This window comes from Momordica charantia (assembly GCF_013281855.1).
Source record: "Momordica charantia cultivar OHB3-1 chromosome 6 unlocalized genomic scaffold, Mcharantia_2.0 BLBB01000006.1, whole genome shotgun sequence".
NCBI lineage: Eukaryota > Viridiplantae > Streptophyta > Magnoliopsida > Cucurbitales > Cucurbitaceae > Momordica > Momordica charantia.
Window position 1 is genome coordinate 1,005,789 of NW_028275164.1, and position 136,968 is coordinate 1,142,756.

A 136,968-nucleotide genomic window follows, 5' to 3' on the forward strand; every position below is an offset into this window, starting at 1 on the left:
ACGTGAGAGTACTGCAAGCCTTTTAGTCCTCGTTCATTTCACCTTGAAAATATGCGGGCTTCCTCTTTAAGTTGTAACCCAATACCTCCATGATTCTAGTCAACATGGAAACTATGGCTTTGTACTTTATAGTAACTTTGGCCCACACATTAGACCCCATCTATTTGAGACAGCACATGAACAAGCCCGGCCATTCAAATTTCTTTTAGAAAAGCAATCGTCCTTGATAATTCTAATTGGGTGTAGTTAAGCTTTTCCCTGCAAACAGTAGAGAAAGTCACAAAGCAAGTCGCTGAACGTGGGAAAAAGTGATATCATTCTATATCAGAATGTTTTGGGTTTTCCTTTTGAGGATGGAAATAGCAGGGGATTCATTTTATGGAATGATTTTAAAGTCTCATAGTCAAGGAATTTAAACTAGAAATATCCTTATTTATTGGTGGGGCAAAAGACTCGGAAAGTAACTTTATTAAAGAGAGATGACGGGAACCAGAAATTGAGGCAGAAATCAATGAAAATATGCTTATCGAAGAAAGGAAATTATAAAGTTTCAAGCACTCGGAGAGGCTTGGTACTTTTCCGAAACCCAAAAACATATCCAAATTGTGCCCAACTCTTTATCTCTTCTAGTCCTTCACTTTTATATGGTACCACTCTAACAACATTTTAGGCAGGGTTAAAATAGAAACGGAAACAAGAAATTAAAAACTTGTTTTTGTTGTTTCTAAAAATGAGAAATAAGAAACATAAATATATATATAGTTATCAAATATTTAGATTTCTTAATAAAATTAGAAACGAGAAATAAAAAAATTAATTGCTAATACTCCTGCAGAGAAAATTAGTTGCTAATGCAGAGTGGGTTAAAATTATAACCATTGAGTTTGTTGTATAGTGTCATATGAAATTCCATTTCAGGCTTTTTCCTGGCTAGATTTCCAATCGCGAAGCTTCCACGCTGGACAGGTGCTCTTTTGAAAAATATTCCCTTCATAACATGAGTATAATATCTATATTCAAAAAGCACTGAAAGAAAAATCCAGCGAATGATTGGGCTCAGGTGGCATGCTTTAGAATATCTCACAAAAAGCAACAGAGATATCTTAGGAGGGAGTTGGTTTCACATCCTCCTGCATTTCTCAACTTTTTTGCATAGGTGTTAGACATCTATATTTATCAGCTATAGGTTGAAATAGAGACCAATTTTCACCATATTTTTCAAAATAGTTTTGGAACTACCTTGTTTTCTCAATTAAAAAAACCCTAAAGCCAGCCATAGATTCTAAATTCTGCAGCAGTTGGCAGAATAGCTCCTTTTCTTTGAATCCCTTCACCAAAAATAAGATCTCTTTAATATTATCTTCTTTTACTGTTCCCCCTTTTGCTAGGATACAAGTGGAAGTGGAATAGGAAGGTTTAAATTTTGAATTGAAACTTCAAATCTAGTGTATCAAGATTCTCTCGGTTAGTTTCTTTAACAGAAAGTTCATTTTCTAGTTTTACATGATGTTTCTTAGCATCTAAGTTGACTTAATTATTAATCCTATTCTAATGACTTCAACTCTTGAAAATTAGTAATGCTTTAACATAGGTTATTTCTTCTACTTCAAATCTATATGGTGCCTTTTACTTGTACTTTGCAGGTGATTCTTTTTGTCTAAAAAAGGCTATTCAGACTTTGATTAGAAATTTTTGTTCTTATTGGAGGATTATTTTTATAGATGGTTTTTCCGTTTAATGTTGATAGACTGGGCAACTTACATGGATTGTAACAGCCAAGAAGACATTCTTTTTCATTTTTCTTTTCAAAATTATTCCATATTTGAATATTGATTACGAATAAACAATTCATTAATTTAAATATTCATGAATTTAGAATTTGTAATAAGAAAATAAAATGAGAACTCAAATTTTGAATTACTTTTTTTTTTTTTTGGCCTATCAGGGACATTTTGACTGCAATACGAGAAAATGTATATAAGGCTTCTCAAGGAATTACACATCAAAAGGTTGAAATCGGGTAACCACTCATTTTCTTTCCTCTAACAAATAAAATAATCACCACATAACTCTGTTATTTTCAGTTGCTCCTCAAACAATCTGTACAACAGATCTTTTGACTTGAGAAAATAAAACTGAATTGCCTCTACAAATCCCATAAATTTATTTAGACTTCCATATTTCCCCCATTAACTGCAACATCACAATAGCAAGATGAGTAGGACATTAATCCCCCTCCATTGATTGAATGTTTTGTGCTGTGGTTTTACATTTTTTTCCTTAAATTACCAACTGTTCCCTAAAGCCATCCAACTCCTGCCAGGCCATTTCAACAGACATGAGCAAAACTTCCAATTTTTCATCAGAGCATCAGTGCAAGGTTACCTCTGGTGAAGGCGGGATGCGGACGGTCATGCAGCTACAGGACTGAAACTGGAGGACGACTGCAAACTTGCAGCATAGTCCCTTGCCCATAAGTCATAGTGTACAATCTCCTCTAGGGAAGGTGCGGTGATCAATTCATTTCGATGCTTGTCGCATGTTAGCTCCACAACCTTGAAAATATCCAAGTAGCTGATTCTGAAAACGAGCAAAACTAACGATTAGTCCGGAATCCTTGGAGAAACGTACCAGTAGAGCACAGGGTAAGCAGTTCTACAACTCTAGACCTAAGATTGGGCAGTGATGTCAATATAGGATAGAGCTAAATACATACTTTTCATCAATAAACATTTCCACAGCCTTCTCATTAGCTGCACTGAGGACTCCCGTCATGGTTCCGCCTGCCCGTCCAGCAGCATAGGCCAGGTCCATCGATGGGTATTTTATGTTGTCTGGAGTTTTGAATGTGAGAGAACCTAGCCTGCATCACGTCATTTGAAACAAAGAGGAAAAGGTATTAAAAGGGGTATATATGACCATGAAGATTAGCCCAAGGTACACAAAACCACCATAGGAGGAAATACGCAAGGATCTTTGAGATTTTGAAATGGACAGACACAAACTTGAACTACGTGGGATTTATTCAGAGAAGAAAAATGAGAGCTTTTGGATGATAACTTAAAAAGAGTAGATGACTAGCATACTTGCAAAGATCAAGGCGAGGCCAAGTTACTTCAGAACAATATAGTCTGTCTGGCCATGTTATGGTGTAAAGGATGGGCAAGCGCATATCAGGCCATCCCAATTGTGCTAAAACAGATGAATCCTGCAGACAAATGGAAGATTTTCAAGATTTTAATTATTAGTTTAAGTTCTCCTAGTGACCTGTCCCTACATATTAAATTTGTTTCATACTGAAATTAACTGTCATTGTAGTTTGGAATAGACCTCTGTCTCCACCATTGAATGTATGATAGATTGCGGGTGGATTACGATTTCGATGTTATCATATTCAGCTCCAAACAAATAGTGAGCTTCAATGACTTCTAGGCCCTGTCACAAAAGTGAAACCTATCTTGTTACGTGCACAACTTAACAACAGCGACGCTGGTGCTTTTTGTTTGCAACTTGAATTACAAACGAGACGATGAACTAAACCTTGTTGAAAAGAGTAGCAGAGTCAACAGTGATCTTCTTTCCCATGCTCCAGTTAGGATGCTTTAAAGCATCTGCAACTTTAACGTCCTTCAACTTTTCAACTGGCAAGTCCCTGTCATTAACAGCCTCAAGAAATTATCAATTTGTAACATATTCAAGGGAAAATAAAATGCATGTCTGACATTGCATAAAAAATAAAATAACTTTTCGCTCAACAATCTGCAGAAAGGTGATTATTTGTTTATTCAACTCAGTAACCACCAAAACTTTATATAAATTTACACCTGAAAGCCCCACCAGATGCAGTCAAAATAATACGGCGAAGTGCACCCTCTGGCAATCCCTGAATACACTGGAGACAGAAATATTTTTTAAGATTCTCCCACAGGATTATAGGTCACAAAAGTTGATTAACCACTTGACATAGAATATGCAGTGCTCTAACTATCAAAGCAGTATGCAGTTGACGGTGTAAATTACTTTGTCAACACAAGTTTCCATCAACCAAACTGTTACATACCTGAAATATTGCTGAATGTTCTGAATCGGCGGGAAGGATCTTTACATTGTGCTTGTGAGCAAGAGGAAGAACAAAGGGACCACCAGCAATCAGAGTTTCTTTATTGGCCAAGGCTATGTCCTTCCCAGCTTCAATGGCAGCAACAGTAGGCTAAAGAAAGACACTAAGTTCAGATTCTACTCACTGTTGTTCATCTAACTACATGAGGTGCTAACAAGCAGGCAGCATCTTCATATGCTAAACATACAATTACGATATCATGTATTTAACCTCCCGAGATGTTCCCAAGAGAATCATTTGTTATTTCTATGGAATTCCGAGTATTCTTGGACTATATATAGGGAACTGGAATTTTGGAGGGTATGTTCTTTTGTGAAACATAGTTGTGTATGTGTAACTATATTCTATAGACCATTGGAATAGATAGGGTACCTTTAGACCAGCACATCCTACTATTCCTGTAACAACAGTGACAGCGTCTGGGTGTCTTGCAACCTGAAATGTTATTCAAAAGCATCATTTAAAGGATGTAAATGGCTTTCATCAGTTAGGCTTTTTAACAAAGACTGGGCAGGGAATAGTACCTCGATTATTCCCTGCTCGCCAGGGATAATCTCAGGCTTTTCATCAAGATCAGCCAAAGCCTCTTTGAGCTCATCAACTAAGGACTCATCTCTTACAGAAACTAATTGAGGTTTAAATGTTTTCACCTGAGCCATAGAAGATAATAATAATAAGCAAAGAGCTTCAGCCTTCAAGGATAGTCCTTTCATGCTTTCCCATCAAGGACAAATTACTACATCATCCATATAATAAGTTATCTACCCTTTTTTCTATGCTGTATTGCTAAGGTTAGGTTGGGTATATTGGTATTATTTGTTTAGAATCAGAATCATTAGGGTTCAATAATCAGGCTGCGGCTTCAATTTCAAGATGTGTTTTTACCAAGCTGAAACAACTAGTTCCACAGAATATCACATCATATATGAATACCTGATCTGCAAGGAGAGTTATATTAGAACCAGCTGCAAGTGCCACAACTCTAAATTTATCAGGATTCTCTGCCACAATATCCAATGTCTGTAGAACCACAATTTGTATGTTAGAAACTGTCGAGGGACTAAAATATCGGTTATACAATCAGTGGCAGTATTTATTCATTCTTTACAATCTTTTTTCCCAAAAGGGACATGTCTTCTCTTGAGTCAAAACATTAATTGTGGACAAAGGTATTTGTTTTTCCATTTTCATTTTTTCTCGTTTTTGGTTGGGGTAACTGCTTCACATGAATAAGATAAATCTTGAAAGGTTTGTACAAAATATATTCTTTTTGGTTTTAGAACTAAAAAGAAAAACATGATTTTTGTCTTGCTCAAGTAGATGGCAAATTCCACATACCTGAGTTCCAATGGATCCAGTGGATCCCACAATGGAGATAGGCTTCTGGCCTTCCCATTTCTTACGTCCTGGCTCCGGGACAGCTCGTCCAGGCCAAGCTGGGGGAGGAGGCTGTGACGAACAGTGAATTCTCTTATGAATTATGGTTCTGCACTCCTTTAACGATGACGTACCTAAGAACAAAATAATTACATTCAAACGCTGCTTGAAGTGAATAAAGCAATAGCTTATTTGAAAGTTTCAAGCTTCCAGAGCCAAAAATAAAATTTAAAATTTAGTCTCGTCTCTGAAGCTTTTGGAATCAAACTATAGGTCAACGAAAAGCCTTAAGAGCCCCTTCTCCAGAGTCAGATTTATTCAAGCACACATGTACCTTCTCACAAGCCGATATACAAGACAACATAATGGACTAAAATAATAAACAATTGTGTCAGAATCCAAACATATTCCAATCCTAAAGAACAGGTCAAACTCAAACATGACTTCTTCTCGGTGAATTTTAACAGTATCCTGATGAATCAGTCAACGTTTGGAGGGAAATCTCAGATAATCAAAGCTGCTATGAAATAATACAGAAATCCAAACAGAGGCGAAAAAGTTCCAGGTTGTTAGGCAGGGACGAGTTATTAATCATGAATAAGTTTCTTCCGAGGGCTCGGTAGGTGAAAATGCCGCAGCTAACCAGTCCAACAGAAGAAACTGATTCTACTGAGCTAAGCATGCTCACGAAAATGGAGAGAAAGTAAGAAACAGCCATCTATCCGCTCACTCCATTTTTGTGGTCAGCAACCAAATCAGAAAATCACGAAGGAAGAAAAGAGAGAAAACCTTGAAGCTTGGTGAGGTGTCTGGACCTGGAGGAGTCCAAGAAGGAGAGCGCCTTGATTTCAGGGTGAGCCAGAACATTGAACGCCATTAGAACCGCAAAATTCAGAGAAGAAATGGAAGGAAATTGTGGTTCAGAGCTCTTCTTTTTTCAGTTTTGAAGGAAAAAGAAAGAAAGTGCCAAAGTTTTCTGTTAAGAGACCCACAGAGGTTGAACTTTGAAGATCGTGCCGGATTTCGAGTGGTGGAGGAGACGGCAGAAAGTTTTTTTCTTTTTCTAATTTTCAGGTAAAAAAGGAAGAGAAGTGGGAGAGTGGAATTGAAAATTGGAATATGACCAAAATGGAATCAACGCTCAGCACATGAAATACTTTGGTTGTAATATTCCGTCGTTGCCTGCCAAATTCAACTGACCTGGAAATCCCCACTCATTAATAAAATTACCTTTCCAATTTTTTTGAATTATAATTATTCTTATTTTTTACAATTTCAGAAATCAGTTGAACTTTTTTCTTTTAAGATATAACATTATAAATATGCAAGGAGAATATTTTATAATACTTTGTATTTATTCCTTCATTCATATTTAGACGAATCATTAATTAATATATTATTTTACTTTATAGGGACTACATTAATTTTTTTAAATGGTGCAAACCATTAATGATGGAGAAATAAATGTTATTGATGTTTGAACTAGTTTAGCTGACTTTGTTTTTAGAATATAATATTAATGTGAAATGAAAATTATCCTCCAATGAATAAAAAAAATTATAATATCTTAACTAGTCGAGTTTAGAATATAATACTAAAAAATGGTATTAATGTTTCAATTCATTGAATATATTAAAATTTTATTTATTAGGTTAGAAAATCGAGGAGATAGAAAATGATGTTTTCACTCTCGTTAGAGAGAGTCTTAATTTTCTCAATTTTTGTTTTGTTCCTCAATTCGGCACTTCAACTGCTTGAATTTGTATTTTACTTGATCAGACTCGAGCCCTCACACATCTCATTTGTGCTAGAAATAACAAGTAATTAAAACCTCATTTTATAGTTATTTCGAGCTCGTTCAATAATATTCATGTTCTTATTTCTACTTATTCATTTTTAATTAAAAAGTTTAATTGTATAGCTCCAATATCCATAAATTCAAATGATGATAAAACAATCTTTTAACTTATTTGAATTGTTTCTAAAATTTCTATAATCCCAAAAAGGGAGAAATAAGAAATATAGTCGACTTCAAAATGCTTAGATTTCTAAAGAAAGTTGAAACATATCAAACCAAGCCCTTCATTTTTTGTTTCTTGTTTTCTAAAATTATGTTTGATTTTTCATTATTTATTTTGGAATGTTTCCACTTTCTATGTAAATAAATTTTAAAAATAAAAACAAGTTTTAAAAAACTGTTTTTTAAAGTTTTCATAATTAAACTTAGATTTTAATAGCATTTTCAAAAGCAAATAACAAACACAAAGTAGACGTAGTGTTTCTAAGCATAATTTTACAAAACAAAAAATCTTGAACAAAATAATTACCAATCGACACCTAAATTGGATAGAATAATACAGCGTCACATCTAGGCTTGAATTTATTAATGGTAATAGCAACATGGACCAATGAATACTTTGTCCTTCTCATTTAAATCGCTTTAGCACCCACTAATAAAAATAGATTATCTTGGCTCAATTAATTTGAGTGCAGAAGTTGGTTTGATTTGAAAAGGGAAAAGGGAAAAAATGGGTTTGTCTTTTGTCGAAAACGACAGTAGTTGCATAAATGTGAAAAAACGTACGACACGTTTGTCTCGTTTACTAATTTGTGTAAAAAGTATGGGGTGGGGACAAACACAAACCTCGTGAAATACATGGTTGGGAGTTGGGACCTCCATTCGTTATTAAATGCAACCATTGACCCACCTCTAGAGAGAGAAAGAGCATGCAATAAATCAAGAGAGAGAGAGTAATACGATCTCTACCAACTCGGTTACCAATAACAATACAATGCTTATACACTCCACATCATTTCTAGAGGATACTAAATTCTTCATAGTTGACAATGAATGAAAGTAGTATTCATACCAGCATAGTACTAAAAATTTTTCCAATACCTCGCCTCTCATCGGGCATAACCCATGCACAAAAGATTTCAAATTGAGCCTGTGAAATTAGTAAAAGGTTAGGAGATGTTAGTAATTTGGTGTGCACAACAAGTTTGTTTGGACCATTGTTCATAAGAATTATAGTCTTAAATAATATTTAAATGGTAAGGTCTAAATTGGTGAAAAATGAGACTGAGAAGCCCCAAATTTGCATAGCCTAGAATTGAATTGTACGCACTTGTGAGCTTTATGATTTGTAAATAATAGTACGTAATATAAAAGGTAGGCTTCATAAACCTTAAATTCATGTAACCTATGGATGAAAAAAACTCAAAATTTTAAATAAAATACATGAATCAAAGATTATTTCCATGACTAGACATCGCTGTCCTAAAAGAATTATGCAACTATTTACAAGTCCATAATATGCAAAAGAAGCTGTTGGTCTTAAATAAGGGAAATTCATGACATGAACTAAAAAAAGTACCTAAAACTTGTTGTTTTCTTTAAATTTTTGTTGTTCTAAGAACAAAACAACTCCTAAAAGCTTCTAAACAGATGATCTATTAACTCGCTAACCACTAAAGATTGTGAATATAATGACAAATATTCTAATTTTCCTAACAATGTCGACCAGACAGAGTTCAAAACTAAGTTGGTCCAGCCTTGAAATGTTCGTAAAAAATAAGGAAATGAATCCATGGGCGGCATAGATTCGCCATGTGCTATGCTCAAGAGAAGCTCATTAATCTCAGAGAATAGATCCTTCAACTGGAATCAAAGATTATGCAAGCAAAGCGAGTGAGAAGAGAGATCCTTCCTCAGAATCAGAGGACTTCTTTTCTTCTCATTTTCCTGCCTTCACAAACGCACTTCAATATGACAAATGCACCGATTTAAGAGGAGATCTTGGATATGGAGTTGTCAATTCCTCCGTTCTGATTAGTAACAGCAAACCTAAGAGTAAGATATGGGCAGCTCGAGAACTTACGCGAGAAGACCTTCTCTTTTGGTCATCTTTTCCTTTTCGGGTGGTTGCAGATGCGCTTAGTTGTCTTATTTCGAAAGGCTTGGAATATTTATTTGGTTGGAGGATTCTTTGTTGATGAGATTATCTTGTTTTGCTCTAGAAAGGAGGAGTCATTTGTGAGCCTAAGGACCTTGTAGGTCTTTGAGGTCACTCTCGGTCTTAAGATTAACATGTATGAGTTTGTTAGTCTGTATTAACAGTGAATCGGTCAAGCTCAATCGATGGGTTGCGAAGTTTCTATTTAGCCTATGACCTATTTAGTTCTTCGGTTGGCTCGCAGCCCCATATCCAGTTCCCTTTGGGACCCTACAATGGAAAATTTTCCAAAATGTCTTTCCTCTTGGGAGAAAGCTAATCCAATCAGCTCTTAGCATAATACCTACTCTCTCCTCGTTAACCAATTATGTCTCTTTAGTTTGCTCCAAGCTTGAAAGGTTATGAGGAATCTTCTGTAAGAGGGTGTTGATGAGGGAGGTGAATCTCATCTATTGAAATGGTCATGTGATGAGGGTGCGCTAGGTATCAGAAACTTGGAAAGAAAAGAATGCCACTTTCTAGCTAAGTGGCTTTGGTATTTCCATCTAGATGTATGGTGCTTAATGGCATAGGATCATAGTGAGTAGATATATGAGTGATTCTAACGTGACTGGAGGCAGTTTGAGAAGTCCATAGAAAGAAATTTCACAAGGGGAAGTATGAAACGTTTTTCAAGCCAAGTTGGTGTACTGGATGAATAGGCGTCTAAATATCTAGGGATATATTTTCAGGTTTTCAATATCTAGGGATATGTTTTCAGGTTTTCAGAGTTTTCCAGTCACAGGTACATAAACAACAAAGAAATCCACATAGAAATACAGGTTTGACCACTCAGTAAAGCAGATTCCTGATAACAGGGTTCAATACCGATCTCTGTGACTCTATCCATCAAGATATGGAACATGGGGAAAACTCCAATGTAACATTATATTAAATCTGCTATATAATATCTTTATTCCATAAATGAAAAACGCGACAAGATATTATTTTGCATATTCAACAAAGCACATGAATATTTTCAGAGAATGATATATAGCATTCTTTCATCTATTTCTATAAACTTTTGAAGGAAGTTCATAAAACTGTACCTTAGGATCATACGTGATTTTTATAATACTCTAACCCAGTTCATTGTCCTCCAGAGCCATTTTCTTCCACTTGTATCTCACTTGAGCTCTCTCCCAAGTTTTCATAATTTGTCGTTCCCCCGGATTCAGAAATTTTTGTGGCCTTCTGCAACTCATCAGTTACATTTGGATTTGTTACTAGTTGTTCATCAGTAAACTGCTCTTTCTGGATAGATGGTTTTGGCCGTCGGATGGCTTCAGCTGCTTCTGGCAATGCAACAGGTGGTGGCTGAGGAGGAACCCATGTGCGTTGAACTGACTTCTCAGCAGTGAGCCCACTCGAAGAGCCTACCTTCAACTCATTGCTATCGTTCTCTGTAATATTGACATTTCTCTTCTGCCACCAAGGCACTGAAGCGTTACCATTGATCTGATAGGTCACGCCATTGTTTGGTGTCAAGGAATTCAAACCTTCTCCATCTTCTTGAGTTTGAGAGTAAAAGCCAGAATTGTTTTGTGTACCAACCTCCCAGGGCTATTAGATGCACACACACAAAGGAGAATTAGTAAACACTTCTTTTTTGTTTTAGTTCACAAATGATCAGTTAAATCAAGTACATATCAGAAGTTTACTTATGACCGATCTAGATTTTTGTTTTTGGGATAAAGCATAGTCAGTTTTGATTTACGACAGAGACAAAGTACAATATCGATTAAAGAGCATGTCCAACCCATTGTATCTGGCAACCATTAGAAGTGTATCAAATTAATATTTCACCTAGACAAGCAGAACAATACTTTCAGAGTCCAATAAATTCTAAATGCAGGTTTAGTTTCACAATATATGCATTAGAGGAGAGTGTGGTCCCCCAGAGTAAATTTCTAAAAGTAATCAGAAATTATCCTTTTCTTTTCTAAATTTTTAAGGACACGTATATCTAGTGAGAAAGAGGTTTAAGAATAATTGAAATGGAATTCAATCAAAACATTATCTGCAGGAATGATAGTAAAATTTTAATATTGTATTTGTTAAAATTATTTTTTAATAGTAATTAGAATGGAGAATATTAAAAAGATATTATCTGCTCATGCATAAAATGGAAATCAATTTAAAATAGGAGAGAGTTACAACAAAAATGGGAAGAAAATTGAAGAGTATAGATATTCATAAAAAATTTCAAAAGAGGAAAAAAAAAAGAAGAGGAAAAAAACAGGAAGAAAATTCCTGACATTTACAAAGAAAAATGGGGATAAATATCCCAATACTAAGAGAAATCAATCAATATAAATTATTTCGATGTTGAAATGAGCCCATAAATTGGGAACCATTTTCCATTCCTTAGTTTAGTGAAGGATAAGAATTAGGAGGAATGAATCTCAATGTCCTCCCTCCTTTTCATTCTGATATTCTATAAGTCTAAATGGCATTAAAGACAAGAATATGTTGAAGTAAAACTTTCATTTGAAAACCTTGGCTTTAGGAGCTAGGCGAGGATTTGATGGCTGTTGATTTGGATTGGGAGGTAAATCATCTATGTCCTGCAAGTAGGCCAGCATTAAAAAAACTTAGAACAAATTGCACAAGGAGTACAAGAGTTTAAACCAAAAAAAACTATTTGCAACTACAATTTCAATCCCTCAAGTATAGCATCTATTTCAATTTGATTTCTAAACCTTTTCTGCATTAATTCAATTCAAAAACTACCATTTAACTGCAATCATGTTATTCCAAATAGTAACAAAGGCTCCTAATACTGTCGTTAATATGACCAACTATATCACCACCTTCCTGGTGAAATGACAAATATTGAACCCAAAGGAAAGGTCCAACTTGTTACTAATTATGAGGGCGTGTTTAAGGAACCAAATAGAAAACTAATCTATTAATTTGAAGGCCGAAAGTCTATTCTACACTAAAAACTACAAATAACTTACTCTAATATTAGATGGTTTTTCTCCTCTCTGGACCATGGCCATGATCTGCAGTTGTAAATAAGAAAAAGAAAACTGAATCAATGCACAAACTTAACCAAGGTATGACAGGACACATCAGTAACCAGCAGCAATAATTAATTATCGATAACTAAATAACTGCAATATATAAGAAATCTGGAACTTGTTAAAGTAGATCAGTCAAGTCATGGTGTGGCAAACTGCAGATTGATCAATCAAATTCTCACATCTGAGGGTAAATTCTTTAAGTTGTATCATCTATTTATTTTTCAAACAAGTGTTTATGACCAGATAGCATGCTTTCACATGGGAACACTAACTCATGAAAGAAAGAAATTTGTTATCCAGAAGTGACACTCAAGATTAAATTACCTCCATGTAAGACTTGGGGTGGGGAGCAACTGAGGATTCAACAGGTGCGGCAGTCAAGGAAGGTGTCACTGCATATGAAATTCTAAGCATATCACATTGATGTTTCAAACAAAACACCATACGCAGAACAGCACTTAAACTGCTAACAACTACCTGTCTGCATGTTAGTGTCCAACTTGCCATTGGCATATGCCTGCTGAAAAATATTTCAAATGTATTGGGATCAAAATGCATAAAGTAATGGAGATCAGATAATATAAACAAAAAAATATCACCTCAAGCCAAGACAAAAGTTGCTCATTATATTACCACTTTTAGCTCACCTTTGAACTCATGGTAGCAATTCGATAATCTTCCTGATCAAAAGTAGCAGCTCTTCCGTACGTGGTTGCTACCAATAATTATAAAAGAATTAAGAACATTCATTAGTAAGTCAATGTATTTCTGATAACTGAAGTATCGTTTGCAAATATATTATATGATGCTGAGTTGATGGTCTCCTTTTCTAACAAAGAAGTTTTTCCATTTGTTCTCATTGCTGAGAATTTTAAAGGAATTAGGCACACCTATAAGGTCAACTAAGTATTTCTGAAAACTGAAATGACATTTGCATATATGTTATAATCAAAAGACTATGGAGGGCCTCATATCAAACAAATGCACTGCATACCATACGAACTTAAAACCTAAATATCATTCTCATCCAAGTAAACAAATTATAAAACTTGCATATCCGTTACAGTAATTCCATTTTTTCTTTATTAAAAACTTCTCTCTCAGATAGCTAGTCTGCAGTACCTTCCAATTTCTGAATGGCATTCAGCATCAACTTCATCTGCCCAAGCTGAGCATCCAACAAGTTAACGCAGTCCTCAAACTTCTTTTTGTCTGAAAATAATTGAAAAAGCTCGTGTTATCAACTTGTCAGTCCAAAGTAGACACAGAATTAGGGGGCAGAAGTTATGGCTAAAACCACCTTCATTTTTTGAATACAGCATCTCTTGACTCGCCTTTGCCACATCAGATGCTGCTGCTGCTGCTGCTTTGGCAGCGGCTGCTGCTTCCTCAGCTACACTTGGTTTTGAGTTAATTTTCTTCTCAACGCCATCATCTTCTTCCAATACAACTTTGCGCACCCAAGATTTCAACCTAGGAATAATTGCATTCTGAAACAGAGTGCACTTGATCAGATTTCACATAAAAATTCCAAGTATAGATTTCTTTTTTTTTTTTTTTTGACAAAATATAGAGTGATGAAACAGTGCACTCAGCCCTATCGTTCAAATTTCAATTAGAAGCTTTGCATTCAAATACCAGAAATATTCAACAACACACACAGTCATAAAATGTTGTCCATTGAAAGAATTATGTGCAATACAAGGGTTACCTTAATTACTACAACTGTTCCAGCACCCGAAACAGCCAGTATTCCTACAGCGAGAATGGCATGATACCAGTGGAATCTAGACCGCGTGATGGTACCCACGCTAGATACAGCACCACCAGGAGGAGGAACACCGGCAACTGGTTGAAGAGATTGCGTTGAAGGCTGTGGCTGAACCAAGTTCACTTGTCCATCTGTTCATGAATAGGCACATAAAACATAATTAATTATGCCAACTCGATAATTCTTCTGACATAACAAGCGAAAATAAAATAAAATAACGGAATGACTATACTATGAGAGTTTTATTTTGTTCCTCGGAGAAATCATCACCTTGACTCACATTAGCCGTCTGTGCAGTAGGAGGCGGGTCCTGTTTTTACACCCCCCCGACGCCCAAGAGAAAAATATAGTGTAAAAAGTAGTTAGAAACAGCATACAAATAAAGAATCGACGATAAACGTAAATCAATAGTCTATAAGACATTTCGATTGTAATCAAATTTGGCTTACGGGCACACGCCTGAATGCTTCATCAATCTCTTCCTTCGTAAGACCCTTTCTCTCTAAAAACGATCGTCTGTAGACAACTGGAGAGCCTTTTACCCTAGGGTGTTGAAGGAATTTGACAGCATTTTGCACTTGATCCTCTCTCATTGGTTCAGAGTTTACAAACACGGATGGCGGAGAGGTTTGCTTCTCAACCTCCGCCTTCGCGTCGCCGCGATCCTCATTCGTTGCTCGTGCAGGAGCTGGAGCTGGAGCTGAAACAGACACCAACCTTCAGCTAATACTTACATGAGGAGAAAACAGGAAACCAATACTGAAGTTCTGGATTCCAAGTTAGTAATATCCCAGTAACAGTGACCAAATCAATCATACAGAACACAGTGAAACCAAATTGAATAAAAAAAAAGATCAAGAGGGGAATCAGACCTGAGTTCTGGGAGTTCTCGTCATCCGATGGAGGAGTTGCCGCCATGGTAGCTCCTTCTTTAACTCGAGAACATCAAATCCGAGAAGAATGAAAAGCCGGCGGCGGGAGAGAGGGGGAGGGGGCGGTCTGGTCCGAAGACTAAACCAAATCAATAAATTCTTCGATCGAAGAAATTGGGAGATCAGAGATGAAGAGGAAGATAACGGTGGGGGAAGTTGAAGGATAAAGGGGAAGAAATATCAGACGAAAGCTCCACGTTGAAGCAGAGACTGGATTTTCCGCATTTCGAAGCGCAGCGCAAATTTATTTATTTTTATATTTATATTTGGGGGTCGAGAATTAAAAGAAAAAGAAAAATCGGATAAATGGAATATCCCATTCGGTTTTGTTTTCTAATTCGTAAATTCCAAAATGTTTTCGTGTTACTTCCTTCGAAATTACACTCATTTTTAAGAAATATTATATTATTGATGTTAGAGCCATGAATACCGACATGTCACGTGGTCAAACAACAATCTTAACCACTATTCACCTCCTTCCATCTTTACATTTAACCTTGTTTTATGAAAATTACTAATATGAAACTTACTTTATAAAAATTGACTACTATGTAACCTATTACACATTTGTGTTTGTTAATGTAATTCTATGAAGATAGGCCTGTAACTTAACTTATAAATTATATTAACGAGTTCATGAATTATTATTATAAATAATGATTAAAATCTTGATACATAACTATCTTCAATAATTTAAATTTTTTAAACTTTTTTTAAGTACAACATATAGGGATGAAAGATCGAACTTACAACTTATTGATTTAAGATATATGTTAATTATCGTTGAACTATGCTCGATTTGACAATAACTTAAACATCTTTTAGTATATATATACTTAATTAGTTAATATACATACTTAATTAGTTAATATCCGTTTAAATTACAAAAACTAATAAGACTTTAATATCTCGATCATAAAAAAAGTTTAAACCCATCTCCAAGTCAATTACTTATCCCAATGACCACTAGGTGGACTAAAGGTCAAATCCAAATTATGCTAAAAAAAAATGGTAAAATCCAAATTAAATGAAAAGGCATTTTGTTTATATTTTTTATCAAGTATATTTGTTTAAACCAGAATTATGAAAATTAATATAATTTGATTAATTCATACTACTTTTAATTCTCTTTAAGTTTAGACCAAACAATCATTAACTCTGGAGCTGTGGACCAAATAGGCATTAACCTGTAGATTTATAAAATTAATGTCATTGAATGACTACTTTTTTTCAAACAAATTTTAATGTAAAGAACAAAAAATTAACTGACATAGACAACAAAAAAAAAAAAAAAAAAAAACCCCCAAAGAACTAAAAATGTAATTTCATAATTCTGACCCTGAAGTTTACATACTAACTCGACAGCTTTAAATTATTAAGGAGTTTGTCCACCATGATTCTCTGTTGAACCCCAGTAAGAGTTTCCGAGTTCATAATTGCATTAGAAACAACTATGGTTGTGGATGGAGAATCAGCATTTACCTGGAAATAGAGAGAAAAAGTTATAAATATGTGACAGCTATTAGTAAGATTGGTAGAAGAAATTACATCTTCAAATTTCAAAGAACAGTTCAAAGTTAACAAGGCAAAAAGAAACATAGAAAACAGTAAAACATTCTATGAATCGAGATTAATTCCAACAATCTAACACGAGTGTTCATATAATGAAAGTTTTTCTTGATGTAAACAGAAGGTCAATATGTGCTAGAAGAAATCATAGGAAGAGAATTATACATGGTAAACCATAAAGTAGAGCAATGGAAATCTAAGGATTGAAAATATACCCAAACACGGCCATTTAAACCAACTGCTGTCTCGAACGAAAGCTTCTTCCCAAGAGATTCAAGAACTGGACATGTAGGCAAGCTTAGAAGCCTAGAAGAGAGGATAAAATCATCAGTGTGAATGAATGATCAGAAAAGTGACTCTTAAAGTGGGGAAAAAAGAAAAATTAAGAAAAACAAATTAGCTTACATTCTTGATAAGCCAGTTGAACATTCAAACATGTAACCATCCTTTAGGAGGCCAAATCCAGCAGCTTTCCCACTAGCTATCAAGCAAAATGATACTCACATGAGATATATTCCATGTCAATAACAACAACCAAAAACTGGAAACGGAACATAAACTTGCATAGAGTATCCAGGGCCTGCCCACCCCTCCTCTTCAGAGGAGGAGTACGCAGAAATGTGAATTCATTTCTTTCATTGATTGTTTCTGCCTTCAAACAATTTATTGAACACTGGGAGAGGAAGGAGTTAACTAACCATCGGTGCATGCCAACTCGGGATTCATACCAGGGTTTGCCTTCACTACTCGCACATAAAGCAGGGCACCTGCCTACGAAACAGGGAACCAATAGGATATGTTTAAGGAGAATGACGTGTTAGCTTCATGATCAAGCACACTCTACTTCGACTGAATACACTTAAAATTACGCCCCCACCCAAAATAAAGAAACACTCAGCAACGGGGTGATTTTCAAAGGTGAATAGCAACAGTCCCCTGAAAAAGTATATCTCCCTGAGTCAGGAATTAGGATAAGTAGATTGCAATGAGAGCCAAATTCCAGAAGGTAAATATGCAAAAGGTAACTATACCACCCTGCACCCTCACAGACACCTTTCTGGAGAATTCTGACAAAGTATTTTTTGATGAAGAATGAACTGACAAAGTACCAAATCTCTAAAGGAAAACACGGGAGTAACTATACCAAAAGCTATATTGGCATGAAAAGCTATACACACCTCAAATTTGGGTATGTTTCGCCTCGTTCCTCCTTCAAATGCAAGAACGGGAAGGAGCGCCAATGCAGGACCTTTTATGTCGACAAAAAAGTTCTGCAAACAACATGAGGAATAAACATCACAAGATGATATCTTACGGCGTAATGGAACAAAAATCTTCCTTAGCGCCATAAAGACTTGTTAGACATGGATACCAGCCAAACTATCCAAACAAGACAAACAGAAAGAGGAGGCAGTTATATCGTGATTGAACATAACCATATTTAAAAACTAAAACAATAAAGAAGCACTTACATCCGCTCTAGAGTCAACCACGATGCCGAGTACACAATCTTCTGCACATGGTACGTACTGAAAAATGGCAACATTTAGAATGATATCAGCAGTCTATTAAAATGAAGAAAACCACCGTTACAGAAGTTGCAGTTTAAAATTCAATAGTTAGCTGAAAGAACAATATAAGGATCCCCATTGTCAACGAAACAAAGTCAATTACTGACCCTTTTCTGTGAGCTTTCAACCCAATATTTGTTTGGTTTCGAGAACCTCAGTTTTCCAGCCTTCGAGACAGAAATAGCATCATGGTCCTGAAAGATACAAAATATTGTCAACAATCCTGTAACCGACACATATATGGAGATGCAAAAACGAGGAAAAGGAAAACCCTAGCAAACACCTGTCGAAGACCGCCTCCAAGCTTGATGGTCTGGTTGGCCATGTCTGAAAGGTCAAGAACCACATCTCCTGGAACCTAAACAATCGACATTCCAGTAAAAAAAAATCCGAATACTCCAAGTCATTTACAAGCTGTAGAACATCGAACAAGAAAAACAAGGTGGGAAAACGGATACAGGAGATTATTTGAAACTTACAACTGGCCGATCAGCGACGGTAGATGATGAACTGGAAGATTTTTCCACCATAGTCGCAGACATTACCCAGTAAACAAGCTCTTCAAATTGCAGTCGGCGATCGGAAGAATTATCAGTGGAAAAAAATATATATCTATTGGGCGAGAGCAGTGAGCGCAAAAGAAAAAAGAGGGTACGCGCAAATAAATCAAAGCAGATTGGTTTATAGAATAATTAAAAGGCTAAATATAAATTCTAATGTGTACTGTTATGTATATGTTGAGTCGAATTAGTACACCTAAATTATTCGTCTTTGTTTTAGAATTATTTTAAATACTATTTTGAGTACACCTAAATTATTCGTCTTTATTTTAGAATTATTTTAAATACTATTTTGATCTCAGTACTTATCTAGATTTATTTTAATTTAATTTTAGTTATGGTAGTTTCATAACATTCAGTCTGATATTTAAAAGTGACTAATTTTGTTATTATTTGTGAAATTTTAACAAATTTTTTATTTATATTAAAATTCCTTTAATACAAACTTATTATTATTATTATTGAAATAAAGAAGATAAAAATGAAAATAAATAGATAAAAAATACAGAGACCAAAAGTACATGATCAATTTGAAAATATATTATCAAAATAAAAAATACAGAGACAAAAATAAATGTTGGAAAGTTCGTTTGAAAGTATAGGGCTTGTATAACAAGGAAGAAGCTGCTCTTTGAAGGAAAAAAAAAGGGCAAGAGACTGTCCAGTTAAGGTTCTATGGTATAATACAACAGCAGGGACATCATCCACGTAATTTCATTCAAAAACTGTATCCAAAACAATATCGTAATTCCAGAACAATGTGATATACAAAATGACAATGTCTTCACTTACATGTAAAAATATACAAGAACAATATGACTTCTTACATGATAACTTAATCGACAACGCACACGAAAACGCCGCATCCTAGTATTCGAACAACCTCAACGATCAGGAATTTACTCAACCACAACTAATAGCCATGTTTCTGAATCGGTTCTAGACACGGCGACGATGATCGCTCTGATGATGTGCGATCTTTTATCAAACCTTAATGCCTTTGTTGTTTACCGGATGAGTATTGGCATCGAGAAGAGTCTCGAGCGATCTCGCCTTTCGGCTCCGAACTCTGCCTGCTTCTTTCAACAACTCAGACAACCTCCTCTTCTCATCGTCAACGTCAGGATTCGCTGTCCCGAGTTTTTCCTCCCGCATGCCAACAATATGCTCCAAGATTTCAATTGCATCATCCAACCTGTATAAAGAGTTCATGGGAGGAAACCAATCAATCAAAATGGAAAATACTTGCAAAGTTGCATAATCTTTTGCATTACATCATAAATAAAATGACACCATCAACACGTCTTAACGACATGATATTAAAAACCAACTTGATTACGGAGACTTTCACAGATATAGAAAGGGATTATTGACATATATCACGGTAGAAAGGTGGCTACATTACCTGCCAATGGCGTCGTATGTTCCAGCAAGGTTACTATATACCCCAAGAGTATCAGGATGATACGGGCCGCATTCTTGCTCTAGTATGGTCTTGGCCTCTTCAAATAACTCGACAGCTTCATTTATGGCGTATTTCTGAACACATGCTAGCCCCATTTGGTTAAGGGCTATACCGAAGAAGGCCGATTTTTTCTCTCCACTATTGCGGAGCTTCGGAATTGCAATCTTGAAGGTGTCGTAAGATTCAGAATAGTTTCCCAACATATAATACAATACGCCCATCTGGGCTTCAATTCCAGCAATGGTATTTTGCTGACCCGGGGCATCGTTATATATCTTCAATGCCTTCTGTAATAATTTGATCGCTTGCTCAACTTCATTCATTGATTCATAAATAGCAGCAATATCAGTAAGACCGCAAGCGATCTCCTCCGGAGGAATCCCCGGGACAGGCTTTTCATAAATTCGAAGGGCATTTTCACAGTAAGATAGTGATTCCCTCATTTTCCCAGTCTTGTTGTACAAATCAGCAAGACGAATATACACCGACCCAACTGCTGGATGGTTCTCTCCTTTGGTGGTCTTGAAAACAGTAAGGGCTTTCTGATAAGCAAAAACAGCCTCATCGTAACGGGACAGCGATAAGTATGAATCTCCAATACTACAATCAACTGCTGCCACATCCATCTCCTGGCCATTTGCCACCATGGACATGCCGGCTAAAACAAGATGTTCGAGCGCAGCTTCGTGATTGCCTTTTGTTTCGCATATAAGGCCCATAAGCCTCCTATCTGCAGCCTCTTCAAGAGAAGCAGGACCAATATTCTTTTTATGAATATCAAGAGCCAATTGACAAAACTTCTCAGCCTCATCAAATTGCAAGGCTTGAACATGGGCTTCAGCTAAATACCTATAGGTCTCACCAACTCTGAGGTCTGCTTCTCCTAAAACTTGTTTCTGCACCTCTAATCCAGTTGTATAACAGACTAGAGAATTTTCCAGCTGACCCAGCATTGCATAGGTATCACCCAACTGCATATGACCGGCAAATTTGGCGAGCGCATGCTCGTGGCCTTCCTCAATGGCAGGAATCTCAATGGAGTGCTCCAAAAGAGGTATCGCCTCGCTGTACTGGCCTAAACTGCAGTATATAGCTGCTGTGACGTGCAAACACATAACAAATTCTAAGTTCGGTTTCCCATTTGCAGACATTTCAAAAGATTTTGCAGCGCGAAGACCTAATAGAAGAGCTTTCTGCAGATTCTCCCCTGAAGAAACTAAATTCCTTGCTTGGTTGAGTAGAAATGGTCCTAGATCAGGATTATCCATCATTGATTCATTTAAATCCTCCGTTCCATTAGGCAATTTAGAGCCTTTTAAAGGTGAATCTTTCTGTTTCTTTGTGTGAGAGGCAACCGGACTAAGTTTTTTCGTACTTTTTTCATTCTTTCTGCCAATGGGAGGTCTATCAGACAAACCCTTCCCCCTAGGACTTGATTTTGGGGATGCCTCATGGTCCAACTGCAAGTGAGAAGCTTTCTTTCCAAGGGAAAGACGTTTTGAACTTCCAGATTGCGTATTTTCTGTCTTCTCCTTCTTATCCACAGATGGCGAATCCTTCACAGAATCACTAGGAAAAGTATTTTCAGGCTTCTCAACAATGTCTTCTTCCTCCCTTATTATCTCCACCTCCCTCATCTCTCCCCCTACAAGATGATTCAGTTCAGAATCGATCCGGGATTCCTCGCCATCAGATCCAAAGCTACGCCTCGAAGGCGACTGATCCGAACTTTGCATATCACAGACATTTTCATAAAGCTTCTCAATAGAAGTATCAACCAAGCCATCAACAGGGATATCATCATGAACACTTCCAGGGCTCTGAAGACTCAACCCGCTCTTGGGCGACCTGTTCCCGTACGGATCTTCCATAGGAACCAAAGTACCATAATGTTTGTTCGCAGCTCTTTCTTCACGAACTTCATCCATGGCGATTCCCGGCATCTCAATATCCCAAAATCAGCGGAGAACCCAGAATCTAATTATTTAACAGCAGTAACAAAGCTCACAAAAAAGACAAAATACATATATATCTGCACACCCAGAGAAAGAGAACAATTCACACATTTCCAATACAAACAGGAAGTAATATGAAGCTAAAAAAGATGACCTCCGATTCGGTAATAAAGCAAAACGGCGACCAAAACAGCTCAATTATGTGTGTGTCTTATCTCAGAAACTTTCCAATCAAAGCCGTCAAATAAGATATTAAAAAAAAAAAAAAAAAAGCAGCCGAAAGAACAAATAGAACAGGGAATAGGGATCCACTCATCCAAATTCGATGCGCAATTATCGAAAACAAATCCACCCAACAAACAAAAGACTTATAATCATTAACTTTTTTAATTAAAACCAACCCACAAACAGCTTGCAGGCAATAAATGCAATCAAACGACAAACAAACAATCAATCAATTCAATGCCATTAAAATTGGGTAGTTGAAGAAAACCGAAACAGATCAAGCAATACCCATAAACATAAACAAAATCCGCACCTCAAAAGGATCCCATGAAGAAGAAACACCTAACGATTGCGTTCTCCGGGTAAAATATCAGAGAGCGAGAGAGGAATACATATATAGAAACAGAGATAAAGGAAAATTGGGGGGTGTTTTATTGGTGGGGTGGTGGCACATAAAAGGACCAAGATGGCGAAGAAGACAAGAGGGTGGAATTTTGGGGGAAAATGGGGAATTGGGCAATCGGATGCGGAGGAGAAAATGAAGGAGAAATGAGAAGAAAGCTAAATGGGGGGAAAGTGGAAGTGGTGATGTGAGCGAGACCCGTCGCCCACCGGGGCGGCGTGCGAAGAAAGAGCTCAGCGAGAGCGCGACCTCTCTCCCACCGGCGCGGCCTGCAACTGCCGATTTCGCATTCTTCCCTTTTTGTGCGTTTGAAAAAGGCTCTTTTATATTATTACACATTCCGTTCTTCTGCTGTCTCCGCTGGAGAATGAGAAGAATTCAACGTGGCATCGGCATCGTGCGGGGGCGAAAGGACGGTTCTGCCCTTCACACATTGCAGCAATGACGTTCATGTCCTCTTCAAAATTTTATTTTTACAGTAAAGTTTAGTTTGCTTGTCGTGAATTTGAAGGGTTGATGGGGGAAATGGGAATGTCGTTCTATGCGGACGGACAGCGTGTCACGGTCATGAAGTTTACATCCTTCCTTCCTTGTAAACTTCCTCAATAAGTTTTTTTTTCTTCTTTCTTTTTTAAATCTTGTAATAGTGTGTTAGGATGGTTTTTTTGCTTTCCATAGAAAAATTATTAATTTAGAATTTAAGCTCTCGATAAATAATTACTCAAAAATGTAAAAAGAAAAAAGAGAAAAAGTGTTTCTCCTACCTTATAGTTACACCATCTCAAATAATTTATTAAAAAATTCGTAAAATTTTAATATCCGTATCAATCTCAAATAATATTTAACACGCACAATTATGTGTGCATTTGATAAATAAGAGATTTTTTTTTTCTTTTTGAAAAAATCTAAAATATGATTTTGTTTTTTTCAATTAGACATTTTTTATATATAAATATGATATCATAAATAAGAAAGTAAAAGTTATGGAAGACAGAAGTATTTTAACTACTAGAACTGCGGTGCTTTGATTGTTAGTAACAGAACCTACAAGTTTAATACGTTATTATAAAATAAGATTTATTAGATACCGTCATATTACTAGTGAGCTATACTCGCTTTAGTAATACTGGCTAAATCTTACCACTCTTATATTGGTCAATTGAATTTCTGTAATTTTTCAAGATATGTTCATCAATTAATTAGGATTAAAAGATTGAAAAAATTCGAATTCTCACCCTCACATGTTGTCGAAAAAAAAAATTGTAAATACTTAAAATTTAAGAAATGCATCGATTAAATAGTGTGATTAAATTATATAAACTAAAAATATAACTCTGACTTTTTTCTTTTTAAATAATGTCAGTGAGCTCTCCACATAGAAGGTAATATGTAAACATCCCCTAACAAATCCCTCGCAATCTCTCGTACCAATTACATTGTTATTAACTAACTTATATTTATAGCTTTAGATTTAGAATTGGTCCCTAAACCTTCAATTTTGTATAAACATTTTATAAAATTCGCCAATCTATTAGATACGATACTGAATGGTTAGACCTTATTAGATACAATTCAATTTTCTATCTAATAAATCCATAAATTAAAAAAAATGATGAATAAGTTATGAAACTATTACAAATACAAAATTAAATACCAAAGGAACACTTTGAACTCGACGAAGAAGACAAATTAAAAGTTTAGAGTCGTATTAAACACTTTTTAAAGTTTAGAAACTTAACTGCTTGTTGTCTGTAGCATGAACTCGATGAATTTGAATTCTCCGAGAAGATAAGGAGTATTAACAACTAGACCGTAAAACCCAATGCACTTTAACTATTGCTTTGCACAAACAATCTTATCAAATGTGTGGGATAGTTGAGAGGTGGTGACATACAACAACCAATCTCGAAAGATTACTCTTTTGCTAATAATGCCTAACTACTACACCTAGTTTTCCAAAGGCATGACACTACAAAATTGGGTAGTTTGTGCAAGGCATATGCTTCCTAACAAGCAACAAAAGTGTGCGAAGATAGTCATCGATATCATATCAAAAGTTGAATGATTAAACTTGTAATTTATCGAGCAACATTGTCCACGCTTGTGTTATCACTTTCGAGGGCGTACGTGGGCTCCACACGAGTACAGAAATGAATAGATATCACCCACTCCCCCATACACGTGAGGCAAGTAAATAGGTTAGAGTGGTCCTATCCTATCCACCTAATTCCAAAATTCTCCCTCATTATTTACCTTCTCACACGACCTTTCAAAAAGTACAATTTAATTGATAATTTATTAATAATTCACACATTTCATTAAAGTAATAAGATACTAGTTATTGTACTTTATTTGCCATTATTCAATACTTTTAGGGGTTATTAAGACATTATTGAGTTAGTTCTTGAACATGATTCAATAATTATTCAATTATGTTGTACTTGTAAAAGGTTAAAATTATGAGCATTCATACATTGGAACATTTAGTTTTTTTTTTCTTATCCAATTGTTGTAATCACTTTGAATTTATAGTAATTTTCTATTATTGATGTGAATATTGGGTGAATTTTAATTTTATAATTTTTTTAGTACAACAAATATGTCGGTTATGAAAATTTGGATTTTTTTTCCATCTCCAATCTCAAAAAAAGAAGTAAATCATTTACGGTTTAGCTTTATTAATTTTAATCTAATTGATAATATGAATCCTAATGAAATTTTAAAAAGTATAAGAATCAAATTAAAATTAAAACTAAATTAAAACCACAAAAATAATTTCCGACTCTAAAAAGATGTTAAATTATGCTTTGTGATTTTTTTTTTTACATTAATTATGCTTTGTGATTGAAGAATAATTTCATGCCATAATACATAAATCAAGTATAATTCAAATATTGAAAAGAGAAGGGTAATTCTGGAAATAAGATCTCATGAACACTTTTCAAAAAGCCTCTATGGCATGTAGTTGGCAATCATGAAATAAATGTTAGTTGTTTTTTTCTTTTTTGAAGCAACATGTATTTAATATTTAATAACTCTTACCCAAGGGAAAAAAGAAAAAAAGAAGAAATTCCAAATATTAATTTAGGGAAAATGTACTATTATTAAACTGCCTTTAAAGAAGTGGAAGAGATAAACAAATCGTTGCAATGATTGGGCCACGTGTCCAAATGGGAAACTGAAGTTTTGGTGACAGCCTTTTAATATAAAAATATAGAGAGGTTTCTAAAATGAAAAGTGCTTTTTTTTTTCTTTCTTTTTTTCCTTTTTTTACAGCTAAATCTGTCCAAAGAAAGTCATCTGGCTTTGTGTTTGGTTTGGTGGTACAATTGGTTGTCTTTTTTCTCCTTTTTCTGTTTTGGTTGAAAAGGTAAAATTTTAATTGGAATGAAGAATCATATAATATCACATAACTTATAATATTATTTGATTTTGTAGAGTGTATCTAACATAGAACGATGTTTGAGCACTGATCCGTAAAATTTATTTTTTGTCGATCCATTGTCAAATTTTTTAGTAGTAGCCACGAGAAAGATAGAAATTGATAAGACTTAGTTTTTTTTTTAATAAAAAACCTATTAGATAAAAGTTTGAAAGTTATGAGACTTATTATTTTAAAATTAATTATACACGACATAAAAAATTGAAATGCATTTTTAGGAACTTCTTATAACCTAGGAACTTATTATTCCTTCATAATTCGGGTACCAACATTGTAATTTAAATCTATGGTAATCTTGCTAAATAATTTCTTTTAGTATGATAAATATAGGATGAGAGATTTTAAACTCCTGATTGCACGAGAATGAATTATATATTTTTATCGCTAAGTTGTGATAATATTGGTATTGGTAAGTGAAAGTTGTTTTCTAGTTAAAAGATATATAAAATTAAATATTGAGACATCAACAATTTTGTTGTGGCCAATATGTTTTTTAAGATTTAAAATAAGAGAGATATTTGACGAGTTAATTTAATAAGTTAACGTTAAAAGATTTCAGTTTTTTTGTAATTGTCAACTTGAGTATAGTTCAACTAGTCAACACGGTACAAATCTCCACTTTCACATATTGTAATTTCTTTGATGTTTTACGTAGATTTATTGAATTGTAAATACTAATATATGCATGGGAGAGAGCATATTTTACAAGTTTTCATTTATTTTAACCTACAAGATTAAAAAACCCGTAACATGAAACAAATAAACTCACATATAAAATATATATTTTCGTAGCTTTGAATCTCACCAACATATTAAAAAAGAACTATGAGCCATACAAAATTAAGTTATGATTTAAATATTTTTAAATATAATGAAGGTACAGATAGCATAATTTCTCTACGTTATAATCTATAGTAATATTATAAAAGATATGTGATTTGATCAAGAGCGGAAAAAAAAAAGAAAAAAAATTCCTAAGAAGAGAAGCGACGTGTACATGAGGGAAAAGATTGGGTGAGGTGAGGGAGACCGATTTGACAAATCGTGGAGCAGAGTATGGGACGGCTCATGGGCCAGCGCAGCTGTCGTCTTCTCTCTCTCCTCTTGTCGGCGTCCCAAATTATGAGAGGGTTTCTTTGGGCCCAATATGAGCCCAATCTCGAAGGGCCTTTCGTAATGGGCTATCATTCCATTGGGCCGGTAAGAATAACAAAATTAATTCCAAAACTTGTGACAGCTGTGGGATTTGAACCCACGCCCTTTCGGACCAGAGCCTAAATCTGGCGCCTTAGACCACTCGGCCAAACTGTCTTGTTGAAAATCGAATCTCTTAATAATTATTAAAATCTATTTTTAATTATACCTTACGGTAAAATTATTACATTGTTTTGTATTTTATAGATTGTACGGATGGATACTGCAATACATTTCATTCAAAACTTTATAGACATTTTTGGAACAATCTGTTGAAGAACATATTTGAAGATTTCCTTATTTTTAGGGCATAATTAAATTTTATTTATAATTCAAGGGCCAAACAATTATTGTAAATTGTAATTAGGATATAAAATTACGACCAAATGAGGAATATACACGCATATAGTTTTATACTAGAACACAAAACCTCATTTTATTTTCTTCTAAAAAGTTACAAATATTAGTTATATTAAAGTCGACCCAAAAAATCTCAATTCAAGGTCATTCTTTTGGAATTACAAAGATATGTAATAAAAATCAGGTTAGTTTAATCAACAACCAAAAACAAAATATAAGAAAGACATGACAAAAATCTGGAGGAAAAAAAAAGTGAATAATATTTTATATTATCTGGATTTTATTTGTTTGAATTATTTGACTGTGCTTTATTAATTAATAATATAAGACATGACACCGAGAGGAAAAAAGTTTCAACGTTATTTTCTTCATGATGAAGTTTTATAATACAAATTGATGACACTTTGACAGGTGGATAGCATATGTAACACTGCCCACTTTTTAAAACATAGAGAATTGTAATCTCTATCATGCCTCTAGTGAACCAAAGAAAAAAATAAATTAAAAAGCTGACCATGAAAAAGGATTATAAAAAAAGAAAAAGAAAAAGAAATACTGCAAAAAGCTGGAAAATAAATGCTTATGATGAACCATGTTCATGTTCTATCATTCTATATAGGGGCCATTTGCTGCTTAAGAGCATAGAAGCTTCATTTATATGCAAAAAAAAATATCCAATAAAAATAACCCAACCGTTTTACAATTTGGTATCCTCTTTATTGTAAGGTCAAAAGCTAGCTATGATATCTCTGTACAACATCAGAAAAAAAAAATCATAATAATTTTGGATTGACAATATAAAATTTTCTCTTTGCAGGGAAAAACGAACATGGCTGAGATTTTAATTTCACGCAGGATCACGGGTACAAAGGTTGTAACCAGAGATAAGCGAACTAAAGGCAAAAGCAACAAAGGCAAGGAAGGACATGCTGACCGATGCAGTGGCCATCTGCGTGAACTCGTCTTTTCCCCAATTCGATTGCCAGTCGTCCACACGGGTGGCGGCCGAAGATGACGATGATATGAGAAGATATGCTAGTACCTGCCAGTATATAGTCAACAGAACAAGGATTACATCATCGGTTGATGAAGAACCTAAGCCACAGAGTAGCTAACAAATCTCGGATATCAAGAAATTACAATTTACGACTCAAGAAGGGAGAAGACTTGATGACCAGATCAGCTACAATAATTTACTCCCAGTAATTTAGTAATTTAGATATTTGAATTAGACAGAAGTTTGAACCATCCACATCCACTTCCGCACAATCAATCATTAGAGAAGACAAGAGATCAGCAATCAAGTTCATCTTCACTCGAATGATTATTCTAATTTCAGTTCAGTGATCCTCAGTCAATCTATACAGCATAAAAAGTACTCTAAGTGCATGTGTTCTTCCAAGCAACATTACAAATTCAGCGAGTTTCTTCTAGCCCAAGTATGCTAATTGCTATTCATCAGGTTATAGTACTGTACTAAACAAACCACAACCGTAGAAACACATTAATTCATTGGAGCAGTGAAAACATGGCTATAGATATTATTAAACAATATTCATCCAGAGCCAATATTTGCCCAACTAACCTGATCCACGAAGAAATCAAAGTGATAGCGGAGATAATGACGTATCATATGTTTTTTCTTGATTAGAGTATAGACAAGATCAAACGCTTGAAATGCCGCATATATAAATGCAATTACATTCACAGTGAGGCAGTACCTGTTAACAAATGGACTTAATTAGATAATATAAGGCAGGGAAAAACATATAAACTAGTAGAAAAGTGCAAAAGGAAGAGATAATTTAAAATGAGATTCTATATAGGTACGGTTCTCACATTATAGCACGGATAATTGATGTATTCTTGCAATACAAGGGAAGCTAAGAATAATGTCATGCATGACTGATCACAAAAAGGCATGGAAATTATGCAACAACACTGATAGTGAAATTTCTTCCACAACAATCCTTCAAAGTTCACACACTTCAAATCATGCCAAAAATCAACATGAGGACCAAAAACTTGTAACTCAAAGCAGCAAATGGCTTGGGAAGGAATAAAGGTTTCCATGTCAGAATATGTACCAAAAAGTTGTGGATCAGACAGAAATGAATAGTGTAGCTAAAGAATTCTTTTGGATTGTTGAGATCATTGAGAATTTTACCATCAATGGGTTGGAACGAAGGTGACACCTCCATTTTTTAACATGGCACTCGTCATTTAGAATGATCAAGACGTACCTTGAAATCGAAGCTACAATTAAAGCACCTACTCATGTGATGACAATGAGGTACACACAAGAAACAGAAGACTCTCAAAACCATTAATAACAGTGACTATTTCAAGCCCTGACACTCCTTGGAAGGAAATTAATAGTATCCAAATAATGGAAAACTAATAGGTCCGGTAAAATCCCTATGAGGTCCCACTGATCATGCTACAAGTTTAAGATTAACAATGCAAATTTAGTTGACGCAAACTGAACAAGCTAAAATAGTTACATCCACACAGATTAAACCGAAGGAATTGAACAAACGACACTTTTTGTCAATTCAGAAGCAAATTATCAAAATTAAATGTACAAATTCCACAACAGCCAGAAGCAACACCAACTCCAACTTGCAATATTCTCTAGTTTAATAGCCTTAAGATAAAAAAGCCATAGTCATTAGGCGTCAAGAAAATTGTGTAAAAACAAAAGGAAAAAAACCTGTATTCCTTGTAACGATCAAAGGAGTCACCGCTCCAACCCTGAGTCTTATCAGACGCCATAACCGAAAAAGAAATCAAACAAACTGCCACTTCACACACTCTAAAGCCTAAAGCCGCCTTCGTTAACGCATCAGCCTTCGACCTCCTCGGTGCCGGCGCCATTTGCTTCGGCGATCTCCCGCCGCCGCCACCACCACCACCCTCCACTCCTCCAGTCGCAGCCGGCCCCACCTTCGTCACCGACTGCGGCACCTCCTCCCTCATTGCCCGATTAAACATAACCTTAGACGAAGTCGACCTATCCGCCGGGAAGTTGGCGTTCTCCGCGGGCGGCTTCCTGGAGTCGGCGTAGGGAGACGGAAGCGGCGAGAACTGAGTACTCTTATCAACAACATCAACCACAACAATCGCCTTAGAGTTATCAGGCAGCTTCTCAGGGGAGGTATCCGGAGAGGCATAAGGAGGCGTCTCGGGAGGGTCGCCGGCGTCGGATCGGAGCGGCGAGTGGAACCGCAGTGGCGAGTGAGGAGACTCCATATGACTGTGAAGCGACGACTCGGAATTTCTCGACGACGACTTCCTCATAGACGACGAGTCGTTCGATCTCTGAGTTTTCAATTTCGTCTCAATCATTTCGTTCCAAGTTTCAACGGATTTTATTGAAAGATTTAGAAGAAGAATTGAAATTTAAGGAAGAAAAAAAAGGCTGTTTGGGAAGTCGGGAAAAAGAAAGAGTAAAGGACTTTACTGAGACCCGTTTCTAAGTTCGCGTTTCGTATTTTTGGGGCTTAATCGGGTGGGGGCCACGTGGCGCCATCTGATTAATGGTTACAAAAGTTACGGTGGAGAATATATTCCAGTGCGGCACAGAGTATGGGATTGGAATAAGCAGAAGGACTCTGATTACACGTAAGGTTTCTTCATCTGACGTGGCGGAATGTAATTTGGGGAAAAAGGTTGTGAATAGTGGATGCTACCGTATTTTAGAGTCTCTCCGACAAAGTAAAGTGAGCTGCGATTCCGTGTCAATTTATTTTTTTTATTAATCTTAAACCCCTAAACTTTTGTCAAATTGAATCTGGCGCGCTGTTTCCTCTACCTCTTTACGACGCCGTTTATTCCACGAAATTAGGGTCCTGCTTTCTTATTTTGTAATTTAAATATTGAAAATTCTAAAAATAAGATGTAATAATATTTCATTTGTATTAATGTGAAACGTTCAAGATATAACAGATTATAATATTGTAAAAATAATAATTCTTACGAATTTTATAAAGTTAATAAATTAAGTAATATTATTTTATATCAAACTAAATATTTAGTTGGTACCAATGGTTAGTTTACAAATATATTTTTTTGAAAAAAAATAATAAAATATTATTTCCTATTATAAACTCTATTTGGTTGAATCCATTATTTTTGTATTGCTATTTTCATATTACCAACCATTTGAACCATAAGTTTTCTAATAATGAAGAACGAAAATATACTCTTTTCTTTTTTTCGTGATGTGAGCATAGTCCACTGGTCTCGGTATTACATATCTTCTTAAACATTGAAAGATTAAATCTCCCCACCTCCATATGCTAAAAAAAGAATTACAAGCTATGTTGTGTTGTCAATAGTTCTCAAACCAAAGATTGTGTTGTCAATAGTTCTCAAACCAAAGATGATATTGCAACTCGTACACAACTATTTTGGTGAACATAATAAACAACATACAATTTTACTTTTTACTTTATCCATAATATCTGTGCTATCTTATGAAATAATTGTCTAACTTTAGAATATTTATTTTGTTGTCAACCTGAGTATAACATGCTGATAAACCAGAAGGTAAGAGTTTCAAATCTCACTCACCTTATTTCTTAAATTTTAAATAAAAGAATTTTTTGCTAAAAAAAGAGGTAATTAATGTGTACTAAAAAAAAGTGAGAATTAGATATCGCGACTTTTAAGTCGGAGATAGGTGTCTTAACCAATTGAGCTATGTTGAGATTGAAATTTAAGAGAAGATTTGCTAGACATTAATTTGCAAAGGGGGTTTGATTATAATATAAGGTGTAAAGATGGTTTGACACAACAATAATGACGACCTGCAATTCCCTTCTCTCCTGTTTCAAAACATATAGTTTTATAGTTTCAGCAACAAAAAGTTCAAAAAGAGCAAAACTATAGAAAGCAGAGAAAAGCAAAGAAAGATTCCAATTTGAAACACCAAAAAGACCTTATTGTCCCTTGTTGATTTGCTTCTCCATGTCCATGGCATCAATCAAAGTTTTGAAAGCATTTGAAGAAGCAGACACAGCCACAACTCACTCTACCACAACCACAACATAAAGAAAGCCATCATTTTGTAATCTTATGTAGTGGACCTTTCTAACTTACCCACTTCACCCTTTACACTCTCAACACACCCAAGAAAAGCATCTCTCTCTCTCTCTCCTCTCTCTCTTCTTGACAGTAAGCATTTTTCTTGCTGATCAACAAAAAGGAACCACTACCAATGCCTTTTCTTCTTTAGCTTTAACCCTACTCTCTACTTTTCATTCCCAATCAACTTTAACCTTTTCTCCATAAACAAACCCCCCTCCTCCTCTTGTAATTTAGCAATGAATTCAAAAGCTTCCCAAAGCAAAAGTTGAGTGCTTTTTTCATTTAACATCCATGAGGAAGAAGAAGAAGAAGAAGAAGAAGAAGAAGAAGAAGATATGGCTGTGGTTTCAAAAGTTCACTGAAAATTCACATATTATTGACTAGATGTCAAACTCGTCCACAGGAGAAAACTCACAGTCACAGCAACTCTTTCAGAATCCACACCCATTATATGCTAAAAGTATCAAAATTTGATGATATATACCTCAGGGGGAAAAAGTAGTAGATAAACTAGAGATTATGAAAGACCAAAATTTTGCCTGTAAAGAAGAAACAGCAGTGGGAAATACGTAGCCGGAAGAGTCGTGTTTAATCGAACCTTTTGTTACGGAGGCTAGAAGAGATCTACTTTTCTTTCTGTTGTCAAGGCAGGCACTACCACTCTTGTGATTCGAAGTGGAAATTGAACCTAGTTGTGAAGCAGAGATTGACGTGCATCACTCTGGTAACTTCAAGCGGTTGAAGAGTACAAGGAAACTTTGCTCTGGAACGACATAGAGGAACCCGAGATCTGCACCTTTGACATATGGCCCAATACCCTGCAGTATTGAAGGTGGAATCAAATGTACTGATAGGATACTAGTAATCTATCAGGTTCTTAGTGAAATTCTTATGAGTTGAATTACCCTGCCATTTAGTTGGAGAAGTTCTCCATCAACCCACTGTGGATTTCGGAACCCAAATTCTGCTATTCTTCCTTGACCCTTATAGCTCGCAACCTGGATAGGGTATAAAAGGTTTTTGAATCAGTCTGACTAGAAAGCAGGCTGAACAGAAGATATTAACAAAATTTAATGTAGGTGTGGAAAAAAAGCCTCTCAACAAGCCTTCTTTAAAATCACCAAGTAACAAGCCTCTCAACAAGCCTTCTTTGAATTTAAACTAGTTAGAAACTATTTGTGTGTATTCTCTAAATGTTATTTTTTGAAAATCTTTGTAAACTAATCTTTTTGAGCTGTTTTTCTTTTGTCAGCCAATCTAAATACAAGTATGTGGTATGGCATTTCTTATTCTTATATTTCCATCTACTAATTAAATATTATCCATGTTCAATATATGAGTTGTTAGCTTAGAAAACAACAAAGAAAACACATGTCCTGTCAAAGCTGTTTTTTTTTTTTTTTTAGTTAGAATAAAATTATTAAAAAAAAAATGAATATGATTCCCAAATGGCCTCTTGCATTCTTCTGAATCCCTGAATGACACTTTGGTAAAGTCCATAATACAAATACAAATACAAAATTTCTCAAGAGAAGATGACGATTATGCTTATGACAAGAGTTAACTAGAAGTCAAATACTACTAACTGGAAAGAATTCACTAGCAAACAGGAAAGTAGAAAGGACATGTGATATATACCACTCCCAGTTCATCGGGATACATCCCACGGTTGGAAATTCGATTTCCTCTCCCAATTTTAGCTCGAAAAGTGACCTGAATTTAGAAAAACATCAGGTCTAGAACACCATTACTAGTCAACACATGCAAACAGAAAACTTGTGCTTGCACTTAACGAGTAAAATCATAAAAATAAGATTCAAATTAGACCTGGCCAGCAGGAACATTAAGATCACCAGTCAGCTTTACTGCCTCTACATACTCAAAGAACTCCATATCTGAAGTCTTGTCCTCGTCATCAACATCATTCCAATGCCCGAATTTGCGCCTCAACTGCACCACCTCAGTGCCATAAGGGCCAAATGCACCCACATAGAGACCTGGACCACACAACAAGCACATTGACCATCTAGACATGTGGGTGCTACTAATTTTTAAAGCACAAAAGAAAGGAAACAAAAGAACGATAGACTAACCATCAAATGGATCGAGGTCCCCTCTCGATGTGGTAATCCGATTGAAAGTAGTATTTTCAGATAGTTTACTCCGCTTCTGTGCTTGACTGACAGCAAGTTTGACTATCTCACGAACATTCCTTGAAACCTAAAATGAAGAGGTTCCATGATTTTACAATTAAAAGAAATTACCTTGATAGAAAACCCTAAATTATGTAGAAACATACCATATCCTATATCAAGTAATCAATTTGAAACTTCTAACATTTACCCTCCTCCTAGAGAACAAGACAGTTGAAAACTATAACAATACCATAACATACTATTTGATTAGAAATCTCACCAAGTCTACACCAAGATTTATGTTAGTCAGATTATTCAATCTATGAAACTTATTCTATTTCCTTTTTCAAAAAATATATTAAAAATAAAAAAGTCCTACCCCACTGCACTGAATATTATCCACCTCACCTTTGGAGAAACCTTATCAACGCCCCAAAATGCTTTGGCAACGTCTGCTGGCATAAGCTCAGAGACACCTTGGGCTGCTAAAGCTGCCACTTTGACCTTGGAGACTTTATTTTCAGCAGCATCAAGATCTAGGCCTCTCCCAGGAATATGCAGCACAAAAGAATCCCTATCCATATCCTTAATATAAGCTGGATGGCGTACAAACTCGTCCTTTGTAGGTGTCTCTTCACTGTTATGTACAACCCCACCAATATAAAGCTTCATATCCAAATCCTTTTCATCATCACTGGCATCGCTATTCTCTCCTAATGAAATTGCCTCAGGCTGAATGTCATCTAACTTATCAATTTCATTGTCAGAATTCCCACTAGTCCCTGTGTTCTCGTTACCTTCTTGCATCAACTGCTTGACAGAGTTAGCATCCTCTATGACTTCCTCAGGAACATTGATGTTCATTACTTTAACTTTCAGTCCTGGAATTTTGTCTTTCAGAAAATTTATCACACCCTTTATTCCCTCCTCAGTAGCTCCTTCCATATTAATGCCCTTCTCCTCACTTTGCTGCTCTGTCTTGCTTTCATTCTCTGGAATTTCTACAGCAGTTTGATTCTCAACTCCAGATGTGGAGGGGCTATTTGAAGGTTCAGATGGTGGACTTGTTGGGATTGTTGAATTTCCTTTGGATCTTTGCAAGTATACTACCTGCAACAGATTCATATTGAAATAGTCTCTCATTAACTTTTGATGTCAGATACATGGTAATAGATAATAGCATCAGCCCCTACTTAATATTATACATCAATGTAGTATTTTGTTAGCTCATGTAACAAATAAAATAAAATGTTATCTGGTTCCTCATGATGTAATAAAGCCAAAGAAATCAAATTAGAAATAGAGGTTAAGCATTACACTATGGGTTAAACATAATTTAACTCCTTAGCAATCAAAATCCTCGAGCTCCAATTTTGTAAAAGCAAGAACTCATTGCAAGTTATTTACGCTCTATTCATTTGAACACAGAAACGAAGATTAAATTTGACCAAGTAGGCAACATATGCACATTTAGTGGTGTCTACACTAACACTGAAAAAAAAAACATTAGTGTTAGTGTAGACACCACTCAAATTATCTGATAACTTTAATGTTAGCCAACAGTTTCTGAAGCTAAAACAGAAGCTTCACATAGATACTGCAAATTACTTTTCCAGAATCAGATCAGAAATGTGAAAGATAACATGAGAAGGCTCATAAGACAGATTAAAAGTTCAATATCTTCACATAAATTCAATATTTTCCAAGTGAGAATTCAGTATGGCACCTGCATGACATATCTCTCTTCATCATCTTTGACAACAAAAATCTCAAACATTGGAGTTCCTGGCGATGCAGTAACCAACTGCCTGTGACAAACAACAATTGTGAGTGTTTCCTTAATAATAATGGTGTTTTCACAGGGAGACAAAGATCTTACCTCGGACTGTAACCCCTACCAATAAATCTTCCAACTCCAGGAGTTATACGTATTAATCTGCCAAAGGGATCGTCTGAATCTTGAGAGCACCCCACCCACCAGCCCACCTGCTCAAAAATGGTTCAGATGATGGTACAAAATTTCATATACAAGTAAATATATTCGATTTCAGCAAATATCATGCCATGGTCTAGCGTGGTATTGAAAGGGGCCAATAAGGACACATTGATATTTCTAATAGAAATTATATCAGATGGTGAGAAGAAAAATCAAACGTTCATCTAAGAATGCTATGAGAGACAGTAAACTGGTTCAAATTAAGTGCCAAACTTTCAATGTTTTTCTCCTGATAAGTTGATAACTAAGAAACCACTTCTGTTTCATTCTTCATTAGTAACTTCCAGTAGTTATTGGCAACAAACTTAGGAAGATACGCCAAAAAAAAAACATCTTGATTCAGCAGATAAAGATGATGATGATCAGGAAATAAGCGTGTTTAAGGGTAGAACCCTGCAGAATTACCAATCCACTTCCTGTGCATTTGCACAACATCGATGCATCTTGGTATCGCTCCTCCTCTATTGCACTCTGCAAATGTATAAAGAAATTACATTAAGAGGTAACCATAAAGTTGACAATCTTAGTAAGCAATATAAATCTTGTTTTGACCTTTAACTGGGACATGATTTCAGCAACACTGTCCTTTTGCGTAGTTTCAACAATAGCCAGTTTCAACTTTGCAGCTTCTTCAAAATCTTCTTTCTCAACGGCCTCTTCAAGTTGAAACTGTTACACAATATCTAGAGCTCGTGAGCCAATAACTAGTAAAAGTCCAGCTAAATATGTGAGGACCAACAAAGTAAATATTTCTATCACTTCGTTGATGTATAATATTGAATACGTCGAGAAGTAATTTGGAAAAGGAAAGAGAAAAAATACTGAAGACTGCCACTAGACGAAGGAGTAGAATTCAACATAGAAACCACTTGCAAAAAGAAATGCAGTGAAAAGAAAAGAAGCATAGATGTAGAGACTAACTGTTTAAACTACTACCCAGAAACGTGTTTGTTCGAATTACCCAGTTGACAATTACGAGTATGGAAAGCAAATCAAGTGAAAAAAACGGTTGAAAAGACAACTGAAAAAGAAGAGTGATTCAGCTATCACATTAGAGGATGAGAAGAAAATCCTATGACCCCAAATTTGTCATTATGAAGAATTAAACTCAAGTCTAATCAGAACCCAACAAACAAACTAAAACACAGTTGATAAAACGGTAAATAGAGTCAAAATCGACAATCATCCCAATGAGAAAATTATGAAAGAAGATCAGGGCACCTTGAGCACAGAAGCAAAACTTTCGGCCTGTTCCATTTCGGAGAAATAGCGGCTCCACCGAGTCCAATCCCATTCCAAGGAAGAAGGAGAACTACTATTACTGCAACTCCCATTGCTGATATTGCCATTTCCACTGCAACGACAATACAGAGTCGAATTTCGGGAATTCCTGGATGAAGAAATTGAAAGTTTGCCCTGATTAGTGCAACCCCAGCTCATAATCAGCCTCGAATCATTGGATTTCTTGGCGGATAAATCGAAGCAACAAAAGGGACTGAATTGGAGCATGGGTATTGCTTGGCCGGCAACCCAGGAGGTATTGGCGACCCCCATCACAAATCTTCACCGTTTCGTCTCTCCTTTCTTCTTCTTCTTCTGGTTGCGTTGGATTTTTCTTTTTTGCCGTAGGAGTGAGATGGAGACGATAGAGAGAAGCTGAGAGATTGATGAAAGGATAGAATCCTCTTCCCTCGGATAACTTTTTAGCCTATTAGAATAAGAAGGCCCATCAGATTTGTGGGTTTCCACTTTCCTATATTATTGTTCCCCCATCAACACAAGCAGTCTCCTAATGGCTAATCCTATGCTATTGCTAACACCGGACCAAAAAGGGAATTTTTTTTTATAAAGAATCAAAATCATCCCTTTTTTATGGTTGGTTTGTTTTATTATTTTAGTGTTGCCACCCCACTGTTTCATCTTGTTTGATTAGGGCAATAGAGATTTATATCATTCATAATCTTGGTTGAGTCCAACATCTTTCTAGTTCGATTATTCAATAAAAGTGTTGTCTAGCTGACTAGTTATCTTAAGATGATTATAAATGGTATTATGAGATAGTGAAGAGTCTAATATCTCGATCTCAAATGATAAGGTGAGAAGGTAGTTAGATAATTTTGAATCCATACTAATTTTGAAGACCGATCTACCAATACTTTGTTATTAGCTACTTCGAAGTCTTCTACTGTTATTAATAATATTGTTTCGAATTCATCGTCGCTTTCAAGTTAAATATGCCTTTTTTTCTCTTACAAAAATATACATTCTTTTATGATCTAAAAAAATATTCATTTTCTTGAAGGGTTACATAAAACTAAAACTATACAAATGGTAACTGGTAAAAAATTCTCAATGATATAGCGTGAAATATTGTAAAGTAAATTGTCAAATTATGACAATAAAATACATATGTATCCTTAGCACAAAAATCAACTGAGTGAATGAATTTTAGAAATGAGTAATTTAATACATTAATTACACAAAAGATATCATTAATATGATGTTTGCAACCTTCGATCGAATAGATAAGAAAAAGAGTGATTTTATATATATATATATATATATATATATATATATATATATATTTATAGTTCCAGTAGCATCGTCCATTCATTCTATTCCTGATTCATAATTCGAAAGTTTCTCTGGCTCTTTGCTAAGAGGGGCAGAAGTCCAGAGACAATATACATGGGAGAATACATGGGATTAACCGCTTCAATGAGTTCTCTCATGCTTGGCACCAATGAGTTCTCTCTCGAGACAACAATTCAAATATTCAAGATAAAAAATATATATATCTCAACTAATTAAATAATTGAATATTAAGGTATTTTTGAGAGTGATGGTAGAACTAGTGGTTTAAGTATAATTGATTTTTCAAAATCACTACTCAGTAATACCTTAAAAATTAATTTAAATTTATTTTAAAGCTTTCTTAAAATCAATTTTCTAATTGACTTTCATAATGGCCCAAACACACACTTATCCAATAACTATTTAAGGGGCAAAATACACTTTGGTTCGTAAGATTTAAACCTAATGCTCATTTGATCGATGAAGTTTAAAAAGAGATACTTCTAGTCTCAAAGTTCAAGCCTAATATTCATTTGAGCGTTACTTGACTAACAAAATAAATAACGTGACACTTAATATGTAATGTAATTGGGTTTGCTGATTAGTAATTATATTTAATTTATATTATCTTTTCTTCCATGATTCTACAAGTGATGCAGCAATCTTCTTCTTCATTCTTTAACTCTTCTTCTTCCTTCTTCTCTCTCTTCCTCCGACGATATTTTTCAACACCACTCAACGACCAAGTGTTCCTCAAATCTGGAATGTATATATATATATTTTAATCTTTTATCTTTTTTTACGTACTTTCTGATTGGTCCTTTAGTCAGAGGTCTTATCATACTTAAAAAGGAGTTCGGTACTTGGTGCAAAAAATATACATTTATTTATTGAGCTCCCGAATATGGAATATCCTGCTCCTGCACCGTCACAACAATTTCGGTAAAGTAATAACTGTTGTATAACAAAGTCAACTCAAAATTAAAAGACTTTAAACCATATTTAAAAAGCTTGAGGACTAAAATAAAATAGAATTCAATTCAAACCAATGAAATAAAATCTTCACCAAAACATTAACAGTCGGCAACTCCAATTTCTGAGCCATACAAGATCAATTTGTAGAATTTATTTTGAACCCAAGATATCAGTATTTAAATAAAATTATATAATGCAAGAGGTCATTTTATCAGGTTGGAATTATACTTCAATTCACACTGCAAAAAAGAACTATTTTCAAATTTTAAAAAATGGGGGTTTTTTTTAATGCAACAAAACTGTTTAAACAGGGAAATTTTGAAAAAAGTGTGTTGTGGTTGAATAAATTGATACACATAAGTGAATGAGTGAGACGTTAAAATTTTAATTTGAAAATTGGTAGAGAGAAACAAAAGTTAAATATACGAAAATGACCGACAGACCTGGATTTGGATAGACATTCTCACAGGCAATTTATGGTTCATATGGTGGGGGCTGTGCTGGTCCTTGTAGATGTTGTGGCCAAAATTGAGAGCCACAGAAGCCAGACCAGTCACTTTCTCGTTTCTCCAATAACCTAGAGCCATGGACAAGATAAAACCAAGATAATTAGGGGACAAGAAAGTTTTAAATATCTCTAAAATCCCTTTTTTATTTTAATCTTCTTATAAGTTTAGTAAAAGAATATTTTAATCATTTTCATAGCTCAATTGATGAAAATCTAAATCTAGCATTTCAATGTATATATTTACTCATGGTCAACAAAGTTTGTTTCTCCAGTTTTTTCTCCTGTTTAGACTTAATCCAAACAAGCTTGAACATTTCGTTCAAAATATTACCAAATATTTTTCGAAAGGGGTATTTTAAAGTATTCAAACTTTTAAAAGAACAGGAATATTTTTTAAAGAAAAGGACAAAGTTAGAAGAATATTTGTAGTAATTTAGCCAAAAATAAAATAAAATTAGGGGGACGATGTCAGTCACCATGTTTGTTTGTTGAGCTGCTCCACTCTGTCATTGCCACATTTCTGCTGGAGCACGCTCACCAAATCGGATATTTTCCGATAATTTAGGACCCCACCTGAAAAAGCAAGCATATAAAAATTAATACTGCAAAACATACATTATCATCTCACTTTCTAATAACACCACTCTTATCTGCCGCATGCTTTTGCCCTCTTCAACTTAATGGAAAATTCAATGTTTTAAAACGCAAGTTCAAAAATATTCTTTTATAAAGTTCAGAGTATTCTTTACCCCTTGAGGTGGCCTCGTCTTGTTTCCAACAGTAAAAACCTGCGCCAACCAAGAAATTGAAGTGAGAAACAATGATCAACAATCAACAATCAACACCAACCTTTTCTTTTTTGAGTGATAAAAATCGCGAAAGTTAAGATAAAACATCTAAGCATTCAGAGGCTAGCAATTTCCGCTGGCCATTCCTCAACCCGAACTCTTTTCGTGCTAGTCCATGCCTCTTCTCGCCAGATGATTGCCGCTCCGTTACCTTCGGGTTTGGCAAAGATGGCTGAGTGCAAGTACTACGTGGATTTGCAAAACGTGACTCTGCAACCAGAACATGGTCTTTGTCTCTTCGAAGATGGCTGAATGGCAGTACTGAGGTCTAAAATTAATTTTGATGAATATGATACAGCTAAATTTGAAGAAAGGAAAATTGAGTTTTTGCTAGAATGTGAGTGAGTAGATTTCTTCAATACAAGAAACAAACGTTCGAGCTTTTCTATTACACAGTTGCCGGCATTTGCAAATGGCTAGATGTGGACACTTATCGTTCAGCTTCTACAGAAGCAGTTAGAATCAGTCAAAACACCAAGGGAAAAAACATCCCAACTACCTAGAGTTGTGAAGTGGACTGACTCAAAGACAGAGACCGTTCTGAAATAGTTTGGTCATGGGCAGACCCATTCTCAGCACCTTCCAAAGCACTACCAGTCTCTAAATCACTGTGTGCACTAGTGTTCTCTGTTCGAACGGGTCTAAGCAGACCCTGCAATCTCACCAGGTAACTTTGGCTGGAAGGTTGAGATCTCATATATCGATTGGCCGTAATAACGCTTGCAGATGGCCTATCAGTATCAGTGCGAATATTGGACAGAGCACTGAGGTCAAGATTTGGGAAGACCGAGCAACGGCATCGAGGGCATTTCACATTCAGTCGAAGCCACTCATCAATACATCCTACATGAAAATTATGCGCACATGGGAGGCCACGAACCTGCACCAATTGACAAACAATGCCCGCAACATTATTTTCAATAATTCACCAACAAAAGGTTAATAATTTCATGTATGTATGAGCATGAATCTATGATTCCTCCGACTTCCCCTTGCTCAGTGTCCAAAAAGAGCATGAAAAGAAGTAAACTACAAATTATACATTAACGACAGTTTTTTTACAGCCACAACTTTTCCAGACTTCTTTTGTATAAATGGTAAGGCATGAAATATCGATTACCTCATTCCCTACATGGAACTCTTCTAAGCAGATAGGACATTCACTGCAATCTGTTGGAACAGCCTTTAACCTGAATTTGGGAAGTTCCTCAATAAGTGCTTCCACAGCTTCCCTCTGTTCAAACATCAATTGACTAAATTGACCATCAGAATTTAAAATGGAAGATTCAATCATAAAATCGAACCCACAAAATGGCTTCCCATAGTATACAATTCTTTAAGATTTATACAAAATCTCTCACAAAAAGTTTTAAGGTTGATCAACATACACAATGCTCTTACCTCATGTCAATCAACTTCCCTCAACTTCCTAAGGAACAATATGCAAAACCACTAATAGGAAAAATGGAACAAACAGCACAAAATAGCTCTTATGCAAATACCAGACAACGGGTGTTGAGGAAAGCCCAAGAATATTGACGATGAAATGTTAATTCAAGCCCTAATAAACTTACCTGAGCTGCAGTCAAGTAAAGTCCGGGGTGGTATGCAGCAGCATCTTGGCCCATTACCCTAGTTTCTTGTCCTGCCGCTTCAAAAGCCCAATCTGGTACTCGAATCATGTCAACCAAGACCTGTAATAAAAAAAATCTTTGCCTCATTCAGTTTCATCACATGTAGCACCAAAGGTAAGTGAGCACAATTTTTAAAAAAAAATCGATGTTTATTAAACAATTAACGCATAACAATCCTAATGTGGAAGCTACCTGTGTTGAAAAAATAATTAGAATAGAACCTAAAGAACCCTAAAGAAAACAGTATGAACAGATATATTAATGACTTTGATTGGATTGTAATCCAGTTCAAAAGAAAATAAGTTAAGAGAAATTGATGACATATAACGAAAGTTGAAACACATCTTTTAAGTTCCAATCAAAATGCAGAGAGCTGAATTGCTTACCCCATATTCTGATACAGGGATCCCTTGTTGCGCCCGTAACAAGAGTGCTTGTCTACGAGTCAACCACTACATGGAAGTTTCAAAGATAATTACATGAATTTCATATACAAGTGTAGAAAAACATTTGAGGATTTCCAATAAGAACTCGTAAAAAAAAATGTAAGAGTTGCATGTTAAATTAACTGAGAGCTAAGCTACAAATTACTGGAGAGTATTTGACGTAAGTCATAATAAAGTCCAATAATAATCTACAAAGTAAACATAATAGAACTGACCTTCCCCAAAAACATGCAAGCAATGCATATGAGTGCACAGTAGCTAAAAAGTAACCAAATTAGGAACCCCCATTTCTGGCCTTGCTCAAGAAGCTGACACATTTAAACCAATAGCTCCATAAACATAATGGAAATATGAAGATTCTGACGTTGGCGATGGGATTTGAAATTAAAAAAACAACGTACACATTTGTTAGCTTCTATAAACCACAAAGTACCAATGCCAGTCCAAGCCCAAAGAAATGGATATAGCAGAAGAGCAAGGACTGAAAGGACCGCAATTCTTCCACAAAATCGAGCATACCTCTGCTGCCACCCAAAGTCCCTAATGATACACAAATTCAGAAGATAAAAATTGGCATCGACCATACAAGAAATCTTGGAAAAAGAAAAATAAAAGGAGGAAAATGTATTGGCAAGTAAGAATGTCCACTTGGATGATAGATCAGAGCCAAAATGAAGAAATATAAGATCATAACTTTCTCATATTTAAAACAAAGTGAACCGATATTTTACCATTGCAAGGTGGGGAAAAAACAGAATAAAAAGAAGACATGTATATATGTATTTACTAAATAATTAATCCAGGGGTAAAAAAAAAATCAGGTCATATGTCAAGACCTACTAGAAAAAAAAATGATTTACATGCATGGCAAAAGTGCAGCATCCCAGTTCCCAAATAGAATAAGATTTATAATAATTTTACCCAAACCAGAGTGAAAATTAATGACTGAAGCATCATATTACAGTCCCATAAGAATAAAACAAAATTAGCAAACAACACAGAATAACGTCTTTAAATCAACAGCAGAAATTATTTTCTTTTCTTTTTCAAACTTTCATCATCATACTTCTGATCATGGGATCAAGGTTAACAAATCTTTGCATGTCAGAATCCATATCTGTTTTGATCTTTCCCTCAAGAATTACTGCATTAAAGCTCAACCCATACCACCCATAGTAAATGTATTTGAGGACATTTCGTAACATTTTTCTATTTTAATTTATTTTCTGACATCATAATATCTCTGTGGTGTTTTTGGCTGATGGAGAATTAATAAAAGAAATGTATGATTTTGATACCCTAAATTAATGTAAAATTAAAAGTTGAAAGCCTTACAAACCCATTCCAGCAGCAAGTCCATTGTCAACAAACATCAGCAGGCGGAAAACAAAGACGGTAGTATAATCAACCTGTACCAAAACATGAGTCATTGAACTGATTGAAGCAAAAAATAAAATAAAATAAAATCACTAGAGAAGACAACAAAATGGTAATACTATCTAATTCTTGTTAAAAGTTAAGTAAAACATACCACAATCCATATATGTAAGGGATGTACACAAGTATGGTACCTCTTCCAACTGATCGAAACTATTACTCTATCCAGCAAAACAGTTAAAGAAACAGAAATATATTGCTCGAGATTAAAAAGTATAAGATATATATATTCAGTCGTTTCTAACTCTTAATACCAAAGAAACTTAAAGAGCAAATTCACTCGAGCTTCAAACCGCTGAAACACGATAAGTGGAAAAGCACTCCGTGCAAGTACATGCATCAGTCACGAATCATCACTAAGCCATTCTAAGAGACTGCAAAGACTCCCATACACACAATTCTAAAATTCCCCAAAACACTGAAGGATACACGCTCGTCGCGAGCATCGACAAGAAAAACCCGTCATACCTGCAAGAATCAAAATACGGCGTCTAAAACCTATCAAGTTGACTACGAAGTACTGGTCTGGAAGCAAAGTAGACGGCATGTTAAAACAGCAATTCAGAATTAGAGAGCGGGGCGTGGAGGACTCACCACTTGAAATCGACGCCCCGAGCAGCCATGGATGGGAGAGTTTTCACTAGAGCAAGCTGGGTGGAGAATCACGAACCGCCATTCAGTCGGCGCAGAAGTCTGATCGAGTTTTACAGCAATGAATCGGAAACGATCACGAGAAGGAGAGCTAATTCTCGTAAGATCATGGATAGACAAACAAAAGCGAAATTTCGTAGAGAGGAGAAGAGAATGAGAAATGTGAGCAGTAGAACAAAACTGAGAAAACGGACGGGACGGAAGTGTACGAATATTCTGAACGGGATTTACATGCCGTGGCGCCGTTTCTTCACGGTGTCAACTCTCGTACGGTATTGCAGCTTTGCGGCACGTGGCATTATTTGGTTGTAGTTCGCGGATCAAATAGCAACAGCCCGGTTGGCATATTTTGTCGACCCATAAGCCCAAACTCGTATCCATGGGTGGGTCAAGAGCCCAATAACTCGCAGTAGCTGAGAAATTTGAGTTTATTTTGAAAAATGGCTCAACTTTTTTTTTCCTTCCTTTCATGGACATCCATGAGTATCCGGACAGCTTATGTATATTCCAATTAATCTCACCAACAACCGACTGACTCTACCACATTTAGTTGTCAAGAAAACACATAAGAACTGACCATCACCTCAACGACATTTGTTAATAATAAACGCCCATTCCTTTTTTTTCCTAAATATTTCGTACATTTACTTTTAACTATTTTTATTGTTTTTATTTGATTATCTATTTTAAAATTAAAATAATTTTTTTAGTTTAATAGTTGTGAAGGTAGATGATTTAACCATTGTTTTTTTTAAGATAGTAATAAGTACCTTATTCACTAAACTAGCTTAAATTTGACACATCAAAATGATTACGAATCCGTCGGAAATGAGAAATAAAAGAAATCATTAACGAATACCAAATTTAAAAGATCACACATCAACACAACTCAACAACTCAACTAATAAGCAACTTAACTCAAATTGTAATTTTTCTAATAGTCCAAATCTCAAGGCAATTGTACGTGCTCATGAACAATTGCAGCTTCAACTAACAAAGTGCTATAGTCAATATGAGTTTAGCTCAACATCTCCAACCAAAAGGTCGTGAGTTCAAATTCTCACCCTCACATATTACATTTAAACAATAAAAAAAAACTAATAAAGTGCTTAACTAACAATTTTGGTTCATTTTTCAAAAGCAACAAGGACATTGTTGCAAGATCGAGATGTACTAATATAGGCAAAGTCATATATTTTCTCATAGATGAGCAAAATTTTACATATCAACTTTAATTTTGAAAATTTAGGTGAGGCAAATTAGAGAAAAACTACAAAATCTTAGATATTTTATATAGGCTTTTTAAATCACGACTAGTGTAGGCGAGTAAAATCTAACTAAAACGGTCCCACATGAGAGAGAACCCAACAATAGCCTTGATTGAGTGACGGGAGCGAGCTAGTTTGTGCTTACAAATTCACCTAGGAGGGGCAATTACCCCCTTTGCCCCTCCCTCACACTCGGATAATTCAAAAAACAAAAGAGAAAATTAGAAACACAAAATCCAAACTTTAACGAATGAAATATGAAATGGAAAACTATATATTATATTGTAGTATGTAGAGAGAAATTAAAAAAGAACAGATAAAGAATGAAAAAGTGAGGAGTCGTAGAGGTGAAGTCGCAAAGGCCGATAAGGAAGGGAAGGAAGCATCTTGTGCAAGCTTTGAGGCGTTCATTAAATTAACTTTATTTGGTACCCAACGAACCATCTCCTCAGCTTTTTCCTTTGCCTTTCCAGTTCTGAACCAAACCCACCCCTCGCCCCCACAAACCTAATTATTCCCCTACTGTTTGCTTCGCCCTGTCGTTTTACAAAAACTACCCTTCATTACTTCTTTTGCCATTTCTTTTATTAATTTCCTCTGATAACTTATTATAGGTAGAATTAGAGCTCGTAAAGTTGACTACTCGCTTGGAAACACAGGTAAGATGTGGTTCGGGGACGAACCAAACGAAAATTGGTTGGCATGTGACACCTGAATAGAGGAGAGGGGTAACTAGTAGGAATTCTGATATCATGGAAGCATAAATAAGAAATATTTATAGTTACTACCTGTATGTACTTTTCTTTTCGATGGCTCAATCCATAAGAACTACAAAGTTAAGCGTGCTTAATTTGGAGCGACAGTCTTCACTCTTCTAAATATTTCAGATAAAGACAATGGTGCAGTCAGGTCACAGAAGATGTAGGGGAACATCGAGGCAATTAGGTGCCTAATTCGAATTTCAAATCCTGCCCTGAATCATGGACCTAGTGCGTTACTTGACTGTCGAAGATGAGATGAGAACGGACAAACATGGATGCCACAAATATAAAAATACCAAACATCAAATACTTAACACATGAAATGGCAGTTCCACGTTTTCCAAACTTCCCTATAAAAGACATGGTTCATTCCTCATACACAAGTCTATATAAGAAGTGACTTCGAGTGTGTATGATCGAGTACACTATAACGGTGCATCGGTGCAAGGTTCTGTATGTAGATCATCACCTCGGTTGATTGGACATCTACCTTAGATTTGAAATGGACCCGTCACACTGTCTAGAATCATGCATCAATAAATTATTTAACTTTAATTAATTAATCATATGTGCAGAAAGTTGGATGATCTAAAAAATTCCTTCGCCCTTATTCAAAGAGTTTAGGTTAGATTGGATTAAATTATGGGTTAGTTTAATCATGTTTCAGCAAGTTGCACCCATGTAAAATTTTTGTGGGTTCATTCACATTACCCAACTCAGATGCTATTAATAACCATATTATAAGAAGAAGAAGAAAAATCATTTTTTGACTTTTAATTAAGTATTTGGTGACACTATTGAATATAATAACCTCGTGTTTTGGAGTCTTCTTATAAAAAATATCTCACTAAATATATCAAACCGTCCACAACTTTTTTTTTACAACTTTTAATTTGTTTTTTAAATTAAAAAAAATTATCAGTTATACTTTTTAATATATTGAAAATTCTTGATTATGTCTTGTTAAATTTGTTTACAAAAAATTATGTCATGTTAAATTGTTAAGGACATCACTTTTTAAAAAATCGATTTTGAGGATGGACAGGTAAGATTCTATGTATTCGATACACGAGCGATATATTAATTTTAAAACAATAATTTAACGATGGATCTTGAAGTTACAATACCATTTTGTCGAGTTTCTTAGAGAGAGTTGTCTCTAGATCAAATTTTTCTCAACAAATTTGAATTGCTACTTCCTGTCCATAGTTTTGCTACAGATGATATATTAGAATCTTGTCGAACTACTGTGAGCGATCTAAACTTTAATAATTATTTTACAAAATGACTTAGATTGAAAGTTTTTAACACATTTAACGTTACATCGATAAATTGAATAAATTAATGATCGAGGAATTATTTATAGCCTATTTTGTATATTTGGCATAGATACATACACATATAACAAGTGGTTTCATTGTTGGGTTAAAAGCAATCGAGCATTTTTAACCAAATATTTGAGGGTGATTTTGACTTTTTCCAAATTCTAACCAAAGATGATCTGTTTGGAAAATGTATCTTATCATAGCAAATAGCACTTTGTTTGGTTGTGCCAGACCAGAACCGCTTTTAAACATAGTCCATAAATATTAAAAACCTCTTCAAAGTTTTACCGGCAGTTAATGCGCATTAATTACCTCGTATCTTGGTGGTTAATTTTAATAATACCGTCTCTGACATGGTATTAAATGTAGTCGCAATCAAAATAAAAATGTAATCATAAATATTTGAACACTTTGTATATGTCGAGAAAGTTGAAATAGTTAAAACTTAAAAGTAATATTAAATAAATAAATAACTCAAAAACGAATGTAGGTAGGGGAAGGTAAGAATGGAATTATATTATATTTAGTGGACCACCACGCGCGAGAGCCTTAGTTTAATTCCACTTTTGTCTTCATTTGCAACGGAATTATCTCTCTTTTTTCTACCCATTTCTTAAAGAAGAGTTTGAATTTCAAATGTACATTGACAATTTGTCTGAAGAAAGACTTTACAAAAATAAAAATAAAAAAACTCCCTTTATTGGGAATGAATAAGGCTGATTTGAATAGAAGTTTTTGATAATTGAGTTTGCAAGGCTTAGAGTTCATCAAACACGAGCTTAGATCTAAAAGGATTTTCAAAAGTTCACTTAATTTTGAGATTATAATTAATAAGTGTCAAGATATCTATAAAATATTAATTTAAGTTTTTGAGTTGATTGGTGATTTAACATCCATAACTATTTTTTTTTCCCGAGGAGAATATCACCTAAAGAAATGGCGGAGAATTTTTTAAACTACAACACATAGGAGTAAAGATACCTTAAGAGCTTACAAAATGTAATAGGTGCATTATTCGTTTGAGCTAGACTCGAATTACCACTTTTTTTTTCTCTCTCTTTTACCGCTTATACTATCTATAAAAGTCGGTGTTTGAAGTTAAGGGTAGTTTTCGAAACAAATAGATTTGTCTCTCGTGGAATTAATAAATATGTAACTTACTATAAATAAATTTGACGAAGGCCAATTTCAAATCATATAAACACGATTTATGATTTAAGTATCTCTCTAATCTGGTCCTAATCGTCCTGGCATTCTCCTAGACACCTTCTACTTTGTCCTCACTCAAAATACTTCCTAGTAAAGCAATTAAGAGGTCACACAACCGAAAATTGCTCAAAGTCAAGCATACTTAATTTTGGAGTTCTTACAATTAAGTTATCGAAAAGTAAGGTGCACCTAGTTAGTATAGGTAGTAACTATCCATTCTTTTAAACATTTATTAACCATACTTCCATGATCTCAAGATTCCTTTCATTCGAATGTGGTATTGGTTCATTAATATATCTCTTCTCTATACTCGGGCGTCATATACCCACTAGCTTTCGCCTTGGTTTGTCCTCGAGCCACATCTTACTTAGAGAGGTTCCACTTTGATAACATTTGTAACGTCCCAGACTCAAGATTAGGGCAAAATTTTAGATTCCAAATCCTGGATTTGGAGCATTACAATAATATTCCTCATTTAAAGTAGGTTTAAGTTACCATGCTTAAATATAAATTATTACCTGAAAGAAGTGTCACAGTGTGAATACAAAAGGCAATTTTTATAAAGAGAATAGTCTTCGTTGACATTGGCATTAAATAGCAACATTATCACAAAAATAAATAAATATATATATATATATAACAAAAAAGCACTCAATAATTACACAACCACGTGGATGAAATATTGAATCGTAATAAATTATAAATTAATATCAAATCAAGTATCCTAATTTATTAATTAAAGGCATACAGATTTTTATGTTAAAAAAAGACATAAATAACTAATCAATGGGGCATGTTAGTAATTTGATACACTAATCTGAATCCAGCAGTTAAATATCTGTAATGTTATATTGAAAAATAACAAAAAAAAAGTAATTCCACGTGTTAATCTCTATAAATAATATATTTTAAATAATTATCGAAAACTACCCGGCAAAACTTCATATGAAATTGGCATTTTCAATATTGACGAAAATTAGAAAAATCATTGAAAGGAATGTAGATAATAATATGTGCGTGAAGAAATAGGATTTTTTTTTTTTTAAATGCTTCATTCATTGTGCGTGGAGAAATAGTTGCGCGCTAAAATAAACAAAATAATATACATAATTTCATTAATTATAATATATAACTATTTAATGAGTCTTAGCAATTTTTAATATCTACATTCAATGCATTAATTAGCTTATGATATAAACTTTTCCAGACTCCAAAGCTTTCCAAAATGGTAAATAAAAAAAAAAGAATCCAGCAATGTTTTCACCAAAAAAGGATTTCTTTGGAACAAAGCAACAACTAAAATATTACCTACGAAATTAATTAGGCCATATTTAAAAATTATTCGGCATTTAGTTTTGTTTTTTAAAATAATTTTATTTCACATTAGGGTTTGTTTGTTTTACTAATTTTAAGAAAATATACTTTCAAATGTTAAACCAAATTCTGAAATCTAAAAACTTGTTTTATTTTTTTAATTTAACAAAGAATTAAAATACTTTCTTTAAATGTGAACAAAGTATAATTTTTAAAAATAGAAAAACAAAAATAAAATTCTTAAGAATAGTTTCTCAAGTATTTGATTTTTTGTTTTTCAAAATCAAATTTAATTTTATATCTTAAATGTATCATAGAAAAACTTGATTTTTTGTTTTTCAAAATCAAATTTAATTTTATATCTTAAATGTATCATAGAAAAAGTTAAAACAAGGTATCTCCAAAGAGATTCCGAGATTAGAAAGAAACAAACACAATATTTATCAAAGCTCAGCGGTAATTGACATGTACTTCAAATCAATAGATTGTGAGTTAAACTTTTGACATGTACTACAAAGTGATTCGTATCTACTCACGTTTAAACTTTTGACAAAGCCTATCGGTTATTCCTTTGGGATAATTATTTGGATTATGTGGTGCGTGGTTGCTACTTTTCTATCTCTAGTGGCTTTGTTTCCTATTAATAAAATTTTCCTCTGGTAAAAAACTTTTGATAAATGAGAATAAATGAATATATATATATATATATAATAAAAACTGTCCAATTTTAAGGGTGGTTAGCAGGAAAATGAGTGGTGAAGAAGTATAGTGTAGCATAGTTGGGAAGCAATTGGCAGCGGGTTCTGTTTGGATATAAATACCGGCCCTGCTCTTTCTGTCCGTTTCTCGTCGCTCTCTCTACACTCGCCAACCATGGCTCATATCATCTTCTTCCTCCTCCTTCTCTCACAGTTGTCGCTCTCGCAATTCCATGTAACACAAACAAACAAACAAATAACTCTGTTTTAATTTCTGTTTTTATTCTAATTTCTTCATCTTCCACTGCTGAGAAATCCGATCATCGTCTTGTCCTTTTTTTTTTATGCAGGTTTGTTCTGCTACTACTGCACAGCCCGCACTCAATCCCTTTACGGCCAAAGCTTCTCTGGCCCGCTACTGGAACGCACATGTCTCCAACCAACTCCCCAAGCCCGATTTCCTCTTCTCCAAGGCCTCCCCGCTCTCCGCCGTCGACTCCGCCGTCCTCGCCGCCCACGCCTCCCGAGGATCCGTCTCGATGGCTTCCCGTTTCGAGTCCTTATGCTCGTCGGCAAATTTGTTCTGTTTCTTTGACTCGGAGACGGATGTTTCCGTTTCGCGTGCCAAGGACGCGAACTTCGCGTTGTATGGCAATAGAAATTTCGTGAACTATGGCGCGGGTCGACTCGGTGGCGCTGACTCGTTCAAGAACTATTCCGATGGATTGAACTCGGCGGATCACTCGTTCAAGCGCTACGGCGGGAACTCGAGTAACCACCGGGAAGGCTTTACGAACTATGCGGAGGACGGTAATGTGGCCACTTCTGATTTCATTAGCTATGCCGCCGAGTCGAAGGGCGGCTCCGGCGAGTTCGTGAACTATGAAAAACTCGTCAATGTGCCAAATCTGCGATTCACGGCCTACGATTTGGACTCCAGAGCTCACAAGCTCTCGTTTACTGGCTACGGAAACGAGACGAATTCCGGCAGTCAATCGTTCACTAGCTACGGCAAGAACGGCAATGGCGTTCCGCAGGAATTCAGCAGCTACTCTGAAGGATCCAACATTCTCACATCGACGTTCACAGGCTACGGCGAGGCAGGGAAGAGCGCCAATGACTCGTTCAAGGAGTACGGACTCACCGGAAACAATCCGCATTCGAACTTCAGGAGCTACGGCAATGGCGGAAACTCGCAGATCGATACCTTCTCGAATTACAGAAACGGAGCGAACGTTGGGGACGACAGTTTTCTGTCGTACGCCAAGAATTCCAACTCCGGGAGAGCGAACTTCGCGAATTACGGAAGATCGTTCAACCACGGAAACGATTCGTTCAAGGAATACGGCAGAGGATCAATCGGCCGGACGGCGGTCGGATTCAAAGGCTACAGCGTCGACCGGAGTTTCACGACGTACGCGAAAACCGGCGTTTCGTTTTCAGAGTACAGCAACTTCACAACGGCGACCGGCAGGGGCATTAACGTAAATAGATGGGTGGAAGCGGGCAAATTCTTTAGAGAGTCTGAACTGAAGCAGGGGAATGTCATGGTGATGCCGGACATCCGAGACAAAATGCCACCGAGATCATTCCTCCCCCGACCCATTTTGGTAAATTTGCCCTTCTCCTCCTCCAAGATCTACGAGATGAAGGAAATCTTCCACGCGCGAGAGGGTTCGACGATGGAGCGCGTGATCACCGACGCGCTGGCGGAGTGCGAGCGGGCGCCGAGCCGTGACGAGACGAAGCGGTGCGTGGGCTCGGCGGAGGACATGATAGACTTCGCGACGTCGGTGCTGGGACGGAACGTGGTGGCGCGGTTGACGGCGAACGTGAGTGGGTCAAGCGAGATGGTCGAGATCGGAGCGGTCAAAGGAATCAACGGCGGAGAATTGACGAGATCAGTATCGTGCCATCAGAGTTTGTACCCGTACTTACTGTATTACTGCCACTCCGTCCCAAAAGTCCGCGTCTACGAGGCCGATATCCTGAGCCTCCAAACGAAACAAAAGATCAACCACGGGGTTGCCATCTGTCACATGGACACGTCATCGTGGGGCCCAAATCACGGTGCATTCCTGGCACTCGGCTCGGGTCCGGGTCGAATAGAAGTCTGCCACTGGATATTCGAGAACGACGTGTCGTGGAGCGTTGCCGACTGAACGACAGTTCGAATTGTCTAGTTTTCCCGATATCATTACTATTATTATAATGCTTTTGTTTTGGTGTTATTTTGGTGGGTCTGGTCAAGATTCCAAAAGGAGAGTGTGTGTGGGGGAGGTGTTTTTTTGGGTGCGTCTGACAGAACTGGAGTGGAAGAAAGTAAAAGGGGGTGAGAAAATGTAATGTGTGTGTGTTGAGCAGAAAGTGGGTGCAGAAACAGCTTGCGGTGGCAGCTTTGAGTACAGCCAAAGCGAACCCACCATCAAATTCTTGTCATTGTTTTGTCCCTCCCCAAAAACACACAAAACTCACTTTTGTCTTCCTAAACCCTCTTTTTTTTTACTCTCATAGCTCTTACATCACATCCATTTAGGCTCTATGCAATCTTTCACTTTATTGAAGCTCGCCCATTTATTTGTGTTTGTACTTTTCTAAAGGGTCTTAAGAATCGCCTTTGTGAACCATGGTTAATCAAACGTATAGCTCAGTTATCGTACAAAAAGATTGATAATTTGATCCTTCACCCTTGTAATTATTGGATTGAAAAAAAAAGACTTATACTAGTCTGACTTGACGTCTCCTTCAAAATAGTGCTTTGAAATTTTATCTAAATTCATACTTTTTAAAAGACGCGATTCGTTAAATTTTTGTGATTTACAAAAATAGCACATAAAAGAATATGGATTTATATATATAACATTATGTTTAGAATTGAAAATTTACAAAATGACACAAATTGGTGTCTTAATCCATTGAATTATACTTCATATGAGTTGGTGTATAGGTTATTTCAAGCGTGGGAAATTAAAAATAAATATGGAATTTTTTGTTTTTCTAGATTAAGGTGACAAGGTTGATTTCCTAATGGATCAGAGTTACTGGGCGCCCATTAGGATTTTGAGGAAAACGAGCCCATTTAGCGTCCAAATATTTGGGCTTGGGCCCATATTTATTTTACATACATACCCTCATTGAAAACCTAGTTTAAATTGCAATTTGGTTATTACAACTAGAATTAAAAGAAGTTTCAATTACACATGACACTTCTCTGGACCCCATACTTTAAACCTTAGTCTATAAACACTTGAACTCAAAAAATAAAATAAACAACTATAAACACTAACCATATTAGGTAAAATATATATTTTAAAGTTAAATTACAAGTTTCGTAAACTTTAAAATTTGTATCTAAAAGATCTGAACTTTAAAAAGTATCTAATAGGTCCTTAAAGTTTTAATTTTGCATATAATAGTTGCTAAATTCTAAATTTTGTATATAGTAAGTCTTTAAACTTACAATTTGTGTCTATTCCAAACCGTTTAAAATTCCCGGAGTATTAGATACATATTTTAAAGATTTTTTTTATTGGTCACAAATTTTATGTCCCTTATATTTGTAATTTTGTTTTAATTTTAATAGGTAAATACTTCTTAGGTATAACATTAAAGTTCATATATCTATTAAACATAATTTAAAGTAAAGGATCCATTAAAGACTTTTAAAATTTCAATAATCAATTAGAGACAAACATGAAAATTTCAAGACTAAACTTGTAGTTTAAATATTTTTAAAAATAAATACAATAATAAATATTATTTTTACGGCACCTCTTATTTAATATAAAGTTTGGGTCAAAATCAAGCAAAATTCAAAAGGGTACCTAGGATATTCTTTCTGAATCGCGGCGCTTGAAATAGCGACATTTTCCTACTTTTAATTTGTAGGCATATTTTAAAAAACAAATAATATTTAGCGGTCTGTAATTGTTTTTTAGTAATAAAATATTTATTTTTTTTAAACGGACCAGTTATAAATGTAAACTAAAAGAAAATAATAGAATTTTGCAAACCAAGTACCTACATCTAATATAATTAACCATTTACAAAAAGAAAAAAAAAAAGAGAAAAAACAGTAATATAATTGACCATCACGTATGGTAAAGATAAGTGTATACCGCTTTTTGATTTGACTAATACAAAACATTAATTTAATCCATAAACTTTGTGATAAAAAGTTAAATAAAAATAAACTTCAATGATGAAAAACAAGAATTCAAATTAATTTAGACCTGTTATATAAATAAGGAAATACCACTGTTGGCCTCGAATTTAAATTGTTAATTTAAAGTTTAACCCTATAAACAATATTTTCTATTAATAGTTGCTCCGTTAATGTATATGTGTTTGACCTAATTTTTTCTGGAAGAAGAATAAATTTTATAATAATTAAAACTTGTGATACAAGATTATTAAATAACATTATTGGACTAATTTTAAACATAAGTTTATTTGTTAATTTAGAATTTCTTAACTCATCTACTACTTTTTATATTAATAATAGGACTCCATTAGCGTAAGCTCTTAATCAAATTATTTCGGTATTATTATCATATTTTTTAATATTTATATTAGACATCACTTTCAAATAATGTTAGAGTTGCATCACAAATATATTTATATTTGTTTTATCTATTTATTTATGTAATTATATTTCTACGTTGGTGTTGTGTTTATTACTATTTAATAATATTTCATATCATAATGATTAATGAAATCTCTATTATCAATATATCATGAAAGTAGATGAGATGAAATTTTGGAACTATTTGCTCCATGGTCAAGCAAAGCTAACTTTGTGCTTCATATTTTAATTTTAATTTTCCAACCTTTATTATAGATCAATCGTCTGTCTTAGAATACAATTAGAGACACAGATTTTACCAAGGTACTTCGTATTTATAGGAAGAACAACTATTTTTCTTTTATGAATTCGACATAATAGGTAAAATCGCTATTTATAAATTAATAATTTAATTGAAAAGAAATTATCTTTTGCGAGAACCTAAGTATTGTTTCGTCATGTATAATGAAACTTTCTTTTAAGACTCACTCGTTATTAGTTAATCATTTGAGTGATTATTTAGATTCGTTTTTTGATAAGAAATAAATAACTTAAACATAACTCAATTGATTAACATATATGTCAAGGTAGGTTTGAATCCCATTCTTAAATGTCGTTGTATTGAAAAATTTAGGGATAAAATAGAAACTAAACTCAAAATTTAAGGAAAAAAATGTAACGTTTGAAATATATAAACAAAATAGAAACTAGACTCAAAATTGAAGGACCAAAAATGTATTTTTCTCTATATTTTATAATTGAAAGGTGAATAATTTTATGAAATGTCTTATTCAAGGACTAAATAAATTAAATAACATCAAGATTAAATATCAAAGTCTATAGATTTTTTTTTGGTTTCAAAATAAGATGGAATTAAAGCTCTATAAACTTATACCTTGTTTGGACTGGAAAACTATTTGAGGATGGCTCCATTTTAATTTAGATCCAACAAGAAATTGATCTAATCGCACGGGAAAATTACACTGAAAATGACATTTAAGTGCACTTCTAATCTTACGGGGGCTTATTAATTATTGTTCTCTCTTAAAATTTATAGAATTAAATTCCACATTTATATTATCAAGAAAAAATAACTGAAATTATGAAACAATTAATATTTCAAAATAACTTTTAATAAATAAATAATGTAGCCAGAAATAGAACATTTGGCCGCACGCCAACACCTAATTTACAAAAGAGGCGGTGGATAATTGGAATTTTAGAAAATAAAGGTTATTCATATTTGAACAAGTTAAATGGCCGATTCATTAATATGATTTTTAAGTTATAAGTTTGGTGCATATGTTTATTTTATTTAATAAATTAATGATGGTATTTATTTAGTCTATACTTTAAAGAATTTATCCTTAAATTTTTTATTATGTATCTAATAAATTATTATTTTAATGTTATTGATCAAGAGGTCATGATTTTGAATCCCATTAGTTAATTTGAATAGAGCTTATTTAATCCAGCTAAACTCAAGGTTTATAAATAAAGTTTGTGCTAAACTAAACACAAATTTATTTAAAATTAATATTTCATTTTCTGTGACAAGATTATTAAACAACCACTGATCTGTTAATTGGCTGGGAACTGGGAAAAAAAAAAGAAAAAAAAAAAGAATTGTGAGAGAGAAAGAAAGAAAATAATAAATAGAGCAGGAGACCGAAGTGGGTCAGAAGCACACGTTATGAGCAGGCAAATTCATGTGCCCACATGGATGATTGGAGAAGCCATTGCAGAATTTGTGGAAACGAAGAACACAGAACCAGCAGCAGCAACAGCCATAGGAGCAACAACGAAGAACCAGCAATCCAAACATACCTAGAATTCCAATTTTATCAATTGTAGCAGCCTACCACTCCACAAACCACCCAGCGATTCCTAAGCCAGCCAGGGGGAATCGCAATCGCAATCGCAATCGCCATCGAAAATGAAGGAGAACAATGATGGATTCGTGCGGGCGGATCAGATTGATCTGAAGAGTTTAGATGAGCAACTCGAGCGGCATCTTAACAGAGCTCTGACGATGGAGAAGAACAAGAAGAAAGATGAAGACGGCAATAGCTTTCTCACTGCCGCACCCATCCCTCGCAGTAGGTCTACTAAAGTCGCCGCCAAGGAGCGCCAGGAGTGGGAGATCGATCCATCCAAACTCATCATCAAGACCGTCCTTGCTCGCGGAACTTTCGGCACCGTCCACCGCGGCGTTTACGACGGACTGGATGTCGCCGGTCAGTCATCGCCCTCTTACTTTTACTCTACTGTTCACTGCTCACTCTCAGAGTTCTGCTCTTACTATATCTACTTTTGTTTTTTCTGAGTTCTTGGTGATCGAATTTCTTACTTCTGATCTTGTAGAGTGCTCATAGTTTATGCCTTAATTTTTGAAATTCACTTTAGCTTGTTTTCAATTATGTCACCAGACTCAACACTGGTTCTGTTCAATGTTCCCTGCTCTTAATCAGCTTAAATCTTCATGAGTATCTTTTCTGTCTATACTGCTGAATTTGTTTGAAAAAATATGGTTATGATTCAATAGTAGTTCTTTAAAATCTCTTAGCAATTTTAGCACCCCCTTCATTGGATGCCAAATAGTGATTGTTTAGACTTTTTTTTTGGGCTAACTTTTTATTTTAAAGACATGTTGCTACTGGTAGGAAGTGGTGATTGGCCATTTGAACTCTCTTTTAGATGATCCGTGATGCACACACGAGATTGAGTTGAATTTGTTTATGACAACGATGGCTTGAATTACTTTGTGTAAATAAAGTTTTAAACTTTCATGTGATTCCAGCTGTTGGATAAACTTTGACCTGGAAAAGCCAATATTATGAATTGGCTATTTCTGCTAGCTGCTACAGATTTGTATTTATTTCGGTCTTTATCATCATTATCATCTGCATTTTTTTAATGCCATCATTATCGCTCAATTATTTTAAGATCTGTTCGGTCACTCATTCACTCACTCACTGACTCATTTATTTTTTCTAAATATCAACGTAGTTTGTTGATTGTTAATGTCGTTGGATTGCTTCTGTTTGTTTGTTAGCATTCACTGAAGCTTTCTCTTGGCTTCTTTAATGCTTCAGTCAAGTTGCTGGATTGGGGAGAAGAAGGTCACAGGACAGAAGCTGAAATTGCTTCACTAAGGGCAGCTTTTAAACAGGAAGTTGCTGTTTGGCATAAACTAGATCATCCCAATGTTACCAAGGTCACTTGCGACTTCTGTGTCTCTTCACCTACTTATTGTGATTCTGAAATTTGAAGTGGATGTGTCTTGTTATACACTTAACCAATCCTTGATTCTCTTTTCTTGGTCGATATTGAATCGATGAAATGCACTTCTACTACTTGTTCCCTTTTGGAATACCTAGCATTATAGAAAATAGAGGATCTATTGGACCTAGAATAGTAAATGATCCAATAAGGCAATAACCAGAAACTGTTCTTTTTCCTCCCCCACCCTTCTTTTTCTAATTTTTTTGATTATTAATTTTATGAGAAAAAGGTTTGGCTATAATTTCCTTAAGCCTGCCATTGAAAACTATTTTAGCATGAACTTCAAAATTCAATTGAATGTCTTCTATACTGGTACCTGTACTGGTAAAGTTCAGTTGTGTTAAAGATTCCATCTAGGGTTCTAATCTCCCTCTGCCCTTGTAGTTTCATAGAAGGGGAAAAAGGAAACTGAACTAAATCTTATCCTTGACAGAACTAGATAAGGCCAAAAAACACGATGCCCACTTAGAGTGCGTCAATCAGATAAAAGAAGTCTTGACATCTTTTGATACAGTGGAAAAACTAGTGTCTTATCCAAACTTTTAAATCATCATCTTTCCTCATTTTTCCTCCTTCATTCATCGTGCTGGAATGGGAACTTTCTAGTATATCTATTTTATCGTTTGGATAATAGTATATCAAACTCGATGTGCTTATTCAGCAGTTTTAAAATTCATTTTCAGTTTATAGGGGCAACAATGGGCTCGGCGGAGTTACAGATTCAAACTGAAAATGGTCTAATAGGCATGCCAAGTAACATATGTTGTGTTGTGGTGGAATATCTTGCTGGGGGTGCGCTTAAATCTTACCTCATAAAGAACAGGAGAAGGAAGCTAGCTTTCAAGGTGGTTGTCCAGCTGGCACTTGATCTTGCTAGAGGGTACCCCCCTGCCCATACTATTCCTTCTGTTTGCTAATCTAACCTTTTACTTTAACCCGCATAGAAAGTGATGCATACTTCTTGTAGATGTTTTGGCTCTTAGAAAGGGTTATACTAATTTTGTAGGTTGAGTTACCTTCATTCTCAGAAGATCGTCCACAGAGATGTAAAGACAGAAAACATGCTGTTGGACAAAACACGTACGGTCAAAATTGCTGATTTTGGCGTTGCTCGAGTTGAGGCCTCAAATCCTAATGATATGACTGGGGAGACCGGGACACTCGGTTACATGGCTCCAGAGGTATGCAGTTTTCTACTTTTCATAGAGCTTGCTCGCATTAGCCGACTCATACAACATTTAGGAGCACTGAAAAGGCCATGTCCCCTATTCACTACATGGAAACCGGAAACTCAAAATGTAGCCATCAAAGACGGCAGTTTGATGATTTTGCTAAATTTTGTAGTATCTGTTTACAGGTTCTCAACGGCAACCCATATAACAGGAAGTGTGATGTGTACAGTTTTGGAATCTGCCTGTGGGAAATTTATTGCTGTGACATGCCATACCCCGACCTTAGTTTCTCCGAAGTGACTTCTGCTGTGGTTCGTCAGGTAAACTGCCGATTCTTTCGCCCAATGATCTTTTTCATATCTGCAGCACAATGTGTCCTTGGAAGAGAAAGCACTTCATTGTTCTTGACTTTTTTTTTTTTTTTGATAAGAAACTGCATCAACTCTGCTGAAACTTATAACTCCAAAACTGCAGAATCTGAGGCCAGAGATACCGAGATGTTGCCCGAGTTCTCTGGCAAACGTGATGAAGCGTTGCTGGGATGCGACCCCAGACAAGCGGCCGGAGATGGACGAAGTGGTTTCCATGTTGGAGGTCATAGACACATCCAAAGGTGGAGGTATGATCCCTGTTGATCAAGCTCAAGGTTGTCTATGCTTTCGAAAATATAGAGGGCCATAAAGATTTGTTTGTTTATTATTGGATACAGAAATCTGATAAAGAAAAAGATTATTTTGAAGATGAAAGGGGGAAAAAAAACCAAAATGTGATTGTGGTAATGACAAATAGAAGAAGTAGGAACATATATATTGAGAGGTGAGGCTAGTAGTAAAATAGATGATGGTGGTGGGTACATAAACCAGGGACTTTGCTGCCTTTCACTTTGCCATTTGATGTAAGCCTTTTGTAATGACATTAATTGAATGAATTGTAAGAGTAAAATGCAAAAATGCTATTTTCTTCTAGCTCCATGGATGGTTTCCAGAATTTGGAAAGATCTTAGAATCATGTGCTCGTTGTTTACTCGTTTTCATCCGAGTCGTTATCTTCTTCTTCCTCTTTTCTTCGTCTGCGACGGGTCCATGCTTTTGAAAAGCAAATCGGATTCTTTAGAGGTGGAAAAGAGGAACAAAAAATCAACTTGTGGGGAGGGAGATGGAGAGGGAAAATTCTTGGTTAACTCTTGTTCTCCCATTTATCCATGTTATGTCCATATTTTGAGTTGAGTATTAAGGTTCCATTAGATAACATTTTTATTTTTGGTTTTGTTTCACATTTTGAAAATGCTTTTGAAATAGAAATTTAGAGGCTACTGTTTAATTTTTTAAATTTAATTAGATTTTAAAAAAATCTTTAGTTTATAAGTTCATTTTTTTAAAGAAATATTATCAAATTTGATGTTAAATATGCAATCCAAACCAACCTTACATATTTGCAAAACTAACCAAACTTAATTTAATAGTTTTTGTTAGTTCAACAACTCGTGGGATGAAGATTTGAATTTTGATAAAAATATATGTTTTACCCAATAGAGCATATAGTTCAATGGCTTGTGGGGTGGAGATTTGAACTTCCGATTTTTGGATAAAAATATATGTTCTAACCAATAGAGCTGTGCTCTAGTTAACGCTTAATTTAATAATTTCGATGATTATTAGATAATATAATATTTTCATTAACTAAGGTGTAGGATTGGAAGTTAGAAACACGTATCAATGATACATTTCAAATAATTAAATTATTAATGTCAAGTTAGTAAAGCATCACATCAAATTGATAATAACTATAAGTGTATGTTTAACTAATAATTAATATACTTCACTTCATCAATAAAATATTATTCCTAATTTTGCAGTTTTTTAAGTTTAGCACTTGTGGCTTGAGAATTGAGAATTGAGAATTGAATATCTTATGGAATAAGACTTAAAAATAATTGAATAAAGTCAACAATATTTTGTTTTTAGTGATTAAGAAGAGTTAATGTTCAATCACATCATTCAAAAGGGACTGCTCAGATTAAGAAGTAGATATTATTAGGTTCAAATTGAGCACAAAAACAGAAGCAAAGCAAGCCCTGTTCTTTATTCTTGAGATAGAAAAGTTGCTTTTTCAGTTTTTCTTTTGTGTAAATAAACAAACTGAAAATAAAAGATCATTGCTTAGATTCACAACCATGCTGGGTTCTTCAGAGGAGTAACAACAGCCTTCACCTGCAAATAGTTTTGAAGGCTGTAAACTCCCTTCTCCCTCCCTATTCCGCTCATCTTATACCCGCCAAACGGTATTGCAGCGTCGAAGATGTCGAAGCAATTGACCCACACAGTTCCAGCTTTCAACGCTCGGGTTAGGGTGTTGGCCGTGTCTATGTTCTTAGTGAAAACTCCCGCAGCTAGACCGAAGCGACTTGAGTTTGCCCTTTGAATTACTTCATGGATGTCCCTGACATGACCAAAATTCAAGTTGGAAACTTAAAGAGAATGAATCGAATGACACACGACGACGACGTGTTCGGGGTGTTAGCAACTCACTTGAATTTCAAGATGGATTGTACAGGGCCAAAGATTTCATCCTTTGCTATTAACATATCGTCCTAATCAGAATATGTTCAACTGTCATTTCACATTCTTTAGAGTGGATAAGGAAACTTATGAAGACAATAGAATGATCACCTTAACATTTGAGAAAACTGTTGGCTGGATGAAGTATCCCTTAGAGCCAAGTCTATCACCTCCACATTCCAGACTAGCATTACTTTCAACGCCACATTTTATGTATCTTAGAACTTTTTCAAATTGCTCCGAGTCAATCTGGTAATAACCGTGACGTTGATGAGATTGTCGTTATCGTTAACATGAACAAGAGCCTCATGGATAGATGGGGAAGGAAAATACTTCAATGTAGAGAGAGTACCTGAGGACCCTGTTCAACACCCTTCTTGAAAGGGTCGCCAACTATGCGCCTTTGAGCACGTGCCTTTGATTTCTCGACAAATTCGTCATATACACGCTCGTGCACGTAAGTACGAGACCCAGCACAGCAACATTGCCCCTGAAGACGAACAAGGAACAACGTGTGTTCATGTCTTAGAAATCAAAGGCGAAATTGACTAGATACTAGATGGAAAAACCTGATTGTAAAAAAGAGCAAAATGAGCAAGCTCCACAGCCTTGTCGACATCTGCATCCTCACAAACGATGAAAGGTGATTTCCCTCCAAGTTCTAGCGTTACTGGCTTAAGATTGCTTTTCGCCGCCAATTCAAGCACAATTTTTCCTGTGTCTGTGGATCCTGTGAAAGCTAGCTGCAAACAGATCATTGTGGCGCCAAAAAGCCGAGCACAAACATGTAGATCAGTTCATGACAAATCATAAAACGTCCCAAATTTGAGTTTCAGACAAAGACATGGAACATATCAAGCAAAATGGTTTCAGGATTGTGCTCCATTGATCACCTTGTCTACATCCATATGGCTAGCAAGGGCAGCACCGGCCGTCGGACCATAGCCTGAAACAACATTCAGAACCCCTGGAGGAAGACCAGCCTATTCCATCGGTCGAGAGAGAGAGAACAAAGATTAGTCATCTATTAGATCGTTACATCGCAACATCGATTGACAGAACGATATCGGAGCAGACATAGCTTTGAAAACGCTACCTCGTGGAATAGCTTTGCCACATAAAGGGCAGTCAGAGGTGTTTGCTCTGCAGTCTTCAGGACAATGGCGTTGCCACAGGCTAGAGCAGGACCAACTTTCCAAGCAAACATAAGGAGAGGAAAGTTCCATGGAATTATCTGTCCTGCAACTCCAATTGGTTCATGTAATATTTGCACATGATGTTGCCCATCTGCTGGAACTGTCAAGCCATGGATTTTGTCTGCCCAGCCTGGATAGTTTGTGAAGAAACCAACAGGAAAATCAGTGAGAAACCTACAAAATAACAGCAGGATGATGACTGATATGGCACGATGCTGCGACGAACTAACCGGCGTAATAGTGAAACAGGCGAACAACTGTCGGTAATTCAGATTTGGCCGATTGTTCGTAAGGTTTCCCATTGTTCCATGTCTCCAATGCTGCAAGTTCAAGGCTATGTTTCTCAACCAAATCCGCAAACCGCAGTAATATCCTCGATCGTTCCTGAAAATCGACACGAAAAAGAACAGTTGATGTAGCAATTCAAATATAAGTAAAGAGGATAAAACAAGAGGAGTTGCAGCAGCCTGCAGGAAAGCATTACATAAGCACTCATTCTCGGCCATGGCCCCTCGTCAAAAGCCTTGCGAGCTGCCACTACAGCGCGGTTGATATCCTCGGCATCGCCCTCGGCAACATGAGCAATCACTTCCCCGGTCCGGGGGTCGTAGGTAGGAAACGTTTTCCCTATGATCAAAACATTTCAAAAGTTCAACCTTAGCTCCAGCCACCAGATGACTTTGAAAGGTAAGATTATGAAAGATTACACCAACTCCAGCACATGTTCATAAGAAAGCTAAACAGAAACAGAAAAAACAAAACAATTCCATTTGATGATGAAAAGTTCACCTGAAGCAGCATCCACAAACTGCCCATTAATCAGATGTTGAGTGTAACTTATCTGAACAGGAGGAGTGACAAGCTCCTCCTCTGCCACAGCAGATGTGCTGAATCTGTTTCCTCTTCCATGGAAGCTTGAAACCCTTCCTGAAAACCATACAATTTTCCTCAAAGTTTGATAACGACAGAAATAACAAAACAGAGGAACACATAGTAGAAAGAATTAGTGTCTATAAGCTTAATTTAAAAAAACAGAACATAAGAAACAAATTTTTTATCAAACAAGATGGAGTTCACTCATACAATTCTCAAAGCAAAACCATTAGAATTTGAAAGGAAATAGCCAGAAAGAGATACCAATGGTGAAAGTTTCTTTGAGATCATGAGACAAACAGTTAATATGCAGAAGAAGAAACTGACCTTGAGAAAGAAGAAGAGAAGAAAACCCATAACCAGAAGAAGAAGAGAGAGAGCGAGAGAGTAAAGAAGAGATTCCTCTGCGAGCAGCCATGGCCAGAAAACGAGACCCCTTCACAGTTCACACCCTTCACCACTCTTATCTAATCTCACACTGATTAAGTAGGTGGCAAAATTTGGCCACTAACGCCATTTTAGGCCAAGAATATACAAGTTTTAGGACCATAATTTAAACACCAAATGAAAATGGTTTGTTTCCAAATCACTTTCGCTTCTTTCCTTTTCTTTCCCCTCCAAAGATGGTGTGATTTGGACATGTACAAGCTACAACGTAGATGAGCCAACTGCTTACAAAGAAATTATTGTTTTGGTTCAATTACGCAATAATCACATTAATATTGCGCCACCCATTTAATCACAAATTTAGTAATACACATAAAAATTGAAAATTCAAAGTATTATACACAAAAGAAATGAAAGGGTTGTGTTTGTGCCGAGTGGAAAAGGCTGGTGAAAACAGAAGTGCAATTTTGAATCTGATATTTTAAAATGGGACAGAGAAGAAAAAGACGACGCCATTGAAATTGCTTGTTTGTTTCCTCCTCAAGTTGCCATCTGATTTCCACATTATCCGAAATTGTCAGAGTTGGGATTAAAAAAAAAATCGATGAACGGAGAGGAAAATTCTCCAAGTGTCGTAATATCTGAGAAATTGGATCCACTTGGATGACGAAGAACCTCCCTATATTCTTCCAAAGGTGCGGGTTTTCAGCTTTGTTTGAAATCGATGTTCGCAACTCGGCGTTAGATTTCGATCTTGATCCGATTTATTGGGTCTTTTTTCTAATATCATTTTCGTTTCTTGTCTTTTATATTCGTTTTTCTTTTCCTCTTTTTTTAATAAAGAGAAACACAATAATTATTTTTTGTTTGTTGTTCGTTTGATATTCATTTTGGTTCCCTCTTTTTAATAAATAGAAGCACAATAATTATTTTTTATTGAAAAAACATTATCGATAATTGTTCTTTAGAATTATCTTTTTTTAATTAAATATTTTTATGTTTTTACGTTATATTTACTTTTAATATTTGTCAGATATTTTTATTTATATTTTTTACCAGCATAAAAAAAAACAAATAAACTTGAAATTTTGAAAATATTTTAAAAAAATAGAAACAAAACAATAAATAGAAACAATACCATTTGAAAAAAAAAATTAAAAACAAAAAATGAAAATATCAACGAGTTAGCCTCACTTTCTAGTTTTTCAAACTACTGACTTCAACGACCTTAAAATCTTTGAAAAAATAGAGTACATTTTAATTCTGAATTTTCAATTCGGTCAAAATTCTAGAATTTCTTCTCTTAAAAAAAAATTATATATTTTCTTTTTGAATTCTTTTAAAAAAACAAGTGAGCTAGCGGAATTTATCTGATCGTTTTGGTTGTTTGCTTTCGCCCCATGTGAAATTGTCCTTTGAAAAAATAAAATGATAAAGAAAAGTATGAAATTAATTATTGGAAAAAGTGTAAATTCTTGAGATTGTCTCGACCACCAAAGTGGGGTAATAATTCCGATTGTCGTAATCCAACTCTAAATGCTGTCCTTCCATTCAAAATAACTCCAAAATTAACATAACACCAATAACTCCTTATTTTGGTTAATTCTCCTTACCATTCAAAAACCAATGCTTTAACATTTTTATTTTCCAATCAAAAGGTCGTTAGTTCGATTTCCAATCTCCACATGTTGTATTCGAAAAAAATGGTCAAGAGCTTAGATCAATAGCAAATGATATTCATTCATTCTCTTGAGGTCGGAAGTTCGAACCATGTACCTAAATTATTGTACTAAGAAAAATTTGTTATGGTCGATCATATGTAATTTAACTAATAAAGCGATACTCAAATATTTATATTCAATTTTCTCAAACAAGTATATTGGAAAATTAGAAAATTTGTCTTATAGTTATGCTGGCATTTAGTTTTTAACTCTGAATTATCTTTCTAAAAAAACTTTCAATCGGTTCTCTACTTTTTCATTTCCCCACCCGCCGCCTTCTTAACAAAAAGTTTCAATCTCTTTTAAAAATATTCATTGATTATAATTAATGTAATCAATTAAAGAATTAATTGAGAGAAACTTCGATCAAATATTTAAATTTCTTTAATAGAGTTGGTTGGGCGGATTAAATTTGAGGTAACAACACATATAACTAATTTAAATAGGCAATTTCAAAAAAATAGTCAAACAACTCTTAATTTTGAAGAACGGAGATATCTCCTCACTTAATAATCAAACTTGATGAACAAATACAGTGTGTTTTTGTATGTACCTCTAAATTATCAATCAAAGGAGAAATTCAAAGCATATACCTCGCATGACACCACAACAAAATTTTTTGTGACATTATTCTTTGTATTTGTGTTTGAAATTTATTTTGAGAGAAAAAAATAGAAAGAAAATTTGTATTTTAAAAGGATGAAATTTGTTTTTAGAGAAAAACGTATCTGAGTAACTCTTTAAACCAAATTAATATTACATTAAAAAATAGATAAATTGAAAAAGTTTTACTTACGTCACTCTCCCTCCTTAACCAATTGAACCAGTTTTATTTACATCACTCCCTCTCTTTAGCCAATTTCACTTGCTGTCATGTCTCCCTTGTCTTCTGTATATATGTGTACATATATTTTCAAATATATATTTAAAAGTGAGATAATGGTAGAATAAAATATGAAAGATAATGTAGTGAAAAATAATTTTTTTTTTAAATTTAGGAGAAAAAGTAATATTTTATTTTAAATATAGTAACTAAATAGTAAGGATAAAACGGTCAAAATCTAACCAATGAAATAGTTGAAAAAATACAGATGGATATTTTTAATAACAAAAAAATTATTTGGGCATTTTTAAAAGGGTGAGAAATACGAATCCTTAGTATAAATTCTCTTTCTTTCATAAATTCCATCCTTAGTTCTTTAATTTGTGGGCTTGTTTGAGAAAAGTCCAAATTTACCATCTTTTTTTGGAGCAGCCCAAATTTGCCATTGAGAGGGAATATTAACAAATTTGTCAATATTACCTCAAAAAAAGGAAAAAAAACAAATTTGTCAATAATTGTTAAATACTTTAGATATGTATTATATTTCATTACTTTATTCACATTTTTCTGTCCTATTTGCCACTAATTTTATTTTAAAATGGTTTCAATTTTTAGATTATTTCCTTATTGGATTTTGTTACCGTTACAAATTTTTATTTTAAATTTTACTATTTTCTCTCTCGCGTGTGCCAGTCCAGATCCTTTTCATAGGGAGAGAGAGACTATACTTTTCTAACTTTGGAAATAAAGGAAAGAGAGATTTAGTTTTGACTTAAAAAATATTTTTTATTTTTATTTTCAATAAATCTTGACATATTCTTTGAAAGGGTTTTATGTTTAAATTTAATTATTATTTTGGTACCTATATTGTTAACTTACTTTTAAAATGTTGAGTATTTTTACCGTTGGTTTATTTTAGTCATTTACTTTTAAAATGATAATTTTGATTCCTATACCTTTAAAAAAAAATACTAATTTATTCTCTATTTTTAAAATTTAACACAAATTTTATATACAAAGGAAATCCAAATTTATTGTACATTTAAGAAATTTAGTAAGTTAAGTGTCAAATTAAAATTTTTATGAAAAAATTGAAATAAAAATAAAAACAAAAAGGATCGCGTGGTCTATTTTAAAAAATAAAAGGACTAAAATAGACTTTCCATAGTAGAAGACCAAAATAAAGTTATAAGTTCAAGCAAAATTACATTCAATATCTCTTTTTCTTCTTCTTCTTTTTTTTAATATAAATACATTCAATATCTTTTATTTGTAAATCAATGGATGATTTATTTCAACAAAAATATATAATTGGTCCACGTCACTCCCATCCACAGGAATTCTTTTTTTTTTTTTTTTTTGAATACCCATCCACAGGAATTCTAACTCAAATATTAAACCCAAAAAAAGTATATAAAAAGAAACAACCTCGCTTTGTAACTTTTAATATCAGGAAAATATGGTACAGCACAGATTTACAATTTGAACAGATTTGAACAGACTTTTCTAAGTATCTATCAATATATTATCATGTTGTGTAATTACACTTACATTATTAGAATTAATGGTGGAGATTATGTTAAAAAACAAACAATTCTTTTTGTCTCATCTCCTGGTTTTGTGAAAAACAAGGAAGAAAATGGCTTACTTGTAACTCCCCCAACTATCCTCGATGGAAAGCAGAGAAATCTGGTTCATCTGGCTTCAATAACTTGGGCATTTTAAAGCTGGTGGCATCAGAGTCAAGCCCAGACAACTTCTGGACAATCCCTTTTCTGGTATTTGCTGCAAACTTTGAAGCCAACATTGTGACTCCAAGATGTTGGGCCTTGCTCCCACTCCCATTTTTGAAGCCAACATTGTGACTCAACTCATTATGAGTGTTATTGGAATTGGGGACTGAAACTGAATAGAGGAATTCGTTGTCCTAGCAGAAACTGAATAAGAAGACAGATACTTTGCAAAAGGACTTGCACGGCAAACAAGCACAAGAGAGAGATGTCTCTCAATTCGACGTCGAAGGTCCTAAGGTAGAGAGCGCAAGATCGATTTTTCGTCGACACCTCGAGTCGCAATCCATTTATATCGAACTAACAGGTAACTGTCGATGCCTCGTACATTCCTCTGTGTCTCATCAATGCACACTTCACTCTTCAAGTCTAGCTGATACAGATACAGATTGCAGATAACTCTTAAAGAACACAAATAAAGATGGTTACATTTTCATACCTCATCCACCACCACCCTTTTCTTTGTACTAAAAAGAAAAAACCTCTATGCAATTTTCATTTTCAGATGTCATACCTGCACTTGGTCAATGAGTGAGAAGAGAACCAACCCCGCTGAGCAAATCAAAAAGCTAAATAAAACTTCACCAATGTAAGTGCTTGTCGCTAAATTTTGTCCATATGCATTGCAGAAAAAGAAAATTAAAAAAAAAATCAGGAATAAAAAGTTCATATGTAGATGACTAATTTATGCATTCTTCTAAGTTAATGAAACTAATGTTTAGACAGAGACAAAGACCTATGCAGTATCAATTTAAGCATACATCAGTCTGAATAATATGGGTTTGTCACTTGTAAATTGTCAACAACACTCCGTTCAATTTGCACACAACTCAACTGACAACATTTAGGTGACAAGAAAAAATACCAAGTAGGTGATGACCATAGTTTGATGAACTTTCCTCTTATAGCTCTAACTTTTTCACTGATCCTAATGACCACCAGACTATTTCATGGTGGTTCTTCAGTAAACCTCATTGAACATCGATACAATTGAATGAATTAGTTTCAGTTTACAGATTAGGAAGGCAGAAAGAAAGATTTGCATGATGGAACACGTTAGAGGCAAACCAAAAAACGTACCTCGAACTCTTCAAACCCCACCAAAGGCAGTAGAAGTACTTGTCGAAAAATTTGGAATAAGCAACTTCATCAGTAAACGCATGAGCAAACAGGCGAGACACAAATACTTGTCATCATTTAGCGGGGCTGCTCCAAACTATCACAGTTGAGAAAAAGAGGTTGCAAGAAGGGGAACGAGTGGCATTCATCTCCTTTCTGCAGTCGATCTTCCAACACTCATCCTGGCGCTGAATTGATGCCACATACCATGCAGCTCCTATAACCTGCACTGACAAAATGAAACCATAGTAAGAAGTGAACTACAGAGGAGTGAAAAAGATTGAGAGAGTTTAGTTTTGGTGAAAGGGGAAGTACATGGCTAGCAAGCAAATAGAGGAGGAGATTATAAGCAGCACTAGCCCAAGCAGTTTTGACAATTGCTCCAGTGGACTTATTGATGAGGAAATATAACAAATAGGCGGGGGGGCATACTGAATTAGCACAATCAGAGCAAGAGTGTGGTTGTTACGACCTGCTGTTGGGTTTTTTAGTGCTGGAATTACGAACCAAATCACAATCTGCGGTAGTAAACATCATATTATATACATTTACATGTTTAGTTTTGAATTTACAACTTCATTGAGGGATAAGACAAGCATATGAACGAGGAAACTCTAAGCTCAACCGTGAGTGCGAGTTTCAGTATATCTGTACATGCCTATCACAAAGCTTCAGGCTAAACATCCGCAAATTTTGTTTTAATTTTGTAAACTCAAGTTACATTTTCGTACGCTCTAATGTAAAAATCTCCTAAAACTCTCTAATTTCCATAGTCTTACACAAAATCAGATGGGTCGATGCCCACAAATTTCGAAAGATTCAGCTCTAATGTTGTATTTCTCTAAAATCCCATCAGTTTTGTATTAGGTTATTAAAGCTTAAAGGAGTCTAAAGTCTAATTGGACGAATTGAAATTTTGGAGAAAAATCAATATTCCCATTCCTTTTTCCTATCAACCAAGCTTTATAACTTTGAATGTATATGATCAATTCTGTCCCGTCCCTGGCCCCGCCGACCTAATTACGCCTAATTTCCGGAAGACAAAGGTAAGAAGCCGGAAACATTAGCCAAACCCTGAAACCCTAATTCGAAGAATTCAAAATTCACCTGCGGCATGGGAAGCGCAACGGCATGGTCGATGACAGAATCCTTCTTGAGGTATCGCATAGCAATGGCCCTGGGGTCCATGACGAGCTCACGGAGACAGAATTCAAGGTTTCTGGTAGAATGGCAGCGAAATCCGGCGAGCCACAGCAAGTTTCGCGCACGACTTTATTTTTTCCCCCCTTCAGTTCCTCTCTCTGCGCTGCCCCAGTTCCGAAATCGCCATAAACATTGCGCGCCAAAATTAACTAACTTTTCATATTGAAATTCAATTCTTCCAAATATTCGGTAAAGAGTAGAATTGCAAAAATAGTACAATAAAAATATGATATTATTTTAAGATCTATAAAAATAATAATTTAAAATTTTACCTATGGAAATTCGAATATATCATTCTAGATAATTACTTTTTTCAACTTTGAACATGGCCGCTTTGCTTTTGATTTCACCCAAAATGTCTCGTAGTTAATTGTACGAAACCGAATCACACCGACTCCATAGTTTTGACTTACCTTTGAGAGGTGACCCCTTCCCTATTTATAGTCGAATAGCCCCCTAGGGTTCCACAGTCGGCTAACCCTAGATTTGGGATCCTGTAGGCCAGTAGGCAAGAGGTGGATTAACCCTAGGTTCTGGATAACCATTGGAGGGCAAAGGATGGGGTTCGGTACCGAGCAGGGGTCGGGACCGAGTCCTGCTCGGTTCGACCCACCACTCGTGGGTCGGCCCACTTGGTTTGTCTATATTGTAATCTTTAACCCATAATAATACCCATCGTCAATCTCTTTCCAAGCCAATGTAAGACTTTGTTTGCATTCACTTACAAACCCAACATTTAGTACAATAAATTGGGGTAGGGAGGTTTGAACTTCCAACTCAAGAGAAGAAATGTGTTATAATTGAGTCGTTATTGGCATTGTTTATGAAATTTGAACGTTAATTTTAATTTTGTAGCATAAAAAATTACTGAAATAATGAAAGTACGAAAGGGCTCTAGAGAAAAATGAAGGGTTAATACTATTAGATAAGAGATTAAGTTAACTTTTGGACCTACCTGTCCCCAAAATTGTACATTTTATGGTAACTTGGATTTCCATGATCAATAAAGATCCTTTACATATAAATATATTTTTATCTCTTAATGGATATTCCTAGCTTTTCGGTGATTTTAGTAGCAATTAAAAAAACAATTGCACATAAAATATAAATAGATAAGTATTTTGTAGATTAATTGATATGACATTTATTTCATATCAAAATTTTGAATCCGCGTTAGACGAAGGTTCAAACTTACGAATTTTTAATTTAATAATCTTTTTTATTGCTATTATAAATTTTTTCCTCTTATTCTAAAAAGTGTGATATGAAAGTATAAAACGATTTATTTGTTATATTTTTTTTGTTTTGGTTTCATTCTATACTTTTAAAACATCTAATTTTGATCTCTGTTTTTAAAGTGTTATCATTTTGGTTCTTTCATTTTCTCTTTTATCGATTATAATTTTAGCACGACACACTATACTTAATACATTTTTCAATATATAGTCAATAAATTTGAACCAAAAGAACTTTTCGTTGCCCATTGAATTTGTGTTAAAATTTTACAAACACACTAAAGTGGTCATTTTTAAAAGTACAAGAACTCAAAACTGACGTTTTGAAAGTAGAAAGACTAACACTAACAAAATTGAAAAGTACTTAAACTAAAAGATCGATTAAAACAAAACACGTACGCGTGCAATATAAAATGCGAAGAGTAATGATTTAAAATGATAAGACTTTTGAAGAATGAGCGGAGTATATTTATATATTGTAAGATACGAAATTGAATCAGAAGACGTAACAATCCTAGAGATATGTATACAAGGACATGACAAATTAAAGAGCATTTTGGGTTAGTGATCATCCCATTTGGGCAAGATTACAAATCTACCCACTTCAAATAAATCCCCACTTTCAAAAAACACAATCATCATCACAATATCTGAATCATATACAATATATGAATTCTATATTTTTCTATATTTTGTTCTTTCAACTCTACCTAAAATAATATTGTCCTCAACAAAAAATTTTCCATCATAGATATCTATATTTTGTTCTACCCTACTTCAAATTAGTATCATTAATTGATGTGCGATGTTGATAATTTGAATCCAAGTAGAGTAAAAAATTAAGGAAATAAATCAAAGTGCTGCGTCATGACTATCATAGGTTTTATTCGACTATAAATCAAGATGATGTCCAATCTAGAAATAGTTAAAAAGAGATTTCTTTTTCTCTATATTTTCTCCTCTAAACTCAAGTATCGTGACCCTCATAATATTGCTCTCTCACACAATTAAATTTCTATCTCTCGAATTTTAGTATGAAACTACTACTTGAACTTAAATCAAGCATATTTGACGATTAAGTTTCACCAATCTGAAGTACACGAGACTTTTGTCGCAAGCTATCATATAATATACACAAATATATATTACAATGATCAAAGCATCCATCATCATGTTTCGTTCAAAATTCAAGCAGCAATAATAGATCAGCACCATCATAAATTGACTCATTGTATAAAGTAGCCAAGGTAAATAAAAAATATTTAAAGGGAATGAGTTTAAATTACAAAATAGACACTTACCTCGAACTTAATTTTCTATGTGTATCTCCTTGGGCACTTGTCTCGCAAGCTTGGCAGGATTAACAACTTAAAATGTCAGCCATTGGCATCACAATGATGAATAAAGGAATAATAACACAAACTTTTCCAAGTCAGAGAATCAACTCAATTCTATTATCAAAGCATGTGGAACAAGATTTGGTCAAGCACACTTTTTTTTTTTTCTTGCCCACCATATTTTTTTTCTTCCTATATAAACCCCGAAAGGCCAGCCCATCAAAAAGCCAAAAAAGATTCCTCAGCTCAGAGCTGGAGAAACAGCCATGGATGCAAATGGGGTTGTTTCTTTTGCAGAGAATTTGGTGTTCAAGTGGCAGAAGGAGGAAGCCTTCAACAATGGCGGCTCTGCAGATCGCAATGGTTCATTGGGTTTGAGCTCTGATTTTGCACAAGATGAAGATCACACCATTAATGGTGATAGTCTTGATCATCCCAGAATTCCTGGTTGGTTTTCCGAGCACTGCCCACAATGGCCAGGTGGGTTATTACAGACCCGTTTGGTAACGGTCTCTTTCTCTAGTTTTTAATTTACTAAAAAAAATCTGTATTTCTAGGTTTCTTGTTTCCTTCTTTTTTAGAAACATTGAATATAAATTTTCAAAATAACACAAACAAATTTCTAGTTTCTTATTTTCAAATAAAAATATTATTTTATCATTTTTAGTTCCATGGGTGTTGGAGGATCATTCAATTCTTTTTCTTAATTATTAAAAAAGGTAACATAATAAGAAATGAAAACGTTGTCAAAACAGACACTTTTAAGTTACTTTATATACAAATTTTCTAGCTATAATTTCTTAAAATTTTCTTTAACAAATTGGAAGGTCTTTTTAAATTTTCTTCTTTAAGAAGTAAGTAATGTGTTGATTATTTAGTTGTAGGTCTCCTTAACCTGCAAAAATGACATAGAATAATATAGTGTTTGATCAAAACAATGAACGCTATGAATTATAATCAGTGTGTCACATTGATTAGTTTTTTTTTTTTCTTTTTCTCTTTCCTTTTTCTTTGAAGAAAGTTGTTTGCCATGTGAGTCTGGTGCAATCTAATTCCCAAAAAACCCTCTAGTTAACTTTTTTCTTTTTTCGCAATCTGATCATAGCACCAAGTTAAAACACATATTTGTTAAGTTCCAATCTTCACTTCCACATTATTACAAATTATTTTTTTTAGTATGTGACGTTAATATAAAGTAGTAAAAGAAACTTCATGATGACTACGTACCTTACGAATTAGTAATTTCTATGTGTTTTCCGATGTTAAATGTTGTAGGGTTAGACGGTTGTTCCGTGAGATTAGTCGAAGTACGTGTAAGCTAGCTCGAACACTCACAGATATAAAAAAATAATAATAATAAAAGTAGTAATGAAAGAAAGCAAAGCAATGAGCTTTTAGGTAAGAAAATTGAAACCTATTGTTGACAGCATGCATTGTAATCTAATAATATCATTAGGTACAATCTAAAAGCACAAAATTTTATAAGAGACATGTTTGAAAAGGTTGCCTCCCAACATTGATCATCCTTATTAGATCTTCTGTTTCAGACATCAAAGAAAGAAAGAAAAAAAAGAGAGAGAGAGAGAGAGAAACATTTTGATGATGAATATGTACTAATTAAAATGAACTCCACAATTCTACAGGTCAAGCACACTTCTTAAAGGTAGACAAAGTTCTGTTTCAAGGAAAGTCTGATTATCAATCCATGTTGGTTTTTCAGGTAACATATGATAAAATTTACCACAATGTCCTTTTAATCACAAAAGTCGTATGGTATCGATAAACATGTTGGTAAAGCATGAGCCAAAATGGGAAAATTGGATCAATCCAGCTTATATGGTTTTTATACTTTCAAAATATCTATTTTAGTCCCTATACTTTCGAAATGTATGTACGTTTTAGTTATTGTACTTTTATAGAGTCGTGTTTTATCTCATTTCTTTTAGTCACAATTTTAACATAACATTTACTAAATTTATTGAAATTTAAAGAGTTTCTGTAACATTTGTGTTAAAATTTTATAAATAGGAACCGAAATGAATCTATATGGACCAAATAAGACAATTCGAAAATACAAAGACTAAAATAAACATTTTGATAAACCATGAATCGTAAGAGAATGATCTCATTAATTCAAGTCGGGAAACTACTGACTTTTTAAGATCTGATTTCAAATCACCCAAAGAAAGGGAAAAGAAAAAGAAAAAAGGGCAATTAATTAGGTGATGCTTAATCCTAATTATAAATTAAATTTGTTGTTCAGTTTATATACTTTTAATTTGAATTAATTAAATAAATGCAGTCATCAGCATATGGAAAGGTATTTGTGTTGGATGGAGCACTCCAACTCACAGAGAAAGATGAATGTGCTTACCAAGAAATGATTACCCACCTTCCTCTTTGCTCTATTCCAAACCCCAAAAAGGTAATTTCACTCTCTAATTAAAATGTATTTTTAAGGAGGCAATTAATCAAACATACCATAAAATCATGAGGTGCTAACTGATAATCTGATCATCTCCATAAAGTTTTATTTCTTTCTTTTTTTAAAAAATATTTTAGCATATGGTTTCATATACATCATGTTATCTTATAATTGAGTTAAATGTACCAAACTTTGGATCAGTTTTCCAATTCCAAATCATGATTACTTGACCACTTTAATTTCTTATCTGACAGGAACAGCCATATATATCCATTTTAATTTCTTGTGTTTTTCTTATTTATTTTTATTTCTTCAGGTTTTGGTGATTGGGGGAGGAGATGGTGGCATCCTAAGGGAAATTTCTAGGCATTCTTCCATTCAGCAAATTGATATTTGTGAAATTGACACCATGCTTATTGATGTTAGTTCACATCACAATAATTTATGCCCTAATTATTTTTCTTCTCTTGAATTTAACTCGAATTTCTAATTAACTTCTGATTTTTAGTCGATGATATATGTCTTAAAAATCAATTGAACTATGTTCGAATTAACAAGATTGTCAAGAAAAACGCCATTTATTATTATATAAAGATAGTTAAACAAAACCCCATATCTAAAATCAACTTAAGAAAGAGATTTAGCAGCTACCCAATAGAGTATTAAGGGAAAACAAAGAAAAAAGGGCTACCCATGAAGGTAAATACCATTAATTTATGTAAAGTTTGTAACTTTTCTGTGACTTTCTTTTCAGGTGTACAAGAAGTTTTTTCCAGAAATTGCAGTTGGGTATAAAGATTCTAGAGTGAATCTTCATATAACAGATGGTTGGTTTGTCTTCCACCTCTTTTTTTTTTTTTTAACCCATAGGGTATTAAATTTATGTCGAGATTTCCATCGATATTTCCACATGTCCATAGATTCGATATCGATATAAAGGGTTGATCAATCTTATACTTTGATCCATCAACCTTTGAAAAGATAACGTCTTTACTATATTATTTTACCACCTAATATTTGTTTACCCAATACTTATCTTCATACCTATATATATGTACTTCGAATATATATCAGTATTCACGTTAACATGTTACTCCACTTGTTAAAAATCGCGTCGTCAATTTGTCAAGAAAAAAAAGGTAATAGAACAAAATAATTATCTAGAAGGGAAACAATTTTGGTTCCAGGGTTTAAATTTACTTTTTATGAGTTGTTTTCCAAGATTATTGACTCGACATTTCTATAAAATTGAGATATATATTTGGGTTTCTCGACAGGAGCTGCGTTTTTGAGTTGTGTTCCAGCAGGAACCTATGACGCAATCATAGTGGATGCATTTGATCCAATAAGTACATTCAGATCACAATTGAAATTTTTGGTTTTGTGTATATATATATATGTGTGTGTCTGTTTTTGATTTGTTTGGATGTGTTGTTGATTATGATAGAGCCAGATGATGAGATTGTGAGAAGCAGGTTGTTTGAGATGGTGGCCAAAGCACTTCGGGGTGGAGGAGTGCTTTGCATTCAAGCAGAAAGCATTTGGTTTCGTTCTCTTGACATTGAAAATTTGATCTCAAAATGCCACCAAGTCTTTAAAGGCTCAGTTCAATACGCTTGGACCATTGTTCCTGCTTATCCCAGGCATGAAATAATCTTCTTTGTCTAATAAATCTCTCCATAAAAAAAAAGGTTATGATCTAATTAGTCTAAACTCTATATATTTTTTTCGTTTTGTATGTCCTTTTTGGTACAACAAATTGGGATATGAGAATTTAAACTTCCGACCTCAAAAGAAGAAGTAGGTGTCAATTACTATTGAACTGTTTATATAATACTTATGTTTGACTTTCATCTAGTATGATTAATAAGTCAAAGACTCGTTAGACCAAAAATTCAAAGTTGAGGATCTAAATTCATGTATCAATTAGATTTACAAAATTCAAAGTTTACTTTGACCTAATAATCTGACTTTTTTTTTTAAGTTTAGAGATCTATTTGGCCCAACTCTAAAAATTCCGAGGATAAACCTTTTAACGAGATTCAAATATGACTTGAAAGATTAGATTTATAACCCATCTAAACTTTTAAGTTGAATGCACGGTAATTATATAATATGGTATCAAATTAGAAGATACTAGCTACATGTGTTTAACTTTAAACCATGTAACGTTATTTTCTCTCCGAAGATATTGATTCTTAGTTATTATTACTAATTTTCAAGCTCATATGTGAATAAAAAAATTAATTAAATTTAGTATGAAACAGAAGTGTTGACTTGTGAAAGTGGGTAGGGTTGACTAGCTTTTGAAGGTCAAAGGGAGGTTTTGTGTTTTCGAGGAAAACAAGAAAAGGAACTAATAAATTAATATAGTGTGTGTCTTTTTTGGCAGTGGGGTGATTGGTTTTTTGCTTTGTTCAACACAAGGAGCTGAAGAAGTAGTGGACTTCAAGAATCCAATCAATCCAATTGACCCAAATCAAAGTTTTGGAGTTGCAACAAAACCCTTGAAGTTTTACAACTCAGAGGCAAGCAACAACATTTCTCTTTCTATATTTTACTCTCATTATAATTAATTAAAGATGGCAAAAAGATGAAGTTCTGAGAAGTAAGTGTTTGAAAATATAATATACAATAATAGATGAATTAGTAGTGTAAGTTCTTCAAACATGAACGTATTTGATGTTCTTTCCTGTAGGTTAAAAGTAGATAAAATAAAGTAACAACAATTGAGGAACAAAGAGATATGAATAGAAAAACTTAACATTAGAGGATTTATACCGGTTCACTCCAATCTTGAGACTACGTCTAATCTTCAGCAAAAACAGGTCCTACCATGTTTAAGAAGATTACAGAAATAGAGATCTCACTCAAGATTATATCATCTGTCATGACTATCTTTCTTCTAACTACTCTAACAATGATTCTCTAGTTAGGACTACACAATTGAAACACTCTTGCTGAATCCATGAGATACACACTTGCCCTTTTCACAACGACTCCGAGTTAAAATTTATAGGTGACTGATTTTTTTTTTTTTTTTGGCAGGTTCACTCAGCAGCATTTTGCCTGCCATCATTTGCAAAGAAAGGGAAGGGGTATTTGAGAAAGAGCTGAGATTTGGTAGGAAATTGGCAAATTAAACTTAAAAAGTGGAATTAGGAGATCAGGGGATATGGAAACAATATTATTTGGATCAATATATTTGGAGATTTGTCCAGCATCAAATCTTTTTACTATGTGGTTTCCCATATTGTGTTACTAGCTAATATAAATGTCCTTTTGGGTTTGCCTTGAAGATCTTCAAAATCTTCAAAGGGTTTGCATTTTTCCCTGGCTTATTTTAGCTTCTCTCTGTCTCCCAAAGTTTGTTTCTAAGATCCGAATTTAATACTTCAACGTAAGTGGCATCTCAAGGTCTCAAACACTTACCACTGCATCATCCCTTGAAAAGACGATTTAGTGAGATTCTTATATATTAATGATATACTTTTATTTTTATAGTTCTCTATCATGGGGTCTAAAATACTTAAAATGATTGAATGTAAACTCAAGAAGGAGACAAATAAAACTCAAAGATCAATCCTTCGTTATGTTGAACAACGTAACATAAGATCCTTTTTCTTATCCCATCATTCTCATTACTCAGTTAGATACCTTAGACCATGGTGCACAACGCAGAGCTAGTGGACGATACCACTTAATGGACACCCATGCCCCTACATCGACAATGTAACGTAAGACATTTTTTCTTATCCCTTCATTCTCATTACTCAATTGATACCTTAGGTCATGGTGCACAGTGCAAAGCTAGTTGTCGATACCATTTAATGGACACTCGTGCCCGTACATCGAGCATGGGAGAGAGAGTGCGTTGTCGAGTTGAATTTGATGCGAGCTTGCTAATTCGACCATGATTACACGTAGTTGTTTCATCGCTAAAAGTCACAAAACGTCGTTAATACATGTTGGGGAGGGGATTTGAACTTACAACCTCTTGATTGGAGGTATATGTTAATTACCCTACTCACTTTGGCCTAAATAGTTTATTCATGTTTAAGAAGGTATCGAGGTCCTGTATTCGAATTCATGTATTATCATTGTCTCGCACAAGTGAAGGGAGTGTTAGATATCAAATATAAACGATTAAATTTAATATAAATGGTAGGTACCCTCCATTTGCTGGCCTAGAAAACTAAAATTCTATTTTGGTTTGAATTTGGTTCATTCTAGTTCATGTACTCTAAAAAATTTTTCATTTTAGTCTTTTACTTTTAAAGTGTATGTTTTAGTTTTTGTATTTATAAGAAGTGACCAATTAGGAACCTATTTACAAAATTTTAAGACAAGTTTTATTCACGTATGAAATCCTTTAATATAAATTTATGATTATATTTCAAGAAATATATTGAGTGAAATATCATTTTAAATTAGGATCAAAAGAATGAGATAAAAATAAAAATAAATCGACTAAAATAGTTACTTTTTAAAAGTATAACGATTAAAATAGATATTTCAAATGTATATTGGGCCAACTACTAAGACTAAAATGAACCAAAGATAATAATACTTAGACCATAATATTAATATACTTAATCTTAAAAGGAGATATTAAAAGTAAAATCATTGTTTGTTCAAAAAAAATAAAAATAATAAAATCATTGTTCAATCAGATTTAAAACGAGTCAGCGACTTGTCGTTCAGCTTCAACGAGCCTACGACGAATCGGAAGGTAGGTTGGGTTAGTCCAAGATCGGCCCAACTTTTATGGCCCACAATCTTCTCGGGCCAAGCTAAGCCCATCACCCGTTTCAAACTTCTTTATTACTGCCCTTCTATTGAATTGTGAAATAATTTTTTAAAAAAAAAGGAAAAAGAAAAAAAATCCCTATGTACTTTGATAGTTTTAATTTGAATTTTGGCCCGCATTTTATCTTTCAAATGTAAACTTATCATTTTAAATTTTATAAAATTAAAATAAAATAAACTATAATAAAAACAAAACAAAACAAAATAAAAAATCACACGACATGCTATCTTTGTAAAAATATAATGCTACTGTTTTATTATTATATAATTAAATAATCTTTTTAGAAGTATAAAAATTAAATTTTTTGACAAAAGTTTTATAGAAAAAACTAGCGTAATGGATAAATTTAATCTCAAATAGAATATTAGGAAGAAATACAAAATGGTTTTGATCAACAAGGGGAAGGAGTCGCCAAACATTGCACGTAAAGAATTTTATAAAAGTAAAACTCATGTTTTTGCCTTCAGTCAACAATTTTATGTCACAGTCACCAACTACTATATTATAAATTTATACATTTTTTTCCCTAAACTTAAATATTTCTTTTTTTAAGTTTGTCAATTTTAAAATATATTTGTTTAACTCTATATCATACTTTATATTTTTGCCACTATGACTAAATTACAATTTTCGTCTCTAAATTTTCTATTGAGTTTCTTAATTCTTTTAAAAAAGAACTATAATTGATTCATAATTGTTTAGAATTTGTCTATCTACCTTGGTATTTTAAAAATTTTATAATAGATTTGTGGACTTTTAATTTTGCGTCGGATAAGTATCTATTGTTAGTTACTTCCATCAATAGGTACTCCCAACGTGTCGCTGCTTGATCGGCGAAAAGGAGCGCACGCAGATCGGAAGATCCTTGTTGTTTTGGACTGGACAAGTACCCCAATTTATACCGCATTCATCTTTCAGCAAAGTTGATCACATTCTTTGTATTGTTTACTGTGTGTGGAGTCAATAAAAAAAACCTTAAAATTTTAAGTCAGGGTTGGATAACGATTTTGTTTTTTGTTTTTCTAAATTTATGCTTAGAAACATTACTTACATGTATGTGTTCATTTATTTTGTTATATAGTTTTTATAAACATTTTCAAAATCTATGCCAGATTTTGGAAGAAAAAATAGTTTTAAAAAAAGTAGCTTTGTTTTTTAAATTTGACTCATAATTCAAATATATTTTTAAAAAAGGTAAAAAACTTACCAATGAAATTGCACAAAAATAAATATAAAGGCTGACATTATGTTTTTATTGCCACTATCAGCATAGTTTAGCAGTAATGACACCTATTTTTTCTCTTGAGATCGAAGGTTCAATGTTCTCTACTCTCAATATAATTTGTTGTACTAAAAAAAATATTACATTTCTATTTGTCTATCAATTTCTTCATTCAATTAAAATCATCCATAACATCACATCAATATTATTTTAAGAATACTAAAAACTATATAACGAAAATATATCTTAACATAATTTATAAGATAAGACACCAATAATCTTACTTAAAGATGGAAGGTTCAATACTCTACCCACACCATATCCGTTGAACTAAAACAAAAATTTGAAAAGCGTAATTAAAATAACTAGTGTTCTTACAAAAAATGATCGGTAATCACAATAACTTCCCGAGAACACTCGTGGAATTAAACCTGCAAAAATAAATTAGCATTCTGACGGTCTTGTTAGTATCTGTGCTAGGTAATCAATAAGAAAAATGTAATAATCAGTTTTTTTTTTACCCCGCTCTCATTATACCAGTGGTATTTATAGATTGAGTTGTGGAAAACTGACCGTTGAGGAATTTGGCTCCTCATTTGAATTATACGGTTTCCACCCATATATTGCTTGTTGAGTGGGGGAGCGGTTGTACTTAGCTCTGCCATTCCTCAATCTCGTGTCCCTTGGAAATTATCGATTAAACAATTAGATTTAAAAAAATAAATTGGCAAATAAAATATTTCGATACATAAACCTGTGTGATGGTTTCATGCAGTGAATAATTTTTCTTACTTTCAAGATAAATTTTTTCGTTTGTACCTCATAAAAAGAACAGCAGGTTGATGGATCATTACACTGATTATTTAATAAAAGCAAGAACGTTAGAAATTAGGATGAGTAAAGTTATAAATCAACATAAAATGTTAAAAATAAAAATAAGGCAATGAATAATGATGTAAAAAGAAAAAGAATTAATAGGGGAGGAATTTGGATAAGAGCGGAACATTCGATAATCCCATCAAATCAAAAAGTGATGGGCCCCACTTTCTTCCTTTTAATGGATAAGGACCGAAGACCTAATTTCTCTCAAAATTCCATTTTTTTAATTTAAAACCATCCCCTCCCAATCCCATTCAATTCAATTCAATTATACATGTCCTATTAAATTAATTAATTTAAAATTAAAATGCTGTTTTCTTTTGTTTGGTTTCCCCCACGCGCTTTTGAAGCCGGGTCACGCACGATACCAGCACGGCCTCCATATTTCACGTGCTCCGTTGCCTCCCTCTTAAATTCTCAATTAATTACCCTAATTAACTCATTTCCTATCTATAATCCTTCTGATTAACATATATTAATTAAATACAGTGTCCCACCGAGACTACATAATTTTAATCTAGTCGTTATCATTTAAACTTAATTTTAATTTAATCTTTATAGTTTTCTTTTTGAAAAATTAATCTTTATACTAATTTAGTCCACTAGGTAGGTAATTAAAGATAAAATATCGACTCCTTAGAAAAAATGTTGAAATTAAATTCAACTTATAGGTAGTAAATTAAAATTTTTAAATCTATAGAAATGAAGTTTTGTAATTTAACTCAATAAATAATTTTGTATATTTAATTTTCAAGAATTTCATTTTTACTTTATTTTGCACCATAGAAGTATGATTTAAATTATATTTTGGTGGATGAACTTTTAAACTTATTTTTATATAATTATATATTTGAATTTTAAAAGTTCTCATTTTAATAGTTTATAGATTTATGTCATTTTGACGGTCAAACTTTTAAAATATATATTTTTGGTCAACTTTTAATAAAGTATTGTGCATTGTTTACTTATGGGATAATATAAATTCAAACATGTGTATTAGCCATTTATTGTTAAAAAGAAAAAAAAAAGTAACACGCCATTTATAAGTTAGCTGAGGTGGCTATTGAGGAGATGATTATTAAATGTAAAAAATAATAACAATGATTAAAATTGATAAATTAAAAATTTATAGACCAAAAAACGATGAATCAAAAAATTGAGTCACTGAAATAGAATTTAAAACCATTGAATATCTGTTAATTGAATATGAAACAATAGTTAAAAGTAATGGCTAAAAACTCACAAGATGGTGAGCGTGATACGAATACATGTGTTGTACTAAAAAATGATAATAATTAAAAATATTCAGATTTGGTAGGAAAGGATGACGTGGATGATTACGTTACCCCAAAAAGTGGGGTCCACGTGGCTGTCGTTGGTTGCGTGTAAAAGAGCGTACGAGATTAAGAGAGAAGTGCGGGGAAAAGGCATTCAAGATCCCCCTTTAGATTCTATCCTCATCCAATTCTTCATATTTTACACTTTCCATCTCCCTTTTCCCTTTATTTACATTTTTGCCACTCCCTCTCAATACAATATTTATATAATTTTTAAAGCTTTAATTAATAATATTGAGCCCCTAAATAACAGATTTTTGAATTTTAAAAAGTATCAAATAAATCGTTTGAAATTTTAATTTTATGTTTAGTAGGTCATTGACATATCCACGAGTCTTTTAAATTAATAGATATATTAGACATAAAAACCATAAACTTTCAATCTTATATCTAATAGATTTGTGAGTTTTTTAAAATGTCGAACGTGTTAATGACCTATTAGATACAATTTTAAATTTAAAGACCTATTTGATATGCAAAATTGAAAATTAAAAGTTCAGTAACTAAACTTGTAATGTTTGTTTTTTTAGTAGTACAATAATACTGTGGTGACTAAACTTGTAATTTTGAACTAATTGGTTGCAATTTCGTCATATGATTTGAGTTTAGATTTAAATGCCTATGATTTTAAAAAGTTATAGCTTTGTTTCAATAATTTGGTAGAGCTAACCCAAAAATCCACCCTAGTTTACAGCTTTTTTTTCACTAATCTTTAATTTAAACCCTAACATTACTAGCTAGTTAAGACGATAAATTAAATGAAGATACCAACTCATTAGTCAGCATGGGCAACGACATAAAAATCAAATTCAAACTTATAAAGCATAAGAACCAAATTGTTTCACTTTAAAATTTCAAATACTTCAAATTATTATATTAAATTTAATTGAATAATAAAACTAATACATCCTCAAAACTAAATTATAAAACTACATATAAACTTGTCCAACAAATCACACAAAATCCACCTAACAAACTACTCCTAATCAAGCAATATATATAATTGAAATTATCCAAACTCAAAATCACCTAAATCGAGTCACAAAATTAAAGCACATACAAAGAATATCCAACTAAGCCAATCAACAAAATTATATATAAATTCATTAACAAATTTAATTGTGCTAAAAGACAACCTAAAAATTCAGACATTCATGCATGTTTCAAGTCATACATTTGCAAAAATCGAGAATTGTTTGACTTTATTTCCTAACATGTGGAAATGGTGCACCCTTCTTGTTATATGTATTTAATTAGTTAACTTATTTCAAAGAAAATTGCCGTATATAATACTTCAGACTTCGTTAGACTTTCAATCTTCAGGCCGGCAAAATATTTTTAAATTTGTAAATAATTGCTTCAATTTTAATTATCTAAATATACGCATTCTAAAAACTAAAATTTAAATGATGGTTAACTAGAGGATCGATCGACATAAGTATTCTTGTTATTGAAACGAGTAGTTCGATTAGGAACATAGACATATCCCTCTGAAATTAAGATTCTATAAGATGTGACTAGTGAAATTAATCACCTTGAGCCAATCAATGAATAACACATGTCCCTGATATAATTAAAGAGTTCGTGGCCACTATTTATTATCCCTTGTTCAGCTTCATTTTCCACCAGCTCTAGTATACGGGCCAAATTAATATAAAAGGATGATTTGACAGACACTACATCGACGTTAGATTTATTTATTACAAGTACGATATCTAATCTCCTTCATCTTTCTTTAGTATTTTTTAATGTGTAGGTAGCAACACACATGTGAAGAAGGGGTTAGCTAGAGCAGCTTACCAACCACAAATCAACAACAAAAAACAACATTAAGTTTCTAGAGAAACAATAAAGAGAAATTTGAAATTTGTCATAAAAAGTGTTAAAGAAAGGCATCCGCTTGAGGAGACAAGTGAAAGTGAAGAAAGGGATAGTTTGGTAAAATGGAGTGGGATGCGCGTGGTCGAGCGGCCGCGTGCACCGTTTGTCGGCGCACTCCCAACTAAATTAAATTAAAATTAAATATGAAATTGGAGTGGACGCCTCGCCTGGACACAATTAATTGGCCCTCAAGTTACGTTTTTTTTCTTTTTTCCTTTTCCCGCTATTTTTAATTTAATGATTAATTATATTTTCTTTTTAACCAATTTACATGCATATTGTTGTTAAAAAAAAAAAAATTTGGTGTATGAATTTTTAAGACTATGTTTAATACTATCTAATAAATCTCTAAATTTTTTATTTTGTGTTTAATATTTATTTGACAGATCTCTATTGTTTAAAGATTTATTAGATATTTTTTAAAATTTTGAGGACAAATTAAATCCATAATCTTTAAAACGATGGAACTTAAAATTTAACTTAATATGTATATATACACACATATGGATTATATTTATTAATTTAATTGCTCTTCCTTACGCCAATTTATCAAAGTCTAAAAAATTTCTAAATTTGTAATTTTAGGATGAATTTTTAGATACACGAAGTTTTGCCTGTAATTGGATTGTATTTGTAATTATTGCTCTATCTGAAATATCTTATTTTTAGTGCGAAATATATATTTGTGATTACTACCATTAATTTCGTTTGTATCTAATTTTAATTAATTTCTATTATTACGTTGCCTCTGAATTTGAACATTCAGAATATATATATATATATATATATATATATATATATATATATATATATATTTTAATCTTCCCCTAAAAGTATTGAAATTCAGATAAATGGACAAAGATTAAAAAAAAAATGTAAGGTAAAATTGACTTTAGTTAGATGTCTATTTGGTAATTAAAGTTTTAAAAGACACTTTAGTTTTTTGAAGTTTGAAAAATAGTCCTAAATTATTCATAATATTATTTTACCATTAGTTGATTAATGAAAAGATGATATGACATTGATTATATTAGTTGACTTGACAAATTTAGGACATTGATTATATTAGTTGACTTGACAAATTTAGGATATTTTTTTCCGACTAGGGATGAGGTGACAATGCTCACCTTTTTATATTCTCATTCCTATCTTCTTCTCCCCTCTTTAGTGAACCTCGAGTCCTTGAGTTGCACAATCAAACATTTTCATTCTAATCATTCTTCTAGAACAAGAACAAGGAAAAATATAGAACATTGTTTCAACAAGAGACCAAATCTAGTCATTATTCCACGTCCCACTAGTCCTTCCTGGTAGATCTTTACGTTCTCAAGATTTGAAGATGACAACCGTTAAAGAAGAAACGATGATAAGGACGACTAGCGAGGTTCACTAGAGGATGAATGAAAAAGAGAGGAGAGAGGATAGAGAAATAGAACATTGCCACCTAATAGCATAATCATCCAAAATGCAATGGCGTAATATTATTCTAAAAGGAGAAAGTAAATCTTAATTTTAACGAAGACTTGATTTGAATAAAAAGAAGGCACAAATAATAAGAATCAAACAACATGTTTAACTTGTACTAAAAAATTATTTAACTTAACGTATCGAAACGTACAACAGGAATTATAAAATAAGGGTTAAAAGATATAGACAAAGATGGAAAAAAAGAAAAAGATTAGGTTAGGTAGGTCATGCTTGAACAGAACAGTTCAATAATATTTTCTCGGGAAACAAACAGGGGTCAAGGATAGACTCGGAAAGAAAAAATAAAAAAGAAAAAATAAATCCTACCTTCTCGAAAGATAACGTTGTTTATTGGAAAATTAATTAATTTAGAAAACGAAAAAGAAAATTCAAACTTTATTGGAAAAATTAAAAGGGTCACGTTTCGGTCCTTTTCCATCTCGTTGATTTCCCCTTTTCCCCGGCAACTTCCTTCTTCTTTCTTTTAAATGGGAATGCATTTTCACACAATTTTTGACTGCTTTCTCTCTCTCTCTTTTTTTTTTTTCTCTTTCTAATAATGTTTCCTTAAACTTGGATATATCTTTCAATATTATTCATATATATATTGAAAACCAAATAAGTACGATTTTGGTGTATACACTGGTTGAGAAATTAGAGTCGGTTTGGTTTGAAATTAGGATTCTGTTTTTATATCGTCAGTATTTTCAGATTTATAATTTAAAATTTTTAAGACGTATAATTATATTAAAAGAATTAAAACTTTGATAAATATATTACTTCATATTATAAATTTATTTAAATTTTTTTTAGTACAACTCATTTTATGTGTGTTAAAATAATTATATAATCTTGTAAAATAATAATTATACAAAATTTATTAAAAAATGTTAATAAATAAATTAATATAAATTTAGATTAAACTAAATATTTAATTTGTAACTACTTCTAATTTACAAATATATTATAAAACACCATAATTTTTCAATTTGAGATTCAATTACCAAATCCACGTCCAAACACATCTCTGAAAACGCTACAAACAAATAATACAATTATGATTTTCATTGAACCTCTAATTTTCAAATTTATGTTTTTTGATTGACAACCAAATGCACCGGTAACCTTTTTTTTAGATGTTATAGGTTAAAGTCCTATATCTTATTTTGTAATTAGACTAAACTACAAAATGAATAAGCATATAAATTTTGCTATTTGTTTCAAAAGTAACAATACTACCATTCACACGTTTCGATAATATCTTTTGAACAAATATCTCTTAATATTTTGAACGAAAAGTTGAGTAGCAAAATTTAGGACGACATGGCAATTGACGTAGAAGCTTACCTATGGTCGATTGTGGATCCGTCATTATTTCTACTTGTTCATTTTTTTTTACCATCATTAAAGGTCAAGCTTCCACATTAATTGTTATGTCGTTTCAAATTCTATTACGTCAATTTTCTATTGAAAATATTAATGAATTTTTGTTCCAACTGTGTTTTTGAAACATTTGTGAAAGGTTAAAGATACCATTTAAACTTTTGAAAGTATAGATTTTTTTTAAAAAATAAATAGCAAAGTTCACCGATATTTTTGTAATTTAGCCTTTGAATTATGATACTGAATATGAGGGGAAGTTTTATATTTTGATTCATATAATTTATATATTACATTTTTTTCTTGAATTCTACGTAACATAATATTTTAGTATCTATTATTATTGTTATTTTTAGACTATTTAATGTGATCTTGAAAAAATATTTTGTTGAGTTACTTGATGATAGAAGTGTAAGAATTATAATGAGTCTTGTGATCCTGTAAATATTTCTAGAAAAATCTATTCATTATTTTTAAGTATTTTTATTACTTTTAGAAGTGTGATAAATTTACTAAAAAAATACTTTTGTTTTGAAACAACTTAAAAAAGACTTTTAACTGTGGTGATAACTGAAAATGATGAAAAACGCATTCTTAGAGTATAATTAATTTTGATTAATATTTGAAAAATACGGTCCGTGCCCTTTTCCATTATTTTTTAAGTAATTTATTATGTGGTTTATTTACTCTTTTAATACAATAAATTGGGTATGAGGATTCGGCGTGTTATGTTATTTATTATTTATTACTCAAGCATTTTAGAAAAATATTAAAAATAAGTTATTTATGTTTAGGTAAAATATTGATATTTTCAAGTCGATTCATCTTACACAGTTTCCATGCTCCATATCTTGATTCATCTTACTCAAGCATTCCTGTATTATATTATTATTATTATTATTATTACTATTTTGGACCTGATTTTAAAGTTTGATAATTACTTCAAACCAAATAATCACGGTTTTAGATTGAAAATCTTTTCTTATTTTTCAAAATAATTTCGCAAAATGCTGTGTAGCTGTTAAAATTTAAAATAATAGTTTATTGGTTGATTTTTATTAGATAATCAATTAAATTTTGAAAAAATAATTTCACTCAGCTGATTATTTTAAAAATGGTTATATTAGTCCAACATAAACTATTAATTATTCAGTGCTTCATTTGGATATTGATTGTGAAATTGCGTTGCTGCATGTTTTTAGTTGTAAGAATTTGAAATCTTCAACATTGTACTCGAAAAGATATATCTTAACGAATTGAGATATGATATTGGTACCATTAGATTATGCTCTTAGTTTAAACCATAATTGTTTTTAATAAAGATAATAAGAATCAACCTAATCCATATATATATATATATATATATATATATAAAATCAACTGAAATTTCACTCTTAATTTAAACCCATACTTTCTTATTTCTTCAAGTATACATCTAGGGAGGGAGGATTTAAAATTCAACACATTAAAAAAAAAAAGTTTTGGATAAAACAACAAGAATCAACCTAATCTAATAAATAGATAAAATATATATTAATTCGACAATCGTATTAGTAGCTTCAACTGCAAGAAAAGTAACTCATGTCACATACACTGAGATATGCTTGAATTGACAATCAAATTCAATATTATATAAATGAATTGAATAATATTTTTACGTAATTAGATCGACACACGAGTCGAACAAACATACATCTAAACAATTTGATTATATCTAAAATATCTATTCAAAGTAATCAAGATCATATCTCGATAATTTAGAGCGTAGATTTGAACGTGGGACTATTTATTTAAGATTAGGAGTAATAATGAAAATAGAAAAAGGGAAGTATAGTAATTAAAATAGAAAGGGAGGGGGAAAATGATGGAGATAATTGAGAAAAACAAATAACGAAAGGAGCAGTCCATAACGTACGACCAAACCATGGTTGTAATCCAACTGTCGTTTCTCTCTCTTCCTTTTTTTTTTGTTTCTCTCTCCTTTTTGACTTTATGGGTCTAAATCTCAATCCTGTTGTAAAGGGAAGGGGAGCTTCCTTCGTTGAACAAACCAACACAATTTGACAAAATCCCCCAAACGGAACTCTCTTCTCCTTCGCTTCTCCATTTTCCCCATTAATTCCCCTTTATCCAATTTCTCTCCCCCCATTTCCATTTAATTCCATTTTCTTACCCATAAAATCTCCTCTCCAACTTTCCAACCTAATCCCCCTTCTCAATCTCACTTTTTATACTCACCCTCTTCCTTTCTTCTCTCTGTCTCTGTAATGGCGCCTCCTCTGCCTCTGTTTTCCTTCCATGGAAGCATCGCAAAATAGGATCCCAGTTTGTGTTTTCTTCTCTTACTCCCTTTATTTGCCCCAGTGACGAATACCCTTTTCGTTTTTCTTCAAACGGCTCCTGATTTTCTCTTTAACTTGTTTTCCACGCTCTCTCTTCCCCCACAGGAATTTCAGGGCATTTTAAGAAGAATCGCCTAAGGTTTATTCGGGATTCTCCGTTCTGATTTCAGGTAACTTTGCTTGTTGTCTCTTCTTTGAACTGTTGGGATTGTTTTTGTTTGTTTGTTTTGGGCTCGCTGAAGGGGCTGTGGATTGCCTCTCTGTTTTTCCTTTTTTTCTCTTTTGTTGTTATTTTCCCAGTAAACAAACAGATGGGTTGTGGATGGATGGATGGATGATCTGGAAATCCAAGAATTGGGATTTGTTTATTGTTTCCTTTTTCTTTTAGTTAAAAGGTGAACTGCAATAATTATACACTATCTTTTGAGTGAGGATTTCAGTAACTTGAAGATAAGGATAAGTGCATAACCATTTGTCATTTGTCCTTATCTTGTGTTTGAATTTTAAATTCATGTTGTCGGTATTGTTTCATTAAAAAGTTGATCTAATAACGACCGAAACTTTTCTCTCTTGTTTTTTTTTTCCTTCTGGAAGAAGGGAAAAAAAAAGTTGAAGAAGAAGAAGGTTTTCTTGCACTTCAATTGTCCTGCCCTTTTTAAGATTTTGAATCTTACTGTTGGTTTGAGATTAGCCCTTCAAATATCAGGATGATTACCTTAATCTCTTCTGTTTAGTTGACTTGTTTAGAAGATAAGTATATTGGAATTTGGAAGCCAATGGCTATTAAGTCGTTGATTTATTGCTAAAACTTGATTGAGAAATATTATATACACTAATCTTCAAACTTGTCTCTGTGGTTATGGGTTGTTATCGAAGACTTCTTTGTTTTCTGTATTATTATAAAAGAAAAAACAAGAGACAAGGGTTAAGATTTTCCTACATTTTTATTTTGCCTTCAGGTTCTTGCACAGCCGGAAAGGAGTTTTCTGTTTGTAGCATAGATCGATAATCGATAGCTAGGAACAAGCAGATCATTGACTGTCATGCTGTCAAGTTCTTGCTTGAGTTTGTTAGAGTTATCATCAGTGGATATGCTGGATTTTCCCCATACACCGAGAACTGTTCCGCGGGTGATGACTGCTTCGGGAATATTTTCTGATAAGGAAAAAGATTTAGAAGTTTCCTCATCGAGATCCCGTGGGAGAAAAATAATAGTGGCAAATTTCCTTCCTCTCCATGCTAAAAAGGATCCGGATTCTGGGAAATGGGTCTTCAGTTTTGATGAGGATTCGCTTCTTCTTCAACTTAAGGATGGCTTCTCCTCTGATGTAGATGTTATATATGTTGGATCGTTAAAGGTTGATGTCGATGTCCGAGAACAAGATGAGGTTTCTCAAAGACTGTTGGAGGAGTTCAACTGTGCACCGACTTTCATTCCTCCGCAGCTTCAGAAACAGTTCTATCATGGATTCTGCAAACAACATTTGTGGCCGATTTTTCACTACATGATGCCAATTTCCCCTTACCACGGTACACGGTTTGATCGGCGTCTTTGGCAGGCGTATCTTTCTGCCAACAAAAGGTTTGCAGATAAAGTTATGGAGGTAATCAATCTGGAAGAAGATTATGTATGGATTCATGACTACCACCTTATGGTTCTCCCTACTTTTTTGAGAAAACGTTACAGTCGAATTAAGCTTGGATTCTTCCTTCATAGCTTGTTTCCCTCATCAGAAATCTACCGAACTCTGCCCGTCAGAGACGAGATTTTGAAGGCATTACTAAATGCAGACCTAATTGGTTTCCATACATTCGATTATGCTCGCCATTTTCTGTCTTGCTGTAGTAGACTGCTTGGTCTGGAGTATGAATCCAAACGAGGCTATCTCACGCTCGAGTATTTTGGCCGTACGATATACATCAAGATTTTGCCTGTTGGAGTTCATATGGGTCGACTTGAATCTGCATTAAATCAACCCCAAACTTCAATCAAGGCCAAGGAAATCAAAGAAGATCTCCAAGGAAAGAAGGTTATTCTTGGTGTTGATGACATGGACATATTTAAAGGTATTGGTCTTAAGTTATTAGCTATGGAACAGCTCCTGAACCAGCATCCCGAGTTACGGGGCAATCTTGTCCTGGTGCAAATTCTAAATCCAGCACGGAGCAATGGGAACGACGTTCAGGAAGCGAAAAGGGAAACTTATGAGATAACCAAAAGAATCAATAAGGCCTTCGGTTTTCCGGGATATGAACCTGTAATCTTGATTGATCATCCTATTCCTCCTGATGAGAAGATTGCGTATTATGTACTAGCAGAGTGCTGCATTGTAAATGCTCTCAGGGATGGTATGAACTTAGTTCCATATGAGTACATTGTTTGCCGACAGGGAACTTCACAAATGGATGAAGTTTTGGAAGTCTCCCCAAGTTCTCCTCGTACCAGCACGCTTGTCGTGTCGGAATTTATAGGTTGTTCGCCATCTCTAAGTGGTGCGATCAGGGTGAACCCATGGGATTTTGATGCTGTAGCTGATGCACTTTATGTGGCTGTCACTATGCCTGCTTTAGAGAAGCAACTGAGGCACGAAAAGCACTACCGATACGTTAGCTCTCATGATGTCGCTTACTGGGCTCGCAGTTTCTCGCAAGATTTGGAGCGAGCATGCCGAGAACACTACAGTAAACGCTGCTGGGGCATTGGTTTTGGTTTAAGCTTCAGAATTTTGTCACTTTCTCCAAGTTTCAGGAAGCTTTCCATTGAACATATTGGCTCTGCATATCGAAGCGCTTCTAGGAGGGCGATTTTTTTGGATTACGATGGGACCGTGGTTTCCCAAGCTTCGTTGGTCAAATCCCCGTCTCCTGAAGTCATTTCCATCCTGAACAATCTTTGCATGGATTCAAAGAATACTGTGTTTATAGTCAGTGGTAGGGGGAAGGATTCTCTTGGTCCATGGTTCGATTCGTGTAAGAATCTTGGTATCGCTGCTGAACACGGATACTACTTGAGGTAAGGAAGTTACTAATCGATTTCCCAGTCGTATAATCTATGTCCTCCGTGTCGATTCTTATATCATGTCTTGATGTATTTATAGGTGGAATAGGGACTCTGATTGGGAAGTTAGTCCATTAGCTGAAAACTTTGGTTGGAAAAGAATAGCAGAACCTGTGATGAAACTATATACTGAGGCAACCGATGGCTCATACATAGAGACCAAGGACAGTGCCTTGGTATGGCACCATCAAGATGCCGATCCTTATTTCGGTTCGTGCCAGGCCATGGAACTTCTGGATCACCTTGAAAACGTTCTTGCCAATGAACCTGTAGTTGCCAAAAGAGGCCAGCAGATCGTTGAAGTAAAACCACAGGTATTTACAGCTTCTACTCACTCCTAACTCAGCTTTCCGTTTCGGTTTTCATGGAGGCAAGTAATCGTTTTATGCTATTGTTGCAGGGTGTGACTAAAGGATTAGTTGCTGAAAGAGTTCTTGACACAATGATCAGCTCTGAGAAAGCACCCGACTTTGTGATGTGCATTGGAGACGATCGATCCGACGAAGACATGTTCGAGAGCATATTGAGTAGAAGCTATAGCTCATCTCTTGTTACTCCTCCCAAAATATTTGCCTGCACCGTGGGGCAAAAGCCTAGCAAAGCCAAATACTATTTAGACGATACCGCTGATGTTTTGACCTTGCTTCAAAGCCTGGCCACCCCTTCTAACCGTAAATCGAGGTCGAGTTTTGAAACTCGTGTTTTGTTCGAGGATGATGTTTGATGCTGAAGATTCCATCTCTTGTTGCACTTACATTGAGCCAGAGTTCTTGAGATGGGAATGCTTGTTACTTTCGATTCTCTTTTTCCATCCTTCACAGATCAGACCGGAGATCGATCCTCCACGGAGTCGGGATCATCTCTTTCATTTGAGATCACCCGATTCTTTGCCACTGTCACGGTGCCAATGGATTCAGATTCAGGAAGATGACTGGAGTGAGTTGGTTTGGTGGTGTAAATAACTGCGCATTCACGACACGCGTTCTTCGCTTCTCCCCGATCCGGGAAGTAGCAGAACAAGATCAACTGGAACCTAGGAACGGTATAAAGTTGTTTTCCCTTTCCTTTTCTTTTTTTTCTTTTTTTTTTTTTTGACAGATATATAGTGAACAAGTTTCAGATACAAATTACAATTAGCCATAGGTTTGTACAATTGAACTGGTCTAGTTCCTACAGGATAACCATTCTTTTTATAAAAATGTTCATGTTCATGTTCTTAGAAATGTTTTCACTACGTGACAACCATTCTTATTCAGAATGCAACTGGAGAACTAAATAAGAAAATTTTGTTTAAACAATTTGTAGTCATTGAATCCCTCTTGAATTCTCTCCATTTCCCTCCGTCTTCCTCTCGAGAGTGGAGAACCCGTGCCTTCCAATGCTCTGTGACATCTCGATCTTCTTTTCACTGCAATTGCACGATGATCATTGGCTTCTTCTTCTGTTCCTGCTTTTCGACGCATGAGGAATTCCATCGCCATTGATAATTCCCCCCTTAGAGACCCTCAGAAACCGAATCAAGTGCGTTTTCTGGTTTTCATTGCAGTTTTCTAGGGCATTGCGATTCGAATCATTCTCTTTCTCGTTACAGAGCGTCGTCTTCTTCTCGTTGTACGATCATACATCCTTCGATACACCTTATACGGTTCTAGGTTTCCATTTCTCCCTACGGATCAGAGGTATGAACATGTGCTGCGGTATTGCATTGGATATTGCATTGTTCGATTGAATTTCTAAACCGGATTGACGAGTCTTGATTTCTATCTTATTTGGTTGGAATTGTGAACAGATGTTTGCAGTGATGACGAGCTATGCAGATTCCATGAAAGCATTACTTTCAAGAATCAAAATCATTCACAAACACTCCAATGCAATGCGTATGTTGAGCAATTTCCTTCGTAGTTAAGTTCATTATTGAGTTTGTGAAAATTAATTTGATGAAAATGAAGAGAAAATTAAAATGTGTGTTAAGACTTAAGAAGAGAATGGTAATGATTTGTTTGTTGACGCTGTTGCTTCAATCCAACACAAGGCCTGCCTGTGGAGCCTCTAATCAAACTCATAAGTTGGTGTGATTCTTTGCTTTCATATCACTTTCTCTGCTCACCTTTGTTTTCAACTCACTAATGTTTTGCTTTCCCATTTTTACTCAAGTTTCTAACCTGTTTAGTTAACTATTTTTTTAGTATAGTACTGTCAGGACAGAACTATGTTCGTGTTGGTAGAAGTTGTTTTAGTCTACGATGACCTGATATGTTTTAGGAATAATTAAAGTTATTTTTCCCTTAAAAGTCACCCATTTGTAAAACATGGATCAATGAGCTTAAAATTTTACAAATCAAGTTGCAACGACGTGTTTGCCAATGTTCTTGTTTCTTGATTGAAAAGCATAATTGCCTTTGGTAATGGTTTTTGTTTCTTTGTTCTTTCTTTTAGAAAAAAGGAAATAGAAATATGTTTGATAATTTTTTTTTCTCTAAAATTGTAATTTAAAAAAGTAGGTAAAAAGGTTTTGCGGGAACTCCATCCTTTTGAAGATTTTACTTTAATTAAATGTTCGTGTTTCTCAAAAAATTTTAAAATGAACTTCTCTTTGTTGTTCGACACCAGACGTTGTAGAATCAAGTGGCTGTTCCGTGAGATTCACTAAGGTACACATAAATTGGTCCAAACACTCACGGATATATTAAAAAAAAGTTGAAATTAGAATTGAGAAATAGAAAATGTTACTAAACATGTTTAATTTTTTTTTTAAATTGTATAAAATAGTTGGTCGGCAGGATAGCCATTCAATTTGAGAAAATAAATCCATTGGGTAAGATTTTTCCTTCCAATTTTGTTTAGAAATGCTTTTCAAGTTAGGTTTTTTTTTTCCTTTTTAATTTTTTTGTGTACATATGATAGTTAGCTCATAGTTGCCTTTATAGCCTGAAAAGGAATAAAATCCAGTTATAGCATTTGTAGCATTTATGGCATTTATATTTGATACGCATTTTTATTTTTGTTAATTTAAAATGACAAGTTTCTTCATTATTTTTTTTCCAACATTAAGGATTCAAATGTCATTTTATTCATGTAATTCAAACTAAATAGTTGGATTTAAAAATAAAAAATAAAAAATATTCATTAGAGCTGGTAACTATTTTTGTTCCTTCTTTCTGTTTTTTAGAAAGTTTTCAAAATTATGTAAAAGAATTTTAAATAAAAAAAATCAAGTTTTTTAGGGCTCGTTTGGTAATGTTCTCGTTTTCTGTTTTTCGTTTCATGTTTCATGTTTCGAACTTTTTTATAGAACTAGAAACATGAATATATTTGGTAACCCTTATGTTTCATATTTCTTGAAAAAATGAAATATAAACAAAATATCTTTGATAACTATTTCTTATTTTTTGTTACTATTTTTACTTCTTTTAGTACAATAACTTGTGGGGATGAGGACTCAAACCATGCATTCTTGATCAGAAATATACGTGTTTACTCAAATTAGTTTATTTTTATTTTGAGTTAAAATAAAATTTAGTAGATATAACATATACTCGAAGAAGCTCATTCATTAAAAATAATATAATTTACGATATAAATTTCTTTGATATAAATTCTAAATTATTAACTTTAAATGAATAATACTTTTTAAAATATTTTTAATTTTAAAAAAAAATTATTTCATTAAAAAAATAGAAAGTATAAAAATAATAAAATATAAAACAACCAAAAAATGTAAAATATAAAATAACAGAAAATGTAAAAACATAGAAAATAAAAAATAAAAAAGTAAAAATATATATAAAATGTAAAAAAACTGAAGAAAAGTATAAAATATAAAAACATTTAAACATATTAGAAAAGAAATAATGTCTTGTTATTCACGAGGTTCGAACAATAGACCAAGGAGCTAGTAAGGACTTACCGGCACCTGCATAAACTATTATAATTTTATTGCACAATATTTTATTATTTAATCGACCGAAAGACTGAAACGGGAAAAATGAAATTATTTTTTATAATTTCTAAAATTAACATTTTTTTAAAAACGTTTTTTAAAATTTAGAAACTAGAAATAGAATGGTTTATCAAAGTACATGTCTCTTTAAAAAAATAGAAATAAAAGACAAGAAACATATGCGTTTAACAAATGAGCCATTCCTTTTTTTTTTTCTATTTCTAATTTTTCTCAAAATGTAAATAAAAATATTTATTTTGTCACTCTTAACTTATAAAATACATAATTAATATATTAAAAAGTAAATATTAATTTTAGAAAACTAAAAACGACAAATTGTTACCAAATGCATAGAGAAACAGAAAGAGAGAGAGAGAGAGAAAAAAAAACAAAGAATGTTACCAAAGGCCGAACCGGCTTTTAATGTTCTGATTCTGAAAACTAAAATAATTTATACAAAGTTTTTAAAAAAATCTGTAGAAATATACAACAAAACGTCTTGTCGTCCAAAATATTTAATACACGCCAGCAAACAGTCTCTCTCAAGGACGATACGTCGTCATCCTCTGCAAGTGCAAAGTGGATGACGACACGTCGGCCGTATTTAAAATGCTCTTCACATAATCACCGTTGATCTCGAAAATGGGACCCACATTAATTTGGCGGTAGTTCACAACGGAGCTCGGGTCCCACCAGTCGCACCCGCTTAGCCTGCTCCCGAAGCAGCAGATTATAATCCTCGCTTCCCTCCAAACAACAGCTCGAACGTCAGTGGATAAACTCGAACGACCGGTAACTCCCGGTTGGGATTTGCGTCGTCTTTCGTTAAAAATTTGTTCATCCACCGGAAGTTTCCGGTGACGAGTCATAGCTGGTTTCAGTTCTTCTATTTGTTTGTGGTGTATAAAACTGTAAATGATACCCTCCCGGACCCGGAGGCGGAGATCCCACGGCCGTAGAATTCCGATGATGACCCGTACCGATGCAGAGGAGCCGCCTTGTGAAGCAGATAAAACCAATGCTCTCTTGCCGACCACCAGCTGCGGCTGCTTCCGTGTTTCGTGCTTCGGATCTCGCCGTCCGGCCGCCGCCGGGCCGTCCTGGTGGGAGCGGATTCGGGCGTCGCAGGTTCACGGCGAGGGGCGGTGGTGGACGCGAGGCGTCAGAGTTCTCTTGAAGCTCCGTGAGTGGTCGGAGATTGTCGCTGGGCCGAGATGGAAGACTTTCATCCGCCGATTTAATCGCAATCGGAGTTCTGGTGCTACTAGGCCTGGGAAATTCCAGTACGATCCGTTGAGTTACGCCATGAATTTCGACGAGGGTTCGAGGGAGATTGGGGAATTGGACGACGACATCGATGACTTCAATGGCTTCCGGAATTTCTCCTCTCGGTACGCTTCGATTCCGGCGCCGATGAAGTCCGGAGGAGCGGCGGTCTTTGGCAAGGATGTTTCGATTTCAACCGTCGTGTAAAGGTGTGCTGTGTCTACTAACATGCGCCTTCTTTTTCTGCTGTTACTGTCCACACATTGGCCGGGAAGGTAAACCGCCTGACATCAACGGCGGCGCCACCCCCACTAGATTTTCCAAGTAAATACATGTTCGAGTTAATTTTGGGATTTTCTTTTTCCTTCTTCTAATGGGATCGGTTGTGCATAAGGACGAGGACCAATGTACAATACAATTAGAGGGGTTTTTTTTAATTATTCTTTGATATTAAATTATATCCTTCCTAGTAGGGTATATAATAATATTGATTAGGGGTTTGCCTGTTTAAAGTGGGGTAATAAAAAGGCCATACAATGTTTGTATATGCTGTGTCTTCATATAGATTGGAAAGGATGAACAGATGCTGTAGTGGGCTATGACACTTTTTTCCCCTTGTTTTCACTGTGCTGCAATGGGATTGGTTTTTCGTGGGAGAGACAATATAGAAAGCAACTTTAAATTTAGGTGGCCTGTCCTTTCAATCCTTTCCATGGGAAGGGAATGGGGAACAAAAGAAGCAAGAAGAATTGCTGTTTGATTCAAGATATCTAAAAATCTCCATAAAGATTGAAAATTAGTACTATGGATTAGGACTGTGTTAGCCAGAGTTTAAAAAGATAGGATTTCCTAGAGCAATTAATGACATGTTTGGCTACATACAAACAGCTAGCAGTTTCTTTCTTCTGCTTGATGTCTTTTGGAGTTCATTGCCTTTATGTTGAGTAGAACATCAGAGACAGTCCATGGGAAGCTAAAGTAAAACATGTCTTCTTTGAAGTAAGAAGGGTGATAAGTTACATGATACCATGCTGAGGCCATCGGCTTGTGTTCGTGTGGGGCGCAGCTGTTCTCGAACCATTCTCTGACTTCCTTCCGTAGGGTCTTTACTGAAATCAAAATCCGGTCCTTCATATCTCCATACTTGCGATTGTCACGTTGCAGATAAGATGCTCGATTTCGAAGATCGCCCATCAATAACTCGTCTTCATACTCTGCTCCATAGTAGTTCATCAAAATGCTCATTTTCTCAGTGTACATGTCTTTGAAACTTTCAGCCATTTCGAGGAAAGTTTCAAAGCCATCCACTTCAAGATCACAATCATAAATTGCTCTAGCCGTCTCCTCTGACCACACAAGTCTTGACCTTTCTCGCTCAATTGACTTAACAGCAGCCCTGTAGAGTTTACCTAATACATTACTGGATATGTACATTGGTTTATCAAATCTCTCCATGAAATCTGGAAACTCCCTAGGTTTTAGAACGCGAGGCATCTCGGCTGGTGCTCCCGTCTTTGCAAAATCAACTGCCATGGAGTGCAGCGTTGCCAGTTCTAAACATTTTGAGCTTATGGCTTTTTTCGGCTCTCGGTCAGCATGAACTAAATGTGCAGTAGAAATGGCACCTAATGTGTCGTTGATCATGTAATCTACAAAAAACTTCTGAATTTCCTGCAGATTTTGATGATCCAACGAACCAGAGGGAAAATGTTAACCACATTGTTGAGCTAATTTCTGTTTTGAATTTCATACGGCATAATTATAGTTTAACATACCTCTAATGTTACATCATGATCCATTATGCGTGGTCTCCGTCCTGTATAGTCCATCGGAGCTTCAGTTTTGGGTGGGATAAGATTTTCATCCCAACTTATGAAATACAGATCTCCATCAAGATCACCACCCGAGCATTCATTCGTATGTGGCCTGCAAAAAACTCAACAGTTACCGAGCATCGAATGAAATTCCCGCTTCCTTTGCTAAGGCTTTAGGCCCCTAGTGGCTTTGAAAAAATGGAAATTACTCGAAAAACCTCCTATCGATTCAGGGAAGATGTATTTAAACTTTAAAGAAGGATTAAATATATTGCAATAAGCTCAATCTAATTTAGAACTAATCCACAAAATGCATTAAACAATAACTTCAGCCTACAAAAACATACCTCTCTCCTTTCTGAGGAAATACAAGACAGTTCACCAATCCTTTCTCCTCTAGTTCCACATGGAAAATAGCTTCAAGAACCCTCACATCTCCTGGATGAAGACATGGATTTTTGGTAACAACTACCCTCCCGAGTAGTATAGACGTCGTCTCGTCTATCTTATGGAAATAGTTCTGATTCCTGTCCTGAAGCTCTGATTTTGTCAAGGTTATGCAGGCATAAACTTGGCCATAATTTAAAATACCAGTTTCGTCCAAGCAGCCGAGGAGAATCCGGCCCTTCGGTACAAATATTCTACACCTACTTCTTAAATCCGAAAACAGGTTCCAATAGTGTGCTTGAAGCATCATTGAGAGGTAGGGTTCAATATTAGGCTCATAACCGTGGTTTAACATCTGCACCAGAATGTTATCAGATTTGACCCCATTCAAATTTTCCAAGACGTCCAAAGCAGCTACTTTATTGGTCAGCATTCTCCCTAGAAGATGTAGTTGTTCTTGCTGCAATGCCTCGAAGCTTTCATCCTTCACTCCCAAAGTTGACAAAAGAGTAACGATCTCTCGATTTAAATAGCACGGCATGGAGTCGCTCCACTTGGTAACATTGAGCATCTTGTTCTTTGATTCGAATTTAAGCATGCTATCACGCAAAGATAGTTTACGGAAAGAATTACGATCAACAGCAATGACACCTTTGTATCCACCGTATCGAATTTGAAATGCAGAAGGGATATGATTCACTCCACACTTATCGGCTACTTGCCTTGCAAAGGAAAGTGAAATCTTTCCGATACCATCTGAGAAGCAATAGTCAATACCATCAGAATTCACTTCAATATCGGGTATGATCTCGACATCTTGTGAAGGAACAACAAGAGTTTGCATGGAAGAACTGAACAATTGACCCATCCTAGCTGCACATTTAGAAATGCTTCGAATCTTTTCGAAGCAACCCATCCACTGTCTAATTTCTTCAGCTTTCAAATTGTCATTAGAAGCGAACATCCAGACAGAGTTTGATCGGAGTTGACTAGCTGAGAAGGCCAAGAACTCAAACCGTTTTGCTCCAATAACAATGCCATCTCGAAGAATAGTCATTACCCGATGATAGATTTCCGTTCTGTAAGGTTTTGAGAAAATGCCCCGCTCTATACTCGTGGTAACGGCACCTGCAGGAAGCTTACTCCAGTCCTCTTCAACAAAAGTAACCCTCATAAAATCCGAAGCATATGATGCAAAGTTCTTCACAACATAATTTGAAGTCTCAAGCTCAGGTCCCAAACAATAAATCCTTGATGGGGTGACTAGGGCTCTATAACAATTCATCAAGTTATTGGACAACCTTTTTTGAGATGATGAAGGAAGATTCTTGCAGTTCCTTTTCAGAACATGTAATTGAGTCTTCAGAAACGACAACGGCTCGTAACAAATGAACTTCAGCTGGTGTAACTTCTGAAGTATATTCAAAGCAGTTTCAACACTTAAAGTGCTAAGGAAGTCAACCAGATCATTGTTGGCTGCAGCAAGGCTAATTTTTTGCATATGAACTAAAGAGTTGAGCTGATATTGAACCTCATACGCCAGATTAGAACCTAACCCAGATTTGATCAGAGGAACTATCTCTGAGGTAGAGCCAAATTCCTCACCCTCCTCTAACACAAAATCTTTCAGGTTTTCTTTGTAAAATGGGAAACTTGAAAAAACATCAGAAGCCTGCAAATCTTCTTCAATTTCCCAACAAAATGAAGTTGACTGACCTATCGATCTCATAGCAGAAAACTCTGTTGTCCTAACCCAAAGATAGTCATAATCCTCTTTGCAAAGACGGTACCGAGTGCTGCTGAATTTAGTAGCCATATTTGATCCAGAAATCTTCTTGTATATTCTCGGAACATACTTGAGCTGCAACAGGAAATAGAAACATGATTCATCATGAGATATTTTCAGGATAATACAAAGATTTATAAAGACATGAGTAGATAGTTTGATAGTTCTCTCTTCTCTCTGAAAACCCCTCAGATGAAATCATCACCACGGGCATTGTAGAAAATTACCTTTATGAGAAGGGCATTCAATTTCTCACCACCAAAAGAAAGGCCAGTAGATTCCAGAATTTCCTCAAACATAAGTTCGAGCTTGTAAGTCTCCCCTTGGTGGCATATCCAGAAATCGACCCTCCTCCTCTCGGGCATAACCCAGGCTTTGACTCCATCCCAGGACTCCAAAACACTCATCCGATTCTCTTTCAGCATAAAACCCACATGCAAACCCCCGTTGTGGGTCCTGTGTGTGGCGAGTACTGGCCTCACGACGATGTCGTCGTTGGTCTCTGAGAATCTGAGGTTGTGGGAGTTGAAGACGAGGTCGTGTTGGACGGAGAGAGACTGGGCTATGGATTTGGCGGCGAGAGTGGCGAACTGTACGCGACCGGAGCCGCGCGATTTCCAGTTCTTGCGTTCGGTGAAGATTTCGATGGCGAAGATGGAGTCGGGGCCCAATTTGGAGTTGAGAAAGGTGAGGAGGTCTTGGGCTATGGCGGATTCGGGAATGTTAGAGACCTTGAGAGTGGGCCTCTCCGGCTGAGCCATGGCCGGAGATGGCGGCAGATCCGCCGCCGACGAACTGGCCTAGCAGAGTTGGAAAGTCGGGGGGAGGAGTGTCAATGATGCGCGGAGTATTTCTTTCTTCCCTCTTCTTTCTTTTTTATTTTTTTAATTTTATTTTTATATTTGATTCGAATTTATTTTAGTTTTCATATTTGTTTTGAATCTTCCAATTTTTTTTCATTGGGATTGAGTTTGGAGTTAAGACTTGTATTTGTTAATTAATTTACATAAATCTTTTATACATGTCGGATACAAGAGGGTTCGAACCTAGATGTTGGGTGTTGATACCTTCGGACCTCTTGCTACTGTGCCAACACCCCAACCTCGTATGTACTGCCAGTGTGTGCCAACACTCCAACCTCGTGTCTACGTCATGTTAATACACATACTTCAATGTATATTATTTATTTGTTAAAAACAAAAGAAAGATTAAAATTAAAATAAATATATTCTTTTAAGCTTCATAAAGTAAAACAAAATTTATACACACAAATAAAAACAATCTAAAAGCTCTGATTCATAGGTCAAAAATGAAATATATATAAATTTTTTTTTCTCTGGAAAAAAGAGGAAATTTTCTTCATTTGGCTTAACTCCCCTAGAAATCACCCTTTAATTAAATAGCAACATATTAATACAAACTACAAAGATTGATGAGGTAGAATGTGTGATCTAATGCAAATTTAAAATAAGGCATTATAGAGAGAGTTTGGCCAATTGAATTCACCATGGGAGCAATGAGAAAGATGATAATGGAGACGATTACCCACATTGAAATCCAACCTTTATTCGGGTGTGATAGCTTAGTTTTCTCCGGTGTCACGAAATGATTGAGAACTACAAGGGAAATCCTTCCTTCTTTTCTTCAAACAGAATGGAGAAAAGTAGAATGAGGGTGGAAAAAATTCAATATCATTTCGTTTACTTAATGAGGTTTGGCTAAATTTCTTCATAAAACTAAAAGAAACGCCAGTTATGTTCAGGATGGTCTCATTCAAAAGGACCTATGAAAGAGACAATAGTAAAAAATCAAACCAAATCAAGTGGCTAGTTACAAACAATACGAATACAAACAATAACGAGACCAAACCAAATCAAGTGGCAAGTTACAAACAATACGAACACAAACAATAACTAGACTAAGGTGCTAGTCTCGAAGATTGTTGACTGATAATCAATCAAAATTCTAGACGATTAGTCGAATGCGAGTGAGCGATAAGCTTTCCCCATTCGCTAGGCATTTTCCTATTGATTTTGTGACCCTTTGTGTTGGCTTGTGAATGCCAATGAAGAAGATTAGGCCTTCTGAGGATGGTTCACAACACTTGGCAGTTTTTTGTGGCTATTAACAATGAACTTGGTTTCCCAACTCAGTAAATCTACCAATGGCTTCTCAACTTTTAAGTTTTAAGAATCTTTTGGCAGTGTTTCTTCATATACCAATGGAATCTCATTGGACCCAGAAATGATGTTCTTGCATTGCCCAAAAAGCTACATCTGAAGTAATCTCATGCAGTCTATTTCATTAACTGATAAAATATTGTGAACTTGCTTTATGTCCTCTACTGGACTGCTTTTACATATGAAGTCATTCCAATACAGCATTGCCATGAAAATCTAAGAATCATCTAAAACTTTGATGGGGCATTTCCAATATAATCATACAACCAGTAAAAATATAGAACGACAAACATGTAAATTAAGTTGCTTCTGCTAAATGGAGAAATGATTTAGGTATAGTGCCATGCTTCAAGTTATGGATCTGCATGTCCAGCAACATCATCGTCGCTTGAACCGCTATCATCGTTGCTGATTTCATCCTCTTCACTCTCATCTTCTGCCGTGCATTTGATGCCGTTCTCCTTCTTCGCATATCTTTCGCAGTACTCTGTCTCCAGCACGAAATTAGATAAGCAGAGTTATCATTTAAGAAAAAAATGATATTTTTCTTTGAAAATCATCAAAGTTGAATGGACAAAAAGTTGAGGTATAGGATTAGAAAAGTTGATCAGTGAGAAATATTTTACCTTTAACTTTTTCATCATACTGCTTCCGGTCCTTCATCATAAGCGATGCTGCATCGCCGTTAAGAGGATCTGAAGGATTGGGATAAAGGAGAAGCTGGGGAAGAAAAACTTCAAAAACGTTCAAAAGATCTGCAGAACCCCAAAAAAGGGCTGTATGTGTAAGAATACAAACGTATGCAAACCCAAATAGAAGTAAAATGAAAGAAAAAGGGGCCAGTTTTTTAGTTCTATATTTGGGAGTCAGAATGCATTTCATATGATCCCATGGACGTTAAGTTATAATTCCAAACATACAAAAAGCTATTTTACAATAACCATCTTATCACAGAACACGTAAGCAGAAAATGCTCTGGAATCTAGAATAAGTGTTAATGAATGTTTAGTGAGGATGGAGGTGGCAGATAATTACCGAACATCGGACTCCAAGACTGATTAATCACATCCAAGCACACAGAACCCGATCTGCAGGTACAAATTGCACATAAAATACTTTGCTAGGAATAGGTGAAGCATTTTGATCGTTTTCATTTGATGGTTATAAGAAGAAAATACACTTTCTTACAGTTCATCAACATTTGGGTGGAATATCTTGTTCACAAAACCAATTGAAGGAGACTTGTATGGATATGCATCAGGAAGCTCAACACGGATTTTCCAAACGCCGGCTTCATATAAGCCTGCAAGGATCATGAAACTTGTGTAAGAAAATACTTATCAGATAATTATTTGCTTGTAATGCTCTAGTGCCAAATGTGGTGAAGAATAATTCGTTAAATGGGAGAAATATGAAAACATGAAGCTAAACTAGATACATATAATGTCTCCAATTATCATTTCCTTGTAAATGAAACCAAAAAGTTTATCACTAGTCAGAGTTTGAAGTCGTCTATAGTCCATACTGTATACCTTTCAGAGCTAAGTGGAATCCGAATAGTAACTAAACCTCATGCTGATGTACTTTCACAATCTTTTCACAGCCAAAAGCACAGTTTTCTTCATGGATTAAAACTCTTTTGGAACAGGCTGCAGACCTTACCAATGTTAAGTGAAACGGTAAACAGAAGTGTCCATATATTACAACACAGTAAAGCAGACGAAACAACTCATTTCAAGGATAGATTTTCAGGAGACTCCAAATAACATAAAAGAATTAGCTTTAGACTGCCAGCAAGTTGGCTTAATTGTTCATTTGCAATCCAAATAATGCCCCAACACACCCACAAACGAATAATTGCTACTCCATCAACGACTACGAAATGCATATTGGAGAGAGGTGAAAGTCGAGCAATACTTTCTTTGGGACCATGGAACTCCACATTGAATTCATTGAGTCCATCATTTATCATCTCCACATTGTAGTCACTCATCATCCTGGACAACATTAGCCAGAACCACCAGATAAACCAACAAAAACTTATGTAGCCATCGTTGTTGCATAAATCAGTAATAAAAATTTCAAAGATATTTAATCATACAATATGAGGAATCTAATTCATGTTACTACACAGTAATCTAATCACCCCTTAAGAGAACGCCAGTTCCAGATAACACACCTATTCTATAGCTCTAGTAATGGTCTATGGACATAACAGTGAACAAATTAAACTCAAACCTGAAACCACCCCAATTTTAGCTAGGCCAGCAACCCCAAAATGTTATCTAGCCCATAACAACGATTTGATAACCACTACTTCCACTGCAACCATGATTACAACCCCAAGCATGATCACTATCAGTCATAGCTCACTGCATGAGGAGCAATAAACAAACTACATTTGCGAGCATTGAACTAACCTAACTTCATATGATAAAAGGCACAAGAGGTTATTCTAAATGACAACTATAAATGTTTAGAAATCCAGAAAAAGAATATTGCAAGCATCAACACATGATTAGCCATGAGATGTTAATGAGCCCTGCTCCGTAACAGAAGATGAGAAGTTCTTTTTCACATCATCTTTTTGGTTGTTCGAAAGGCTCATAAACAGCCGTCCCAAGGCCACCCAAAACAGCCACAATAGCCAATGACTCAAACAAGATTAGGAAATCTAAATAAATAACAAGGGCATCTTACAATTTCATGACATCCATTTCTCTCCTTTTGCTTGGAGAAGACATCTTGAAAGAGCTGCACTTCCAAAATCTGCACCAAATTCATACTCTTGAACATTATATTTTAATTATGGAGTTCACATTTTAGATGTAAAGAAATGAAGAGAGAGAGAGAGAGAGAGAGAGAGAGAGAGAGAGAGAGAGAGAGAGAGAGAGAGAGAGAGAGAGAGAGAGAGAGAGAGAGAGAGAAACACTGTGCAATAACTAAGTTTTCACTTAAGCCAGAGATTGAAAAATATCCAAGGGAGCAGGAATGGGAATGATTGAGACTAAATCTTATAATAATGAAGAGTCGAAGACACTCGCTAGTACACTAAGCAAAAAATGAAAGCCTAACTATGAGCAGTGAATAAATCCCATACCACTAGTATAGACAATCGCACAAGGTTTTGAGATTTTCTTTCCTTTTTGAAAGTATCAGCATCATTATAGGCAGTTGGTACACAGACTCGTACACCACTCTTGATCAACTTGTCATATTCCTATATATTTCTACATGCTACATTCAAGACTTGCACATCTTCTTTCATATATTGAGTCATATCACTAACAATAAATGGTACAACGTATTTATGTCCTAGAAAGTTTATACAAATGAAAATCTGGACGTAGTGAGCTGCGGAAGTAGCCAGTCTTATCAAATTCCAGAAAAGGATATAATATCATTGAAATTGTTGCATTTATAATCCAGAACAAGCCTGCCTCTGAAGTCCATGAGTCAAACATCAATCACCATAAAATGTTAAAATGAGGATTAGTTACTGACTGTTCCAACAACTCCCATATTGTTCTGATTTATAGTTCACTCACCACTAAATAAAAACAAGCCATACAACTAATAATGATCAAGAAGGAAGAGTTAGAATCCTGGATTCATTTACCTAATGAGAAACTAGAGAAAGGATACTATATCCGCTGACTAATAAAAGCAAATATTTAAAAGGCCTGGTGGGGATCAAAATATGATCGGAACAAGGCAATGTCTGGTGTGTGATGATCCCACGCCAAACAGCTAAATCTGCAATCCTTTCTCCTCGTGATTACCAGAAGGACAAAGGGTAACTAAAATGCTGTATCCTCCACTAACAAAACCAATTCGCACGATCCCATATTTCTTCCCCATTTCTATAAGTTTCATCTAATCATCACAAAAATCGCTTACGAGTTAACCAACACAGGAAGAAGAATTCGCATAAACTTCATCCGGAGGCCCTGAGGCACGTTCAGAAAGAAGAAATAAGAAGATCTGTAGACTAAAGACATGTGAAGCCCCAAATTGACAGAAATTAATACAAACACATACATTCAGAGATAAAAAGGAAAAAAAAAAGAAAGAAAAAAGATGGGTGTCTTACAAGAACCAGAGAAATTAGGCGCCGCGTGAAGCCCGCTCCACAGGACGATGGTTGAATTGTAGTGGGTAAAATGGAGAGTCCCGTGAACCGAACGGAAATGAGGAGCGGAAAGAGGATAACAGAGAAGGAAAAGATGGGTGAGAGAGAGAGAGAATATATATAGGGAAGAGATTGAATTGGGGGGTTGAATGTGGAGGAGATGCACATGTTGGAAAAAGGACTCCGCTACGTGGCAGAGTAAAGCTTTCCGGTAACTCTGGTTTGTGGGGTTATGGTTACAATTTTCCTCTCTCTCTCTCTGTATAGCCATTGCCATTACAGCCTCCATCGCCTTTTCTCAACTTTGAAAGTGGGGTTTTCCTCTTTCTTCTTCCGACCCACGTCCTGCCATGGCCGTCCCAAGCTTCACTGTCATGTGTCATCCAATCCACAACCACCATCACCGTCCATACTCGAACATTGCCTATTTTTGCTGCTCCACCGAGAAGGATTGGATCATTGATGGCTGCTACCCATTATCGCAATTGGCAATATTATGGGTTCAGAATCCAGCCATTGGGTAAGGCAAGATGCCCATTATTTATTTCAACAGTAGCCGATTTTGAGTTCTTTGGTTCATGTCATGCATTTCTGTGAGCTAGTTTCAAAACCTGAAAGTTTCATTCTAAAATTGATGATTATTAATCATTTGTCGAAAATTGTGAAGAAAAATGAAAAAGAAAAAATATTAGGCAACAAAAGTAAATAGACTAGAAGAATGAAAAAATTTATTACTTGAAAAGGACATAGGATGAAAAGTCCAATGTTTTGTCTAGAAAAAAGAGTTTGTTTAAATTTTAAATTAACAAACTACAGAAAATTATTATAGAAATTTAATTGGGTGTTCAAAGTTCAGATATTTAATTTAGCTGAGAACAATTCTAATCGACATTGGCTAGTATACCCAAAGAATTAACCAATATAGGCATTCGATGGTCATCGAGGAAGTAAAAAAGTGAATGAAATTAAAATCTTATATTAATCACCTATCCTATAGTTAGACGATATGAGATTAGGAAATATTGAAAAGATCGTAATGGAACACATTTCGAATATTTGTTGATGAAATGTACTAAAAATACCCAACTTTAGGATGGCATGACCATCAAAAGCTTCATTGTCAATCGCCATCACCATCGACACTATCACATTGGGTTGGGTTCATAATTCAGCCAATTAGCTCAAACAAGAAGCCCACATGAACAACAACTCACACTGTTCCACTTTTATCGATGATGGTTTGAAGTGACCATAATTGGAAGTTATGAATCTAAAAAATACTGCAAAAGATTTAGAATGACCATTAATGTCAAAGGAAATCACTTCTCTTTTCCCTTGGGAAAAGTTATTCTATGATTGTATGACTTGATAATAGAATCGGAACGACCGACACGTGTCTACATTGTTAAATTTACAGGCAATTCAACAGTTGGTTGACTTTAGCTAATAACTGTGAGAGGAGGGGAGGCTTTCATGTTTTGTTGCAATCAATTGCTCATTCATGTGAAAAAAATGCCAAAATGTGGTTTTTGTTGGCACAAATGAAGATGCAACAAACAACTCCTTTGGTTTTCTTTCCCATGTATGAAGTTGAGAGGCTTAGGCAGGCCACTGCTCAGCTCTCTTGTATGAACAATATGGTTCAGTGATGCAGTTTGATCCGTCTGAGAGGCCATTGGATTTAGTTTCGAAAGTCTAATTTTGATATCCCATAGTAGTAGGCAGTGCCAACCATAAGAGCCACCGTAGCGTCTTCGACAGCCACCCGCTTATCCCAAGTGAGAGTTGCCTAGCCGGAAACTAATTAAGCCTACTGCTTTTTTTTCGATAACTGGGAATCAGAACTTTAGTCCCCTACATTCAGAGGCCACTTGCACCCGCCACAAAGCCTGAACTTGGGAGACATGAAAGTTTCTATTTTCTTTTTTTTTTTTGTAATAATTAAGCCTGCTGTTAGAACTCCAGCTGTGATAAGTGAACCTGAGGAAGTAAAATTGTAAAGAAGAAAAAGGGTACGAGGAGCCATTAACCATTCAAAACTTCACAAAAGCCTAGCCAAGATACAGCACACAGCAAATAAAAGAGAATGAGAAGCCAAAACTTCACAATAATCCAGCCAAGATAAAAAACAAGTCAAAGAACAGAGTGTGAGGGAGCCATTAAGCCTTCCAAACTTCAAAACAGGCCAGCCAAGATACGGCACACAGAAAATAAAAGAGCATGAGGAGCCATTAACTCTTCAAAACTACATGTTAATTCAGCCAAGATACAAGTACAACACACATCAAAGAAAAGAGTATGAGGAGCCATCGACCCTTCAAAACTTCATATAATCCAGCCAAAATACAACACGCATCAAAGAAAAGCCTACGAGGAGGCCTTAACCCTTCACAACTTCATACAGTCCGGCCAATGTATAGCTCTACAAATGCTAGATGTGTCTATCAAGGGGATATTACATAATGCATGCTAGTCAGTTCCATCAATTCAATTGCAGTACTTAGGAAGGAAATTCAGGTGCCCCTTAACTCCCAAAAAAATGATCTCTAAGTTTCTGAAATAGAAATCAAATGGGCAAGAGCAAGAATTAAGCCTTGTACTCACAAATCAGCTCCAATACTGTTGAATCTTGAATTCAATGAAAAACCAAAATACGAAATGCCGCAAATTTAAACCGCCAACGTAAATTTACTACATTATTCAAGAAAACAAAAACGAGAGAATTAAGCGTGTGCTGTTACCAATAGAAACCAGGGTCCAGAGGGTTCCTAATGCGCTTCTTCCCATCAAAGAATTCGTCCAAATTGGGTTCTGCTGTAACCATCTCTAAATTGACAGTTGTTTGAAATCGGAGAATCAGAAATTAATGTCGATTTGATGCAGCAGGCAGCAACCATAACCACTGGAAGAAAATCAAATTGGGAGAAGAAATGCCCTCCATCCTCCAGGGCCCGACGAACCCACATTTCATATCCTATTTAGGGTTTCGAAATTGGGCCAATTTGTCGAAAGCCATTTTGTGAGCCCAGACCAGGAAGAAATTTAAATGGATATTCATTGTTTAAAATATAAAAAATATATATGTATATTTATAAACACAATATTTAGGTTAAAAAATATTTTGGTCTATCTTCTCTCATTTGAAATAATCATTTAGCACGTAAACTTTTATAATTCATAAACTTTAATTTGTAACAATTTGGTCCTCACATCTTCAAATTGATAATAATTTAGTTCAGGATGTAATAATATAATCTTTGTAGTTTAAAGTTTGTAACAATTTTTTTTAAAAGAACAGAAAAAAAATTTGTAATAATTTAGTCTTTATTGTAAAAATATTTTAAATATTTAATAGAGTTTCTTGTCTATGTAGATCTGATAAAAAATCGATTGCATTTATAAATTACAAATACTAAATTGATATATAAAAAAAATCGACACTTAATTTTAATGAGACTTTCATGATACGGATTAAATTGTTATATATTAAAATTCATGAATTAAATTGTAACCAATTTAAAAGTATAATGATTAAATCGTTACAAGTTATCGGTTAGAGACTAAATTGTTAACTCATTGAAAATACAGGGACCAAAACTATTTTTAACCAATATTTTTAAAGAATAAATATGAATATGTTATTATTATTATTTTTTTTTTTTTACAAAAATCGTTGCAGCTAATTGAAGTTGATTTTATGCGATTTTTTTTAGTACAGGATTTTATGCAATAATTGTTCACTTATGTAATTGATTTTTATCTAAATATTGATTAACTACAATCATAATAATTATCCACTAAGTGATATTGATGGGCTATAACCATAATAATCCTTGGCTATTATTTTTTAATTTTTGTTATATTTACAATCATTTTTAACATATAATATTTAATAATTCTTCTCAATCACATTAGATCTGCAACAATCTTATATCTTAGGATTTTTATATAAATAATTTATTCATGAAGGGGTTCAATATTAATATGCTCAAATAGAAAAGTAATTCTTTGAGGTACATTTGAAAACAAATCTTAGACATAAATCGTTAAATTAGAGTTTAGGGTTTAGGGTTTTGTATGTTATATTTATTTTTTAACATTCAGTATACATTTTATAAGTCAAAAAATGATAAAACAATGCATTTACTTATATTATGAGAAAAATGGAAAAAAAAAACAAGAAATAAGAAGTTTGATTTTTTTTTTCAAAATGTATACACAATTTTAAAAATGTTTCTTGAATACGAGAAAAAAAATAAAAATATTTCCAAACTTTTATGTCTAAAAGATTGGAAATAAAAAATATGAATAGTACTATACGAGCTTTAATTAATTTTGAAACTAAACTCTAAAGTTTGAATGAAAAAACTTTAGTGTCGTCTACTCATAATGATTATTAGGGAAAATAAAAAATAAACTTAGGCATCACAACTCATCCAAAAGGGCCACATTTGCATGATTAATCCTTAAGGTTAGGATTTTCTTAAAATTTTAAATTAATTAATTAATTAGTTGTATTTAATTTTTTTTTTCTTTTTCCATTTTGGTTGGGTAGCTCTTGGCTATTATGTTTGCTTAATCTTTACTTATTCCTTCAACCGAAAGTTTCCAATAATTCCAAAATTGTTTGGTTGTAGGATTTCCTTTTTAGCCTTCAAGTTTTAATACTAATAATACAAAATAGCTTACATCCCTATTTATTACTTCAAAATTTTATAATTCTTTTCTTTTTCTTGCATTAATTTATTTTATTATGCATTCTTTAACTAAAATTTTAAACTTGGTATGTATTGTATTTTGACTATTTCACATGATTGGGGATAAAATATTTACCTATGATATGAAATATATACTATAATAACATGTAATTTAAGGATTTTATAATGTAATTTGTCAATTTATTTAGATCACGGATTTGACTTTAGTTCATTATGGTTCAGGTACATTTAAAACGTTTATTTTAGTTCTTGTAGTTTCAACTTTTATTTTATTTTAATTATTCTTTGTACTTTCAAAATTTTTATTTTACTCTCTTCATTTTTATTTTAAAAACTTGTATTAAAAATTGTACAAACAGATATAAAAAAATGATCACTTCTCAAAAGTAAATGAACGAAAACGAATGTATCAAAATTACATAGCTAAAATGCAAAAGTTGAAAGTACTAGTATCAAGTTATACTTTTTAAAAATATATAAATCAAAATGAACTAAAGGCTAAAAAGATAATACTTATTTATTTATTATTATTATTTTAGTGAAACTCCAATTAATAAATTATCTGACATTTAGAGCTAACTTGGACCACACCACCCTCCCTTTTCTTTCTTTTGGAAAGGAAAAGGAAAGATAAAAGATATATAAATATATATATCATTTTGGAGGAAGATTTTAGAAATATATGCTGTGGTCCTAGACTTTTCAATTGATATAGTTCTTTTAAGAGGGTGGAAAAAGAAAAAAGAAAAAGCAAACATCAAACTTGATAATTTGATTTAACGGTCAAGATACTTTACTCATTTCTCGAAGTATTAAAAAAATTTAAAATATATTTTACACGGTCTTTAAAATTATGACAATAAATATAATGGGAAAATTATCTTCAAAAATTTATTTATCTCCTTGATATCAGTTCGAAATACAATTCTTTGAAACATATAGATAAAAATGAGATAGTAAACTTTATCTGCAAACAATTGATACAGAAAATCATTTTTTATGAAATAAAATTTCTTTTTGATCGAATAAATTTAAAAGGAAGGAAAAAAGGAAGACAATCTCTCTCTCGAATGGCGTTTGTCATAGATAGAAGCATTCTGTTTTGATAAAAAGAAATGGGGTTTCTTTGGTTTTGTTTGTTTGTGTGTAGAAACCAGAATTTTTGATTGGGTAATGAAAGGAAATGGGTATTTCTTGTTGATGGAAATGATTCATATCAACATACCAAAAAGACGACTTTTCTGAAAAAACTCCCACACCTAAACACAGGGGAAAGGGAGGGGAAAAGGGCGCATTAAATGATGAAAACTGATACGATCTGATGTGAATTACGATATAAGCTCGAAATCAAATCCAAACCCCAATTTGCCATTGCCAGCCGAAAAGAAACCCAATTAGCAACCAGAAAAAAGGGAGAGCGGGGGAGGAAAGAGTGATTTAGTGAGAATCATGTGATTTTCCACTCTCTGCCTCGCGACTCTCCTCTTTTCTCTCTCTTCCTCCTGAATCAAAAAGCCATAGACGGCTCTGTAAACACCAACCCAACCCCATTTTGTTTGTTTGTTTTTTCTTTTTGTTTTTTTGCGTGTAGCAATTTCCTTTTCTGAACGGTTTTGGAGTCTGAGGGCTTCTTCTTCTTCTTTTTGCCATCTGGGTTTTGTTTTTCAATGGCTTCCAGTGCTTCAAGGTTCATCAAGTGCGTCACGGTCGGAGATGGGGCTGTGGGGAAGACCTGCATGCTCATATGCTATACCAGTAACAAATTCCCCACTGTATGTTCTTCTTTCTATGAAAAGATTCATCTGGGTGCCTTAATTTTGAATGTTTTCTTAGTTTATACCGCTTTCTGGGTCGTTTTTGTTTCATAGTTTCACCTTCCCTGCCGCTTACTCGTTCTGTGTTTCTCATGATTGTGGGTTCCAATTGCTCTCTTTCCATTCTGACTCCTAATGCAGTTATTTCTTGGGAGTTTCTTTGGTTTTCTTGTATATATACGGTTCTTGTCTTCAGATTCTAGTCTAATTAACAGTGGTTCTTGCTTCTTCTCCTTCAATGGAGGGGGAAATTTTGTTGGCACTGGTGTTGTGATCATAATTGCTTGTGGTTGCTGGTGTTGTGATCATAATTGCTTGTGGTTTTTCAACAGAAAACATAATCAGTTGTGTTTATCAGGATTACGTACCAACGGTGTTTGATAATTTCAGCGCAAATGTGGTGGTTGAAGGCACCACCGTCAATTTAGGCCTCTGGGATACAGCCGGTACACCCCCTTCTTGCTGCCTTGAAACAAGCCTTGAAGTTGTATCATTCTGTACTGTTCATAGAAATTTTAGGATATTGAACTTGGCTTTGGTTATATTGCATACAGGTCAAGAAGATTACAATAGGTTAAGGCCATTGAGTTACAGGGGAGCTGATGTTTTCATCATTGCCTTCTCGTTAGTTAGCCGAGCGAGTTACGAAAACGTAGTTAAGAAGGTGAACTGAACTAATCTAAGTTTTTTTTTCCTTTTATAATTTGACGTGATAAATGTGTGGCATCTCTATCATCTCCATGTTTGGAACTTGTAATTTCTCATGGTTTGGTTCTTGGTCAGTGGATTCCGGAGCTTCAACATTATGCACCTGGTGTTCCGGTGGTATTGGTTGGCACCAAATTGGGTAGGCCATCCTTTTCTGATTGTAGTTGACTCTAGATATTTGTTGCATTTGTTTCAAATTTTATTCTTTTCTCTTTCTTTCTTTTACTGAAGCAGTAGTGATGAGGTACATAGAAGTATAAAAGTATAACCAAAGCAAATATTATCTTCTTTTTCTTTTTTTATTTTTCTTTTCATTTGAATTGGTTGAAAACAAAGGATGAAGTGGAGAAGGGGTTGCCTAAACTAGGAATGCTTGCAAACAGGAAAATCCTTGACAAGGGACCTTTGATACTTTTGTTTAGAGTGCTTCCAAAGGGCGGGTCCCTTGTGGGTTTTGGATGGGAGTTCAGCTCAAGGTCCTGGTTCAGGCCTCCGAACGGTATGCTGCTTAATTAGAGGAAAAAAACTTTATTGTCTCTCGGAGCTGGTGTACGAGCGTGCAGAGTCTCGCTATAAGTTAGTGGAATGGGGTAGGATACCACAGATATTTAAAAAGAAGTGGTGCTTGCAATGTTTGAATTATTGAGAGGACCAGAATACATGTCTTGCAGATGAGTTAAAATTCTGTAGGGGGGCCAACAATAATACAGGTTGTAGGTGCAGCGAAGCATGGTCATATCAAGAGAAGAGCTACACGGGTTCTTGGAAGATACTTTTTCCCGCTCCATCACGAAGGAAATCTATGTAAAGAGTTTAGCATTTGATTCCTGTTGAGAATTGAGACGAGGGCCTGTTTTAGCTGATTGTTTAGTAGTCAACTTGACCAGGTCCCAAATCTACAAAGCCTTAATAATTGCATAGGCACTGGGGAGCCCTACTTGGTAAACAGTGGGACTACCAAAGAAAATTTACTGCAATATTTAGCATGAACGTTCACTTTTGTGTTCTTATATGCACCCAGCATCACAAAATTCTTGGCCTGAATGCTGTTGCTGTTGAATACTGATTCTTCGAGATATCGTCAATTGATGCAAATGATTAACTGTGTTACTGTACAAGCTATTATCCTGATTTGCTTCTCACTTCAGAACGAGAATTGTCGATTAACTTTGGGATCATTATTATTGCTTAGATCTTAGAGAGGACAAATTCTATTTGGCAGATCATCCAGGATTGGAGCCTGTAACCACTTTACAGGTGAATATTTTCCTTGTTTAATATTTTAGCTTAAAGAAGGGGAAAGTAGGCTGCTTGCTTTGAACTCATGATTATAATAAACTTTAACCCTAGCATCTATTGTCGGATCTAATCAGGGCGAGGAACTCCGGAAACAGATTGGTGCCATGAATTATATCGAATGCAGCTCAAAAACCCAGCAGGTACTCAGTTTACTATAGAGATTATCTCATTTGTGACGAAATACTTCTTTGTAAGTATTGTAATAAAAGATTTGGCCACCTACCAACTTGAAAAAATAATGAGCGAGTCGTTATGATCATGATTCATGGAAAACTCTGTAGAAAATTTCATCTCAACTCCATTTCGGATTACAGCCGAATGAGATTAGTGTACAGAATTATGATAATGCAGTATTAGCATACAGTTTACTATTAACAGAACTTGTGCAATGCAGCCTGGTAGTGTTCGGTTTTGTGTCGTTGATTTGGATGGTTTAATCGCTATTGCAGAATGTGAAAGGAGTTTTTGATGCAGCAATAAAGGTGGTAATCAAGCCACAACAGAAACAAAAAGAAAAGAAAAGGCGCCGCCGCCATGGTTGTCTGCTGTGAGTTCTCTTATTGATCACTCTAATTTACACATTACATCGTGACCCAGAGATTATATTCAAGAACAGTTTGAGTCCGTTCGGGTTTTTTCGGTTTTTTGTTACTGCATATGAATTATCTGTAACATAATGTTTCGTCCCTTTGGCTTCTTAAACGCAGAAATGTGTTGTGTGGAAGAAATCTTACGAGGCAAAGTTGAGAGCAGCTTTATAACAAAACAACAGAGGGTTGTTTGGAAGCTAGGAAATATGTTGCAGCGAAGCTTATAATATTAGTAGCTTTTTTTTTTCTTTTTCAAATGTCTGATTTGTATTCGCTCTATGGTTCTTTTAGTAACTCGTTGTATACAATTATTTTGGGGACAGAATATGGTTTCTCCATTTGATATATTGTAAAATAATTACTCAAATCGGCTACTACCTTCTAAACAACAAACACCACTCTTCCAAAAGGCATCATCACGACATAATTTGTAAACATGGAACTGTAAGCTTTACATCTCTTTTCCAAAAAAAAAGAAGAAAAAAAATTCCTGCCACCTGCGGCTTCATCATCACCAGCTAACAGTAAACACTCTGCCAAAACGTTGTATGTAAAGAATTTAAGAGCACAGAGCACAAAACAAGTAAATACAAGAACACCCATGTAAATTAGAGAGCGATTCGATAAAGAAAATGGTGAACATTTGATTATTTGCATTTGCAAGGCAAAATTTAAAAACGAGAGAGGGGGGAGGGGGGCAAATTAAGTGAATAAAAACGCATGTGCCAGATGCACTCTTTGCTTTCATCCTGAAGGGGGAAAAAATGAAATTATAAATATGCTCAAAGCAATTCACCGGTTCATATTGGTGAAATAGCTGCAAAAAGGATGGAAAGGTTTTTGAGTTCAACAGTATATTAAATTGATGCACTGAACACCTGTATCGGCACCAACTATCAAGTGTCTGGGCAACAGATAGTGCATGCTTTTCCAACAGTTAAATATCTACAAAGAAGAAATTATCTGCAGCCACCCAGAACAAATTCAAGTGACAAGAAGCTTGAAGGCCCCAGACATTCTTTTTAAGTTACAACTGATACAGAGAAAAGGTGTGGGGTTGGAGACCATGAAGAACATGAGATACTACTCACCACCTCCTCCGAAAAGCACACCAAGTTAGATGACAACCAGTGGAAGTCAGCTCAATGCCAATCCTCACAGCACTGAAAAACATATAATTAACATTTTAAACATTAGATGACAATCGTGGAATAAACATATATTCATGTTAAAATAGCAAAAACATGCCAACATGATGATGGCTGTTTGTACCCCATCCCAATCTCCCACCCTACAAGGCCCTATATCCCGGGGGGTGGGGGTTTTAAAGCCTATAGTCTAGAGGGAAAAGATATAAACGAACACTCACCAGCTTTCAGGATTCAACAGGATCTTCCTACTACCATGATGACTGTTTGTACCCATCCCACCCTCCCTCTGGCTCCTTCCTCTTCATTATGCCAATTGCTGGCTGATAAACCCTCATATGATCCTCGGCAGTGGCTTGAGAACTGGCAACAGATAGTTGCCTCGGTACCAAGGATGATGATTCCTCTCTCCCCTCAATGTCTGGAACTACAGGGCCAGCGTTTAGATCTAAACCTTGTCTTCCCCACTTCCTACTACTATCAGAACTAGTATTGTTGCCACCATCTGAGTGACTGACAACATAGGGTCTTGGATAATGGGTTGAAACTGCACCAGGAGGACCTAAGAACTGTGAAGGGACTGCTGCAGGGAAGCAAAGCCTGCTACCAGATGATGAATCAACATACGCTGTTGCATTTCCTGAAAATGTGGCTGAAGGTAGAGGAAAGCTGTTTCCAAAAGACAGGACAGGATACTGGAAAGTTGCTGAAGGAAACGGTACTGCAGGAGAAGATGATAATACTGGCCCTCTGAAGACATCAGGGTTATACGGATTGCTACCACTTGTGGGTCCCAAAATCCTGGGTGGTCCATTTGTCGCAACAACTGGAAAAGGCTGTTCTGCTCTATCAGGCATAATTGATGGAATTGCAACAGCTGAATAAGCATTCCCTGGAGGAAACCATGATGGAAAATTTCCAATTTCTGCATTGTTCATCCAAAGGCCAGAAACAGTTGGCTGGGATGGCATACTGCTTCTAGCATGCTGAGGAAATATTGATGGTTCAGTAGTGGTTTCATCAGCAATAGGTCCATTTAAATCAAAGTCCCTACGAAAATTCACCTTGTCATTGAGAGGAACAGTAGAGGATTTAACAGTAATAGGAGCATCTACTCTACGACAATTGTTCAAGGAGAAGTTGCTTGCATCAGGAGCATCATCAACTCGGTTTAAATCAAGATCTAGTCCTCCTGAACAATGTCCATGTGTGGAACCTATATCATGCAACAGATCACGATTGCTTGCTAGGTCAGACCTAAAGGCCAACTCCTGAGTAGACATCTGTGCATTCATATCCTCAAGAATCCTTTCGTCAGGAACATTCAAGTCAATATCTAATGGGGGTCGAGAAATTTTACTGGTTGCAGCATCAGGAAGTGAAGTGGTTGCAGCACCTAGTGGCATTTCTAGAACTTTTCTAGGTTCAGCAGGTCGGAAAGCACTTGTGGCTGCCGATCCTTTCCAACCAAGTTCTCCTTTACTCCTCAATAGATCATCTGGTGGTACAAAGCCTCCTTTTGCTGCAGCTGCAACTGTAATTGAAGCAGGAATGTTGCTTGCCACATTAGATACAGGAAAGGGTAACGGACTAATTAACTGAACAGTTGTTAAACAACCAGATGGTGTAAAGCTAGTTGGCTCACTGCATTTTCCATCATCTACATTAAAGCCTTCATTCAAATCAAATTCCAACTTGGCATCCATATCTGACACCCCCACCGCAGACATTGAACCAGCATCCGCAGCAGTGGATGTAGACTCCTCCGCTTCTTCTGCTTCAACACCAGCTAACTTGGATCTCTTGGATGGAAGAGGCTGCTCAGTTTCCTGAACAGGAGAGATACCAGATTGCCCATGACGTGTTTGTCCACTTTTCTCGTTGTTCTCTTTAGATTCCAAATTCTCCTCTACATGCTCACCTTCATGGTTGGTAGCTGAACACAAGCCACCTAAACCTCGGGACTCATAAGCCATGCGATCCAGGTCGTTTTGATGTTTTTCAACATCAGTTGATGTATTGGTTTCGTCATCCTTCTCACCCTTCATCTCACCTGCATTTACAGAAACCAGATCACTTGAAGAGCCTGAAGCCTTGAGTAATTCATCAGTCCTTAATTTGGCAGAATCACAGTTCAACTTGGAAGATAGCCTTTGGTCCGCTGTACCAACACTATTCGGTCTATCATTTGTATAGCCACCAACTTCTTGCAACCGATGCAAAGCTTCGTCAACAGCGTCCATTTCAACTTCATGATTTGAAATACCATCACCAACCATGCCACCATCAGGCAAAGAACTGCTCGGCTTTGGTTTAGACTCTGGACTGCTATCTCCATCTACATCAGCTGTCTTTCTCTCCTTCACTGGTTTAGCCCCCTCGATTTCAAAGCCCTTCTCAGGTATCCTAGCAGGAGAGGAAGGGCCTCCAGCCTCGTTCATTTTTATACAACCATCTGGCAGTGGCACAGCAGTTTGTTGCAAATTCACACCAGACGATTTTGAATGGCCATTTAGATCTCCAGCCAGTTTCTCTTCAGATTGTGAAGCACACCTTCCATCAATATTTTTAGCTCCAGAAGTACAAGTAATCACACCCTGCTCAGTGACATCCATAACATCATTTGGCTGCATTTTATCCCTAGCATCCTCATCAGGACAAGGTGTTTTGAGTTTACCATCACTGCCTCTGGAGGAGCGGTCAACTACAGTGATATTTCCTTGAGAAGTATCAGAAGGCAGAACAAAATCAGACTTTGACATCTCAACAGCTGCTACACTAGCAAGCAAATTCATCCCAACATTATCCGTGACCGACGTAGGCATACTAGCTTCAGAGCATTTAATACAACTCTCAATTAAAGCATTTATGGAGCTGAAAGAAGCATCATGCAGCTTCCCATTCTTATGTTCATTCCCTAATGATGACGGAGCAGCCCTTGAAACTTTAGTGTCTTCAGCAGCCCGACATCGCTCTTCACCATTTACAGCAGCAGGAGATCCATCGCCATCATCAGAGCAAGTCACCATATCCTTTATATCACTATTCTGCCAGGACTCTGCATTCACATCACCAGTAATATTAGGTTGACAGGCATCACTCTTACTGTGATCAAATTGATCATGCTTCTCTGAAAGTGGAGGAGAAGAGGCCCTGCTATTCATCATTGAAGGATCTTCAAAAGACCCTCCACTGGCACTCTGTGCAGGACTCCGGCCACGATTGGTGATCTTAACAATCAGTTTAGGACTGTTTCCCTCACCAATAGGTCCATCGGATGCCTTCTCAAAGGTCATTCCAGATTGTGATGATCTCTCTAAAACTGTGTTTCTATGCAAAGAACTTTTTCCTGACCCAACATCTCGTTGAGCCCCAGAGAGAACAGAACCAGGAAATCCATTAACTGACTTGCGCTGGCGAGATCCACCACCTGATATCTTACTCACACTAATTGAACCAGCAGTAGAGCTTCTTGCATCCTCCTTCCCTAACCCACCACTTTTACCATGTTCACTAGAACAAGATTGACTATTATTATGGGACTGACTTGAACTGCTACTCTTTTCATCCCTGGCAATAGTTTGAGCAAGATCAGTCGTGCCACAAACACCAGGATTTCTGGAAGACCCGTCTTTTGAGTTAATACTTGCTGATGCAGGCGATAAAACTGGTTTCATAGAACCAGGAGACGCAGATGCAGATCTTGTAGCACTATCATCCTGAACAAGCTTCACTGAAGCAGATTTGGATGTAGAAAGCTGGGAAACTGAGCTCTTCATGGCAACTTCAGAGGATGCATCTTGGTTCCTCCCTCCATGATTAACTTCAGATGGACGAGGCCTTGCACTCCATGGAACAGCTTGGTTTGAACCAGATTTCGCATCATTAATGTTCATTTCAGCTTCAACACGTTTTTTCCACGTGTCCACTAAGCTCCTTGCTTTCCTTTGAATTTCCAAGTTCTTATGCGAGCGTAAATGATTCACAGACTTTCCAATATTACACATCTGTAAAGCAGGAAGATTTACAGGTAGTTTATCGAGGGCTCGAAGCAAAATCAGAAGAAATTCCTCAACTGCTTTATCGCTATCCTTAGGGCTACCACCACTACCAATCTTTCCCTTGTGAACCTCTTGGAGCCATTCATCAAGCACAGGTAAACCCTTAAGATGCACAAACTGACTAAGGCACTCAAGCTTTTCCGTGGCAGCTATCACACCTGCAAGTGCTGATCTGCCAGCCAAATCAATTTTTTTGTCATTTCTATCAGTCAGCATAAGCTGCACCAATTTCTCAACAGCTTCAGAATCAACTAAGCCTCCTTTCTCAGCAACTTTTGCAATGTCAGACTTCAAAAGGTTCTCCAATCTGCAGTTAGCAGAATCCCCTTCTTCGGCTTTTATGATGCGCTCTCGTTTGACAGATTCTAATCCTTGCTCACTCCGTTCTCTTTTCTTGCCTTTTGTGTGAGAAGGAAATGTAGTGGTTTGTACATTATCTGAATTAGCTTTTAACTGAGATGTTGATGTCGGACCACTTGAAGGCTTAGGTGATCGGCCACCGGATTGCACTGAAGCATGCATTTCTAATCTTGTCTTATATAACAATTGATCTACTTCTTCCTGTCGTTCCTGACAAAATAAATGCAATCAACCAAAACTCCCACTATCCAAGAGAGAAATACAGAAAGCAGCAAGAACTTACATTAATATAGTCCTGATCGGTTAACCACCATAAACACTTATTCGTTATGTCATACACTCTCCGGCACACAAATGACGAAATCCCTGATGGAAGTTCAACGTCCTTTGGAAGAAATGCAACTTTACATGGATGGAGTAAAGATGCAGCAGGAATTTCATCCTTATGAAAGGAATAGAAGACTTCGTTTGGCGCAGCTTCCAAAAGGATGCCTTTGCCAAGCGTTAATTCAGAAGACCGATAAAGCCAACTCACGCCTAACTTTAACTTATTCTCCTTACCAGCAGTCAACCACCGGATTATGCCAATAAAAGGTGGGGAATCTTGAGGGGGTTTGAAAAGAGCACAATCACCAACACTAATCCTACGTCCACCCTGTTAAAAGAGAGTAGAGAATAGTGAGTCATCATAAAGAAGTGCCTGCCAATGGAAACTTGAAATTTAAAAGGAGGAACTAACACATTGCAAGTAAAAAGACTATTAGAAGCTACATGACATTATACCACATGATGTATTCCATCCCAGCTCCGAAAAAAAGAAGAAAAAAAGGAAACCAGGAGGGGAAAATTCTTTTTTATCTTCTAAAAATAACAACAATGTTTCTCCATGAGATAAACAACAAAAAAAATAAAATTACCCACATATCAGGAAATGTGAATTCAATTATATCATAAAATACATATCCAAACAATATCTTAAGAAAATTTAAGTTGAGACATTTAGAATTGCTTCGTAATTCAAACTAGTCAATATGATGTCTTACTCAATCACAATAAAGAAATCATTTCTTAAATTAACAAGATAATTAAGAAAAACCCACGAAGCAAAGCTCATAAACATCCTGCCTGGTGAACCAAACACACGTTAGGACTAGGAATTCATCCTGAAACAGATGGCTCGAAAGCAAAATACACATTGATGGAAAATAAAATAAAATAAAACTAATTAGCTAGCATCAATGAATTAACCCCAATCCTAACAGACAAAGCATCTACAAGAGCATTCGATAACGCCAGGCAGAAAATAATCATATAACTTCTGTATTAATTACGAGACCTTCTCTGAAACCTACAGAACGCTCATCCAGTGTCAAGATCCTCAACATTATAGATAAAATCCACATTTCTACAACATATACAATTTGCAGACATCATCCAGGGCCTCCGAGACATTTCACTAAATTCTCCCGTGCAGAAAGAACGATAACAATAACAACTAAAAAAAACTCCTCCCTTGCACATTGACGCGACCCACAACTTCTTCTACCTTTTCTTTTTACCACAAGAGCGAACGTTTACACAAGCACGAGCAAAAACAAGCAAAAAGAAAGCTCATCCACGGAGGGAATATCGAAAAATTGACAATCAGGATAAAGGGAACAGAAAAAATTACCTTGCAAAACGAATTAGGTGCAGACGAAGACGATGACGAAGAACCATCTGCTTCTACGATCTGGGTACCACGTGTGGGGACTGTCCACATGTGCCGACTCCGTTTCCCGTCCTCACCTCGACGCCCATGCATAGCCTTGCATTTTCCCCAATTCCAGCCTCGATCCCACCTTCACGCCGAACGAGTACCATCAATCCTAACCCTAATTCGACACACGAAACCCCAATTCACAGCTATCCGCTTACCGCGAAACCCTAGATCAATACAAAAACGCCGCTGCCTCCTATCATCTCCCGATAGAGATTGAGGGGAGTCCCCGATTTCTTTACCACCGGCGCACCAATAAGTAGGATTTCTAGGGTTTACCTTATCTACCCCAGAGTGATCCAAATTAAAGCTCAGATCCAACCACACGCAACGAGACGATTAAAGATTTCGAGCCGCCTTTGAACCTAGAAAGAGAGAGAGAGAGAGAGTGCGAGAATCTAGAGTGAGAAAATCGAATGCGCACATAGAGGGGGGGATTGAGACGAAGAAGAGAAAGAAAGAGAGAGCCAGACGGCAGAAAGGAAATGTGTACTTGGTACTTGGTAGAGAGCCGAGACGGGGCAGACCCGGGCAGATTGGGCACTTCGGGCAGCCAGAGAAAATGATAAATAAACACGCCGGTGATGCACCCCCCCAAGTGATTTTGTAGAACGTGCCCAAAAATGCTTCACTCTCTTTTTTTTTTTTTTTTGCAATTAATTATTTTATATTTCAATTTTGACTTTTCATTTTAATTACTCGACTGCGTTTGAAGTCTGACATTGAATCCAAGAGCCTCCCGCTGCCTGATTTCGTCATTTCCGGGTCCCACTTCCCGTTTTCGGGTATGGGTGGGCTGATAATGTTACCCCTACCGGTGACGCTGTCTGTCACCAAATCATCACGTAAAAAAGTTTCCAAAGGAATAGGTTAAGGTTGTCTTGAGCTGTTCCAACACCCGTTACTATTTTAAGGTGACGCAACATAAATCATCTCACTGAAAACTGAGTTTGTTTCCATCTCTCCAATGAGATCGTGCCACATGGCGGATCTCGGCTTACTCATTGTAGAAGCACTTCCAAAGTGGGCTTCATTTTTCTTTTCTTTTTTTTTTCCTTTCATAAATAAACAATCTTGATTAAGAAGCTAATAAAAAAGGAAACATGTCTAATCCAATCATGTGGCTCTGCCCCCTTGAATTGGAATGAGCACTGGCATAGCCAAAACCAAAACCAAAACCAAAACCATCACTCACACATTCTCTTTCGTTTTCCCAACAGCTCACCATAAAAGCATCATTTTTCCCTTTTGTTTGTCAACTCCACAACTTTTCAACTTCCTCCACACATATCAGATCTATGGGGTATTCCAAATCTTCTAGAATAAACTTGCCCATGTTCATGTTGGGACAAATCAAAACATCTTTCAAAACTCTGATGATTAGTGTTTGCTAAAACAAGATTAGAAAAAGCGTAAAACAATTTCCGGGCTTCTTCTAACGAGATCATTTGATTACAGAATTTGAATTTAACAGAGGTGTTTGGGCGGATTCTCTAGCTAATTCTTCCTCCTTCCGTGACTGGGATGGGATGACAAGCTCCACTGGTTGGTTAGCTTATCACAGAGCGTTTATCATTCTCTTCATCTCGGCAGATCTTCGTGGATCTGGTTCTTCGATGGCTCTCTCGGTAAGTACTTGCTTGATTCGACACATGGACTTCCTCACCTGAATTTTGATCACCAACAACCACGATTGAGATCAGTATGGAGAAGTAGGGAAAGGATAGTTATTATCTGTGCTATGATATCGCGAACTTAACAAGGACGAGGAGAAGGGTAGAAATCAAATGGAAGAGATATTTACAATTTAAAAAAGAATGCAAAAGTTCTGTCAAGTTCACCTTGGGAATGCGTTCTGGGTTAAGAAACCTTAGATTTTGTGCATGAAGCATCTGGCGCTGAGTCATCAACATATTTTTCTCCTTCAACAGAACATACCATAGCTTATTAAGATCGTCCCAAGACTTCAGCCGCAGTTCTGAAGCCTTCCAACTTCGACCTGACAGCATAAAGATTTTGCAATTAGAATCTCAATATATAGCTTCGGAAGAATGCGTACAATGTCAGCCATGAGATTCATCATTATATACTAAAGAAAGTATCCAGGCCAACCTGTATGTGCATCAGCTAATCCTACAGAATTTCCATGTCAGGAAGTTCATAAGATACTAATAACTCACATAGGTGGCACAACCAAACTACTAGGAATTCATTTTCTCCTATACGAGTAAAGCTGCAATATCCATATTGACATGAGAAGTATGCATTGAAAATCCTCCAACAAAATACTTGACAAAGAGAAAGCATTTTTCAGTACCACAAATTCATTAAAAGAGAGTAACCACACCGAATAGATGCTATTGCTAAAAATATTGACAAAACAAAATTTTCATCACATGTGCGACCACAGGACAATTTATAAAACATTACAAAGGTGCACATTAAATTTTCAAGGGCTGATGATATGGCACTTGGCACGCATAACACAGTTTCCAATAAGAAAGCACTGACAGGTTGAGAATCTATGCAGACAGATCAGACATAAATCACATGACTGCTACGCTCTTTAGGTTCCTTGCTCCTATTTTTACTTTGCAAACGATCAGATACATACATACACAACAATGTCTCCAAAGTGCTATTGCTTAATTAGATTTTGTATGTGAAATCAGTCAAGCATATTTACTTAAAAGAAATAGTTACTCCTCTTCGCCTGTTATGCTTATATAAAATACAGTAACATAAAACCGTGAAGCATTAATGATAATGTTACATCAAATGAAGTAGAATCCACCGCCCCGAGTGACCAATTGTTTCAACTGGACTAAGTATTCCTCAGCCACTTCTAGTCTTGTTATCCTAAAAGATGCATTCAGACTCCATGTGCGATGAGAAGGATTATTTCTTTTAATGCAGTGGCAGTATCTGATAAATTTGTATTCATTCCCATGGGTGAGTGAAGCCTTCAAGACTTGAAATTACACTACATCGGAGACGCCCAGGTATAAATTTGGATCAATTTTCCCAAAGAAAAGTATCTTGGGAAAAATTTTGCAAAACGAATGAACCAAAATACAAATTTAGAGGTTATTAACAAAGACCAAAGTTCAAGGGCATAATAAGATTATACCATATACAACAGGTTTGTCGTCATCTGGACTTCTATCTGCCTCAAAAAACTCCTCAAGCGGATTATAGCCTGTCCGGACGGTAGAAGCAGCAGCTGCTGCAGAAGAAGTTTCTGATCTAGCAGCAGCTAGAAGTGTTCTCCCAAACACTCGTGTCAAAAACATGGCTACACCAATGCTGCTTGAATTCAAAGACTAAGAAAGTGAGACTATACACAACCAAAAAACACAAAAAATAAACAATCTGAAAGGAAAATGCCAACCTTGTGTTTCATAGAACCCTAACGAATAGGGGCGTACAAAAACTTGGCTAGGTTCAATTCAATTTTCTAAAAACTCCTTGAAACATATTGGTTTTATTTTGAAATAAACTCAACACTAAAGAACTGAATCAAACCAAACCATTCATTCCGATTGGTTCATTGCTTTGTTTCTCTCCCTAAATTTTTATGCCGCCTCTCGTATAAGAACACATGCATGTAATGCAACCCACGTTCTGTGACCCAATAGCATAACCCACATCTCAGATATATACAGAGAGAGAGAGAGAGAAACAAAAAACCACAAACCAACATATCCCATTGAGTCAGTTCTCTCCTGCTTTTTCCATTAATTTTACGAAGCCTGAAAAAAAGGATGTCTTGTTCTCTCTTGTTTATTCTATCAAAAAAAATTCATCAAAAAGTCGAAAATGCGAAGGGAAATGGAACAAGAAGAAGAAAAATACAGATTAAGATCGTTTCATTTCAAATAAAATGATGATATAGACATCCTAATTCAAGATTATAAGAGATGAAACCCACATCAAAGAGAAAATTCGTATCAAATCCAAGCAGAGAGAGGCATATATAAGTCTATAAAATCACTAAGCAGAAACTAGAGAGGGGGTTAATCATCAACCATAGAGTCCAGGAGGCTTAACCGTCGGTGACTGATGCTGAAGAAAGACACAGAAAAGTTACTTCGGTCCAAAATTTCTCGAAAATCGAGTATCACTCACCTCTGATTCTGCAAGTCTTGGTCGTAGAATAGTGCGACGGATTGAACCCAGAAGAGGCAGATTACGAACTACGAAGGCGCAACAAGGCTTGGCTCCGGCAAGTGGCAACGATCTTGGCTCCGGCCAGTGAGCGGCGACGAGGAAGCAGCGCCGACGCGAGTTTGCGAAGTGCGGAGGAACTGAGACCTGAGGGTAATAACGTATAATACCGACAGCTTTTTTTCTTTTTATTTTCTCTTTTTTTGACAACTATTAAAAACTATATTTAAATTATTGATAATTAGTGGGCTTTCCCAGATTCATCAAGCCCAAACAGAATTTACTGAATTGGGCCTTTAGTCAAATTCATTTGCTTACTTTGAAATTACATTTTTACCCTTAACTTCCCAACAGACTATTGACTATTGAGGGCCTAATATAGCTGGTGGGCTTTCCTTCCCTAGTTTAGGCCCAATTGAGAAACTCATTGGACCTCTCTACTTCATCATCCATTTACATGAAACAATACTTCTTCCTATTTCCCTACTATCTTTTTATTCAAATAAAGTTTTTCATTTGTTTTAGTCACTCCCAAAATTTCCATTATACATATATATAAAGAAAGATTGAGGTTTTATTTAAGAAGAAAATAATCAGCTTCTTGAAGTTTTAAGCACCATGTCTGAGTCTTCTCAATCACGCCTTCTTAAATTGGATTTCTATTATCTTCTGAATTGAAGACATTTAGACATAACATATCTATTTATTTATTGAACTTTTTGTTACAGTACACCGTGTTTTTTCCTCTAAGTTTAGCTCTCATTTGCGGAGCGAAGAAAGCAGGCATTCCGCATCTAGCACTTCCCAACCTTTTCTATCGAGATTTAGAAGCAGGGCGAGTGTCTAAAGCTCGGGTTATCTCTCTGAATCAGCTTAAGCCAATTTTTATACGATGGTCCTTTCATGTCATGTCACATCAATTTTTTTCATAATGATTTTAACAACAATAACTAATAGAAGTATAATTCAAAGTTTAAATTTGGGTGAGTTTGGTGCATGTCTTAATTTAAATATATTTTTTAGACTTCTATGAGCAATCATCTTTCAAGTGCTTGAACTACAAAAATGTCGACCTTTTGGATAATAATGTTTCCTTAGAAATAGATTTTAAAGTAATCTATTTTTAAAATATTTTTTATTCATTACTAAACAATGGTAGATCTTATTAAAGAAACCGCATTTTTCGTTATCTAAACTCACTTAAAAAGTAAACTAAAATTAATAATTCTTCCAAATATGCCCATGGTGAAATTTCCTTAACAACTAAATGTAGTAGGATCAGCGGTTGTGGAGTAAAATGAGTTGAAATGCGCGTAAACTGATTTAAACACTCACGAATATCAAAAAGCAAAGTCTCTAAAACGTGCTCGTAGAAAAAATTTGAAAAACGTTTTGTTAAAAAGTCATTCCAAACTAGATAGAGATAGGCTAAGCAAATATGATTGATTTGGCTACAAAGCATGTGAGTGAGTGTTGAGGAATTAGATATAAAAGGCAAAAACCTGAAATTGAAAAGTGGGGGAAAAAAAGAGGGGAGGGGGATGGAATTTGAAGTTAAAAGGTTGATTCTCTAAAAACCCTAAAATACAAATTTGAGTATATACTCTCTTCATCCCCACTAAAGTAAAGTAGGGCAAAGGGCAGAAGGAGCCTTTGGATTGGAAAAAGGGCAAAAAGGGAAATAGGTAAAGAATTTGCAAAAGTAGTGTGGGTCCCACCCATGAGGTGGGAGGGGATTTGGCTTGGGTAGTGTGCCCCTTCTTCTATGTAATTGAAACCTACTTCCACTTCCACTTCCTTTTTCTTTTGTTTTCTTTTATTTTATTTTTATTCTCTTTTCTTCTTTATTTTCCCCCTTGGGCCCATTATTTCCTATCCTTTTCCCTAATCAAATCAAATCACAATTTGAAATTTATTTTAATTGTTATTTTGATTTCTTATATTAAACTTTTCAATACACAAAAACTTTATGCATGTATTTTTTAAAAATTTTAAGATTGGTTGTTGAAATTTGAAATTGATGATTGTTTGACCAAACCAACCAAAAATGAACTAGTTTTTCAATTTGAATTTAATGAAACCATATTCAACTAGTTCTCATAAATTTTATTTTTCTTATTTTCGATTTGGACTCAATGATCTCAAAAAATTACTCTTTCCTGATAAAAAATGACATGACATAATGTAATAAAATAGATTGCATGGAGACGTATTTTTCGTTTTTAAATCATTTTTTTATTCATGCTTCCAATATTGTAACTTCACACAAATTTTTCATTCAATACTTACTTAAATTTCTCAAGGTGGTTCAAATTCAATTATCAAGTGATAGCAATGTAAAAATTAAAAATATATATATATATATATATATATATATATATAAAAGTTTCCCTGATCCCTGGTAAAAGATAGCTTTATTGATGAAGTGCAAAAATGAGGTAGTGATAAAAATCAAAAGTATCAAGATGGCTATGCTTTTTGCCCATGTCCTCTCCTTTTAACTAAACAATAATTCCTATAAAAAAAATTAAACAATAATATCTTTTCTCCCCCTCCTTTGACTTATATACTCTGGTTAAAATAATAGTTTGGTTTTTATACTTTCGATTTTGGTTCATTTTGGTCTTTATACTTTTGAAATGTGTTTTTTTAGTTCTTGTCTTTTAAAAAGTGACCATTTTGACCAACTATTTATTCTCTGTCTTACTTTTTTATATCATAATTTCAATACAACACTAAAATCAATGCGTTTCATAAAATGTAAACACTAATTTATACTAAAGTGTTTACATTATGTGTAAAATTCGTGTTAGAATTTTGCAAAGAGGGATTAAAATGATCGCTTTTTAAAAGTAAAGGGACCAAAATGCAAAATGAACATTTTCAAAATACAATGACTAAAATGAACCAAAGTTTAAAGTACAGAGAACAAAATGAACATTCTCAACGTACGAAGACTAAAATGAGAAAGTACAAAGACCAAACTAGTATTTTAACATAAACTCTATTACGATTCTCAAATCTTCCAAAAATAAAATTGAAAGGCAAAATAATTACATCACATATCACCCCATGATGACACCAATTATAAAATCAATTAATCAAAAGTGAGTGAACAAAAAAAAGGACGAAATTTTGCAATCTCAATCCTAATCCCAATCCCAACTTTATAATTAAGATGTGATTTGATATGGAGTTTATAAAGTAAGATCAATCAAGAAATAATTACGTGGATGTCCCACCAAAAAAAAACAATAATTATAATGAAAAAAAAAAGACAAAGTTAAGTAGGTAAAGTATTTATTAAGAAAGGTGATGTGTATATTCTCAAAGGAGGAGGCTTTTACACGTATTGACAAAAGTGGTTCGTGAACCAATCGATTTGTCTCAAGTAATATTGATTGTCAAGCTCCCATAATTCATACAATCATGTGGGCGTTGGAAAATTATTTGCTACTCAACCCAAATAATTAGAGCTCATAAATGATATTTTCGTCCCTAATTGTTTGTATTTTCAAAACGTCTTCTTTTAAAATTTATATTTTAATCATTGTAGTTTTAAATTGTGATATTTTGACCATTTCAATTTCATCTTTATATGATTTTGCTTCTATCATAATTTTAGCGGTAAAGGTAGTCGTAGTTTTGTATTAAAGTTCTTTCATTGTATATAAATTTTGTGTTAAAATTTTATAAATAGAGTTGAAAATAGATACTTTTTTAAAATACATTGAAAAAAAACTCAAATATGTAAATATAAACACCAAAAGATGTTATTAGAATATAGCTATAAAACTGTAATGAAATACTGTGTTGAAATCTAATTGATCAGTATTTTTTCAGTACAATTATATGTAGAGGTGAGAGTTCGAGCACGACTTTTTGATTTAAAAAATATGTCTTAATTAATCAATTGAGCGGTGTTTTTAAACATTAA

At 34.9% G+C, this 136,968-nt stretch overlaps 18 protein-coding genes, 1 long non-coding RNA gene, 1 other non-coding gene and 1 pseudogene across 40 annotated transcripts; 6 read left to right on the top strand and 15 right to left on the bottom strand.

Annotated features, from left to right (window-relative positions):
* Window positions 1-2,010: 2,010 nt before the first annotated feature.
* On the bottom strand, window positions 2,011-6,619 carry DXR (1-deoxy-D-xylulose 5-phosphate reductoisomerase). 2 transcript variants are annotated; one of them, XM_022279254.2, is made up of 13 exons: window positions 6,287-6,619; window positions 5,459-5,631; window positions 5,054-5,140; window positions 4,645-4,770; window positions 4,493-4,555; window positions 4,061-4,210; window positions 3,825-3,892; window positions 3,541-3,652; window positions 3,331-3,435; window positions 3,087-3,208; window positions 2,717-2,863; window positions 2,386-2,580; window positions 2,011-2,316 (listed from the first exon to the last, which is right to left on the bottom strand). In XM_022279254.2, exons 1-12 carry the CDS (start codon window positions 6,372-6,374, stop codon window positions 2,412-2,414), a joined length of 1,410 nt encoding a protein of 469 aa, XP_022134946.1. In that variant the 5' UTR covers window positions 6,375-6,619; the 3' UTR covers window positions 2,011-2,316; window positions 2,386-2,411. The 2 variants fall into 2 exon arrangements, with proteins under 2 accessions (XP_022134946.1, XP_022134945.1); XM_022279253.2 differs by having other exon boundaries at window positions 2,011-2,580.
* A 1,611-nt stretch (window positions 6,620-8,230) lies between these two features.
* Window positions 8,231-15,467, bottom strand: PEX14 (peroxin 14). Of its 4 annotated transcripts, XM_022279251.2 has the most exons (13): window positions 15,165-15,466; window positions 14,742-14,992; window positions 14,563-14,602; window positions 14,233-14,423; window positions 13,822-14,011; window positions 13,644-13,733; window positions 13,169-13,236; window positions 12,999-13,041; window positions 12,846-12,913; window positions 12,456-12,500; window positions 11,991-12,059; window positions 10,542-11,055; window positions 8,231-8,445 (listed from the first exon to the last, which is right to left on the bottom strand). In XM_022279251.2, exons 1-12 carry the CDS (start codon window positions 15,208-15,210, stop codon window positions 10,582-10,584), a joined length of 1,575 nt encoding a protein of 524 aa, XP_022134943.1. In that variant the 5' UTR covers window positions 15,211-15,466; the 3' UTR covers window positions 8,231-8,445; window positions 10,542-10,581. The 4 variants fall into 4 exon arrangements, with proteins under 4 accessions (XP_022134943.1, XP_022134944.1, XP_022134942.1 ...); XM_022279252.2 differs by lacking the exon at window positions 8,231-8,445 and having other exon boundaries at window positions 10,374-11,055; window positions 12,999-13,038; XM_022279250.2 differs by lacking the exon at window positions 8,231-8,445 and having other exon boundaries at window positions 10,374-11,055.
* Window positions 15,468-16,391: 924 nt separating this feature from the next.
* On the bottom strand, window positions 16,392-19,039 carry LOC111006870 (uncharacterized). Its single transcript, XM_022278954.2, has 9 exons — window positions 18,844-19,039; window positions 18,648-18,722; window positions 18,472-18,558; window positions 18,266-18,322; window positions 17,972-18,064; window positions 17,492-17,564; window positions 17,199-17,274; window positions 17,009-17,099; window positions 16,392-16,706 (listed from the first exon to the last, which is right to left on the bottom strand). Exons 1-9 carry the CDS (start codon window positions 18,904-18,906, stop codon window positions 16,578-16,580), a joined length of 744 nt encoding a protein of 247 aa, XP_022134646.1. The 5' UTR covers window positions 18,907-19,039; the 3' UTR covers window positions 16,392-16,577.
* Window positions 19,040-19,605: 566 nt separating this feature from the next.
* KLCR3 (Tetratricopeptide repeat (TPR)-like superfamily protein) lies at window positions 19,606-23,304 on the bottom strand. 3 transcript variants are annotated; one of them, XM_022279182.2, is made up of 3 exons: window positions 22,883-23,304; window positions 20,330-22,332; window positions 19,606-20,119 (listed from the first exon to the last, which is right to left on the bottom strand). In XM_022279182.2, exons 2-3 carry the CDS (start codon window positions 22,330-22,332, stop codon window positions 19,909-19,911), a joined length of 2,214 nt encoding a protein of 737 aa, XP_022134874.1. In that variant the 5' UTR covers window positions 22,883-23,304; the 3' UTR covers window positions 19,606-19,908. The 3 variants fall into 3 exon arrangements, with proteins under 3 accessions (XP_022134874.1, XP_022134873.1, XP_022134872.1); XM_022279181.2 differs by having other exon boundaries at window positions 20,330-22,421; XM_022279180.2 differs by having other exon boundaries at window positions 20,330-22,366; window positions 22,883-23,303.
* Window positions 23,305-27,645: 4,341 nt separating this feature from the next.
* TRNAL-UAG (transfer RNA leucine (anticodon UAG)) lies at window positions 27,646-27,725 on the bottom strand. Its single transcript has one exon. It is a non-coding gene; the product is annotated as a tRNA-Leu (tRNA).
* Window positions 27,726-28,584: 859 nt separating this feature from the next.
* On the bottom strand, window positions 28,585-31,434 carry LOC111007480 (CASP-like protein 4A2). The gene is made up of 3 exons (XM_022279863.2): window positions 30,682-31,434; window positions 29,554-29,689; window positions 28,585-29,010 (listed from the first exon to the last, which is right to left on the bottom strand). The coding sequence occupies exons 1-3, from the start codon at window positions 31,314-31,316 to the stop codon at window positions 28,816-28,818; spliced, it is 966 nt and encodes a 321-aa protein (XP_022135555.1). The 5' UTR covers window positions 31,317-31,434; the 3' UTR covers window positions 28,585-28,815.
* A 1,979-nt stretch (window positions 31,435-33,413) lies between these two features.
* On the bottom strand, window positions 33,414-38,913 carry LOC111007120 (protein EXECUTER 2, chloroplastic). Its single transcript, XM_022279324.2, has 11 exons — window positions 38,412-38,913; window positions 37,743-37,859; window positions 37,596-37,661; window positions 37,074-37,180; window positions 36,921-37,002; window positions 35,603-36,304; window positions 35,153-35,279; window positions 34,887-35,056; window positions 34,698-34,772; window positions 33,965-34,057; window positions 33,414-33,877 (listed from the first exon to the last, which is right to left on the bottom strand). Exons 1-11 carry the CDS (start codon window positions 38,742-38,744, stop codon window positions 33,776-33,778), a joined length of 1,974 nt encoding a protein of 657 aa, XP_022135016.1. The 5' UTR covers window positions 38,745-38,913; the 3' UTR covers window positions 33,414-33,775.
* Window positions 38,914-40,156: 1,243 nt separating this feature from the next.
* Window positions 40,157-41,844, bottom strand: LOC148210537 (uncharacterized). The gene is made up of 2 exons (XR_015791852.1): window positions 41,724-41,844; window positions 40,157-41,316 (listed from the first exon to the last, which is right to left on the bottom strand). It is a non-coding gene; the product is annotated as an uncharacterized LOC148210537 (long non-coding RNA).
* A 575-nt stretch (window positions 41,845-42,419) lies between these two features.
* On the bottom strand, window positions 42,420-46,466 carry SIS3 (SUGAR-INSENSITIVE 3). Of its 4 annotated transcripts, none has more exons than XM_022279372.2 (10): window positions 46,207-46,466; window positions 46,042-46,080; window positions 45,707-45,773; window positions 45,511-45,584; window positions 44,577-44,715; window positions 44,391-44,483; window positions 44,116-44,181; window positions 43,670-43,789; window positions 43,216-43,329; window positions 42,420-42,975 (listed from the first exon to the last, which is right to left on the bottom strand). In XM_022279372.2, the coding sequence occupies exons 1-10, from the start codon at window positions 46,233-46,235 to the stop codon at window positions 42,595-42,597; spliced, it is 1,122 nt and encodes a 373-aa protein (XP_022135064.1). In that variant the 5' UTR covers window positions 46,236-46,466; the 3' UTR covers window positions 42,420-42,594. The 4 variants fall into 4 exon arrangements, with proteins under 4 accessions (XP_022135064.1, XP_022135065.1, XP_087982086.1 ...); XM_022279373.2 differs by having other exon boundaries at window positions 46,042-46,103; XM_088125960.1 differs by lacking the exon at window positions 44,391-44,483.
* A 6,407-nt stretch (window positions 46,467-52,873) lies between these two features.
* LOC148210538 (polygalacturonase 1 beta-like protein 2) lies at window positions 52,874-55,423 on the top strand. The gene is made up of 2 exons (XM_088124784.1): window positions 52,874-53,073; window positions 53,189-55,423. The coding sequence occupies exons 1-2, from the start codon at window positions 53,014-53,016 to the stop codon at window positions 54,998-55,000; spliced, it is 1,872 nt and encodes a 623-aa protein (XP_087980910.1). The 5' UTR covers window positions 52,874-53,013; the 3' UTR covers window positions 55,001-55,423.
* A 3,624-nt stretch (window positions 55,424-59,047) lies between these two features.
* Window positions 59,048-62,824, top strand: LOC111007384 (Protein kinase superfamily protein). The gene is made up of 6 exons (XM_022279736.2): window positions 59,048-59,639; window positions 60,498-60,619; window positions 61,371-61,567; window positions 61,694-61,868; window positions 62,045-62,179; window positions 62,334-62,824. Exons 1-6 carry the CDS (start codon window positions 59,339-59,341, stop codon window positions 62,538-62,540), a joined length of 1,137 nt encoding a protein of 378 aa, XP_022135428.1. The 5' UTR covers window positions 59,048-59,338; the 3' UTR covers window positions 62,541-62,824.
* A 1,046-nt stretch (window positions 62,825-63,870) lies between these two features.
* Window positions 63,871-67,124, bottom strand: ALDH2B4 (aldehyde dehydrogenase 2B4). Its single transcript, XM_022279583.2, has 11 exons — window positions 66,814-67,124; window positions 66,403-66,540; window positions 66,098-66,240; window positions 65,844-65,997; window positions 65,514-65,743; window positions 65,311-65,400; window positions 64,987-65,160; window positions 64,770-64,907; window positions 64,529-64,666; window positions 64,388-64,449; window positions 63,871-64,298 (listed from the first exon to the last, which is right to left on the bottom strand). The coding sequence occupies exons 1-11, from the start codon at window positions 66,902-66,904 to the stop codon at window positions 64,025-64,027; spliced, it is 1,632 nt and encodes a 543-aa protein (XP_022135275.1). The 5' UTR covers window positions 66,905-67,124; the 3' UTR covers window positions 63,871-64,024.
* A 3,726-nt stretch (window positions 67,125-70,850) lies between these two features.
* LOC111006947 (putative cyclic nucleotide-gated ion channel 16) lies at window positions 70,851-74,504 on the bottom strand (annotated as a pseudogene). Its single transcript, XR_015791943.1, has 6 exons — window positions 74,485-74,504; window positions 73,943-74,023; window positions 73,434-73,596; window positions 72,642-72,844; window positions 72,288-72,550; window positions 70,851-71,810 (listed from the first exon to the last, which is right to left on the bottom strand). The product of XR_015791943.1 is annotated as a putative cyclic nucleotide-gated ion channel 16 (transcript).
* A 1,634-nt stretch (window positions 74,505-76,138) lies between these two features.
* Window positions 76,139-82,035, top strand: LOC111006884 (spermidine synthase 2). The gene is made up of 9 exons (XM_022278980.2): window positions 76,139-76,581; window positions 77,745-77,821; window positions 78,404-78,526; window positions 78,843-78,947; window positions 79,281-79,353; window positions 79,804-79,875; window positions 79,974-80,169; window positions 80,919-81,054; window positions 81,575-82,035. Exons 1-9 carry the CDS (start codon window positions 76,368-76,370, stop codon window positions 81,641-81,643), a joined length of 1,065 nt encoding a protein of 354 aa, XP_022134672.1. The 5' UTR covers window positions 76,139-76,367; the 3' UTR covers window positions 81,644-82,035.
* Window positions 82,036-93,551: 11,516 nt separating this feature from the next.
* Window positions 93,552-98,125, top strand: LOC111007143 (putative alpha,alpha-trehalose-phosphate synthase [UDP-forming] 9). Its single transcript, XM_022279371.2, has 5 exons — window positions 93,552-93,827; window positions 93,950-94,014; window positions 94,804-96,857; window positions 96,943-97,216; window positions 97,303-98,125. The coding sequence occupies exons 3-5, from the start codon at window positions 94,888-94,890 to the stop codon at window positions 97,624-97,626; spliced, it is 2,568 nt and encodes an 855-aa protein (XP_022135063.1). The 5' UTR covers window positions 93,552-93,827; window positions 93,950-94,014; window positions 94,804-94,887; the 3' UTR covers window positions 97,627-98,125.
* Window positions 98,126-101,728: 3,603 nt separating this feature from the next.
* LOC148210539 (uncharacterized) lies at window positions 101,729-102,653 on the top strand. The gene has a single exon (XM_088125561.1). The coding sequence runs from the start codon at window positions 101,758-101,760 to the stop codon at window positions 102,313-102,315; it is 558 nt and encodes a 185-aa protein (XP_087981687.1). The 5' UTR covers window positions 101,729-101,757; the 3' UTR covers window positions 102,316-102,653.
* A 193-nt stretch (window positions 102,654-102,846) lies between these two features.
* Window positions 102,847-106,995, bottom strand: RDR2 (RNA-dependent RNA polymerase 2). Its single transcript, XM_022279136.2, has 4 exons — window positions 106,323-106,995; window positions 104,270-106,170; window positions 103,884-104,034; window positions 102,847-103,779 (listed from the first exon to the last, which is right to left on the bottom strand). The coding sequence occupies exons 1-4, from the start codon at window positions 106,854-106,856 to the stop codon at window positions 102,997-102,999; spliced, it is 3,369 nt and encodes a 1,122-aa protein (XP_022134828.1). The 5' UTR covers window positions 106,857-106,995; the 3' UTR covers window positions 102,847-102,996.
* A 1,377-nt stretch (window positions 106,996-108,372) lies between these two features.
* Window positions 108,373-112,856, bottom strand: LOC111007210 (ubiquitin-conjugating enzyme E2 5). 4 transcript variants are annotated; one of them, XM_088125489.1, is made up of 8 exons: window positions 112,369-112,856; window positions 112,176-112,225; window positions 110,976-111,044; window positions 110,193-110,272; window positions 109,464-109,578; window positions 109,311-109,363; window positions 108,902-109,030; window positions 108,373-108,766 (listed from the first exon to the last, which is right to left on the bottom strand). In XM_088125489.1, the coding sequence occupies exons 1-8, from the start codon at window positions 112,573-112,575 to the stop codon at window positions 108,705-108,707; spliced, it is 765 nt and encodes a 254-aa protein (XP_087981615.1). In that variant the 5' UTR covers window positions 112,576-112,856; the 3' UTR covers window positions 108,373-108,704. The 4 variants fall into 4 exon arrangements, with proteins under 4 accessions (XP_087981615.1, XP_087981614.1, XP_022135179.1 ...); XM_088125488.1 differs by having other exon boundaries at window positions 108,373-108,762; window positions 112,369-112,805; XM_022279487.2 differs by lacking the exon at window positions 112,176-112,225 and having other exon boundaries at window positions 108,373-108,762; window positions 112,369-112,508.
* Window positions 112,857-118,178: 5,322 nt separating this feature from the next.
* Window positions 118,179-121,903, top strand: LOC111006918 (rac-like GTP-binding protein ARAC8). Of its 3 annotated transcripts, XM_022279022.2 has the most exons (9): window positions 118,184-118,654; window positions 118,804-118,897; window positions 119,298-119,385; window positions 119,494-119,603; window positions 119,723-119,786; window positions 120,840-120,904; window positions 121,021-121,086; window positions 121,396-121,493; window positions 121,654-121,903. In XM_022279022.2, exons 2-9 carry the CDS (start codon window positions 118,862-118,864, stop codon window positions 121,691-121,693), a joined length of 567 nt encoding a protein of 188 aa, XP_022134714.1. In that variant the 5' UTR covers window positions 118,184-118,654; window positions 118,804-118,861; the 3' UTR covers window positions 121,694-121,903. The 3 variants fall into 3 exon arrangements, 2 of the variants coding, with proteins under 2 accessions (XP_022134714.1, XP_022134713.1); XR_002600927.2 differs by having other exon boundaries at window positions 118,179-118,897; window positions 121,341-121,493; XM_022279021.2 differs by having other exon boundaries at window positions 118,185-118,897.
* A 340-nt stretch (window positions 121,904-122,243) lies between these two features.
* LOC111006917 (uncharacterized) lies at window positions 122,244-129,357 on the bottom strand. Of its 6 annotated transcripts, none has more exons than XM_022279020.2 (5): window positions 128,778-129,357; window positions 127,389-127,760; window positions 124,330-127,315; window positions 122,906-124,218; window positions 122,244-122,699 (listed from the first exon to the last, which is right to left on the bottom strand). In XM_022279020.2, exons 1-4 carry the CDS (start codon window positions 128,907-128,909, stop codon window positions 122,936-122,938), a joined length of 4,773 nt encoding a protein of 1,590 aa, XP_022134712.1. In that variant the 5' UTR covers window positions 128,910-129,357; the 3' UTR covers window positions 122,244-122,699; window positions 122,906-122,935. The 6 variants fall into 6 exon arrangements, with proteins under 6 accessions (XP_022134712.1, XP_087981567.1, XP_022134711.1 ...); XM_088125441.1 differs by having other exon boundaries at window positions 124,303-127,315; XM_022279019.2 differs by having other exon boundaries at window positions 122,906-123,670; window positions 123,749-127,315.
* Window positions 129,358-130,161: 804 nt separating this feature from the next.
* LOC111007392 (ribosomal protein L29 family protein) lies at window positions 130,162-133,219 on the bottom strand. Its single transcript, XM_022279745.2, has 4 exons — window positions 132,993-133,219; window positions 131,995-132,170; window positions 130,706-130,863; window positions 130,162-130,530 (listed from the first exon to the last, which is right to left on the bottom strand). Exons 2-4 carry the CDS (start codon window positions 132,155-132,157, stop codon window positions 130,423-130,425), a joined length of 429 nt encoding a protein of 142 aa, XP_022135437.1. The 5' UTR covers window positions 132,158-132,170; window positions 132,993-133,219; the 3' UTR covers window positions 130,162-130,422.
* Between the last annotated feature and the right edge of the window lie 3,749 nt (window positions 133,220-136,968).

What these genes read in the sequence shown, in the direction of transcription:
- LOC111006917 (XM_088125440.1), bottom strand. Translation starts at nt 128,909, where the DNA reads ATGCATGGGCGTCGAGGTGAGGACGGGAAACGGAGTCGGCACATGTGG. An exon ending in CACCTAATTCGTTTTGCAAG is followed by an intron (nt 127,761 to 128,777) that starts GTAATTTTTTCT and finishes CTCTTTTAACAG; the next exon opens with GGTGGACGTAGGATTAGTGT. An exon ending in CCGATCAGGACTATATTAAT is followed by an intron (nt 127,316 to 127,388) that starts GTAAGTTCTTGC and finishes TTATTTTGTCAG; the next exon opens with GAACGACAGGAAGAAGTAGA.
- LOC111007392 (XM_022279745.2), bottom strand. Translation starts at nt 132,157, where the DNA reads ATGTTTTTGACACGAGTGTTTGGGAGAACACTTCTAGCTGCTGCTAGA. An exon ending in CGACAAACCTGTTGTATATG is followed by an intron (nt 130,864 to 131,994) that starts GTATAATCTTAT and finishes TTATGCTGTCAG; the next exon opens with GTCGAAGTTGGAAGGCTTCA. An exon ending in ACCCAGAACGCATTCCCAAG is followed by an intron (nt 130,531 to 130,705) that starts GTGAACTTGACA and finishes ATCAAAATTCAG; the next exon opens with GTGAGGAAGTCCATGTGTCG.
- KLCR3 (XM_022279182.2), bottom strand. Translation starts at nt 22,332, where the DNA reads ATGCCGGGAATCGCCATGGATGAAGTTCGTGAAGAAAGAGCTGCGAAC. An exon ending in ACATACGACGCCATTGGCAG is followed by an intron (nt 20,120 to 20,329) that starts GTAATGTAGCCA and finishes CTCTTTATACAG; the next exon opens with GTTGGATGATGCAATTGAAA.
- LOC111006884 (XM_022278980.2), top strand. Translation starts at nt 76,368, where the DNA reads ATGGATGCAAATGGGGTTGTTTCTTTTGCAGAGAATTTGGTGTTCAAG. An exon ending in GCACTGCCCACAATGGCCAG is followed by an intron (nt 76,582 to 77,744) that starts GTGGGTTATTAC and finishes ACAATTCTACAG; the next exon opens with GTCAAGCACACTTCTTAAAG. An exon ending in CTATTCCAAACCCCAAAAAG is followed by an intron (nt 78,527 to 78,842) that starts GTAATTTCACTC and finishes TTATTTCTTCAG; the next exon opens with GTTTTGGTGATTGGGGGAGG.
- DXR (XM_022279254.2), bottom strand. Translation starts at nt 6,374, where the DNA reads ATGGCGTTCAATGTTCTGGCTCACCCTGAAATCAAGGCGCTCTCCTTC. An exon ending in GCATCTGGTGGGGCTTTCAG is followed by an intron (nt 3,653 to 3,824) that starts GTGTAAATTTAT and finishes TGTTAATGACAG; the next exon opens with GGACTTGCCAGTTGAAAAGT. An exon ending in CTGCTACTCTTTTCAACAAG is followed by an intron (nt 3,436 to 3,540) that starts GTTTAGTTCATC and finishes CTTTTGTGACAG; the next exon opens with GGCCTAGAAGTCATTGAAGC.
- LOC111007120 (XM_022279324.2), bottom strand. Translation starts at nt 38,744, where the DNA reads ATGGGGGTCGCCAATACCTCCTGGGTTGCCGGCCAAGCAATACCCATG. An exon ending in TTAATGTTCCTGCTGGCCAG is followed by an intron (nt 34,773 to 34,886) that starts GTCTAATTTGAA and finishes TTCTAAATTCAG; the next exon opens with GTCACTTTTCGAGCTAAAAT. An exon ending in TTCTCCAACTAAATGGCAGG is followed by an intron (nt 33,878 to 33,964) that starts GTAATTCAACTC and finishes TCAATACTGCAG; the next exon opens with GGTATTGGGCCATATGTCAA.
- LOC111006918 (XM_022279021.2), top strand. Translation starts at nt 118,793, where the DNA reads ATGGCTTCCAGTGCTTCAAGGTTCATCAAGTGCGTCACGGTCGGAGAT. An exon ending in ATTGGTTGGCACCAAATTGG is followed by an intron (nt 119,787 to 120,839) that starts GTAGGCCATCCT and finishes ATTATTGCTTAG; the next exon opens with ATCTTAGAGAGGACAAATTC. An exon ending in CGCCGCCATGGTTGTCTGCT is followed by an intron (nt 121,494 to 121,653) that starts GTGAGTTCTCTT and finishes TCTTAAACGCAG; the next exon opens with AAATGTGTTGTGTGGAAGAA.
- ALDH2B4 (XM_022279583.2), bottom strand. Translation starts at nt 66,904, where the DNA reads ATGGCTGCTCGCAGAGGAATCTCTTCTTTACTCTCTCGCTCTCTCTCT. An exon ending in GCCATATGGATGTAGACAAG is followed by an intron (nt 65,161 to 65,310) that starts GTGATCAATGGA and finishes ATCTGTTTGCAG; the next exon opens with CTAGCTTTCACAGGATCCAC. An exon ending in CAATCCATCTTGAAATTCAA is followed by an intron (nt 64,299 to 64,387) that starts GTGAGTTGCTAA and finishes TGGTCATGTCAG; the next exon opens with GGACATCCATGAAGTAATTC.
- LOC111006870 (XM_022278954.2), bottom strand. Translation starts at nt 18,906, where the DNA reads ATGTCTGCGACTATGGTGGAAAAATCTTCCAGTTCATCATCTACCGTC. An exon ending in TTGAAAGCTCACAGAAAAGG is followed by an intron (nt 18,323 to 18,471) that starts GTCAGTAATTGA and finishes GCCATTTTTCAG; the next exon opens with TACGTACCATGTGCAGAAGA. An exon ending in TGGTTGACTCTAGAGCGGAT is followed by an intron (nt 18,065 to 18,265) that starts GTAAGTGCTTCT and finishes TGTTGTTTGCAG; the next exon opens with AACTTTTTTGTCGACATAAA.
- LOC111007480 (XM_022279863.2), bottom strand. Translation starts at nt 31,316, where the DNA reads ATGATTGAGACGAAATTGAAAACTCAGAGATCGAACGACTCGTCGTCT. An exon ending in GATCGTTACAAGGAATACAG is followed by an intron (nt 29,690 to 30,681) that starts GTTTTTTTCCTT and finishes ATTTGTTAACAG; the next exon opens with GTACTGCCTCACTGTGAATG. An exon ending in TTGATTTCTTCGTGGATCAG is followed by an intron (nt 29,011 to 29,553) that starts GTTAGTTGGGCA and finishes ATATACTGGCAG; the next exon opens with GTACTAGCATATCTTCTCAT.
- LOC111007210 (XM_088125488.1), bottom strand. Translation starts at nt 112,575, where the DNA reads ATGTGCATCTCCTCCACATTCAACCCCCCAATTCAATCTCTTCCCTAT. An exon ending in GAAATGGATGTCATGAAATT is followed by an intron (nt 110,273 to 110,975) that starts GTAAGATGCCCT and finishes AATGTTGTCCAG; the next exon opens with GATGATGAGTGACTACAATG. An exon ending in GTCTTGGAGTCCGATGTTCG is followed by an intron (nt 109,031 to 109,310) that starts GTAATTATCTGC and finishes GGGGTTCTGCAG; the next exon opens with ATCTTTTGAACGTTTTTGAA.
- LOC148210538 (XM_088124784.1), top strand. Translation starts at nt 53,014, where the DNA reads ATGGCTCATATCATCTTCTTCCTCCTCCTTCTCTCACAGTTGTCGCTC. An exon ending in TGTCGCTCTCGCAATTCCAT is followed by an intron (nt 53,074 to 53,188) that starts GTAACACAAACA and finishes TTTTTTATGCAG; the next exon opens with GTTTGTTCTGCTACTACTGC.
- PEX14 (XM_022279251.2), bottom strand. Translation starts at nt 15,210, where the DNA reads ATGGCGGCAACTCCTCCATCGGATGACGAGAACTCCCAGAACTCAG. An exon ending in CGAGAACTCCCAGAACTCAG is followed by an intron (nt 14,993 to 15,164) that starts GTCTGATTCCCC and finishes TGTCTGTTTCAG; the next exon opens with CTCCAGCTCCAGCTCCTGCA. An exon ending in GCCTAGCTCCTAAAGCCAAG is followed by an intron (nt 11,056 to 11,990) that starts GTTTTCAAATGA and finishes TGCATCTAATAG; the next exon opens with CCCTGGGAGGTTGGTACACA.
- LOC111007143 (XM_022279371.2), top strand. Translation starts at nt 94,888, where the DNA reads ATGCTGTCAAGTTCTTGCTTGAGTTTGTTAGAGTTATCATCAGTGGAT. An exon ending in GAACACGGATACTACTTGAG is followed by an intron (nt 96,858 to 96,942) that starts GTAAGGAAGTTA and finishes ATGTATTTATAG; the next exon opens with GTGGAATAGGGACTCTGATT. An exon ending in TCGTTGAAGTAAAACCACAG is followed by an intron (nt 97,217 to 97,302) that starts GTATTTACAGCT and finishes CTATTGTTGCAG; the next exon opens with GGTGTGACTAAAGGATTAGT.
- RDR2 (XM_022279136.2), bottom strand. Translation starts at nt 106,856, where the DNA reads ATGGCTCAGCCGGAGAGGCCCACTCTCAAGGTCTCTAACATTCCCGAA. An exon ending in TGAATGCCCTTCTCATAAAG is followed by an intron (nt 106,171 to 106,322) that starts GTAATTTTCTAC and finishes TTCCTGTTGCAG; the next exon opens with CTCAAGTATGTTCCGAGAAT. An exon ending in TTTCCTCAGAAAGGAGAGAG is followed by an intron (nt 104,035 to 104,269) that starts GTATGTTTTTGT and finishes AGTTTTTTGCAG; the next exon opens with GCCACATACGAATGAATGCT.
- LOC111007384 (XM_022279736.2), top strand. Translation starts at nt 59,339, where the DNA reads ATGAAGGAGAACAATGATGGATTCGTGCGGGCGGATCAGATTGATCTG. An exon ending in CGACGGACTGGATGTCGCCG is followed by an intron (nt 59,640 to 60,497) that starts GTCAGTCATCGC and finishes TTAATGCTTCAG; the next exon opens with TCAAGTTGCTGGATTGGGGA. An exon ending in CTTCTGCTGTGGTTCGTCAG is followed by an intron (nt 62,180 to 62,333) that starts GTAAACTGCCGA and finishes CCAAAACTGCAG; the next exon opens with AATCTGAGGCCAGAGATACC.
- LOC148210539 (XM_088125561.1), top strand. Translation starts at nt 101,758, where the DNA reads ATGATACCCTCCCGGACCCGGAGGCGGAGATCCCACGGCCGTAGAATT.
- SIS3 (XM_022279372.2), bottom strand. Translation starts at nt 46,235, where the DNA reads ATGGCTGCTCGGGGCGTCGATTTCAAGTG. An exon ending in CTTGCTGCTGGAATGGGTTT is followed by an intron (nt 44,716 to 45,510) that starts GTAAGGCTTTCA and finishes GTGTATCATTAG; the next exon opens with GGACTTTGGGTGGCAGCAGA. An exon ending in AGTTCCATGTAGGGAATGAG is followed by an intron (nt 42,976 to 43,215) that starts GTAATCGATATT and finishes CAATTGGTGCAG; the next exon opens with GTTCGTGGCCTCCCATGTGC.